The sequence below is a fragment of the Zingiber officinale genome, chromosome 2A (genome assembly GCF_018446385.1).
Source record: "Zingiber officinale cultivar Zhangliang chromosome 2A, Zo_v1.1, whole genome shotgun sequence".
Classification (NCBI taxonomy): Eukaryota; Viridiplantae; Streptophyta; class Magnoliopsida; order Zingiberales; family Zingiberaceae; genus Zingiber; species Zingiber officinale.
The window spans coordinates 3,906,624-4,050,802 of record NC_055988.1 but is presented as its reverse complement, the minus strand read 5'-3'; the positions used below and the strand labels follow the sequence as shown (position 1 = coordinate 4,050,802).

Sequence of the window (144,179 nt, the reverse complement as noted above, 5' to 3'; positions counted from 1 at the left end):
TTGACTATAGTTCAGTAGGCCTTGCTATGTGATCAGCTTCATGTTTGTATTTCATTGCTATAGATTTGAGCAGTTCCTTTGTTTTGATACATATGCATATATTGTGTTAGTTAGCTTTAATAGCTCTTTAATCTAAAGCATGTGGTGATCGTTTTTGCCTTATTTACAACATGTTTAGTAAGTCCAAGTTAGCTTTCTTTTGTTCTATTTTATAGCATGTTTAGTAAGTCTGAATTAGCTTTCTTTTGCTTTATTTATAGCATGATTAGAATCATTCCATACTTGATTTTACAGCATGTTTAGAAGCACTAAAATAGCATCCTTTGCCATGTTTTCACCGTATGATTCAAAGGCTTTAAATTGCTTTCTTTAGTTTAGCTTATAGCATGATCAGTAAGCTTTAAGTTACTTGTTTTATTCTGTTATATAGCATGGTTAGTTGATTATACACCCATACTTGTTAAGTATATTTAAGGGACTCCCACAATCTTTAATAAAAGATAATAAGAAAGATAACAAGTAAGTCAAGCAAGAGGCTAGTACCCGACATCCAAGAGCTTGTCGTTAAACAAATCCAGGTGACCATTTTCGAGGTCTGCTCTTTTAGGATTGGTGGCTCGCAACCCCAACCTATTAGGGAACGCGCATGAGATGGTACTAAGCCTGGGCGCAAGAAAAGAAAACCAAAGTAAAGAAAAGTAAAGAAGTAAAGAAAGAAAAGTTAAGAAAGAAAGAAAGAAGAAGTGAGTAAAAGATAGGAATTAAAAGGTTAATTTCTAACACAAGGATATAAGAAATGAAACAAGTTACATGCTTAGAATAAATAAGAATGGTTAGTTTCTTTAATTCTAAGTTTACATAGTTAGTTTCTTGTTATTCTGCTTGATACTGAGTATGATTTGTATCTAGTTCATTTTCTGTATACCATGAGCATATGCAGATAGTTTTAGTATTTCAGTTTCAGTACTTATGCATTTCATTTATGCATTTCGAGTTTTGTGAGATAGATTAGTACTTACTAAGTGTTTTCGCTTATAGATCTTGTTTTCTTTCCTCCTACTGCAGATAAAGGAAAAGCTAAGATATGAAGGGAGGCGATAGGGTGGTGGTGATGATGGATGTGTGTGGTGGCTGAACTATGGAGGGATCCAGAGGGGACTAGCAAGACTTATTCATTTAGAGTTTATGTCTAGTTCATTTTCCTTATTTCCATTATGAAACCATGAGTTTATGCTTGAGTTTGAAGTGCATTGTAGCTTGTTATGCTTTGTTCTGAGAGTTTTGAGTTTAATTCTTATTGCTAGTTTAGTTTTTGATTAGAATATGATTTATTAATGCGTGGTTGTGAAGAATATTGTGATCCAGCCGCATGTGGCTGTGTATATCTTGTATTGTATCGGTACAGGGGAGACTCTGCCGAAATTTTTCGGTGGGAATCCCTCTAAACCGTGATAAAATCTACGACTCTAATTATAGAGTCGGTGCCACTAGGAGGAAGTTATAGTTAGGTAACAATCTCCTTAGAGAGTAGTGGTAAGAAAGGGGTTGTTACAGTTGGTATCGAGCACTGTTCCATTCTCCACATCACACACACATCAGCATCATCCTTGCCGTCTCCAAGTAAGAAAGTATTTAAATTCCTTTCTTATTTCGCTTTCCTTATTTTTTCTGCAGTATAGAGTACTTTCCTTTTTAGTACTAAAGTAAGATAGAAGATTTAGTTTCCCTTTTATTTATTCATATTTAAGTATGATTAGAAGGGTTAAAGTAAGATATCAAGCCTTTACCTTTCATAATTAGATGGCAAGAAGAGGACGTCCCCGCGCTACTCACACTGAGGAACCAGCTCAAGAGAACGAAGTGCCTAGAGCAACCGAGCCCAACCTTTCGAAGTGGTTGCTCGGCTCGAGGCAAGTAGCGGAAGCAAGTGATTGCCAATCGATGGCAAACCAGCGGTTCCTCCCCTCCTCCGGTTGTCATTGCGAGACCCCGGTGGTAGCGAGACTCCACCACTACTCGAGGGAACCGCCACAGAGACCGAGCTTATCTTATCGGGTTGAAACCGAGCTTCTCGAGCCTGAGCCACAGGATGCCTGGCTTGGTTTAAAACACTAGAGAGCACTATGGAGCTTCTTGGCGGGCCAAGAAAGTCAAGTGGCCTCTTTAGCCTGTCTGGAGATGCTCGTATGTGGTGGGAGAGGATAAAGACCAAGAGAGCGGTGATCGGATGAGCTGGGCTGATTTTCAGTCGAGTTTTATGAAGAGTTCTTTCACTGCGGATCACCAACAAGCACTACGAGGAGTTTATAGAGTTCAAGCAAGGTGACACAGCCGATGGAGGAAGCCAAGAAGTTCACAGTTAGCTCGTCTCGTCCGAGCTAGTGAGTCAGAGAAGGAGCGAGTCGGTGATGCTCGAATCTCGAGACCACAGATAGCAGATGTGAGCGGTGGAGCTCATCGACCCCGGTGGCGAAGAATTGATCGAGAGCATTAATTGCTGAACATTACATGAACAACATCAAAGCACAGCGAGCACAACATAAGCCAGTGAAGACGGAGGACAAGACAGCAGGAAGCCAGAAGTCACAGTCAAGTAAACAGAACTGGAAAGGCAAAGGTAAAAGGAAGCAGTGGAACACAGGAGGTGGCCAGAAGGGAGGACCAGCAAGCAAGCAGACCAAGTTCCCTCCCTGTCCCAAATGTGGGAGAACACATCCAGGAGCTTGTCTTCTGGGTAAGACTGGATGTTACTCCTGTGGTCAGGAAGGACACATGGCTAAAGAGTGTCCTAATAAATTCAAAGCACCTCAGCCACAGCCATTGCAATATGGAGGCCAGCCTGCACAGTTGCACCACATGGGAGCAGCATTAGAGGGACCCTACATCAGTCAAGGAAGGTTAGAAGCCCCACCAGTCCCAGCCTTTGATGGTGCCAGAGTATTCTCCCTCACCAAAGAAGAAGCTGCTAGTGCCTCCACGGTCGTAACAGGTCAAGTAGTTATTTTCCAGCACATAGCTTCTGTACTATTTGACACTGGGGCGACCCATTCTTTTGTATCGATACCTTTTGCCAGTAGTTTACAGGTGCCTACAGAAAGTATGAACTCCAAGTTCCTGACAACCCTACCTTCTGGGGAAGTCATGGAATCCAATCAGTGGCTTCGAGCTGTACTGGTTAGAATTGCAGACCGAGAGCTATATGTAAATCTAATAGTCGATATCATTTTTGGTATGGATTTCCTCAGCAAGTACAGTGCCTCAATGGACTGCCGCAGAAAGAAAGTAATTTTTAGTCCAGAAGGTGAGCCAACTTTTGAGTTCACAGGAGTGCCAAGGAAGAAGACCCGAGCTCCTCTCATCCCAGCACACCGGATGTTAGCTAAAGGGTGTGGGTTTTCTTGCATACATAGTAAAGGCAGAAGAAGAAGGGACTCAAGCAGGAGGAGGTCCGGGTAGTATGCGAGTATCCAGTATTTCGAAGAGCTACGGACTACCTCCCAACAGAGAGGTGGAATTTGAGATTGAATTGGTTCTGGAACCGGTCCAATTTCAAAGCTCGTATCGCATGTCTCTAGCAGAGCTGAAGGAGTTACAAGAGCAACTACAGGAGTTACTGGACAAAGGCTTCATTCGCCCTAGTCACTCACCTTGGGGAGCTCCTGTGTTGTTTGTCAAGAAGAAAGATGGGACAATGCGGATGTGCATAGACTACAGAGCTTTGAATCAAGTGACAATCAAGAACAAGTACCCCCTTCCCAGGATCGATGACTTATTTGATCAGTTAAGAGGAGCGACGGTGTTCTCAAAGATAGACTTGCGCTCTGGGTACCATCAGCTGAAGGTGAAAGAAAGAGATATACCCAGAACGGCATTCAGAACCAGATATGGACACTACGAGTTTGTAGTTATGCCATTTGGAGTGACTAATGCACCTGCGGTCTTCATGGACCTAATGAACAGAGTGTTCAGAGAATATCTTGACAAATTTGTCATTGTATTCATCGATGACATTCTGGTCTATTCAAGGACCCCAGAGGAGCATGACACGCACTTGAGGATAGTACTGCAGACTCTTCAGCAGAAGCAGCTTTATGCTAAATTCTCAAAGTGCGAGTTCTGGTTAAATCAGGTGGCGTTTTTAGGTCACATTATTTCCAAAGAAGGTATTCAAGTGGATCCAACCAAAGTGGAAGCGGTCAACAACTGGAGTAGACCCAAGAACGTCAGAGAGATGAGAAGCTTCCTTGGTCTAGCAGGGTACTACAGGAAGTTCGTGGAGGATTTTTCCAGGATAGCTTCTCCGCTAACAACCCTCACCAGAAAGAACAAGAGATTCGAATGGTCGATAAATGTGAGCAGAGCTTCCAAGAGCTAAAGAAGAGATCGGTCCCATTCTGACTGCTCCACAGAGCGACAAGAGTTTCGACATCTACAGTGATGCTTCCAAGATGGGTTTAGGAGCTGTACTCATGCAAGAAGGAAAAGTCATAGCTTATGCTTCCAGACAACTCAAAGACTATGAGAAGAACTACCCTACTCATGATCTCGAGCTGACAGCTGTAGTTTTGCACTTAAACTCTGGCGACATTATTTGTATGGAGTCCAGTGTAGAATTTTCACAGATCATCAGAGTCTCAAGTACTTCTTCACTCAGAAGGACTTAAACATGAGACAGCGTAGGTGGCTGGAGTTGGTCAAAGATTACGACTGTGAAATTCTCTACCACCCAGGCAAAGCTAACAAAGTGGCAGATGCACTCAGCCGAAAATCTAGTGCATCCCTGATATCCTTGTCATCACTAGCCCTGCCACTGCAGAAGGAGTTGTCAGGTTTTGGGCGGGAAATTATCGAAGTACAGCTCTCTACATTGACCTTAGAGTCTACATGCTTGTGGAGATACAGAGAAAGCAAAGTGAAGATCCGGACATCCAGAAGATCAAGCAAGGGATACAGAAAGAAGACAACTCAGAGTTTAGAGTGACAGATAGCGGAATTCTTTATCAGGGGAGTCGCATTTGCGTGCCCAATGATGAGGAACTGAGGAAGAAGATCTTAGAGGAAGCTCACAGTACACCATATTCCATGCATCCTGGTTCTTCCAAGATGTACCAAGATGTGAAACAGAGGTTTTGGTGGTCAGGACTCAAAAGAGATGTAGCTAAGTATGTCAGTACCTGCTTGACATGCCAGAGAGTCAAAGCAGAACACCAGAGACCAGGAGGAGTTCTTCAACCTCTTCCAATACCAGAATGGAAATGGGAAGACATTTCCATGGACTTCATAACAGGTCTTCCAAGAACCACCAGTGGATATGATGCGATATGGGTAATAGTAGACCGATTGACCAAGTCTGCTCACTTCCTAGCCATCAAGGTGTCCCACTCCATAGAGCAGTTGGCCCAGCTATATGTTAAAGAGGTAGTCAGACTTCATGGAGTTCCTAAATCTATCGTTTCTGATAGAGATGGGCGCTTCACCTCACACTTTTGGAAGTGCGTTCAGAATGCACTAGGCACCAAACTCAAGTTCAGCACAGCTTTCCATCCTGATGGACAGACAGGGCGAGTGAATCAGATTTTAGAAGACATGCTCGAGCTTGTGCGCTAGATTTCAAAGGAAGTTGGTGCAAGTATTTGTGCTTAGCTGAATTCGCTTACAACAATAGCTATCGGGCTACCATTAAGATGGCACCTTATGAAGCACTATATGGCAGGAAATGCAGATCACCCATATGCTGGCAAGAAGCAGGAGAGAGAAAGGAGATAGAAGCAGAGTTGGGCATTCAGACAGAGGTGATAGATGAGACTACTCAAGCAATCCAGAAAATCAGACAGAGTAGACAGAAGAGTTATCTTGACACACGCTGTAGGCCATTGGAATTCCAAGTAGGAGATTCAGTTTTCCTCAAGGTCGCTCCTATGAAGGGAGTGATGAGATTTGGCAAGAAGGGCAAATTAAGTCCTCGCTATGTAGGACCTTACCTGATCATAGAGAGGATTGGGAAAGTAGCTTACAGGCTGGACTTACCACAAGACATGTCAGCAATACACAATGTGTTTCATGTCTCTATGCTAAAGAAGTGTCTCCATGACCCGAGCCAAGTGATTCAGCCTCAGTCAGTGCAGATCCAAGAGGATCTTAGTTATGAGAGCAGACCTACACAGATAGTGGACAGAGCAGTCAAGAGATTGAGAAATAAAGAAGTACCACTAGTGAAGGTCGATAGCAGAACCGAAGCACGAGGAAATCACTTGGGAGCGGGAGGACAGTATGAGACAGAAGTATCCAGAGCTATTCTAAGTTCGAGGACGAACTTTTTATAAGGTATGGGGGATTGTAACGACCCAATTTTCCCTATTTTGAGTTTCAAACGTCCATAAAAATGTTTGAAAATACTGTTAAAATATTCTAGAGATTTTTAGGAATTTTTAGAGTATTTTTACGTAATTTTTGGAGGTCGTTTAGTATTTTTACAAAGCCAAAGAAGTTTAAGCAAAAAAGTGTTGGAGAAGAGGTTCGAACCCGCGACCTCGGGTCGGACCAAACCAAGCCAAACCGGCTTGACCAGCTGGGATAAGGGATTGATGTTAATCTCAAATAGAGTTAAATAAGGTTATAGTATAGTTGAGTTATATCCGATTACTTATAAAAGGAAATAAGTTTTGGGATTTTAGAAAACCTAACTTCTCCTCTCTAAATTCCTCTTCGCCTTCTCCCTCGCGACGGCGCAAGTACTCTCGGCGGAAACCAGGAGCAGCTAGGGTTGGAGATTCCGACGCCGGCGAAGCTTCCCTCCAACCGTCCTTCATCCACGGTGGCTGTTCCCGACGGAGAGAAGCCCGAGAGCTCCGAGAACACGCCGGAGAAGCTTCGCCCGAACCCTAAAAGCCTCCTTCCTTCCTTCTCGGTTGTAAGTGCAGGAAAACCCTAGGTAAGTACTACTCACCTGCGGTAGGAGTTGCTCCGAGCTTTGGTTTGTTTCCTTGCTTGCGGATTTTGCTGTGCCGAGTAAAGTTTTATGCTAGAGCCATGCTTCCCTTGTTTTGTCTGTTAAGCCGAATAATCATACCTATTTGTATGAGAGTTTCAAGTTTTGTGATTGAGATGCCTCCATTATGATGACCCGAACAGCTCTTTGATTTCCAGCAAGTGGTTTCCTTTCCGATCCATGCGGATGGGCATAAACGACCCTAAGTCTTTAACATTTCAAGTTAGGTAAGTCGGATTAATTGGTAGGCATGATCAGTAGGGTAGTCAAGTGGAATCAAAATTTAGTTTTGATGCTATTCTCAAACACGAACAGCCCTATTCCTTTCCAGCAGTGATATTCTGAATTTCCTTGCTTATTTGGATTAGTACCAATAGCCACATCACAAGGATTTGGGATTTGTTTGTCTTGCTACCTTGTCTAGCATTCCTGTATTCATTCTAGTAGATTTCAGTAGCTTGTTAAATCTTTGATTTCAAAATTAGTAAACCTACTGTTTAGACTATAGTTTTATTTATTTTTGACATGCTGTGGTGTTCCCGGCTGTAGCGAACTGAAGGATTGTGTTTTTGACTATAGTTCAGTAGGCCTTGCTATGTGATCAGCTTCATGTTTGTATTTCATTGCTATAGATTTGAGCAGTTCCTTTGTTTTGATACATATGCATATATTGTGTTAGTTAGCTTTAATAGCTCTTTAATCTAAAGCATGTGGTGATCGTTTTTGCCTTATTTACAACATGTTTAGTAAGTCCAAGTTAGCTTTCTTTTGTTCTATTTTATAGCATGTTTAGTAAGTCTGAATTAGCTTTCTTTTGCTTTATTTATAGCATGATTAGAATCATTCCATACTTGATTTTACAGCATGTTTAGAAGCACTAAAATAGCATCCTTTGCCATGTTTTCACCGTATGATTCAAAGGCTTTAAATTGCTTTCTTTAGTTTAGCTTATAGCATGATCAGTAAGCTTTAAGTTACTTGTTTTATTCTGTTATATAGCATGGTTAGTTGATTATACACCCATACTTGTTAAGTATATTTAAGGGACTCCCACAATCTTTAATAAAAGATAATAAGAAAGATAACAAGTAAGTCAAGCAAGAGGCTAGTACCCGACATCCAAGAGCTTGTCGTTAAACAAATCCAGGTGACCATTTCCGAGGTCTTGGCCCTGGTAGACCGAGGTCTGCTCTTTTAGGATTGGTGGCTCGCAACCCCAACCTATTAGGGAACGCGCATGAGATGGTACTAAGCCTGGGCGCAAGAAAAGAAAACCAAAGTAAAGAAAAGTAAAGAAGTAAAGAAAGAAAAGTTAAGAAAGAAAGAAAGAAGAAGTGAGTAAAAGATAGGAATTAAAAGGTTAATTTCTAACACAAGGATATAAGAAATGAAACAAGTTACATGCTTAGAATAAATAAGAATGGTTAGTTTCTTTAATTCTAAGTTTACATAGTTAGTTTCTTGTTATTCTGCTTGATACTGAGTATGATTTGTATCTAGTTCATTTTCTGTATACCATGAGCATATGCAGATAGTTTTAGTATTTCAGTTTCAGTACTTATGCATTTCATTTATGCATTTCGAGTTTTGTGAGATAGATTAGTACTTACTAAGCGTTTTCACTTATAGATCTTGTTTTCTTTCCTCCTACTGCAGATAAAGGAAAAGCTAAGATATGAAGGGAGGCGACAGGGTGGTGGTGATGATGGATGTGTGTGGTGGCTGAACTATGGAGGGATCCAGAGGGGACTAGCAAGACTTATTCATTTAGAGTTTATGTCTAGTTCATTTTCCTTATTTCCATTATGAAACCATGAGTTTATGCTTGAGTTTGAAGTGCATTGTAGCTTGTTATGCTTTGTTCTGAGAGTTTTGAGTTTAATTCTTATTGCTAGTTTAGTTTTTGATTAGAATATGATTTATTAATGCGTGGTTGTGAAGAATATTGTGATCCAGCCGCATGTGGCTGTGTATATCTTTTATGTATTGTGGATTTGGTCACCGGTATAGGGGAGACTCTGCCGAATTTTTCGGTGGGAATCCCTCTGAACTGTGATAAAATCTACCTGACTCTAATTATAGAGTCAGTGCCACTAGGAGGGAAGTTATAGTTAGGTAACAATCTCCCTTAGAGAGTAGTGGTAAGAAAGGGGGGTTGTTACAAAAGTAACCATGCCTTCGAGGTTTTCCAAATAGTCCTACCCATTGAACTTAGTACCAAACCTTGGTCTAACTGGTTTGGATCCATAAAGGGTAGTTTCGGTCAGTTCCACTTAGCCAAATGTACCAGGTTGAAGCTATATCTTCCTAGATATGCGATGACTAAGTTTCCCCAACGTACTATCATCCAATACTTCACCAGTACCGTGGGTCAAGTTAAACCTAACCCATTTTAATCTAACCCTATTTACCCTGCAGGGTAGGTAAGGTTTGGTTACCCTGTCGGGTAGATTAGTTGGGGGTGCTAGCTATTCTGGATCCTCTTTCTATTTTTATTTGATTTAAGTTAAAAAAAATTAATTTAATTTCAAATTTTTAATTGAATTTTGAATTTTTAATTTAATTTTTAATTTTAAATTTTTAATTTAATTTTTAATTTTAAATTTTTAATTTAATTTTGAATTTTGAATTTTTAATTTAATTTTTAATTTTTTATTTAATTTCAAATTTTTATTAATATCATTTTTGTTTTTGCTCCCCCTGGATCATAGCCTCGTATGGTCTATCGAGGTAGTGTATTTGATCCTTCGGGATCCAATATTGACCAAGTCCAACTTGATTAATCAATTTGGACTTGGGGACCCATGCTTGGACTGTTTTTCTATTTGCTTTTTGTACAAGAGATAAATAAGATTTATATTTCCTTTTTGGTTTAAATCCTAGATCAGTTCTATTGTAAACGACTCTTTGTGTCCCAAGAATTAGGTCAAGATTCTTGGAACCTAAAGAAAACCGTTCTAGTGTTTTCTCCAGATCCTTGACTTGAATTTTCAGGCTGTAATTCTCTTCTTCAAGTTTTTGGACTTGAGTTTCCAGTCTGAACTGGTTCAGTCAAAGATTCGGAGTTAGTCACTTCTTTAAGTACTTCGACTTTCTTTAGAAGTGACTTGACTCTAAGGTTTGATTTAGCTAATTTTCGTAATAAATAATTAACTAAATTATTGAGTCGAGAGATACTTACAGAGGTATCGGGCCCTTCGGAAATGGATACGGATCCGTGGCTTCGCTCGAACTCGGCCTCTGACTCGCTCTCTCTCTCGGACAGGTTGATCTGGTCATGGGTCATCAGCGCAAGTAAACTCGTCTGATCGAGTTCATCGTTGTCGTCTTCTGAAGAAGATTCATCTCATGTCGCCTTCAGGGCCTTCTTCCTTCTCTGCTTCTTTGCTTCCTTTTGGTTAGGGCAGTTGGCCTTGATATGCCCCTTCTGGTTGCATCCGTAGCAGATCACCTCAAATTTTACCTTAGAATTCGGTTGAGCCTCCTTGGATTGGACCACCTTCTTTAGATCTCTTTTGTTGAAGCCTTTCTTCTTCTTGTAGAGTCTCTTTACAAGGTTCATGAGTTTGATGGTTAGTTCATTGTCTTCTTCATCTGAGTCGATTTATGCTTCCGGCTCCTATTCAGTTCTTCATCGTGATCTTGATTCTCGAGTTTCACCGGTACCTGCAAGCAAAGCAATTCCTTTCTCGGAAGGTTGTGTATTAGTCTGCTCATGAAGTTCGAATTCTGAAAATAGCTCATCTAATCTAATTGAAGATAAATCTTTGGAGACTTTGTAGGCATCTACCATTGATGCCCACAATGTACTCCTAGGAAAAGAATTGAGTGCATACCTTATGATGCCCCTATTCTCTACCTTTTGACCAATTGTGTGGAGGGAGTTGAGGATGTCTTGTATCCGTGCGTGGAGTTGACAGGCTGTCTCATCTTCCTGCATTTTTAGGTTATACAATTTATTAAGCAACAAGTCACGTTTACTTACTTTTGTGTCGGTGGTTCCCTCGTGGAGTTCGATCAGTTTCTCCCAGAGCTCCTTTGCTGATGTGAACGGACCAACTCGATTGAGCTCCTCCTTGGTCAGTCCGCACTGGAGGGTGCAGGTCACTTTGGCATCAGCTTCCACCTTCTTGATTGTGGTCGGTTCCCATTTTTCACAGGGTGTCGGCTTGCCGTCTTCGTCGGATGGAAGTTGTAGTCCGGTCTTGATTATCATCCACGTATCGAACTGAGTCTTGAGGAAGGTTTCCATTCGCCCCTTCCAATATCCGAAGTCTTCTCCGGAGAAGAGTGGGGGGCGAATAGTGCTGAAACCTTCCTGTTGGGCCATTAAAAATCTGAACGACAAAAACAATAAAACCAGTTCCAAGACTGGGTCTTGGATTAGCAGTGCGGGAGAAATAAGGGAAAACGAGCTCAAGTGGTATTGTACCAACCTCAAGCAAAACCGATTCGATAAAACAATTAGAATGTAGCTATTATGCTAATTCTAATTTGACTCTGAAAATTTGAAAATACCATGAAAAAAAATATTTTGAATAGTGGTTGCATTGATTCAAAACGACCCCGCTCTGATACCAATTGTTGGATCGAGAAGCGCTAGAGGGGGGTGAATAGCGCTCATGGCTTTCACTTTTCGAATTCGTAAATCGTACGAAAAACTTAACAAAGTAATAGGCAGCGGAAAATAAGAACAAGCTCACAAACACGAAGGAATTTACTTCATTTGGAGCCTGTGACGACTCCTACTCGAAGGCCCGCGATCCTTGATCGCTTTCCGTGGGCAACAACTATAAGCTCGATAAGGTTTTACAAGTATTACAATAAGTGAAAGATTGAGAAACAATAATACCGACAACAATAGAATGTAAACAAAAGCTCCGGGTCGTCGGAAGGTCACTGTAGCGCTTCAGGAACAGCTTTTGAGCAGAGCACAGAAGAAGAAAGCTTTTCTTGATTGATGCTTAGGCCACTGCTCGAAACCTCCTTATAAACAGTGCTGAAGGTGCCCTAAAGCCCATCCAAGGTGCCTTAAACAAGCCGAGTCACCCGCGTGGATCAAGCTTGAACTGGTCGTGACTTATCTCTTCAAGGCGCCTTCTGTGCTCTCCAAGGCGCCTTCATCCACCAGTCCAAGGCGCCTTGAGCTCCCTTCAAGGCGCCTCCAAGTTTGCTTCGTGGACAGCTCAGCCTTGCATCCGAGGCGCCTCCAAGCTCCATGGAGGCGCCTCGGACACTGTTCATCCGAGGCTAAGTTGTGCTCCTTTGGTCCTGCAAGAAGTGTTAGTCCCAAACACATACCCTGCAAAACAAAGTTAGCACAAAACAATATAGATATAATAATAGAGTATGATGACAGTCTCCGGACTGTTCGGGTCTGACTTCGGATTTCCAACCGGAAACCCTAGGTCGACCCGACGCCTACTGTTTCCTCTACGGGGAACGCGTCCTCACCTACTCCACTCAGGAGATTTACCTATTGCCAGTGCGATCCTCCAGATCGACTGGACTTTTTCTCAGCGCTCGATGCTTCTGGACTTTCTGTTGGACTTCCGCTTTCCGGCTGGTCCAGTCGTTCACCTGGTTCGCGACACCAGGACTTTCCACCTAGGGTTACTCCCCTAGGACTTTTGCCTGAAGCACTCGACCCATCAAGACTTTCCGCATAGGGTTACCGCCCCCTATGACCTAGGGTTACCACCCCCTAGGGTTTTCACCTTGCCTAACCACAGTTAGGGTTTTTGCCTAAGTGCACTTAGGACTTTCCTGCAATCTCATTCAGACTGTTAGATCACCACACACCTTAACTTTGAATCCTTTGTCATTATCAAAACTCAGGTTCGATCGTCGGATGCTTCTCGCACCAACAATCTATCCTTCTATTTTTCTTGCTTATTTCGAAGGTTCTGTGGTCCAAGATCTCCTCAACATCATCGGTGAATTGCTTCCTCACAACTGGTGGAGCTCTCTTGGTATTGTTTCTTGATGGATCTATTTCATCTGCATGAAATTTATAAAATAAACCAACATGAAATGTAGGAAGTATCTTTAGCCTTTTAGGTAAATTCAACCTATAAGCCTCATTATCAACTTTCTCCACGATCTCGAATGGGTCATCATAATTAGTAATTAGTCCTCGATGAGTATTCTTGCTACAATTCTCTTCCAAATTTGAGGAGTGAGTTTCAACAACAGTTTATCTCCAACAAGGAATTCTAAGGGTCTTTACCTCTGATCAAATTTATTCTCTTTGCAACTTTCCTCAAACTGTCTTAGGATTCCTTAAGCAACTCTTGTTTTTCCCTTGTATATTTGTATGTTGTAAGACATTTTCCTCCTGATTTTTGCTTATCTATCTTCACAGGGGTTGTTGGTTGCTCTCCCAACACTATCTTAAAGGGATTCCTTTCTGTGGCTGAGGACTTGTACAAATTATAGCAGAATTGTGCACTATTTAATAACCCCTAGCCAATTTTTCTGACTTACTGTAACATATTGCAGCAAATACTCTAATCTCTCTTTTATAGACATCTACAAATAAGGAAAGATATCTAATCTCTCTTTTAATCCTTTGTAGAAAATATATAAAAAAAAGATCTTAAAATTAAAAATTCTCTTTTAAAACCATGTGGATAAAAATATAAAAGAAAATATTTTATCAAAAATTTATTTTTAATAAAATCCCTCTTCCCTTTCACACTTGGTCGGCCCCTTGCTTGGGCACCAAGCAAGGCTTGGCCAGCACTAGCCTTAGCTCCAAGCTTGGCTTGACCGACCCCTTGCTTGGGCTCCAAGCAAGGATAGGGGCCAACCCCTAACATGGGCTAAGAGGTTAGACTTTGAGTGGATATAAGACTTTATATAAGAGGCTACAATAGGGACCGAGAGGAAGAATTGGTTATGGTCTCCCGATATACTTGAGCTTCCCGTGTTCGCCCCGAACACCCAACTCAAGTTCATCAATAATAACTCATACCACTAAAGAGCTATCATTGAACTACCACACAAATCCCAAATTACATTTTGGGCTCCTTCTTATTATGAGTGTGTTAATCTCCTTGTGTTTAAGATATCAAATGTCCACTAATTAAATGAGTTGCTGACAACTCACTTAATTAATATCTAGCTCCAAGAGTAGTATCACTCAACCTTATTGTCATGTCGGACTAAGTCCACCTATAGGGTTTACATGACAATCCTTATGAGCTCCTCAAGGGGGCATCATCAACCTAGATTATAAGGGCACAATTTCATTCTATAATCAACAACGCACTATATAAATAATATCATTTTCTAACTTATCGGGCCTATTGATTTATCGAACTAAATCGCACCCTTTGATAATTAAAGAAATAAATATTAACTATACGTTCTTATTATTATATCATGATTAAGAGCATGCACTTCCATAATAACAGAGGTCTTGTTCTTTTAAAGAGTCAGTATAAACAAAAATAACATCAAATGGTCCAGCTCAATATACTCATAGTGTACTAGTGTAATTTATTAGTCAAGATAAACTAATACCTAATTACACTACAACCACTTCAATGGTTTGCCGCATTCCATCTTGGTTGTGGACAACTATTTATAATTTATAAGGAACTGATAACATGAACTTTTGTGTGTCTCCTCACATCATGTTATCTACAATATAAATTAAATGGGCAACTACACTTAGCATAAATATAGACATTTGACCAATGTGATTCTTATTTTATAATAAATATTTAGAAAAAGCTAGACTTTTAGTATACATTCTAAAAGGCACATCCTGAAGCAACCATCTTGTTTTTTCTGAAACAACACCGGGGCACCAAATGGAGCATTGGATGGTCGAACATACCCTGCTCCAACAATTCATTTAATTGTTTGCGTAATTCAACAAGTTCTAAAGGAGACATATGATATGGGGGACTTACAGGAGGCACAACACTAGGGATCAATTCAATTTTGTGGTCGACATTTCTCCTTGGTGGCAAGTGTTTTGGCAACTCTACTAGTATCACATCTTTAAACTTAGTCAAAATGTCTTTGACACCAACAGGTAACTCGACCTTCTTATCAAGTTTGACGTTGATTAAGGCAGCCAAGTAAGTTGTTTCACCCTGCTTCAAACCTTTCTCTAATGACACTATAGATAAGATGTGTTGGAGCCTTGTGGGCCGACAAGAGAGGGGTGAATTGCCCTGAAATGAAAAACAAACCTTTCTCAACTTTTCAAACTAAGAAAAAACACTTGTTTATAAATAAAAAGTAAATGCATAAAATAAGGATAGAGGCAAGAAAGATTTACTTGGTTTGCAATCAGAAGATTGTTAATTCAGGCAAATGAAACTCACTAAAATCTCCTTTAGGCCAAGTAACCTCTATACAACTTTGACAACTCACAAAAGTAGTAGAACAACAAGAGAATTAATTTACAAGTGTTGTGTGTAACTACTGAAATCAAGACTGTATTTATAGATCTGATCTGGGCGCCTGGAAGGGTTCCAAACACCTGGGTGTGGATAAAACTTTATCTATATCGCAACGGATCATGACAGTGTGGCGCGGATAAAGTTTTCTAGTCCAGGCGTCTGGACCAGGTTCGAGCGCCTAGACCAGGCTGACCCCACCCCTCAACTAGAGTGCGAGCCCGGGGCACTCTGGCTGCCTCCAGGAGTCCAAGCGCCCGGACCTGGTCCAAGTGCCTAGACCGGGCTGGACAGTCAATTGTCTGTTGACTTCATGGTTTTTCCCTGTTCTAGCTCGGCTAGCTTGGGTAATTTCTGTCATCTGGAATAGGGCTCACCCGAACCCATTTTCCAATTTTCTCAAGCAATCTTTTTGCACCGACTTCTCGTCCCTCGGGAAGTCGCGCACTTCTTTGTCGTCAACAGTGTATTCTTCCGTACCACCCCGTCTCTCAGACACCGAGCCCATAGACACTCTCCCGTGTCATTCTTCTCGCTAACTGCGTCTTTTGTTCGACTTTCTGTGCTCCTAAGTTCTTGCACACTCAGACACAAGGCATCAAACCATAATAGGACCTAATTTGACTTGGTTAATCAAATCAAAACCATCGCGGGGTACTTACAATCTCTCCGTTTTTAATGTGGATCAATCCAAGTTAAGTTAGGGTAAAACAATACATTAAATTAAACGAATATACAAGTTTAAAACATTAGATATTCAATATTTTGAAAAAATGTACCTCCCCCTTAAACTTAACTTCTAACTCTCCCCCTTTGATCACAATAAATATAGTGGTTTAGCTAAATTAAATTGATATTAAAATCTAAAGAATATTTAAATAGTGACTAAAACTTAAAAAAAAAATTAGAAATTATTCTCAAAATTCTAATTTTTATGATTAAAAAGTAATTTTCAATAAATTTACTTGTTAAAAAATTCTAAAAATTATTTTACCTTATAAAAAATATTAAAAAATTTTTATAAAGGTTAAGCAGATATATCCAAAGTAGTAATAAAATTTTCATGTAAAAATAAAATCAATTTAAACAATAATAAATTATTTACTACAGAAAGATGAATTTTTCTTAAAATTGCTTAAAAATAGTTTTGAGGTTTGAAAAAGCTTGAAATTTTTTTTGAGATGGTAATATAGTAAGTATTTTTTCTTAAAAATTAGTAAAAATTGAGTGTTCGATAATTTTTAATATTAAAAATTAGTATTTAGATAAATAATTTATACAAAATTAAATATTTGTCAAAAATTTTTAGAAATATTTTGTTGGTCAAAGAATATGATATATTTTTAGTGAAAAATAAATTTTGTAAAATAACTCTGTAAAATATTTTTAAATTAAAAAAATATAATATTTAATAAAAAAAGTATAAAAAATAATACAATGGTCGAAAATTTTTTAAAATTATTCTACAAATAAGAAACGTAACTAAATCTTTTTTTTTTATAAAAATTAATATCTAATTAATTTTGAATAGAAATTATATGAAAAAAATTATTTTAACATATTAGGCAATTAAAAGGTAAATATTAAATCAAATTAAAATTAAAAATATGCACAATTTAAACTAAACATGATTTTCGAACTCAATATAAATTCCTTCCTACTAGATTGATCAAGTATTTTCTAGGAATGTATATTTTTGTTACTTTTCTAATTTGACCATTGTAAAATCTATAATACCAATTTAGTTCTCGGGGATATCTAAAATTTGAGCATGCAGAATTTTTAAAATTTCCTATTTGTTTCTTTAAATTAGCATTTTCAAATTTTAATTTTTCAAGATTTTCTATTAAATAAGATTTTGCTAAGATTCTTTTTATTTCTAAATTCTCCTTTTTTTTTAAATTTTCATTTTTTGTTTTTAATTTACACATTAATTTAGACATTAATTTAATACCATAATACAGTTGATTTGGAGGTAAGAGTCATACCTCACTTATCATGTTCTATCTGAAGCTTGATTCTCCCCCTTCTTCGTTGTATTTATCTGATGTTGCTCCCCCTTCATTGATGTTGGCTTTTGAGGTGCTTTGTTCTTCATGACTAGTCATTAGTGCTAGTCTGACGTATGCTTCTATTTCTGACTTAGATGATGAACTTTCGTCCCTAGTGGCCTTAAGATTCTTGTGCTTGTTTTGCTTGGGTCCTTTGTCTGTTTCCTTTTTAAGCTCTGGGCAATCCTCCTTTATGTGTCATTCTTTTTGACACTGGTAGCATCAAATATTTCTTATATTTCTTGGATTTTTTCTGTACTACATTTCTTTAAATTTATTAGATTTAAAAAACTTTTTAAACTTCCTTACCATATAAGCTTTTTTATCTGCTTCGAGATCTGAGTCTGACTTGGGTTTGTCCTTCTTGGTGTCTTTTAGTGTCAGGTTATGGCTTGACTCTTTTGTTGTACCTACACATCTAGTTTTATGTAATTCTAAAGTCAAAAAACATTCCTCTAGAGTACTTATCTCCATGTCCTTCGAGATGTAGTAGTCATCTATTATCGAAGTCCATTCTGGAGTTATAGGAAAAGTGTTGAGTGCATAGTGTACCGTGTCCTGATTGGTTATCGTTTCACCGAGATTGACTAATTTGGTGATTAGCTCTTTTATCTTCGCTTGTAGTTGGGCTACCTTCTCACATTTTTCCAAATGAATGTTCATTAGCTTGTTCGAAGGATGTCCCATCGTGCAAGCTTCGCTTCGGATGTGTCTTCATAGAATTCCAGAAATTTCTCCCAGAGATCTTTAGCTGATGTGTAGCTTTCAATGCGATTGACTTTTGAGACATTAATACAATTAGTAAGTGATATTTCGCTCTACTGTTGACTATGAAGTCACTTTGCTCCTTCTTCGTCCAAAGGTACTCTTCTTTCTCTACTCCTTGTTGATCCTTAGGACTACAAAATCATACTTGATTATTAAAAGTATTTCAAAATTAGTTTTAGAAATACCTCCATTTAGTATTTCCAGTGTCTGAACTCCTCAAACTTTAGCGGGATGAGGCTTGGTCCAGCCATCGATTTCTTTACTTCAGTCGACGGTTAGTCCTTCTGAAGGGTCATTGCTCTGATACCAATTGTTGGAGCATTATGGGCCGGCAAGAGAGGAGTGAATTACCCTGAAATGAAAAATAATTTTTTCTCGACTTTTGAAACTAGGTTAGAAAAAACACTTGTTTATAAACAAAAAGTAAATGCATAAAATAAGGACAGAGGAAAGAAAGATTTACTTGGTTGGCAATCAGAGGATTGCTAATCCAAAGCAAATAAAGCTCACTAAATCTCCTTTAAGCGGAGTAATCTCTTTACAATGTAGACAACTCACAAAAGTAGTAGAACAGAAAGAGAATTTGTTTATAAGTGCTATGTGTAACTACCAAAATTAGGGTTGTATTTATAGACCTGATCCGAGCGCTTGGAAGAGTTTCGACGTCTAGGCATGGATAAAACTTTATCCATATCGCAACGAATCGCGACAACATGGTGCAGATAAAGGTTTCTAGTCCTAGCGCCTGGACCAGGCTGCCCCCGCCATCGAACAGGGTGTGAACCCCGGGACGCCCTGGCTGCCCTTGTGAGTCCGGGCTGGACAGTCAATCGCCTGTCGACTGTCCAATTTCACCCCGTTCTGACTCCGCTAGTTTAGGTAATTTCGACCATTAGGAATAAGGCTCACATGAACTCATTTTTGATCTTCTTGAGTGGCATTCTGCTCTAGCTTCTTGTCCCTCAAAAATGCCAAGCACTTCTTTCTCGTCCGTCAGCGTACTCTTCCGCAGCACCTCATCCCTTGGATGCACCGAGCACATCGACTCTCTCCCGTGTCCTCCTTCTCGATAGCTGCATCTTTTGCTCGACTTTCTGTGCTCCTAAGTTCCTGTACACTTAGATACAAAGCATCAAACCATAACACGACCTAACTTGACTTGGTTGATCACATCAAAACCACTAATTGTTACTTACATGATGTTTGTCTTCCCCTTGTTCTGGCCTTTGCAATAAGAATGCACACAATGAGCAAAGGAAGGATTTGTCTCCTACATCACCATTACTTTGTCCAAGTGCAGCATAGACACTATTTTTATCTTTCGTAAGAAATAAATACCCATGATTAGCTGAAAATCCTCAAGTGAAATTACCATCATATTTGTCTTTCCAACGCAAGTACCAACAGTTAAAGAAAAATTATAAGTCATACCTACAACCATCTATGCCTTGGCATTCACGATTTCATATAGCTTGGGCATTTGCTTACTGACAACAGACACAAAGGTATAAGTAGCCCCCGTGTTAACCATAACATTCACACTTTTCCATTCATTTCCATAGAAATGTGTAAAGTAGAGAATGAGCTCGTACCATGTCCTCTGACATATTGGTTAGTAGTTCAACAGGTTCAAAATCAACAATTGGATTTAACAATTGTAAGGGATTAACAAAAGTAGATGTTGGTACGGTTAGCACTAATGGTCTAACTCAGGTTTTGATGAATGATAAATTAGGTTAAGTTAGATTTGTCGTGATCTAACACTCTGACCGATTGTGCAGACTAAGTCCAGACAGGTCGACGGGCTGACCGGATGTCTGACACGAAGTCCAAGCGGGTCGACGGGCTGACCAGACGCTTGGCGAGAAGTCCAGCTAGGTCGAGAAGTCCAAGCGGGTCGACGGGCTGACCGGACGCTTGGCGAGAAGTCCAGCTAGGTCGACGGGCTGACCGGATAGCTGGCGAGAAGTCCAGATGGGCCGAAGGGCTGACCGAACGTCTGGCAGGTGAGTAAAGGTAAGTCACTGAAAGGGAGTGACTGTGAGGATGCGTTCCCGGGAAGGGAACATTAGGCGTCGATCTGGTTTAGATCCATTTCGGATCTCTAAGCCGAGATTGTGACTAGATTCCCATCTCAGAAAGACGAAATCTAAGTCATACTGTTTATGTCAAACTTATGAACTATGCTAACACTCTGTTTTGCAGGATATACACTATTTATTTGCCTTGGACTAACCTTGTCTTGCAGGGAAGCTGGTTTCTGGAGAAAGGTGGTCCGAGCGCCCGGAGGGGATCCGGGCGCCCGGGAGGTGATTTTTATCCAGATCGCGCGTCGCCACGTGGAGCTCGCTGGTTGGAGACCTGCCACGTCTCACCAGGGCGCCCGGAAGGGATCCGGGGCGCCCCGAGCCTCATATAAAAGGAGGGTCAGAGGGGAGCTTCAGGACAACAATTCAAAGAGAGATCTTCTACTGCTTGCCCTGCTGCTCTGCGCTCCTGCGACGCTAACAAATCTCCGACAACGCGCTCTTTCTTCTTTAGTTAATTTTCTTGTCGGTATCGCTTTAATTTCATTAGCATTTCAGCACTTAGTTTGTAATAATTTTTCGAACTGCTAGTGATTGCCCACCGAAAGCACCCTTGTGTGTGGGCCTTGGAGTAGGAGTCGACACAGGCTCCGAACCAAGTAAAACTGGTTTGTGTTAGCATTGTTTTTCTATTTCCGCTGCGCGTAATTCTTTTCGAATGAAAGTTTTAATCGATATTCACCCCCCCCTATCGAATGCTTACGATCCAACAAATGGTATCAGAGCAGGTACCGCTCTGATTTGGTGCAACCACCAATCAGACAAAGGGGGGTCTTTTTAAAGAAAAATTAGATATCGTTCGTTCTTAAAATAAAACCCTACGCCTTTCGTTTTTTCCCTCCAAAACTAGTTTTGAAAAATATATCGTCATCTTTTCACCACTATTTAGTATCGACAAAATATTACATTTTCAAAATTTTAAAACAATATTTTTTTTTTAAAATATTTTATTAATATTTTATTTTTTTCGAAAATAGTGAAATATTATTTTTTTCCAGCACTGCTAATCAAAGACCAAGTCTTGGGATTTTTTTGTCTATTTCTCTGTGTGCAAGAATTATGCCTCTTCAAGAAGGATGGAACTCCAACGAACCACCATCGTACGATCAAGATTTCAACTACTGGAGGCGAAGAATGGAATGTTTCTTAGGAAGTCTAAACTTTTACTATTGGCTGATATTGAGAAAACCTTCTCAGAACTCAGAACTAAACACAAATGTAAGTAAAATTATTTGTAATGTTTTACCTAACAATATTTTATACAGACTAGAAAAGTACAAAGATGCACATGAGCTTTGGACCCAATTGATCAAACTTCACGAGGAGCCGATGGAGCTCGAGGATTAAGTAAAAATCGAATCCGAACTCGGGTCAAATCCAATCGAAAAGCCTACTGAATTAGGGGATGCGATTAAGGTGAGTAATATTTACCAAAATACCCCTGCTAATAGTAGTTTAAAGAATATACATGTTAAGTTGGATATTTCTGAAAATATCTGTGAAGATAGTGTAGCTGACAATACTTGCAAAAATACCCCTAGGATATTTTCTGATAAAATAAATCTAATTAATTTAGAAAATTCAGAAAATCTGAAAATAATTAATAACCCTAAAAGTTCAAATTTAAACCTAAACAAATTTGAAAATTCAAACAAAAAAGATGACAAGGTCAATATTGATCTAGATAAAATTAATAAATTATTTAATCTAGACAATATTAATCTAGAAAGTCTTATCCAAACTCGAGATAATCTAATTAACAAAAAAATAAATATTAAAGATAAAACTTATCTAATAAATTCCACTAATTATATCAACTTAAAAGATAAAGAAAATATAAGGATAAACTCAAACACTCTGATAAAAATAAAAATAAATTTAACAAATTTAAAATTAAATATTAAAGATAACATATTAAACAAAGATAATTTGGAAAATTTGAAATTAACAACTAATAAAAGATTAAAAGATAAAGCTTTAAAGAAATATAATCTAATTAATTTAAATTTAAAAATAAATAAAAATTTAAACTTTAAAAATAAGCTATTAAAGAAAGATAATTCAATTAACCCAATAAAATTGAAAGTACCAACTCTAATTATACAAAAAATCTTAAAATAAAAAGTCAATAATTCAGGGGGGCTCCAAAATAGCTGGCACCTCCAAAACTAACCTACCCGACAGGGTAACTCAAACCAACCTACCCGGTAGGGCAACAAGGTATAATTAGAAAGGGACCAAGTTTAACTTGACCCACGGTACTGGTGAAGTTTTGGATGATAGTACGTTAGAGAAGCTTAGTCTATGCATGTCTAGGAAGATATGACTTCGACCTGGTGCATTTGCCTAAGTGGAACTAGCCGAAGCTACCCCTTATGGATCCTAACTAGTCAGACCAAGGTTTTGTATTAAGTTCAGTGGATAAGACTATTTGGAAAACCTCGAAGACATGATTACTCTAATGATGTACAGGTGACTCACCATAGCCCAGAAGTTTATCCAGAGAACGTCTATTTGTTGAATTCAAAGCTAAACCTAAATCTAACACAAGTTAAAAACAAACCCTAAAATTGAACTAATTCATCTCACAAAATTATAGGATTCCATGAAAAATTAAAATTAAATTAAATTAAATTTAAAATTAAATTAAATTTAAAATGAAAATTAAATTAAATTAAATTAAATTAAATTAAATTAAATTAAAATAAATTTAAAATTAAATTAAATTAAAATTAAAAATAAAATTAAACGTAATTTTTTTTTAAATAAAAAAAATTATTTTAAAAATTAATCTTAAAAATTATTTTAAAAATTAAACTTAAACTTTTTTAACTTAAAAATTATTTTAACTTAAAAATTATTTTAAAAAATTATTTTAACTTAATAAATTATTTTAACTTAAAAATTATTTTTAAAAATTATTTTAACTTAATAAATTATTTTAAAATTTATTTTAACTTAAAAGATATTTTAAAAAAAAATTATTTTAACTTAATAAATTATTTTAACTTTAAAAATTATTATTTTAATTTAAAAATTATTTTAAATTCTTTAAAAACAATTTTAAAAATCCTTTAAAAATTATTTTAAAAATTCTTTAAAAACTATTTTAAATTTTTTTAAAAAAAATTATTTTAAAAATACATTAAAAAATTATTTTAAATCCTTTGAAAAATTATTTTGAATATCCTTTTAAAAAATCCTTTTAAAAATTATTTTAAAAATTCTTTTAAAAATTCCTTTAAAAATCCCTTTAAAAATTATTTTAAAAATCCCTTTAAAAATTATTTAATAAATCCTTTTAAAAATTATTTTAAAAATCCTTTTAAAAATTATTTTAAAAATCCGTTTAAAAATTATTTTAAAAAACTTTTAAAAATTATTTTAAAAAACCTTTTAAAAAATACTTTTAAAAATTATTTAAAAAATCCCTTTAAAAATTATTTTAAAAATCCTTTTAAAAATTATTTTAAAATAAAAATCCTTTTAAAAATTATTTAAAAAATCCTTTTAAAAACTATTTTAACAATTCTTTTAAAATTTCTTTTAAAATTCTTTTTTAAAATTATTTAAAAATTATTTTAAAAATTCTTTTAAAACTTCTTTTAAAAAATTCTTTAAAAATTCTTTTTAAAACCATTTAAAAATTCTTTTAAAAATTATTTTTAAACTTAAGTTAACTTAACTAAAAATTTAAATTTAAATTAAATCTTAATATTGAAATTACAATTAAAATTAAAAACTTAAACTTAAACTTAAATTAACCACTAATATTAATGTAAATCTAAAATCAAAACTAAATCAAACGTATGTTTATTGCCATGAAACATATTTCATTTTAAACACTGTTTTAGAAATCCCAGTAGAAATCTCTTAATATATATATATATATATATATTTTAAATTCATTTAAAACTTAGACACCTATCTTAAAAACTTAAATTCCATTAACTTAAACGTTAAACCTAATCATATAAAACTTAATTGTTTAAGTCAAACGTTAGTTGAGTACTAAAATTGACTTGAATTAAACTCTACTTAACTGTGTTTAATAACTTTAACTTCATGCTAACTTCAAACTAAATTAATCATACTTAAAAGGAAATAAATAAAAAATAAGAATAATTATAACTAACACTTTCATTGACAAACTCAATCAATTAATACGAAATTTAAATTATTTCACTAAGTATTAAATTAAATAAAAACTATCAATAAATTATTGATAATGGTTAACTGTTATTGAATTAATAAAATCTTATCTTATTTAACCTTAAACTAAAGTTAAGCACCTGAATTTAAAATTAATTATTGATGAATCAAACTCAAATAAACAATTATACAAAGGATACAAAGATAATTATCTGTTACTAAATCTCCTAGAACACTTAGGTAGAAAAATGTGTTAAGGATTTGAAATTTAACACACCCAAACCTTAGCATTATATTAAGAGGGATAATTAAATAAGAAAGATTAATTAAGGGAGAGTAATAAATTAAAGGAACATCAAATTCAGAGGGGGTTTATTTTTTTTTTATCTCCTTAAGTGTCATTTTTTAAAAATCTCTTTAGAAAATTCTACTTCAATTTATTTGAAAAAAAAATTACTTTGAAAATCTTATACTAAATATTCTTAGCAAATATTTTCAAAAGTTTTATTTTAAATGTCAGGTTAAGGGGGAGGATTAAATCAAACACGTAACACCAAAGTTATTTTTTCCTCCTTAAACATAATATATTTTTTTTCTAAATTTTTTTTTGTTTTCAAATTGAATTTCAGTTTCAGATTTAAAATTTTTACAAACTTAATCAGTATTGAAAAGAAGATTTCTTTTCAAACTTAGCTTTGAAATCCTTAATCTTGAAAACTTATGCTTCAATTTTTTTTTTTAAAAAAAAACCATTTCTAGACTAGCTTTTATAAAACTAAATTCTTCAATTAGATTTTATAAACTAAGCTTTTGAATCTATTGCAAACTTAGTGTTAATCAGTTTTGAAAAGTAAATATCTTTTAAAACTCAGCTCTAAAATCTTTGATTTTTCAAGTTTGAAAAATTATTTCAAAATTAAAACTTGTGTTTGGAAATCTTCTTGATAAATCTAGTTTTGGAAACTTAGCCTTAAAATTTTGATTTTGAAAATTTATGTTTGAAAAATACTTCAAAATTGAAACGTACTTTGAAAATTTAAAACTTGATTCTCAAATTTGAAACTTATACACTTATACTGGAAAATTAGCTTTTCAAATTTCTGATTAGAAAATTCTCTTTGAGTTTGCAAAGTCATTTTTGAAAATTAAATTAACTTTGCAAAAATGATCTTTAAAAATTAGCTACTTTTTCAAAACTTAGCTATTTTTTAAAAGCTAATGCTTTAAACAAGCCTTCAAAAATTTAAACTCACCCAAGCTAACCTGACATCATTTCTTAAATTTTAACTTTGAATGTATTTTTGAGTGTTTAACTTATGTCCTTGTTTGATGAATGCCAAAGGGGGAGGGATAGGTGGTTAAGTTAGAGAAACAAAATGTTATATTTAAAAACTAACTTAAAACTTTAAAAATCATGCTGGTTTTTTTTACTCGCATATTTTTCACTAACTTAACCAGGTTGTCATTCCATCAAAAAGGGGGAGATTGTTGGTACAGTTAGCACTAATGGTCCAACTCAGGTTTTGATGAATGACAAATTAGGTTAAGTTAGATTTGTCGTGATCTAACACTCTGACCGAGTGTGCAGACTAAGTCCAGACAGGTCGACGGGCTGACCGGATGTCTGGCACGAAGTCCAAGCGGGTTGACGGGCTGACCAGACGCTTGGTGAGAAGTCCAGCTAGGTCGACGGGTTGACCAGATAGCTGGCGAGAAGTCCAAGCGGGTCAACGAGCTGACCGGACGCTTGGCGAGAAGTCCAGCTAGGTCGACGGGCTGACTGGATAGCTGGCAAGAAGTCCAAACGGGTAGAAGGGCTGACCGGACGTCTGACAGGTGAGTAAAGGTAAGTCACTGAAAGGGAGTGACTGTGAGGACGCGTTCTCGGGAAGGGAACATTAGGCGTCGATCCGGCTTAGATCCATTTCGGATCTCTAAGTCAAGATTGTGACTAGATTCCAGTCTCGGAAAGATGGAATCTAAGTCATACTGTTTATGTCAAGCTTATGAACTGTGCTAACACTCTATTTTGCAGGATATACACTATTTATTTGCCTCAGACTAACCTTGTCTTGCAGGAAAGCTGTTTCTGGAGAAAGGTGGTCCGGGCGCCCGGGAGGTGATTTTTATCCAGATCGTGCATCGCCACGTGAAGCTCGCTGGTTGGACCTGCCACGTCTCACCAGGGCGCCCGGAAGGGATCCGGAGCGCCCCGAGCCTCATATAAAAGGAGGGTCAGAGGAGAGCTTCAGGACAACAATTCAAAGAGAGATCTTCTACTGCTTGCCCTATTGCTCTGCGCTCCTGCGACGCAAACAAAGTTCCGACAACGTGCTCTTTTTTCTTTGGTTAATTTTCTTGTCGGTATCGCTTTAATTTCATTAGCATTTCAGCACTTAGTTTGTAATACTTTTTTGAACTGCTAGTGATTGCCCACCGAAAGCACCCTTGTGTGCGGGCCTTGGAGTAGGAGTCGACACAGGTTCCGAACCAAGTAAAACTGGTTTGTGTTAGCATTGTTTTTCTATTTCCGCTACGCGTAACTCTTTTCGAATGAAAGTTTTAATCGATATTCACCCCTCCCCCCTCTATCGAATGCTTACGATCCAACAAAAACTTTCTATTCTAAAATTTCCCCATCCTCCCCCACTAAGAGGGCATTTAGCTTCTGACATTTGGGGCAATCTTTGGCAAAATGAGAGCCATTGCACAAGAAACAACCCCGATTCTTTGATTTATCTTTTCCTCGAGCGACAGGATGTTCCATCCTTCCTTTCCATTGGTTTTTCCTCGTATCCTTTTTTTTTTATCATCCTTCTTACAATCCTTCTTCCATTCTCCTTTCTTATCCTTTTGGATATAATTGGATTTGGAAAATGAAGAAGTTTTCAAATTGTCTTTGTTCATGTGAAAGTCCACGAAGGCATCGATAACTTAAGGAAGTCGTTCACGTTTTGCCTTCGAAGTTCAATCTGTGCCCAAAGATACTGATCCGACGGTAAGAATGGGGGACCCACTTCCTGAAGGGTCCCAGCCTGAGGACAGATGGAGGGCTGACTAAGTGGGTAATGGCCGCGTCAAGCAGTTGAGCAGGTCCGAGCGGAGCCAGAGATAACCTAGCCATAGGCTTGGGTTTCCGACGCCAAGGCGGGAGGACTGAATAGCCGAGCGGGTGTCTGCCCGGCTGGAACCGAAGGGCCGAGCGGGTAGTCCGTTCGGCCAGGATAAGGGCGAGGATACAAAGGTTAGCCGAGCGACCTATTCGCTCGGCTCGGGATATGGTATGTCAGCAAAGGCATGATGATTAGACTATACGCAAGATGACACTATTAAAGGCCCCACCATCACGTCACGGAAAGGTTGATACAGTAGTGATATGGCCTTATGGATGCCCTTCTGACAGGTCCACACCTAGGCATGGTCGAGAGCAGGTGATTGTATCAACAGTATGGTCTTAGGGATGCCCTTCTGACAGGTCCACACCTGGGCATGGTCGAAAGCAGGTGATTGCTTCGATTAGTGTGCCCAGGCTCCTTTGAGAGGTCTATATAAGGCCTCCACTTCTTCAACCTAAGGTAGGAGGGTCTTCATCCTGCAGCCACTTTCTTCATCTATTCCCTCGCCTGACTTGATCGTCGTAGGGCCGTCGCCGGGACCCCCCCCCCCCCCCGGCTCGGTTTTGTTGCAGGTTGGTCGGAGCACTCGAGGATCCAGCAGGGAGCGCCACATCCCAGCGTTCGTTGACCCCTGGTTCGGACAGGATCAATTTGGCCCCATCTGTGGGAACGCTCCTACATCCGAACGGGAACAATGAACGAGGTTGGACGACAACACACGGTGACGCTTTCCACAGAAGAACTCGACGCTCTGGTCGAGATAAGGGCCGCCAAACTTGTGGAGCAAAAACAGAAAGCAGCAACCGAGCGGCCGGAGCAACAAGCAACGTCTGTGTCGGGTGGCCGAGCGGAAGCACCTCCAGCCACCGTCGCATTCCATCGAGCCTTATTTCGCACCCCTGAAGCCGTACCAGCTCGAAGAGATAGAGGATCTTCTTCAGACGAGATGCCTAGGCGAGATGACAGAAAGGGGAAAGCCCCCCGAGCGGACTCATCTCCCGAGAGGATCAATCGTCAATTTTCGGAGGCTATTCTACGAGACCCTCTGCCCAAGCATTACGTGCCTCCGACGATCGGCGAGTACAATGGAACAACAGACCCGGATGATCATCTGGGTAAGTTTGATAACACAGCTACGCTCCATCAATACACAGATGGAGTAAAATGCCGAGTTTTTCTTACCACTCTCTCGGGATCGACTCAACGGTGGTTTCGGAGGCTGCCGGACGGATCTATCACCAGCTTCAAAGACTTCCGAACGGTTTTCCTCCACCACTTTGCAAGCAATCGGCGATATCAAAAAACTAGCGTTAGTCTGTTCGCTATCAAGCAAGAAGCCCGTGAATCGCTCCGAGCTTATATCCAGTTATTCAACCAAGTGGCGATGGATATTCCAACGGCCACATCGGAGACCATGATGAATGCCTTCACACAAGGCCTAGTGGATGGGGACTTCTTCCGGTCGCTCATCCGAAAGCCGCCCCGAGATTATGATCACATGCTACAACTGGCCAACGAATACATAAACGTGGAAGAAGCGCAAGCCACCCGGAAAAAGGAAACTCCAACCGAGCGGGCACCTATTCATGCCGAACGGAAACAGCACGCCGCTCATCAGCCGCCCAGAGGACCGAGGGCCGAAGCAATCCGATCCCCCCACGCCAGATCACACGTACATGAGGTGGCTGCCGCTCGGCCCAAGCCAAAGAAGAGATGGACCCCTATGTTCTGCTCCTTCCACCGGACGGATACGCACAACACGAGGGATTGTCGAAATCTTCCCTTCGTGGCTAATCCCGTTCCCAGGAATGCCGAACGACGGTCTCCTCCCATCGACAGGAGACAAAGGACCCATGAAGCCGACCGGACTCGCGCCGAGAGGCGACATCAACAGACGCCCGATCGGCACCGATCTCCGAGACAGGAGAATCGTCGGGCGTCCAGAGAGCGGTCCCGACCGTCCACTCGGGAAGAGGAAAACAGGAGCAATACTTCCCGGGGCGAGATCAACGTTATTGCTGGTGGGCCGACTGGAGGAGACTCCAACCGAGCCAGAAAGGCGGGCGTCCGGCAGCTCCAGATCCACGCAGTCGGTTGCAGCCAAGAGCGGGCAAGTGGACCGGAAATCACTTTCGGGCCCGGGGACTTAGAAGGAGTTGAAGTGCCCCACTACGACGCTCTGCTCATTAAAGCGGTAATAGCAAATTATACTATTCACCGCATATTTGTTGACACAGGGAGTTCGGTCAACATCATATTCAAGAAGGCGTTTGACCAGCTGCAAATTGATCGAGCCGAGCTGCTTCCCATGACAACCCCGCTCTACGGGTTTACGGGTAACGAAGTTCAGCTGGGAGAGGAGCCGCTCAGGAGGACCAGGACAATAAATTTCGTGGTGGTCGACTCTCCCTCGTCCTACAACGTCATTTTGGGACGACCGGCGCTCGGCGAATTCCGAGCGGTCGTCTCAACCTTCCACCAGAAGATGAAGTTCCCCGTCGAAGACAAGGTGGGAGAAGTACGGGGAGATCAGTTAGCAGCTCGGCGATGCTACATCGAGATGGTCCGAGCAGAATCCAACTCCGCTCGGAAGGCGCCTCGAATCGAGGTAAATGCCATCACTGAAAAGCCACCCTCTTTAATTTATGAAGAAAAAGAGGAAGTGCAGATTCACCCGACCCGATCGGAGGCCACGACTTTTGTTGCCTCTGATCTGGAGAAGAAGCAGAAGGAGGAGCTGATCCAATGCCTCCGACGAAATCATGATGTATTCGTCTGGTCGACACATGAGTTGCCCGGAATTTCGCCGAGCATAGCGCAGCATGAGTTGCATGTCCGACCGGACGCTCGGCCGATAAAGTAGAGAAAAAGAGATTTCAGTGTCGAGCAGAACTCCATCATCCGGGCGGAGGTCGAGAAGCTTCTGGAAGCCGGCCATATACGAGAAGTACAGTTTCCGAGTTGGTTGGCTAACGTAGTATTAGTCTCCAAGCCGGGCGGCAAGTGGAGAGTCTGCATTGATTTTCGGGACTTGAACAAAGCATGCCCCAAGGACTTTTATCCTCTGCCCCGGATAGATCAGCTGGTGGACTCTACGGCCGGCTGCGAATTAATTTGTATGCTCGACGCCTACCAAGGCTATCATCAAGTGCCGCTCGCCCGGGAAGATCAAGAAAAAGTAACGGCCGACGGCACATATTGCTATAATGTGATGCCGTTCGGATTGAAGAATGTCGGGGCCACCTATCAACGCTTGATGAACAAAGTGTTCAGGGAGCAGATCGGGCGGAATCTGGAAGTTTATGTGGACGACATTCTTATCAAATCCGCCCGAGCGGCCGATCTCTTCAAGGACATGGAAGAAACCTTCCGAACGCTACGCAAATATGGAGTCAAGTTAAATCCCCAGAAGTGCCTGTTCGGAGCAAAAGGAGGGCGTTTCTTGGGGTATATAGTGACCGAGCGGGGAATTGAAGCTAATCCCAGTAAGGTGAAAGCTCTACAAGACATGACGCCTCCAAGAAATACAAGGGAAGTGCAGCGTTTGACCGGTCGGATAACCACATTGTCCCGATTCATCTCCAAAACTGCCGACCGGAGCCTCCCTTTCTTCAAAATTTTGCGCAAGGCCATTAAATTTCACTGGGACGAGGAATGCGACCGAGCATTCGAAGAATTGAAGACATATCTTAATTCTCTACCTAAACTAGCCAAGCCGATCGGGGGTGAGTCACTTTATATTTATCTGTCTTCAACTGAGCATGCTGTAGGCTCGGCACTTGTAAGGTCCAGCGGCGAGGAGCAGCCGGTGTATTTTCTGAGCCACATTTTAAAAGATGCTGAATCTCGTTACACCGGGCTCGAGAAGTTGGCCTTTGCTTTGGTTCTAGCCGCTCGGCGCCTTCGACCATATTTCTTGGCTCACACCATCATTGTCCGGACGAACAGTCCACTAGGAAGAGTACTGTTGAATCCAGAAGCGTCCGGACGGCTCATCAAGTGGACGACAGAACTAAGTGAATTTGACATCCAATACCAGCCCCGCTCGGCGATCAAAGCGCAATCCTTGGCTGATTTTGTGACCGAAGTGCAAAGGCCAGAGCCGGAAGCTACGTGGAGAATATATGTGGATGGGTCTTCCACTCGGCTCGGAAGTGGGATTGGAATATTGCTGCTCTCACCTCAAGAAGAAAAGATGCACCTATCCGTCCGGCTAGATTACAAAGCTACCAACAATGAAGCAGAGTATGAGGCCCTCATAGCCGGATTGCAGGCAGCACGGCATGTGGGAGCCGGTCGGGTGACACTTTATTCGGATTCACAGTTGGTCGCTCAGCAACTTTCTGGCACCTTTGAGATCAACAGCGTTCGGCTTAAACTCTACGTTGAGGCCTTTGAAAAACTTAAAGCTACTTTCCGAGAGGTTCTTATTCAGAAGATTCCCCGAACGGAGAACCAGGCAGCCGATGAGTTGGCCAAACTAGCAAGTTTTATAACGCCGGTCGCCATTCAGCAACCAATTGAAAAAGTACTGCTGGTGGCGCACGTCGACCGGAGGGAAAGCCTCACATTTCTAAGCAACTGGAGGGCACCCATCATAGAGTTCCTCCGCTCGGGAGCTACATCAGCCGACCGGAATGAAGCCCAGTTGCTGAGAAGAAGAGCCGGTCGGTTCACACTCATCGGCGATCAACTTTACAAAAAGGCTTTCTCTCGCCCGCTGTTGAAATGCGTGAGCTCGGAAGACTCAGCTTACATTCTCCAAGAAGTACATCAAGGATCATGCGGAGGGCATCCGGGCGGACGATCACTAGCTAAGAAGATCCTGCTAGCTGGATACTTTTGGCCGACCTTACAAATAGACGCCGCTCGGACAGTATCTACGTGCCTTTCGTGCCAGAAGTATCGCAACTTCTCCCACCTACCGGCAGAGGAGATGAAGGCATCAGCCGTTTCGTGTCCGTTCGATCAATGGGGAATGGATATTGTGGGTCCATTTCCGATGGCGACCGGGCAGAGGAAATTTTTGCTGGTGGCGATCGATTATTTTTCCAAGTGGGTGGAGGCCGAGCCACTAGCCAGGATCACCGAACAGATGGTCAAAAAATTCATCTGGCAACACATCATCTGTAGGTTCGGTATCCCTCGTCGATTGGTTTCCGACAATGGGCGGCAATTCACAGGGAAGGTGCTAGAAGATTGGTCCAAAAGCTACGGCATCGAGCAACACTTCACGTCCGTGGCTTACCCCCAAAGCAACGGTCAAGCCGAAGTAGCCAATCGGGAAATTCTCCGTATTCTGCGCGCTCGGCTCGACCACTTGGGAGGAAGTTGGCCGGATGAAGTGCCGGGCATTTTATGGGCCATCCGAACGACTCCTAAGGAAGGAACGGGCGTCACACCTTTTCATCTAGTGTACGGCGGCGAAGCGGTCATTCCGGTTGAAGTCGGCGTCGAGTCCGTCCGGGTCCAATGTTACGATGAAGGCAACGCCGAGCGGAGGAACATGGAGCTGGATTTGGTTGATGAGGAGCGGGCCAAGGCATCCGTTCGGCTGATGGCGTACCGTCAACGGATGAAGCAAAACTACAACCGACGCGTCATTCCCAGATCATTCCAGGTAGGCGATCTTGTCTGGAAGAAAGTCAAGCCGGTCGGCGACGTCGGCAAGCTTGAAGCTCCGTGGGCAGGCCCCTTCAAAATCATCGAAAAGCTCCGCTCGGGCGCGTATTATTTGGAGGATGAGGACGGTCGGCAGCTAGATAGGCCGTGGAGCACGATCCATCTCCAGCCTTACCGGGCGGGGTGAAAGGTGTGCCAATATAAATCATCCTGTGTACTTTTTTCGACTGAATACTTGAAATGCAGAAATGAAAAATCAAGAGAACAAATATAAGGCATCGTCAACGAAAAAACGCAGGCCCCGAGCCGCTCGGCCGGAGGTAAATTATTCATGCAAAATGCTCAAAAAAGCGAAGGCCCTCGAGCCGATCGGCCAGGAGGTGTATATATTTACTCGTAAGCGAATGACCCGTGCTGTTCGGCCGGGCATAAATATTGTTCTAACGCGGGATATGATACGAAGGCCAAGGTCGCTCGACCTGGTAAGGAGTTAGCCTTGAAAGGTCAACGAGCTCCGTCGTTAAAGATCGAGAGTCGCGCCGACCGACTATAAATATCCGAGCGGAAGACCGTCTAGCCCAGATGTTAAACTGTAGAGACGAGCCGGCGTCTATAAAATCTCCGAGCGGAAGACCGTCTAGCCCAGACGTTAAACCGTAGAGACGAGCCGGCGTCTATAAAATCTCCGAGCGGAAGACCGTCTAGCCCAGACGTTAAACCGTAGAGACGAGCCGACATCTATAAACTCTCCGAGCGGAAGACCGTCTAGCCCAGACGTTAAACCGTAGAGCCGCGCCGACCGGCTATAAATATCCGCGCCGTCTAGCCCAGACGTTAAACCGTAGAGACGAGCCGGCGTCTATAAACTCTCCGAGCGGAAGACCGTCTAGCCCAGACGTTAAACCGTAGAGACGAGCCGGCGTCTATAAACTCTCCGAGCGGAAGACCGTCTAGCCCAGACGTTAAACCGTAGAGACGAGCCGGCGTCTATAAACTCTCCGAGCGGAAGACCGTCTAGCCCAGACGTTAAACCGTAGAGACGAGCCGGCGTCTATAAATCCCCCAGCAGAAGATCGACGACCGACGAGCTCCGTCGTTAAAAATCGAGAGCCTCGCCGACCGGCTATAAATATCCACGCCGACGAGCTCCGTCGTTAAAAATCGAGAGCCGCGCCGACCGGCTATAAATATCCGCGCCGACGAGCTCCATCGTTAAAGATCGAGAGCCGCGCCGATCGGCTATAAATATCCACGCCGAACCCGCGACTGTTAACTTACTGGACGGAACTAAGGACGCCAAATAACGAGCGTTCGCAAGTACTAAATTAATTAAGTCCGATCGGCCATCGGTTTGCCAATACTTCGCATTCACTGAATGCAAACAGTATAGCCAATCGCTAAACGATTTCAAGGAAATCGAGTCAATTGATTGACCCGATCGGTCGTCTAGTGGGAAACACGTGGAGCTTCACTGACTCTACGAATAAGCACCAAACAGACAAGAGACGGCAATGAAGGGCAAACAAAAATAGTGGCAAAGGAAGACAATTACGCCGATCGACACGTGCAAAAATTTTACATCAGCAGAGCGGATGAAATACAGAAAGTACTTGGAAGAACTCGCTTCACTCCGGGTCCTCAAAATTAAAAAAGGCGTCCGGGATATCGTCAATCATAGCCGCCAGATCTGAAGAGGGAATGCTCAGGTCAGCAGGAAGGTGCCCCCCTTCTTCAAGTACGCCATGGTGACCTTGACCGCCTCGGCGAAAGTTGAGGAGACGTTGCCGTAGAATTTTGCGCCGAACCGTTCCGAGCGGAGGTATTCTTGGCGTGATGCTGCTAGGCGACTCGGCTCTCCCTCCTTATATTTTTTGAGTACCGCCCGGAAGCGGTTAAGGAATCTTGGACTGCCTTCAAGTCCACCTCAGCCTTTGTACGTTCTGCCGAACGGTCCTCCCGCTCGGCGTTCAGCTGGGCCTCCAGATCCTTGGATCGCTGATCTAGCGCACGGACATCTATTTTCATCTTGTCCAGATCAGCTATCGCTCGCTTCTTCCGGGCAGTAGCGCGTTTGGCATCCGCTTCGCGCTTCTTGACTTGGCCCTCTAGCCGAGCCACCTCTGTAGCCAGGTCGGCGGCCTTCTTCAAGGGCTTGTTTCCCCCGCTCGGCCGATGGACCCGCCGAGACTTGGAGTTTTTCCATGAGACCCTCCAGCTCGGCTAGCCGATGGCTAGTGGCGATTTGCTCGGCCCAATGCTGTAAGGGAAATAATAAAATCAGGAACCAAACAGTAGCAGGGCACAAGAAGAAAAATGAACCTACCTGAGTGGCCTGCTGCATGTGGTTATCGCCGAGCTGCTTGGGCGTCATGAGGGCCACCCGAATCTGGGCGTCCTCGAAAAGTTTGGCGAGCGGACCCGTCAAGGTTATTTCATGAACGGGGCTGGATGGCCGATCGGCAGACAATAAATATTCCTCCGATGGGAATCGAAGGGTAGTCTTGATGGTCGGGTGGCCGGCCGGCACTTCCTCAGCCGCCGTCGCCTGGCCCGAGGACTCCCCTATGGTTGATGTTTCGCCCAACCGTCGTAAGCGACGACGAGTCCGTGGAGGAGAGCCAGAAGGCTGTGCGGTGGGCGAGGCCACTGGGGTCCCGATCTGCGACGGCGTGCGATCCGGTGAAGCGACCTCGATCGGTGCCTGTGGTTCGCCCTCTTGGGTCGACGGAAGGCTGGGGTCTCTTCGACGTTTCCGCCGAACTTCCAGTGGTGAATCCCCGGTCTGGGGGACTCCCAACTCGGCTGGAGCAGAGGAAATAGGATCCGCCTCAACCTCCGTTGAAGCGGATGGGGTAACTTCTGTTTCAGGGGCGGACTGCGCCCCCCCCCCCTCTCCTACGTCTGCCGGGCGGCTGGGGATAAGACCCCGCTCGGCGAGTTCTTTTTTGGTAGCCGCCTCAATCTCCACGGCCTTCAATTTCAGATGATCGGTAGCCTTGGAGCGCCACATGACTTCGGCTGCAGCAGAAGAAATTAAAATCAGTTAGACAAAAAAGGCGAAGGGAGTAAAGAATCCTTACCCATGCGGTAGGGGAGATTGACCCGAACGGGAGATAATCCAAAAATGTACAACACTCCCTTGAGAAGCAACTGGTCGATTTTGTACCGCTGACCGGACAACCCGTTTGCTGCATGAAGGTAGGCCGGATTGCTTCTGAATTTGCCGAGTTCCGGCTGGGTCGGCACAGCGGTCTGCCATTTGGTTCGGAATGCTGGCCGCTCGGGAAGCCGTATATAGAAGAAGAACTCCTTCCAGTGCTTGTTGGAGGTCGGCATATTATCAAAAAATTTGAAGCCTATTCTACTTTGGAAAATAAAAGTGCCCAACTCGGATTGTTTGGGGTAGAAGAAGTGGAATATTTTGGGGTCGAGTGGAATACTGTGCAGCCTAAAGAGGACGACCACCCCGCTCAGCAGCCTAAAGGAATTCGGCACAAGTTGGCCGAGCGGGATGCGAAAATAATTACAAACTTCCAAAATAAATGGATGGGTAGGAAATCTAAGGCCGCCCTGGAATTGGTCCAGAAAAAAACAAATGGTACCGATCGGCGGGTTATGGGGCCGGTCGGTCGGGTCGGCTACAACTATTTCATGGTCGTCCGGGATCCCGTACGTCCGAACGAGACGCCGAGCGCCCTCCTCGTCAAATTTACTCTCCATGGTCATATACCAGGGACCATGAACATCAACAGCGGGTACGGAAGTGCTCGCCATGACTAAAGTACCAAGAAAAAGAAAGAAGGAAGCCGAAAGAAACTCGGAAACGGAGGACAGATAAAAGTTCGCAAGCAAGGGGACGAAAGGAGTTCCCCTCGAAAGGGAAAGGCCGAACGAAAGGAAGGGAGAAGCTTACTAAGGGAAGATGAACGGAGAGGATCACCAGAAAGCCGAAAACCACCAAGAGGCAAGAACTAGGACAGCCGGAACGATGCAGCCGTGGGCACCTTCGACGGAGGACGCGCAATTAAACAGAGAATGCAGCGTAAGGGCGAAGACGAAGGCTTTATGCGAACGAGGCTGGTCAGCCTCGTCCGTCGGATGTAGGTCACGAGAGACGAGGTCATCATCTAACCGTCCATTTCAAAACAATCGGCGTCCCATCGTACGGATCATCACCGCCACGCGAGAAGAGCCACGTGGCGCTCTGTCACCAGGCGCAATTAATGCGCCCATACCGCGCATGCTTCGACTTAATGAAAAGGATTTGCGTGATTTTCGAGAAGATTTAGACAAGCAAACATCCACGTTGAGCGCCAAGACATCCAAAACGAAGAGCCGAGCGGCTGAATTCGGCATAAGGGCCGAACGGCTCAAGGGATAATATAATCGACGGTAAGGCGACGACCGCCCGCTCGGACACATAGTCCAGTCAGTCGGACTCACTGCCTCCTTCGACTAGACTTGAAGGGGAGGCAAGTGATCCGGCGGTAAGAATAGGGGACCCACTTCCTGAAGGGTCCCAGCCTGAGGACGGATGGAGGACTGACTAAGCGGGTAATGGTCCAAGCGGAGCCAGAGATAACCCAGCCAGGCTGGGGTTTCCGACGCCAAGGCGGGAGGACTGAATGGCCGAGCGGGTGTCTGCCCGGCTGGAACCGAAGGGCCGAGCGGGTAGTCCGTTCGGCCAGGATAAGGGCGAGGATACAAAGGTTAGCCGAGCGACCTATTCGCTCGGCTCGGGATATGGTATGTCAGCAAAGGCATGATGATTAGACTGTACGCAAGATGGCACTATTAAAGGCCCCACCATCACGTCACGGAAAGGTTGATACAGTAGTGATATGGCCTTATGGATGCCCTTCTGACAGGTCCACACCTAGGCATGGTCGAGAGCAGGTGATTGTATCAACAGTATGGTCTTAGGGATGCCCTTCTGACAGGCCCACACCTGGGCATGGTCGAAAGCAGGTGATTGCTTCGATTGGTGTGCCCAGGCTCCTTTGAGAGGTCTATATAAGGCCTCCACTTCTTCAACCTAAGGTAGGAGGGTCTTCATCCTGCAGCCACTTTCTTCATCTATTCCCTCGCCTGACTTGATTGTCGGAGGGCCGTCGCCGGGACACCCCCCCCCCCCGGCTCGGTTTTGTTGCAGGTTGGCCGGAGCACTCGAGGATCCAGCAGGGAGCGCCACATCCCCAGCGTTCGTTGACCCCTGGTTCGGACAGGATCAGATACAAACCATACAAAAAATTATACAATTTGTCCTAATCGGAATTATTTTGAATATGCAACATCAAAGAACTAAATTTTTTTGACATAGTCCCTCATAGAACCATTCTACTTGAGACGTTTCAAACCATGTCGTGCAATCCACGAGGTGTTGCCCGAAAGGAATTGATCCTTGATTTCCTTCTTCAACAAATCCCAAGTATCAATTTTCTGTCGACTCGCACTAGCATCATCTACCATGCGTGTTCACCACCATAGCTTCACATCATCAACAAGGTACATGCTTGCAATTGCCACTTTTTTGATTTTAGGTACTTTAGCAGCCAAAAAATACTACTCCATATCCCGCAAAGAATTTTTGAGTTCCTTGGCACTCTGTATGTCTCTAAAGAATTTGGGTTCAGGAATTCTTACCACCAAACAATCATGCCCCCTTTCTGAAAACATTGCTCTTCGCAGAACAACCACTTTAAAACATAGATCTTCATTATCCTTGCGAATCTACACCAATTCCTCCATTAGAGATTCTTGAATTTGCTCCATATTAGCCTCCGGTTTGAAAATCTTTGCAATTAAATTGCAAACATCTTCTCCCTCGGGGACAACACTAACCAAGCCTTCAAGAGCAGCAATCCTTTCTCTAATTTCATGGTTGCGTCCGACTATCTTCAAAGTTCTGATACCAATTGTCACAGGGGTAATTTCTACCGTAGAAATTTTCTGCATGGCCGCCAAGTCCAACACTTGATTCATCCTACAAAAGTACCACCAAAGTGTAAGAGAATGCACAAGACAAAAGAACAAAACCAGCCACAAGCAAGAACACCCAACGTACAAGAAGAACTCGTAACCTTTTGTATTCACAATAAAAGATTACAAAGAGGACTCTTAACAGATTGCTCACACATTCCTCTCTGCTTAGCCATTGCCCAACATTGTCTATTTATAATGTATAGGCAAAAGTTGGCTTAGCGGTTACATGCGGTTGCAAGGCAGTTTCGTCAAACTACCATGCCACATATCCCAACTGTTTGTCCACATCACTTGCTGCTTTGGTTAGCATGTCTTGCGCACATGCCCAAGAAACTGGATTAAAGGAATAACGAGTCAATCCTTGTGCCCAACCTTGGCAACGAGTTAAGGGGCTAACAGTAGTCCATTAGTGAGTTTGTCACTTGTTCATGAGCTAACTACTACATTGTTACAAGGGCCACGAGTTCACCATTAATTGTAAGATTGTTGATTGTTGTCACGAGCCCAACGATGAGATCGCATCCTACTCACTAGCTCACTATGGTTGCTTAGCCGCGAGTCTATTGGTCTCCTTGACATGAGCTTGTCAATCGCTTGATCATCACGAGTTCAAGTCTGTTGAACTTGTTGGCTTGCACATTTGGTAGTCTTTTTTTGGACAAAAATACAAAAGAGTCAAATGGGCACATCATTTAATATGAACTATCCAAAATAGTCTTACATCTTAGTTTTGATCAAGTCTGAATTTTGATGAATAACAAATAGATTAAAATTATATGTTATATTTGTCTAATCTAATTACCCAGTGCGTAGGGTTGACTAACCTGATGGGTCTAGAGGATCGAAACACCAACTGAAATCTAGCTACGTTGATAGTTAGCACGAAATCCAAATTAGTTGAAATCTGGCAGAAAGAAATCTAGTTAAATTGACAGCTTGCTGAAATCTAGATTAGTTGAGATATAGTAGAACGAAGTCCAGTTGGATTGACAATTGACTAAAGTCCAAATTGATTGAAATCTGACAAGAAATCCTGATCGAGTCTCATTTGAGGATATTAGGTGCAGATCCAATTTAAATCCATTTTGAAAATCTAAATTAAGACCATGATAAAATTAAATTTCGAGGAGACAGGATTTAATTAATACTACTACTTTATTATGCTAATTTTATTTTATTGGTTAAATATTTTATTTCTTGAACTACCTCTTTTTTAAAGAAAAGAAAAAATAAAAAAATGATTCGGACGTTCGAAAGAGCTCCGAGCAACTGGAGTCTAGGTGCCCGAAATTGCACCACACACAAGAAAAGCTCAACTAGGGAGCACCCTGGGCGAGTGCCTAGCCTGACACCCAGAAGTTCTAATTCAATTGCTAAATTGCTCCAAGCGTCCAGAGTAACTCCACGGACACGAATCTTGACGGATTTGAACCACCAACCTCTCGAGCCAGTCACAGGGCAATGGATGACCTAGTGCTCTACAATTTTGAGCCAAAGATCCAGTGCAAAACAATCATTCGTAGACAAAGTTCTTCTAAAATAGGCAGGAAGAAAATATAGATCAATAATATACTCCTACCTTGAAATTCAGAGCCACGGACAATGATCTACAAGGTTAAATCAATTTAAAAAACAATTTCAACAGAAGCGTCAACATCTAAAAGGTAAAACCAAATATATATATATATATATATAGGCAAAGCCACAGATGCTGTACAAGGTTCCCCCAAATCTTTTTACAAATAGATTTGTAATTAATTGAAAATAGCATAAAATTTATCAATTAAAAAAACTATTTTTCACAGAAAATCAAATAATGATAATACTACACTCTAAAATAAAACGACCAAATAGGGTGCATAATCAGCAATTCAAAATGGTTTCCGAAGTCATCGGGTAATGATATAGTTAAAGTTGCAATCACAAAAACTTGTAAGCGTCTGATGAATTTGAATTCTGCCAAATAGGAATCAAGAACTGAGTCCAAAAGCAGGCTTACAAATTCAAATTTGTTCTTACAGGAGTCTTCAGAACTTGACATCAAATAAGAGTGCTCAAAACAATAGTTATAATACGCCCCAATTTTTGCTCCATGAATGTATCTCAATTTCGGTCAGATGTGGCAACAAAATTGTAAGCTTCAGGTACCAACAAATCCAAGCCTACAAGGAAATATACCCATAGTTAGTTAAAGCTAGAAATCCAGCCAAAATGAGATATATACATGAGAAAAACTTTCAAATGTAAATCTCTACAAAAGTAGTCCGAATCTTGTACCGAGAATTGATTCCACCAAAATGCAAGGTGAGATGACCTCCAAGTCTTTTCCAGATATTTTACATGCGCCTCAGAGTTCAATTGACAGCACTAGACAGCAATTGACAGAACTACAGACAATCTTTGGCAGCAGCATCTTTAATATTGAACACAATTGACAAACTTCTATAGAGCGGTTCAAATTGCTGGGGACCCCATGATTTCACCACTTGGAATGGATGCATAGGCGATGGACAATTGAATATGCATCGGTTGAAGACAATTGAATATGCAGTGGTTGAATCGGAATATTGCTGATATCGCCATGAAACCGCATTTAACTGATAGCGAGATGGGACGATAGGGACAATGAAATTCAAAGAGGTAGAGGCAGACACACACACACAGGCGATGGAGAACCCGGGGAATAAAAACAAATGCCCCGTGCGATCTCCCCGCCAGCACCCAAAAAATATTACTTTTTATTAAGCAGGGGTGACCTTCCATGCGAGCGCACCCAACATGGCAAAGGTCGACGCAACATGTTCAAATGCATATTACCTTCCCAGTCTATCATCAAGAACCTAGCCCATCCGTCTTGTTCTGATCCCCAAGAGGCATCCACTCCTTTACAACTGATAAGTTCTGAGCAAGAACTTAATCATTCAGGCAAACAACGTCTATTTTCCTGGCAACTGGAGTTTGTGCATCGAAAACGCCCGTCGATCCGAACTTCGAGCCGTAGAACTGCTTCCGCGCCTGCAGTGCTTCCTCGGCAGCAAGAACAGAACGAACCAAATAGGTGGAACAGCCGCAAGAAACTGATCGGAAGCCATAACCATCTTTTAATCCGCAAAGCACCGAAGAACCACACCGCGAAAAACCGCTTGGATCGTGAAAAAGGCCTTCACCAAGATCTCTACATAAAAACAAAAACACTCCAGAACATGTGAGGGGAAACAATCCAGATCACCTGCGATTTGCCGATCAAGGAAGGGCAGGCTGAGGGCCAGATCCAGATCGCAAGGAACCCTAAATCGGCTACTGCGTGTGATATTAAATAGCCAGCGCTTGCCCTTACGAGAAGATTCTGGACGTCTAACACGTGGCGGATTTTAATTTGTTAGAGCAGGGAGACTGGGTCAATGGTTGCGTTGGGCTCACGCCAAAACCGACTTATGCGCGCCAACAATCAATTCGTAAACGAAAAAATCCCTTATTTTTTTAATTAATTAATATCAGCCAGAAATAGATATACCGTTGTTTAAGTGTTTTTTTATATAAATCATGGTTCTAAAAAATCATAAAATATATTTTTCTCATCGCAATTAATTTTTAAGTTTTTTATACGAAATTGTAGTCAAAGTTACTAATATTTTCTATACTTAATATATATTTTATTTCTATACTCAATTGTTACCTTTGTTAAGAATTCGCATAATGTTATTTCAATTTTAACACATAATTTAATCAGAAAATGGTTGATAGGCAATAAATATATATATATACATATATATATATACACTATATAATTCTTTGAAATTACATGTTTCTAAAAATATAATTATTTTAAAAAAATGATATTAAATTGTAGATATCTTAACTCTCTCACTGGTTTTATTAAATTAGTATAGGGATGAATTTATAATTATTATTTTTTCATCACATATTAATCTTCCTATTAATCTTAACTCTTTTTTTTTTGGAATATTTTATCTTCCTCTTTTTTTTTTTTAATGTTAGTTGTTATCACATGGATAATTTTTACCATGGAAATTTCCTATGTGTTCATCAAATCCAATACTTAATTCAACCTACAAACACATCACCACAGTACAATAGAATTACAAGACAAAGACATAAAATCAACCATAAGTAAGAACGGCCAATATATAGGAAAAACTCCTAACCTTTTGTATTCATAATAAAGGATTACAAAGTGGACTCTTAACATGTTGCTCACACTTTCCTCTATTTATAATGCAGGCAGAAGTTGACTTGGTATTTACAAACGATTGCAAGGTAGTTTCATCACACTGTCATGTCACATGTCCCAACTATCTGTCCACATCACCTGTTGCTTTGGCACCACACTAAACATTCGCCCGCACCCTTGTGCTTGGTCGAGGCCCGACTCCACAAATTGGTTGCATTGGCACCATGCCCAATGTTAGTCGGCATGCCCAATACATGACCCAAGTCCTGCACCACGGACTTAGGGGAAAACAACCTTCCTGCTACACCATCCCTCATGCAGCATTGCATGCGCCTTGCCGCATGCTATGGTTCGCATTTTATCCAAGCCTTGCTTGGTTAAATGCTTAGACTCCGCACATCCAATCTTTGCGTTTATTCGTCACTATCAAGTTGACCTCCTACTCCACTTGTTCTTGGGCAGCCCCTACGTGTTGGCGCAAACTATGTCGTTGCTTAGCATGCCTTGTGCACATGCCCAATAAGTTGGATCAAAGGAGCAACAAGTCAATCCGTGTGCCCAACTTTGCCAACGAGTTAAGAGGCTAATAAACCACCCCCAAAAAAAGAACTCGACGTTCTCGTCGAATGCTTTTGCAAGTATGCCTCAATTTGTTTTTCAAATTGCCAAACTGTAACATCCCTTTCCCAAGTAACCTCCAATTCAGGTTTTCTCTTCCAAAGAACTAAGAAGTATATCCTTCTATTTTTCTTGCTCATTCCAAAGGTTCTGTGGTGCAAGATCTCCTCAACATCATCGGAGAATTGCTTCCTCACAACTGGTGGAGCTCTCTTGGTACTGTTTCTTGATGAATTTGTTTCATCTAAATAAAATTTCTAAAAGAAACTTACATGAAATATAGGAGGTATCTTTAGCCTTTCAGGTAAATTCAACCTATAAGCCGCATTATCAACTTTCTCCATGATCTCGAATGGGTCGTCATACTTAGCAATTAGTCCTCGATGAGAATTTTTGCTACTAATTCTCTTCCGGATTTGAGGAGTGAGTTTCAACAACATTTTGTCTCCAACAAAGAATTCTAAGGGTTTCTGCCTCTGATCAACATATGTTTTTATTCTCTTTGCAGCTTTCCTCAAACTATCTTAGGCTTCCTTAAGCAACTCTTGCTTTTCCCTTGCATATTTGTATGTTGCAGGACATTTTCCTCCCGATTTTTGCTTGTCTATCTCCACAGGAGATATTGGTTGCTCTCCCTACACTATCTTAAAGGGATTCCTTTCTGTGGCTGAGGACTTGTACAAATTATAGTAGAATTGTGCACTGTTTAGTAAACCCAAGCCAATTTTTCTGACTTGCTATAACATATTACCGCAAATACTCTTCAATTACATGATTGATTCTTTCAGTCTGTCCATCAGTTTATGAATGATTAGCGATAGAGAATTTAAGATCAGTCTCCATCATATTAAATAAGGAAGTCTAAAATCTCACACTAAACCGTGTATCTCTGTCACTTACAATATCATTAGGTAAATCAAAAAAATTTACCACGTTGCGATAAATTAGTTCAGAAGCAAAGTTAGAAGGGCAAGCCAAAGAGCTGCAATAAATACTACATATTTAGAGAATCTGTCCACCACCACCATGATGGAAGACATGTTATCAACCTTTGAAAACCCACCAATAAAGTCCATAGAAACTGAAACCCATGGTTTTTTGGAATAGACAGCGGTTGGAGTAATATTTTTTCCTTTTTCCATTCAGTCTTGTCTTGTTGACACACTAGATAAGTTTTCACATATGCCTCCACGCCATTTTCCATCTTGGGCCAAATATAAGAACGGACCAAAAGAGCAAGCATCCTTTCAATATCGGGATGGCCAGTCCATTATAGGTCATGAGTTTCCTTCAATAACTTTCTTTGCAGACTGCCCATTGCAAGTACAATGATTCTCCCCCTTTTGTAAATCAGGAGATTGTCCTTGATCAAATACTATCATATTATCCCATCTCTTACTTACTGCACCAACTGTTGGTTAGTCCTAGGAAGACCGTACCGGTTCCACTGTACAAAAATTTTGTACAAGTGTCAAACCTTTCCTAAATAACCTATTATGTTCCTTAGAAGTTAAATTAGGAATTGTAGACGGAACTTAACATCATTGATTCCAAATTTAACTTATCTATTCTTGATGGTTTAGATTTGAATCGCAAGCGGAACTTAACACTATTGATTCAAATCCACCTATGTTATTAATTCCATTAAATATTAATTTCCAAAATTGACTTCCAGGACTGCATGGCGAGGCACATGGCTTTCTTGGATATGGGAGCAACCACCACCGCCTAGACAAAGCCTTTTAAGAAAAGTTAATATTTAATTTCCTTAAATAACTCTACGTTTAACCAAAAAGAACAATCTAATCACAAATTCGAAAAATAAAAGAAAAGAAACACAACTTCGAAACAAATCCAAAAACTCTAGAATCATATGTCTCTTGTGTTTGGTATTTCCAAAAATAACTATACAAAAAAAATTAGTATGATGCGGAAAATAATTACTAGTTATACCTTTCTTTGTAAGCAAATAACTTCTTGATCTTCTACCGTATTTCTCTTCTTATGTCGGACGTTGTGTGGGCAACGATCTACCGAGATGAGACCATCCAAGCCTTCACCTTTCTTCCAAGTTTCGGCCACCTTCTTTTCTTCAAGGGATGAAGAACTTTAGACCTCCAACCAATCTCCAAGGGATGCTAGGAAACAAAACCTCCTCCTTCTTCTTCTTCCTTAAGTAAAATCCGGCCACCAACCAAGCTCCTAGAGAAGTTGCCGCCGGCCACAAAAAGAAGAGGAGGGAGAAGCTAGAGCCGGGCACCAAAGAGGAAAAGAGAGGAAGAATAGAATAGAGTTGTTCCCCATGAAGGCACCTCTACCCCCTCTTTTATAATCCTTGGTCTTGGCAAATAAGAAAATTTAAATAAAAAACATCCTTAATTCTTTTTCCATGAAAAAATAAAATTTTATTTAATTAAAAATAATTTCCTCTTCTCACATTACATGGCCGGCCACATCTATAAGCTATAAACAAGGAGAGTTTTAATTATAATAAGAATTAAAACTTCCTAATTTGTCTCCGGAAATTTATAAAAAATTTCTCCAATAATTTTTCCCTTCATAGTGGTTTGTAAAAAGGAAATTTTATAAATTAAAATCTTTCTTTTAAACATGTGGATGATTTCCAAAAAGGAAAGTTATCTCTAAAAATTAAAATCTCCTTTCAATCTATAAATAAGGAAAGATATCAAATCTTTTCTTAATCTTTTGTAGAAACTTATAAAATGAAATATTTAATTTTTTTAAACTCTCTTTTAAATCATGAACATGGTTAAAAAAGAAAAGTTTTCTTAAAATTAAAATCCATCTTTCAATCTACAAATAAGGAAAGATTTCAAATCTTTTCTTAATCTTTTGTAGAAAAGCTATAAAACGAAAGATTTAAATTTTAAACTCTCTTTTAAAACCATGATATCTACATTAAGAAAAAATTTAAATAAAAATAAATTTCCTTTTAATATGGCCGGCCAATCAAGCTTAGACTCCAAGCCATGGCCGGCCAATTAACTTGGCTCAATCCTTTTGATCTTGGTCGACCCTAGCTTGGGTTTCAAGCTAGCTTGGCCGGCCCCATTAGGATAGGTAAGAAGGTGAGTATAGGTGGGTATAATTCTCTATATACAAGAGGCTACGGTAGGGACCGAGAGGAGGAATTGGTTTTGGTCTCCCAATGAAATTAAGCTTCCCGTGTTCGCCCCGAACACACAACTTAACTTCATCAATAATAATTCATACAACTAAAGAATTATTATTGAACTACCACACCAATCTCAAATTACATTTTGGGCTCCTTCTTATTATGAGTGTGTTAGTCTCCCTATGTTTAAGATGTCGGATGTCCACTAATTAATTGAGTTACTGACAACTCATTTTAATTAATATCTCAGTCCAAGAGTAGTATCACTCAACCTTATCGTCATGTCAGACTAAGTCCACCTGCAAGGTTTAACATTACAAACCTTATGAGCTCCTCTTGGGGACATTATCAACCTAGATTACTAGGACACAGTTTCCTTCTATAATCCACAACACACACTATAAGTAATATCATTTCCCAACTTATCAGGCTTATTAATTTATCAAGCTAAATCTCACCCTTTGATAAGTTAAAGAAATAAATATTAAATATATGTGTTTGTTATTATATTAGGATTAAGAGTACACACTTCCATAATAACTAAGGACTTGTTCTTTTATTAAGTCAGTATAAAAAGAACTTTCCTTAAATGGTCCTGCTCAATACACTTAGAGTGTACTAGTGTAATTTATTAGTCAAGATAAACTAATATCTAATTACACTACGACTTTTCCGATGGTTTGTTCCTTTCCATCTCAGTCGTGAGCTACTGTTTATAATTTATAAAGAACTGATAACACGATCTTCTGTGTGTGTCACCGCACACTATGTTATCTACAATATAAATTAATTGAACATCTACATTTGGTATATATAAATGTAGACACTTGACCAATGTGATTCTTATAAATGTTTATACAAAAGCTAGGCTTTTAGTATACACTCCAACAATCTCCCACTTATACTAAAAGACTATGCTGCCATTAAAGCTACCATACATCTGATTCTCAACCCTTCAACATGTCCATTAAAAGCTCTTGCCTTAAGGACCTTAGTGAAAAGATTTACAAGTTATCACCTAATGCAATCTAGGCGGCAACAACTTCTCCTCGTTTATACGATGTCTCGTATTGGGTGGTACTTGCGCTCTATTGTGTTTACTTGCCTTATGGACTTATGGTTTCTTCGAGTTTGCTACTACACTACTATTATTACAATAAATTGTAATAATTTTTGGGTAAACCAGAAACATGTCTAAGTCCATCATGAAGTATCTGAGCCATACAGATTCTATGACTGCCTCAGAGGCTGCCACTTACTCAGCTATATGGTGGACTCCGAAAAAGTACTTTTATTTATCACTCTTCCATAGTTATGTCCTTACCTCCTAAAGTAAACACAAAAACCCCGAGGTTGACTTACTATTATCCCTATCCGATTGGAAGTTAAAATATGTACAACCCACATGGAGCAAATTATCTGCCTTGTAAGTTAGCATATAATCTCTAGTGCCTCTAAGGTACTTTTATATATGCTTTACCGCAGTCCAATGTCCTTGTCTAGGGTTACTTTGATATCTGCTAATTATGCCCTTGATAAAATAGATTTTTGATCTCGTGCATAGCATATATTAGGCTTCCGACAGCCGAAGCATAAGAAACTATCTTCATTTCCTCTATCTCCTTTGATATCTTCGAAGACATCTCTTTAGATAAAGCTACTCCATGCTGAAAGGGTAAGAAACCTTTCTTGGAGTTTTGCATGCTTAAAACGAGCAAGGATTGTTTCGATATATGAATCTTGGGACAAGTAAAATATATTCTTTTCTTGCGATCCCTTTGATCCCAAGAATATATGCATTCTCCCAAGTCCTTCATATCGAATTGTTTGGACAACCATATCCTTACTTCTGACAACACTTTGATATTGTTTCCAACTACAAAAAATGTTATCTACGTATAGTACAAGAAATACCACAACGTTTCCATCACACTTCTTGTATACACAAAACTCATTCGGTTATAAAATAAATTCATAGGTCTGGATTACTTTATTAAACCGGATGTACCAAGACCTTGAAGCTTTACTACTGATTGAGCTTACACACAAGATGCTCTTTGCTCTTTGCAATGAACCCTTCTGGTTGCTTTATATGGATGTTTTCTTTAAAACTTCCATTAAGGAAAGTTGTCTTGACATCCACTTACTAAATCTCATAGATAAAAGAATCCGGATAGACTTAAGCATGACTACCGGTAAAAAAGTTTCCTTTTTCAACAAGCCTTGCTTTGAAAGTTTCTACCTTCCTGTCTATCCCCCTTTTCCTATTGTAGACTTATTTGCATCCAATGGCTTTTACACCATTTGGTGATTTTATAAGCTCCCAGACTCTATTAGAATACAAATATTCTAATTCTGTATTCTTTGCAAAGATGCTGCGTCTTTATCTTAGAGTGCTTTGTCATATGTCCGGGGATCAGGTACATGTCTACCAGGGATCAAGTCTAAAGACTCTTCCAAAACATGAATCTTTTAGGTTGCCTAACAACCCTCCCACTACGACAAGACACTTTCTGCAATTGTGTATCATTTGTGATACGTGTTGCAGTTTCTTGTGATATTTCATCTTGTACAATTGGTACTAGATTAGATGTGTCCTTTAAGAATAATTTTTTACTCATGAGCTAGTGGTTCATAGTATAGTCCTTTTCTAAAATTGGTCATTGGTGCCAACAATGACCTTCCGATTTTAAGGACTATAAACCTCTTTTCGTTTTTCTAGGATAAATCACAAACAAGTGAACTCATGTCCAACTTATCAGTGTCTCTCATGTAGTAGACCACCCAAATCCGAATATGTTTCAGACTAGGCTTACGTCCATTCTGCAATTCTATGGGAGTAGAAAGTTCTGACTTAGAAGGTACTACGTTCACTTCCGTTTCCAGTGTATATCCTTAAAACGAATTTGGTAATTTTCTGAATAACTCATCTTCGATCTAACTATACCATAAGAGCCTTATACCTTCTTTCTACTACACCATTCTGTTGGGGTATACCAGATGCAGTTAGTTGGGATTAAATCACGTCTTCTGATAAGTGACTCCTAAATTCTCCTAAGAGGTACTCGTTACTAAGATTTCAACGTAGTGTCTTGATACTTTTACTTTGACGTTACTCCACATTAGCCTAGTACTCTTTGAACTAATCAAAACACTTAGACTTGTGGCGCGTTAAGTAAATGTATCCTTATCTCGAATAGTCGTCTATAAAAGAGACGAAATATTCGAAACAACCTCTTGCCTGGATAGTCAAAGGTCTACACAAATCAGAATGAACCAATTCCAACATATCATTTGCTCCATACCCATTATACTTAAAAGCTTCTTGGTTATTTTTCCTTCTAAGCAAGACTCCTAGGTTAGAAAGGTTTCCACTACCAATGAACCCAAGAGTTCATTGGTTATTATCCTTTGAATCCTACTCAAGTTAATATAACCTAGCCTTAGATGCCAAAAATATGATTGATTCATTTTCGAAGGTTACTTTCTCTTATTTAGAAAATGTGTTATTAATTTTCATTTATTGCATCGTGGTAGTTATTGGATTATAAATTGTCAACCAACGTACCAGAATAGATAACTTCCCTATTTTTCTTGATAACAAGTTTGTTATCAAAATAGACAGAATATCTATTCTTTAATAGTTTAGAAACCGAAATCAGGTTCTTTCTAAACTTAGTACGTAAAGACAATTTCTGAAAATCCATATTTTATTCCTATCAGAGGATAAATATCTCCCACTACAACAGCTGCTACTTTTGTAGTAGTGCCCATGTAGATGGTGTTTTCCTTTTCATATAGTTGTCGGGTTTCCTGGAACCCTGCAATAAATTACAGACATGATCAGTGGTTCCCGTATCTACACGCCAGGTACCGATGGATAACTCCACTAAACATGTTACAACTAATGAATAAAATACACCTAAATTGTTCTTAGTTCTAAGAAGACAGTCTACCTTAATGTCCAAGCCCTATTTTCAATCATTATAATTGGGACTACTAAGTCTTTTCTATAGTATAACAACTAGGGGATTGACTAACATTTGAAAAACTTAAGAATCACAAAAATATTTGGTCAAGACAAACATCTCAAAATCCCCGTGAATTTTGTATGCCACGATAGTGTGGACGTATACAAATTCTAAAAGGAGATTTTATCCATTAATTTTATTATCTTGTCAACTTATGACAAATAAAATTAATAATTGGTCTATCTTTAATCAAATATTTGGTCAAGACTCTAAATTTAAAATAATATTGATTCCTCTAACAATACTATTTAAATTTACCAACACCTCAAAACACCGTGAATTTTACATGCCACGTTAGTGTGGACGTATACAAAATCAACATTTGTAAGAGGAGGATTTTACCCATTAATTATCTTGTCAACATAACTTTATGACAAATAAAATTATCTCAAACATCGTTAATTTTGTATGCCACGTTCGTGTGGACGTATACAAAATCAATCATTTGTAAGAGGGGTTTTAACCCATTAATTTTATTATCTTGTCAATCTAGTTTTACGACAAATTAATAGTTGGTTTCCTTTTGGTCACACAAGTAATAACAGTGACTCCGTTGGGGAGGATACTATTAGATGCATCTAAGTGTATACCATTATTTTGATACTAAGTCCATTAAATAGAATTGTGCCCCTTCAGTTGGAGAAGATCACACACATCCTAAATAATTTCCTATAATCATCCATTAAGGAAGTTTGATCTAGTGATCCACAAACAAACTCATCCGTTGTGTAGGGAGGCACTCAGAGCCAACACGCAAGTTTGTTGCATCACTTACAAACCAGTAATGGAGACCGTGGGATTTATATACTAATCCCTCTCCCACTTAGTTATTTAAAATGAGGAATTTTAACTTATGTTAGCATATAACATATGCACACACAGTAAATAAGAGCAATAAATTTAGAAATTAATTTTTCAACTATTATGACATTTTCATCACTGTCCTCCGTGTGCTCCAACCTTAGCTGCTGCCATCTTTAGCCACCGCCATCGGGTCGAGTTGTCGCATCTATCTTGCTTCTTATTCCACTGTGCCTCTGGTCCTGCGATAGCACCACGCCTCGCAAAGATACGATCCGCGACAAATATAGAATTTTACATACATCGATCCTATATTCCATAAGGAATGTACATGTATTCTAGATCGAACAAAAATAAAATTCTAAAAATAACACAGCTCCTACTATATTTGATACATACAATTATGTACACAAAATAATGCCCTTGACATGTCGAAGGGTCCAATCATACACAAAATCTATATGCCATAATAGTTGGAGCCTGCAACCAAAGAATTAGCATATCCTACTATTATCCTGCCTAAATTATGTATGACATGTACATAATCTATTTGAAACCAAACACACAGAGGCAAACCCTAGCTCTGATACCAATTGTTGGTTAGTCCTAGGAAGACCGTACCGGTTCCACTGTATAAAAATTTTGTACAAGTGTTGAACCTTTCCTAAATAACCTATTGTATTCTTTAGAAATTAAATTAGGAACCGCAGATGGAACTTAACATCATTGATTCCAAATTTAACTTATCTATTCTTGATGGTTTATATTTGAATCGTAAGCGGAACTTAACACTATTGATTCAAATCCACCTATGTTATTAATTCCATTAAATATTAATTTCTAAAATTGGCTTCCAGGACTGCATGGCGAGGCACATGACCTTCTTGGATATGGGAGCAACCACCACCGCCTAAACAAAGCCTTTTAAGGAAAGCTAATATTTAATTTCCTTAAATAACTCTATGTTTAACCAAAAAGAACAATCTAATCACAAATTCGAAAAATAAAAGAAAAGAAACACAACTTCGAAACAAATCCGAAAACTCTAGAATCATATGCCTCTTGTGTTTGGTATTTCCAAAAATAACTATACAAAAAAAACTAGTATGATGCGGAAAATAATTACTAGTTATACCTTTCTTTGTAAGCAAATAACCTCTTGATCTTCTACCGTATTTCTCTTCTTATCCCGGACGTTGTGTGGGCAACGATCTACCGAGATGAGAACCACCCAAGCCTTCACCTTTCTTCCAAGTTTCGGCCACCTTCTTTTCTTCAAGGGATGAAGAACTTTAGACCTCCAACCAATCTCCAAGAGATGCTAGGAGACAAAACTTCCTTCTTCTTCTTCTTCCTTAAGTAAAATCCGGCCACCAACTAAGCTCCTAGAGAAGTTGCCGCCGGCCACAAAAAGAAGAGAAGAGGGAGAAGCTAAAGCCGGCCACCAAAGAGGAAAAGAGAGGAAGAATAGAATAAAGTCGTTCCTCATGAAGGCACCTCTACCCCCTTTTTTATAATCCTTGGTCTTGGCAAATAAGAAAATTTAAATAAAAAACTTCCTTAATTCTTTTGCCAAGAAAAAAAAAATTTATTTAATTAAAAATAATTTCGTCTTCTCACATTACATGGCCGGCCACATCTATAAGCTATAAACAAGAAGAGTTTTAATTATAATAAGAATTAAAATTTCCTAATTTGTCTCCAGAAATTTATAAAAAATTTCTCCAATAATTTTTCCCTTCATGGTGGTTTGTAAAAAGGAAATTTTATAAATTAAAATCTTTCTTTTAAACATGTGGATGATTTCCAAAAAGGAAAGTTATCTCTAAATATTAAAATCTCCTTTCAATCTACAAATAAGGAAAGATATCAAATCTTTTCTTAATCTTTTGTAGAAACTTATAAAAGGGAATATTTAATTTTTTAAACTCTCTTTTAAATCATAAACATAGTTAAAAAAAGGAAAGTTTTCTTAAAATTAAAATCCATCTTTCAATCTACAAATAAAGAAAGATTTCAAATCTTTTCTTAATCTTTTGTAGAAAAGCTATAAAAGGAAATATTTAAATTTTAAACTCTCTTTTAAAACCATGATATCCACATTAAGAAAAAATTTAAATAAAAATAAAATTCCTTTTAATATGGCCAGCCAATTAACTTGGCTTAATCCTTTTGATCTTGGCCGACCATAGCTTGGATGTCAAGCTAGCTTGGCCGGCCCCATTAGGATGGGTAAGAAGGTGGGTATAGGTGGGTATAATTCTCTATATACAAAATGCTACGATAGGGACCGAGAGGAGGAATTGGTTTTGGTCTCCCGATAAAATTAAGCTTCCCGTGTTCGCCCCGAACACACAACTTAACTTCATCAATAATAATTCATACCACTAAAGAATTATTATTGAACTACCGCACCAATCTTAAATTACATTTTGGGCTCCTTATTATGAATGTGTTAGTCTCTCTATATTTAAGATGTCGGATGTCCACTAATTAATTGAGTTACTGACAACTCATTTTAATTAATATCTCAGTCCAAGAGTAGTATCACTCAACCTTATCGTCATGTCGGACTAAGTCCACCTACAGGGTTTAACATGACAAACCTTATGAGCTCCTCTTAGGGACATTGTCAACCTAAATTACTAGGACACAGTTTCCTTCTATAATCAACAACACACACTATAAGTAATATCATTTACTAACTTATCGAGCTTATTGATTTATCAAGCTAAATCTCACCCTTTGATAAGTTAAAGAAATAAATATTAAATATATGTGCTTGTTATTATATTAGGATTAAGAGCACACACTTCCATAATAACTAAGGACTTATTCTTTTATTAAGTCAGTATAAAAAGAACTTTTCTTTAATGGTCCTGCTCAATACATTTAGAGTATACTAGTGTAATTTATTAGTTAAGATAAACTAATACCTAATTACACTACGACTTTTCCGATGGTTTGTTCCTTTCCATCTCAGTCGTGAGCTACTGTTTATAATTTATAAAGAACCGATAACACGATATTCTGCGTGTAACACCACACACTATGTTATCTACAATATAAATTAATTAAACATCTACATTTGGTATATATAAATGTAGACACTTGACCAATGTGATTCTTAAATATTTATACAAAAGCTAAGCTTTTAGTATACACTCTAACACCAACTTTCCATAAGCTATATCATTTGCAGCAACAACCTGTATCCTTTCCAGCATATACAATTCTACTCTGTTGATGCGGGAAGTATCCGACGATCAAATCTATGTTTTGATTGTCAATGGATTCAAATTTAAGTTGTCTTGTTATCTAACAAGATCTGTTGAATTTGTAAGAAAGTCATAAGTTGTCTTAGGCAAAAGTCCTAGTGGATTCTAGGTAGGTGAAAAATTCTTGGGGGTGATAACCCTAGGTCCTAGGGGGTGGTAACCCTAGGTAGAGGAAAGTCCTAGCTGCGGTTAGGCAGGTGGAAAACCCTAGGGGGTGGTAACTCTAGGTCCTAGGGGGTGGTAACCCTAGCTCTTAGGGAGTGGTAACCTTACGCTGGAGAAAATCCTAGGGGGTGGTAACCCTAAGCAGAAAGTCTAATCGTTCTGGAGGACCGATCTGGCAATAGGTAAACTCCCCTTGGACGAGTAGGTGAGGACGCGTTGCTTAGTGAGGGAACAGTAGGTATCGGTTCGACCTAGAGTTTCGACGAAACTCAAAGTCAGAATCAGACAGTCAAAGGCTGTCATAATTTTATATTATATGTATACTGTTTTTGCCTGGACTAACTTTGTTTTGCAGAAAATAAGGGTTGGAGAAAGCTTGTTTGGGCACCCGGAAGGGGTCCGGGCACCCCGAGCTGGTCTGGGCGCTCGGAGTCGGTCCAAGAACCCAGAACCCAAAAGTTATCTGCAAGCTGATGTGGCATGCACGGAGTGGCCGAGCCAAGAGGTCCAGGCGCTCTGAGGGGTTCCGGGCGCCCGGAACGGCCTATAAAAGTAGCCTCAACCAAAAGCTTCAAAACGACACAACGAACGACTTTCGCTTCTTCGAGCAGCTCAGAAAACACCTCCTCGACGCTCAAAAGATGCTCCGACAACCATCGCGCTGAAGATCCATATTTCCGAGTTGTTGGTATTCTTTAAAGTTTTAAATTACTCGTAATCAATCATTGTACTTGTACTTATTTCAATTGACTAGTGATTTCCCATGGAAAGCACTCTCACGTGCGGGCCTTGGAGTAGGAATCGTCACAGGCTCCGAACCAAGTAAAATCTTAGAGTGTGCGTTGTGTTTTATTTTCCACTACATGTTTTACTCTAAATGAACGAAATAGTCACGAGCGCTATTCACCCCCCCCCCCCCTCTCAAGTGCTTTTGATCGTACAATTGGATTAGAGCGGGGTCGTTTCGAATCGGTGAAACCACCATTCAAGCAATTTTTTTTCGTGGTAATTTTTAATTTTTCGGAGTTAATCAGAATCGGTAAAATTTTCGTCTTTCGATTTTTTTCAATCGAATTCTTTTTCTCGAAGTCGGTGCAACACCACTCGAGCTCGCCTTTTTAATTCATTATCCCGCACTACTAATCCAAGACCAAGTGTTGGAACAAGTTTTCTTATCTTTTGTCATACTAGATTGTTAAATGGCCCACCAGGAAGGATTTAGCACAGCTCGCCCGCCTCTCTTCTCCGGTGAAGATTTTGGCTACTAGAAAGGGTAAATGGAATACTACCTCCAAACCCAACTCGAAATGTGGATGATCATCAAAATCGACATCTCACTCCCACTCGACGGCACGGGAAAACCAGTATCTTGCGAGAACTGGGATGCAAGTCTGATGAAGAAGGTCGAGGCCAACGCCAAAGAGACATGTACTCTTCAATGCGGTTTGACAAATGAGGAGCTAAACCGAGTAGGCTCATTCTCAAGTGCGAAAGAACTATGAGAGAAGCTGATTGAGCTGCACGAGGGCACTTCCGATACTAAAGTAAGTAAAAGAGATCTAATTTTGAATAAATTATATAACATAAAATTACAGGATGGTGAATCGGCAAGTCAATTGCATGCACATATCCAAGATCTCGTCAACGACCTCCACGCAATCGAACAGAAGATGGAGAATCGAGACGTAATAAGGTACACACTAAACGCTTTTCCGAGGAATACATTGTGGGCATCAATGGTAGATGCCTACAAAGTATCTAAGGATTTGTCGTTAATTAAATTAGATCAACTATTTTCTGAATTTGAGTTACATGAGCAGACTAATGCATCTATGGCCGAGAAAGGAAATGCCTTGGTTGCGGGTACGAGCAGAACTCGGGAAGCAAAAACAAAGTGTCAAACCGAACCCGAGTCCGAAGAAGAACCGGACTCAAAAGATGACGACAACGAGATAGCAGCCGAACTCGTCAACCTTGTACGAAAGCTCTACAAGAAGAAGAAGGAGTTCACCAAGAAAGACATCAAGAAGGTAATTCTATCCAAAACGATGCAATCAAGTCCAAAAGTGAAAACAGAAGTCACCTGCTACGGCAGCAATAAGAAAGGGCACATCAAAGTCAATTGTCTTAATCAAAAGGAAATAAACAAGCAAAGGAAGAAGAAAGCACTGCAGACAACTTGGGATGAGTCTTCTTCAGAAGACTCCAACGAAGAGCTCGAACAAACGAGCATCCTCGCGCTTACGGCCCGGGAACAAATTGATGAATCAGAAACCGAGAGCGAATCAGAAATCGACTCCGAGCGAAGCCACAGATCCATATCCATTTCCGAAGGGCCTAATCTTCTCAGTTAGATAAATTACATAATTTAGTTAATTATCTGATGCGTAAGTTAGCCAAATCCAACGTCCCGGTCAAGTCACTCCAAAAGGAGGTAACACTCCTTAAGGAGGAGACTAAACTAAGTTCTTTGACTATGCCAGTTCAAAATAGAAGTTTCATTCAAGTTCAACAACTTGAGGAAGAAAATTTCAATTTGAAAACTCAAGTTAAAGAACTTAAGGGCACGTTGGAACGGTTTACCTTGGGTTCTAAGAATCTAGATCTGATTCTTGGAAAAGAAAGAGTCGTATACAACATATTCAGACTTGGATTTAAGGCTAAATGAAAATACAAGTCTTACTTATCACTTGTAAATAGAACTAATAGAAAAATAGTCCAAGCATGGGTCCCCAAGTCGAACTTAGTTAATCAAGTTGGACTTGGTTAATATTAGATTCCCAAGGATCAAATCCACTACCTTGATTGATCCTATTGAGACTATGATCCAGGGGGAGCCAATAGAAAGATCAATTTTATCAATAAATAAATTTGTTTTATACTTGTTTTTACAGCTTTATTATACATACTTAGACTAGGCTAGATAAGTACCTAGGCGTGATTTACACTTGACTAGTTAGACATAAGGGTTTCAAAAGGAAAATTAAATATCCAATTTCTTTGAAAGACTTTGTCAAAAAGTGGTGGATGATCTCATACTCAAGAAGGCCTAGTGCATCGCCACAGCCTGGAAGTCAATCTTTAAAATGAATATTTAATTGACTGATTGTAAAACCTAAGTCTAACTCAAATGTAAATCAATCCTTAAATGATAATCTAAATCAAAGATAAAATTAACCATCTCATAAAAATCTATAAGGTTCCCGGATTGATAATTTAGAAAAGGGTGAGATGGACTCAGGTAAAATTTAGAATTAATTAATCATTTAATAAATTTTAATTAATCTAATTTAATAAATCTAATCTAATAAATCTAATTTAATAAATCTAATCTAATAAATCTAATCTAATTTATTAAATCTAATTTAATAAATCTAATTCAATAAATATAATAAATCTATTTTCTTAAATCTAATTTTAATAAATCAAATTTAATAAAATCTTAATTATTCACTTAATAAATCTTAATTAACAAATCTTAATATTAATCAATTAATAAATCTATTTTATTCATCTATTAAGTCCAATCAATTCATAATTTAACTTAATTTAATAAATTCAATTAAACACAAAATCATCGCATAGTCATCCATAAGAAATTTATTAAATCTAATTTAATAAATCTAATTCAATAAATCTAATAAATCTATTTTCTTAAATCTAATTTTAATAAATCAAATTTAATAAATCTTAATTATTCACTTAATAAATATTAATTAACAAATCTTAATCTTAATCTTAATCAATTAATAAATCTATTTTATTCATCTATTAAGTTCAATCAATTCATAATTTAACTTAATTTAATAAATTCAATTAAACACAAGATCATCGCATAGTCATCCATAAGAATGTGCTTATTAGAATAGAGCTTATTCTTTGAAAAATATTTCTCAAACTCTAGGAAAAATATTTTCAAAATTCTAATTTTACTAGTTTTTAAAAAAATTGGACTTAGCCTAGGTATTTATCCCTAGAAAACATGTTCCCCTAAGTCTCAGCCAGAGCATCTCACAAGCGCACTAGGATTACCTTTCTTGTGTATAAAAAATACTTAGAATGATGTGAGATGCATAGAGTACTACCTAGACTTCAGAATACGTATGTCTGTGCATCAACATAAGTCTGTGCATCAACATAAATACGAAATTCAAATTAATCAAGTTAAGTTATCCATGTTTAAACAAACTAATTGGAACACTTACTTAATTTGACTAACTAAATGAAAGCTACTACCTCAAAGTTTGGCAAATGCAACACTACCTCAGATGCTATAGTCATCTTTAATTTCTCAAAGGCTTCTTTGCATGCATTTAACCATTCCCACCGCACATTCTTCTTTAATAAGTCTATCAATAGGGCAACCTTCTTTGAATAACTATAAATGAATTTATAGTGGAAGTTTGCTAAGCCTAAGAATGATCATAGTTTGGAAAATGTTAAAGGAGGTTTCCAATCAACAATAGCATGCACCTTCTTTGAATCCATCCGAACATAACAATATGTCCCAAGAATATTATTTCTTGACTAGTAAACTCACGATTTTCCCACTTCACATAGAGTTGATACTTCCTTAGCATATCCAGCACCATCTCCAAGTGCTCCAAGTTCTCTTCCAGTAACTTGTTATAGATTACAATATCATCAAATAAACTATAACAAAATTGTCAAGGAAGTCATACAATATCTCATTTAGTGATGTAAATGAACCAAACGGTTCGCGAGCTATTCGGAGCTCAATTCGGTAAAAAGCTCGTTCGAGTTCGTTTGCTTATCTTATCAAGCCAAGCTCGATTTCGAGCTCAACAGTTTTATCGAGTCGAGCTCGAGCTTAAGGATATTCGGCTCGTGAGCTCGCGAACATGTTCGTTTATAGGCTCGTAAGCCAAAAAAATGAGCATTAAAACGAGTCTTAAACCGAGCAAAAAAATGAGCTCTAAAACGAGTTCTAAAACGAACCTTAAAATGAGCTTTAAAATGAGCCAAAAAATGAGCTCTAAAACGATCCAAAAATGAGCTCTAAACGAGTCTGAAAATGAGCCCGAGCTCGCTTAACGAGTTAGGCTCATTAACTTTGATAATCGAGCTAATAACGAGCCGAGCTCAAACTGTTCGCGAGCTTGATAATTCTAATATGAGTCGAGCTCGAGCCTTGTGATAAAAGTTCGATTCGAGCTCGAGCCCGAATATAACTTAAACGAGCCGAGCTCGAGCCTAATACTATTCGGCTCAGTTCGGCTCGTTTACATCCCTAATCTCATTCATCAAATTACAAAAGGTAGCAGGGGTGTTTGTCAAACCAAATGGTATGATAAGAAACTCGTAGGAACCTAACGAGTCACACATGTTATTGTTGCCTCATCCCCTTCCATAATTCTTGCTTGCCAATAGCCTGATCGCAATTCAAGTTTTATGAACCATGTTGACTTACTCAATCTATCCAGTAGATCTTGTACCAAAGGAACATGGTACTTATTTTTTACAATCACCTTGTTCAATGCCCGAAATCTAAGCACATCCAAGTAACCATCTTGTTTTTTTTTTTGAAACAACACCGGGGCACTAAATGGAGCATTAGATGGTCGAACATACCCAGCCTCCAATAATTCATTTAATTGTTTGCGTAATTTTGCAAGTTCTAAAGGAGACATATGATATGGGGGACTTACAGGAGGCACAGCACTAGGGATCAATTCGATTTTGTGATCGACATTTCTCCTTGGTGGCAAGTGTTTTGGCAACTCCGCTAGCATCACATCTTTAAACTTAGTCAAAATGTCTTTGACACTAACAGGTAACTCGACCTTCTTATCAGGTTTAACGTCGATTAAGGCAGCCAATTAAGTTGTTTCACCCCGCTTCAAGCCTTTCTCTAATGACACTACATATGTAATGCCCGAAAATTCTCAAAATTATCTTAGAAATATTCTATGATTTTTCTGGAATTTTAGGATATTTTTACAGAATTTTTAGAGTAGCGAAAGTAGCAAAAATAAATAGAGTCATAAAATAGCCTACGCGGGTTTTGAACCCGAGACCTATTGGGTCCTACGACTTAAGGTGAACTCTAGTAACCAGGAGAACCCAGCAAGGCCGTGCTAAAAGGAAAGGGAAATAATTTTATTTAAGTTAGAGTTGGGTGAATTAATTCCTTAATATAAATAGGGAATTAAGTGAGGAGTTTTATTTTTATCGTGACTTACCTCTTCTCCTCACCCTAATCCCGCCGAACCTCCCTTCTCCTCCCTCATCTCTCGGCGCCAACCACAAGCAAACCTAGGGTTTCATCCCTAGGGTCATAAGGGCTCCTTCCGGCACGAGGGCGTTCCTCTCCATGAGAAGAGCACGTAGACGCAAGAGGATCGTCGAGGGAATCGTCTCCACCGGAAAACTAGCGATTAGAATCGTAAGAAATCTAGCGCAGGAGGTAAGAAACCCCTCACTTGCAGTATAAGTAGCTTCTGTATGAATTTTATGCTTTAGTTAGTAGTATGTAGATTTTCGGCACAAAGGATGCGAATTAGCGCATACCAAATGTTCGATTAAATTATTAGCACGGTTGAAATGCAACTTAAGCATTTTACTAGCTTAGCTAAATGCAATAGAAGCATTCATTCAGTATGTTTAACTTTAGTACATCTTATATGGGACTACGGTCCAATGGGTGGGCTCCCATAGTCGCCTCTAGGTTTAGATAACCTAGCTCTAGGTTCAGATAACCTAGAAATAGCAATATAAGAAGAACTCAGCTATAATCAGTATTTTATTTTAGCAGTGGCACTGTACTGGATTAGATATCCATTGGGTTGGGCTCCCATAGTCGTCCCTAGGTTCAGCTAACCTAGTAACCCTACTAAATTCGGGACTTGCAAACCCGGGTCTAGTTAGGGATGCGCGCATAGCACGTACAGTTGCCGGGCCAAAACAGCAGCATGATTATTATTTTAATCTATTTATGAAAATAGTTTTCAAAACTTCACAAATAGTTATGTGGATTAAGTACAGCTTTAGCATTAGTTTAGAATTAACTTAGTTCAGTTTTTGTATCAGTTCAGTTTTCTATTGATACAATATGATAGTTTATGTTAGCACTTATTGCCATGACTAGTTTGTTTGTATGTCATGCTATGCTCTTACATGTTCAGTATTCATATGTTTTAAATAGCATGTTTTAAAAACATAAATTGCATCGTATGCATGTTTTAGTGAGGTAGATGGTTTCTTACTAAGCTCTCAAGCTTACAGATACTATTTTCCTTATACTGCAGATAAAGGTAAAGGGAAGATGGACTAGCGGAGGCTGGAGGTCAATGCAATGATGAAGATGTGTGTGGATGGAACCTGGAATAAAGACCTTGGAAGAACTAGAACATTTAAGAACTTAGTGTTTCTTATTATGTTACTCTTTGCTTATGTAGTTATCTAAATGCATGAAATTATAGAAAATCTGCTTAGATTGTTAGTGACCATGTTTAGGATGCTAGTTGTTTGCTATTAGTATGTTTCCAGCTATTATAGAACTCTTGTAGTTGAGTTTGCCACAAAATAGTGCTGAAATCATAGTTTTACTGCGAAATCAGAAACCCCAATCGATTAGTGGATCGATTGGGGGCCCTCAATCGATCAGTGGATCGATTGGGAGCTTGGTTCCGCGAACAGTAAGCTTCTGGATCGATCAGCCGATCGATCCAGACGCATTCTATCGCAAACAGAGAGTTCCGGGATTGATCGTTCGATCGATCGGGAAATCGCTCCCGCGAACAGAGAGCGCTGGAATCGATCTCTGGATCGATTGGCCAGTCTGGATCGATCAGCCGATCGATCCAGAATATTACCCCGAGCACAGTAGCAGTCTGAATCGATCCATGGATCGATCCAACAGCTTGCAATCGATTGAGTTCAACCTGGATCGATTGGGAAGCTGGGTTTTGACCAAGTGACCTTGTAATTCAGCTCCTTGACCATAGGGGATGTAGGATATGCCATGTATACCTTAGATTGCATCCCTTAGCACATGTAGGACCAAGAACTTGTGTTAGCTTAGTAAAGTTTTAAATTGGTACAACTTTCCGCACCTAGACTAGTGATGGTCATGGATATAGCTTAGCACAGCTTAATGTGACGCTCGGCCTCGCAGCCTAGTTAATAGGAGGCGGGTCATTACATCATATATGATGTGTTGGACCCTTGTGGGTCAGCAAGAGATGGGTGAATTGCACTGAAATGAAAAACAAATCTTTCTCAACTTTTCACGTTGACTCTCTCCCGTGTCATCTTTCTCGCTAATTGCGTCTTTTTCTCGATTTCCTGTGCTCTTAAGTGTTAGAGCAATCTAGGTGCTCTAGGTTTTGATGTTTGGGCAAAAGTTTAAGTTAGATTTATTGTTATATTTGATATGCATTGTGAGTGTGCATGATACAGGTAGAACAAGGAAAGTCCAAGTGTGATCTTGGCAAAGGAGGAAAGTCCAAGGATGAATCTTGGCGGTGTAAGTCCAAGCATATAGTCTTGGCAACGTAAGTCCAAGTGTGACTTGGCAATGGATGAAGTCCCGGAGGCGCAATCTCTTGGCAAAGGAAGACCCGACAACAATGACAAGGTCAATGGAAGCTCCAGAAGGCAAGATGTGAAGGATAGGGAGGCATCCGAGGGACGCAAGGCTGATGGAGGAGGCTAGAAGGCTAGGTCTAGGTTGGTCAGGCGAGGATGAGTGCTGAGTGAATGTACTCGGGGGTTAAATCCTAGGATTACAGTTTTACTGTAGTGTTACTGTAGAATTATTGTAGTGTTACTGTAGCAACATTGTAGTGTTACTATAGCAGTCGATTGTGTTTTCATCAGTTGACTAGTAACCGACCGTTGACTTGTAACGATCGAATTTTACTTATGACTAGTCGACTGGTGGTTGTACCAGTCGACTGGTGGCGGGGAAAATAGTAGGTGTTTTCCACCTGAGCTCTATTTAATAGAGTTCATGGCGCTTCGCCAAAGTTGACGAAATATACTTGGTTAAAGCCTATTAGAGTCTCCCAAACCCTCATGTGATCGGTGTACTTGTATTCAAGTGTTTGTGGTGAGGTTTTTCGACCGACAAGGTGTAAGGAACTAGATGTGCTAAACACGCAAACGCGCAGCGAAAAATACTAGTTCCTTCCGAAGATCCATGCGAAGGGAAACAAAACTTATACTAAGTTAGATCTAAAGAGCATGATAGAGTATTATACCTTTGTAGCGTGCTCACGGACTCCCGACAACTCGGATCACAGCACGATCTCACGTTCGCGCCTCTACGGTATCCACATGAACAAGCGTTCGTTTGTCTCACAAACTCACAAGATGGAGATGAAACCACCTAAGGTTGTGTTAGCAACCTTGAGAAGGTTTCAGCCAAGAGGAGAGGAGAGGAAGAGGAAGAGGAAGAAGCCAAAAATGAAGAAGTTAAAAAAAAATGAGAGGAAAAATGACTTAAGTATTTTCATCCAATGAAAACACTTAATGGGCATTAATTCCATTAATAAGGCTTAATGATCATTTACTCTCCATTAAGGACACATTTGAAAACCTCTCATTTTAAATTTAAATTTTGAAAATTAAATTACATGATTCATTGAATTCGAAATTCAATGAATTTCTTCATTAAACCTCACTTGAGTCTAACTCAAGTCTCCTCACTTGAGTCTAACTCAAGTCTAATTCACTTGAGTCTAACTCAAGTCTAATTCAATTGAGTCTTACTCAATTAATCTCATACAATTCAAATTCAATTAATCACATTTCATTAATTTGAATTGACTCCTTGAGTCCAGTTTAAATTGGACTTAATCCAACAATTAGATCCAATTGAGTCTAACTCAATAAGTCCAATTCCAATGATTCATCATATGAACTCATCTCCAAATCTACTTGTTCTTTGTGTGTGACCCAATAGGTTCTCGTAACGTTGGCAATGTATCTAAATCAATATTTAAATACATAAGCAATAAGTGGCATCTAACAAGGCATCATTGCTACCCAAGTGATGAGAAAGTCGAGATCCGACCTAACCTGTTCGTGGCTATTATCTTGTATGACTTGATCCCTCTATCCTTGATATCTAGGTTGATCAATAAGGCATAGAACGTGTCATCCTCTTATCAACCTTTGTGTTTCTTGATCTCTAAGTAGACACACCCAATTAAATAAGCTTAATATCTCATATTGACTCATTTGCGCATGGTCATGCTTTCTTGTGTCCTACTAATCAAGGGGCCCACAGATATCGCTTCCGTCATATGGAAGGGATAGATCCCATCTACATCACTCACATCCCTCCGCATAATTCATTGCATACCCAGTGATCGACTTTATTGTCCACCTTGTTACAGGTGGCGTTTGCCGATACCAAAGTATACAACTCCTTATGTAGGGAACCGTAGGTACTTCAGGTCAAAGGACTATTCATACCAATAGTCACATGAGAATGTTTATGACACTCATATAACGATCCATGAAGCATTCTCATGGCGGGGCATTTAGTATATATTCTCTAATATATACTCATGTGTCAACCTGATATCTCATATCCATGACTTGTGAGATCAAGTCATCTGTTGACCTACATGCTAGTCTCAACGCATTAATATTATCCTTGTATATCAATGCTCGACTAGGAATAGTTAAGAGTAGTGTTCTCTATAGTATCTCACTATTAATTCAACCAATTGATATACTGTAGATAAGAACTTACTACCCAAGGACATTATTATACTTATTCAATTGGCACTGAACTGAAATAAATATAATAACCAACTTTGCCTTTTTATTAATAATGATACTTGATACAATAATGTGCCCTTTACAATCATCTCATAATTGGTACTATGGCTAATACTAACACAAGGAGCTTAAGGTAGTCGGAGGTTTTTCGTGGAGTCATCCACCGACGGATAGGGATCGTCCACCTTACGGGCAGCCGTGGAGTAGGAGTTTTATCTTTGAACCACGTTAAATCTACATGTTAGGTTTGCTTTCTCTGATTAGTATTTATTTTTGTATTCCGCTATGTGTACTAACCATTGTATGAAGCGACGATTTGGGTGAGACGCTATTCACCCTCACCCCCCTCTAGCGGACATTAAGGTCCCAACACTAAGTTCTTGCATACTCAGACGCAAGACATCAAACCACAACAATATCAAATTTGACTTGGTTGATCAAATCAAAATCACCACGGGGTACTTACAATCTCCCCTTTTTTTATGTGGATTAACTCAAGTTAAGATAGGGTAAAACAATACATTAAATTAAATGAGTATGCAAGTTTAAACCATTAGATATGCAATATTTTTTAAAAAAAATATATATATACCTCCCCTTTAAACTTAACTTCTAACTATCCCCTTTGATCACATTAAAAATAGGAATTTAGCTAAATTAAATTGAAATAAAATTCTAATGAATATTCGAACAGTACAGTGACTAACACGTAGGAAAAGAAATTAGAATTTATTCTTGAAATTCTAATTTTTATAATTAAAAAATAATTTTCAATAAAAATAATTTAAAAAATTATTTTAGTTTTTAAAAAATTCTAAATTTTTTTAAAAGATTAAATAGATATATCTGAAATAGTAATAAAATTTTCATAAAAAATAAAATCAATTTAAGCAGAAATAAATTATTTACTATAGAAAGATGATTTTTTTAAAAAAATAGTTTTGAGGTTTGGAAAATCTTGAGAAATTTTCTGAGATTGTAATAGAGTAAGTATTTTTACTTAAAAATTAAATTTTCAAAAATTGAGTGTTCGAGAATTTTTATTATTAAAAATTATCATTTAGATAAATAATTTATACAAAATAACATATTGGCCAAAAAATTTAAAAATATATTTTGTTAGTCACATAATATGATACATTTTTACTGAAAGATAATTTTTTTAAAATAACTTTGTAAAATATTTTTAAATTAAAAATATAATATTTGATAGAAAAATTTATAAAAAATAATACAACAATAAATTTTTTTTGAAAATTGTTCTAGTGATAAGAATTAAATCCTCTTTTTCAAAAAAATTAATAACTAATTAATTTTGAACAGAAATTATATGAAAACATTTATTTTAGCACAATTAAAAGGTAAATATTAAATCAAATTAAAATTAGAAATATGCACAATTTAAATTAAACATGATTTTCGAACTCAATATAAATTCATTCATACTAGATTGATTAAGTATTTTCTAAGAATGTATATTTTTGTTACATTTATGATTTGATCCTTGTGAAATTTATCATACCAATTTAGTCTTTGATAATATCTAAAATTTGAGCATGCATAATTTTTTATTTTTTTTATTTGTTCCTTTAAATTAGCATTTTCAGTCTTCAATTTTTCAAGATCCTCTATTAACAAGATTTTGCCAAGATTCTTTTTTTTTTTTGTCTAAATTCTCCTTTTTTTTAATTTCCATTTTTAGTTTTAAATTTACACATTGATTTAGACATTGATTAATACCATAATAAAGTTGATCTGGAGGTAAGAGGCATACCTCATTTACCATGTCATATCTGAAGCTTGATTCTCCCCCTTCGCCGTTGCATTCATCTGATGTTGCTCCTCTTTCATCGATGCTGACTTCTGAGGTGCTTTATTCTTCATGACTAGTCATTAGTGCTAATCCGATGTATGTTTCTATTTTTAAGTCGGATGATGAGCTTTCGTCCCATGTGGCCTTGAGATTCTTGTGTTTGTTTTGCTTGGGTCCTTTGTCTTTTTTCTTTTTGAGCTCTAGGCAATCCTCCTTTATGTGTCCTTTTAATTTATGCTGGTAGCATCGAAAATTTCTTCTATTTCTTAGATTTTTTTCTATACTGTATTTCTTTAAATTTATTAGATTTAAAAAACTTTTTAAACCTCCTTACTATATAAATTTCTTGATCTGCTTCGAGATGTGAGTCTGACTTGGGTTTGTTCTTCTTCGTGGCTCTTAGTGTCAGGTTCTGGCTTGACTCTTTTGTTGTACCTGCACATCTAATTTTATATAATTCTAAAGTCGAAAAAAGTTCTTCTAGGGTACTTATCTCTAGGTCCTTCGAGATGTAATAGTCATCTATTATCGAAGTTCATTCTAGAGTTTTGGGAAAAGCGTTGAGTGTATAGCGTATCGTATCTTGATTGGTTACCGTTTCATTGAGGTTGACTAGTCTGGTGATCAGTTCCTTAATCTTCCCGTTTAGTTAGGCTACCTTCTCACCTCTTTCCAAATGAATGCTCATTAGCTTGCTCCGAAGGATGTCCCGTTGTGCAAGCTTCGCTTTGGAAGTGCCTTCATGGAGTTCCAGAAATTTCTCCTAAAGATCTTTGGTAGATGTGTAGCTTCCAATGCAATTGACATTTTGAGGCGTTAATACACTTAGTAAGTGATATTTCACTTTCCTGTTGGCTACGAAGTTACTTTGCTCCTTCTTCGTCCAAAGGTACTCTTCTTTCTCTACTCCTTGTTGATCCTTAGGAATTACAAAATCATACTTGATTATTAAAAGTATTTCGTAATCAGTTTTAGGAATACCTCCATTCAACATTTCTAGTGTTCGAACTCTCCTTCAAACTTTGACAGGATGAGGCTTGGTTCGGTCATCGATTTCTTTACTTGATCACGGCGATTGGCATTCCTTGGATCGAATATAATGATCTGGTCGACCAAATTGCTCGATCCTCGTAGACCGCACTGACTAAGATCGGGTACAGGTTCGATCAACTGGGATCGGTCGACCGATCCTTCGAGTCAAACCCGATCCCGGTTCAGGTTATCTGATAAGCTCTAGAACCCCTATATAAAGGGGGTCTCCGGTAGCTATTCAGTACAACGAATACGAACGAAATAACAACTCTTGTACTCTCATTCTCTTAGTAACTACTGTACTGTCAAAGTGTAAAAGGCTTCTCCGCCTTCAGAAAAGGAGTTTTCTTACTACGCTTTTCTTACTGCCCTGGATTAACAACTCCCTTGGTTGTAACCAGGTTAAATTTTGTCTCCTATTATTTCTGTTGTTAACTTTATTATTGTTGCTTTATTTTAAAGAGTTGAAAAGCTTTGAGGAGGGTATAATATTTATCGCAGGCAATTCACCCCCTCTTACCGGTCCCCGCTGCACCAACAAGTGGTATCAGAGCCCAACAGCCTCAAAGGGACTAACCGTCATCTGAAGCACAAAGATCAGAACAATGGCCGGCGCGAAGATTCATCCCCCAAAGTTCGACGGAGATTTCGTTACATGGAAGAGAAAAATGGAAGTATTCTTTAAAACAGATTTTGATATAATACTTTACATGAAATATGGTTTTGAGTTGTCGAGGAACGAAGATAAAGAAGAACTCGAGAAGCACAGATGGAGCAAGAAGGAGCAAAAAGATTTTGTCGCCAACGGAAAGGTTGAATTTCACCTCTTAAATCGGATCGCTACGAGTTGGAAATCTCTGAAAAATTCGGAACTTCAGGTACTTTCGAGGCAAAGTTAGCAAGGTGCGACATCCTCCGGACCCAGTTGACGAATCTCCTGATGAACCAAGGCGAAAAGGTAGCGCAACTCCAAGCAAGGATCAAAGAGCTGATCACGCAACTAACCAATCTTGGAGAAGAAGTAACGAACCGGGACTCGATCCGGTACGCGCTCAACGCCTTCCCGAGAACACCCGAGTGGACCTCCTTAGTAGATGCGTACTACATCTCTAAGGATTTCGAGGTAAGTACTCTAGATCATTTGTTTTCTACTTTTGAACTTCACGAATCTCGAGTTGCAGAGCCCAATGGAGTAGAAAAGATTAGTCAGAACATTGCTTTGAAGGCAAGAACAAACAGTTTTGACTCTGAAGCCTCGATCGACAGATCGGAAGCGGCACTATTTGTAAAACGCTTTAATAAATTTTTTAAATCTAATAAATTTAGATCGCAGTCGAAGAAGTTCCAGCAAAAGAAAAGAGTGGTTCGTTGCTACAATTGCAACGAAGAAGGACATATCAAAGATGACTGCTCAAAACTGAAAAGCAAAAGTAAAGAAAAGAGTAAGAAGCCAGCTCGGCTCAAAGTCAACCTAAAGGCCACGTGGGATGATTCATCGTCCTCCGAATCCGAAGTCGAAGAATTCTCGGGACTAGCACTAATGGCCAACCATCAGCTAGAAGAATCGTCTAGCTCATAAATGAGCATAGATGAAGGGGGAGGAACAACAGAAGAAGAAGAAAGTTGTGATGAAGGGGGAGCATCGCAAGACGAGGTAAGTAAGGTACGTGCCCTAAACCCTAAACAGTCCTTTCGTTTAATAAAAGCTCTTTCTAAAGAATTAGATAAAGTAGAGAAAGAAAATGAATGTTTGAAATCAGAAAATGAAGTTTTAAAATTAGAAATTAAAAAATTAAAAACTGATGCATGTTTTAAAAATGTTTTTCCACATTCAAAATTAAAGTTATATGGAAAATTAAATTGGTACATAAGAAAGCATCAGGGCCAACTTAGGAAAATACCAAGAAACTATGTACCCCCTAAGTTTTTAACCAACCCTGTAGGTAGGAACCTTTATTGGGTCCCAAAAACTTTATTGGTTTAAATTTCTCTTTTAGTTAAAAGCTTACAGTGAGAAAATTAAACATTGAGGTTCTTTATGGAAGATTTGTCTAAGGAAGTGGTTGTTGCTCCAATAACCAAGAAGGCCTAATGTCTCGTCACGACCTGGAAGCTGAAATATCTAAATAAAAATGTTTAATTAACTTTCTGATAAAAGTATTAAAATTAGAATTAAATAATGCTTTTAAAAGTTTTTAAACATTTCCTTAGAAATTCTTTAAAATTTTTTATATTCTCTAGAAAAGATGTTTTCTGAAAATTTTTAGTTAGATTTTTTTTAAAAATTCTGAAAATTCTTTTTAACTTAGAAAATTTTTCAAAACTTAGAAATTTTTTAAATTAAACCTAACTCAGTTTTTTTAATCTTTACTTAGAATTGTTTAACTTTGAATTTTTTTGCTGTGATCAAAGGGGGAGAGTAAAGATAAGTTCAGTTAGGAGTCAGTTAGGGGGAGTTAGTTAAAAAAAATTTTGTATAAATTTTCATGTTGCAATTTATTTTAAAGTTACAAATTTATGCCTGAATTGTTAGTTTAGTAATTTCTTTAAATTACTATCTGTTTGTTTTAACCCTAACTTAAACTTGGGTTGATGCACATCAAAAGGGAGAGATTGTTGAACCCCGTGGCAGTTTTGATGTGATCAACCAAGTTTAGGTTTCTTCTTTGTGTTTGATCCCTGTATCTAAGTGTGCAGGAGCTTAGGAGCATAGGAAGTCGAGCGGAAGACGCAACTAGCGAGAAGGACGGCACGGGAAGGGAGTCGACGGGCTCGGTGCGTCCGAAGGACGAGAGAGCTGCGGAAGAGTACACCCGGTGGGCATGAAGTGTTGGTTGCTAGTCGGAAAACCTATCGGTTCCACTATACAAAAATTTTGTACAAAGGTTTGAACCTTTTCCTAGCTACCATGTGTTCTTTTAAATTAAACTTGGATCGCCTGCGAAACTTAACATGTTTGATCCTAAGTTTAATTTATTTATTCTTTTAGGTTTAGACTTGGATCTCCTGCAGAACTTAACACGTTCGATCCAAATCACCTAGGTCACGAAGAAAATTAAATATCTATTTCCAAAATCGGCTTCCAGTACTGCATGGCGAGGCACAGGACCTTCTTGGATATGGGAGCAACCACCACCGACTATACAAAGTATTTTAAGGAAATTAAATATTTAACCTTCCCATAGTAACCCTAGGTTAACTACTAAGAACAATCAAATCACAAAGAAAAAAAAATAAAAGAACACAACTGATCCGGCGGTAAGAGTGGGGGGCCCACCCTCTGAAGGGTCCCAGCCTAAGGACGGATGGAAGGCTGGTCAAGCGGGTAATGGTCCGAGCGGAGCTAGAGATAACCCATCCATGGGCTTGGGTTTCCGACGCTAAGGCAGGAGGATCGAAGGGCCGAGCGGGATCCCGATCGGCTAGGATCGAAGGGCCGAGCGGGTTGCCCGTTCGGCCAAGATAAGGACGAGGGTACAAAGGTAGCCGAGCGGCCTATGCGCTTGTCTCGGGATCTGGGATGTCAGAGAAGGCATGTCTGATGATTAGGCCGTACACAAGATTGCACGATGGAAGATCTCGCCGTCACATCATGGAAAGGTTGATACAGTAGCAGTATGGCCTCATGGACGTCTTCCTCACAGATCCATGTCTGGGCATGGCCCTTCTGACAGACCCATACCTGGGCATCGTCAAAAGCAGGTGGTTGCTTTGATTGGCGCGCCCAGGCTTCTTTGAGAGGTCTATATAAGGTCTCCATTTCTTCACCGGAGGTACACGAGTCTTCTACTTAAAAGCCACTTCTTTGCTATTTCCTCGCCTGACTTGAGCGTCGGAGGGCCGTCGCCGGGACACCCCTCCCGGCTCGGTCTTGTTGCAGGTTCGCCGGAGCACCTGAGGATCCAGTAGGGAGCGCCACGTCCCCAGCGTTCGTTGACCCCTGGTTCGGACAGGATCAACAACATTGAAAACTATTTCAAAAAATTAGAATCACATGCCTCTTGTATTTGGTATTTTTACAAAGAAATAAAACTAGTATGATGCAGAAATTAAATACTAGTATACCTTTTTATTTGCAAGCAAAAACCTCTAGGTCTTCTACCGTATTCCTCTTCTAATCTTGGACGTTGTGTGGACAACGATCTTCCAAGACGAGAACCACCAAAGCACCTTCTTCTTCTTTTCTTCAAGTTTCGGCCAAGCAAGACTTAAAGGAAGAAGATCTTTTTCCACCAACCAAGCTCGAAGGGATGCAAGCTTTCTCTCCTTCTTCTCCAAGCTAGGATCCGGCCACCACTTGATCTCCGAGAGAGAAGAGAGTTTCGGCCACAAAGATGGAGAGAAGAGAAAGGGAAGGGTCGGCCACACCAAGGAAGAAAAGAGGGAGAAATAGAATAGAGGTTGTGTCTTGTGAAGGCACCCAAACCCCCTCTTTTATAATCCTTAGCCTTGGCAAATAAGGAAAATTTAATAAAACCTTCCTTAATTCTATTGCCATTGAAAAGGAAAAATTTTAATTAATTAAAATTAAAATCCGAAAACTCTAGAATCATATGCCTCTTGTGTTTGGTATTTCCAAAAATAACTATATTAAAAAAACTAGTATGATGCGGAAAATAATTACTAGTTATACCTGTCTTTGTAAGCAAATAACCTCTTGATCTTCTACCGTATTCCTCTTCTTATCCTAAACGTTGTATGGGCAACGATCTACCGAGATGAGAACCACCAAAGCCTTCACCTTTCTTCAAAGTTTTGGCCACCTTCTTTTCTTCAAGGGATGAAGAACTTTAGACCTCCAACCAATCTCCAAGAGATGCTAGGAAACAAAACCTCCTCCTTCTTTTTCTTCCTTAAGTAAAATCCGGCCACCAGCCAAGCTCCTAGAGAAGTTGCCGCCGGCCACAAAAAGAAGAGAAGAGGGAGAAGCTAGAGCTGACCACCAAAGAGGAAAAGAGAAGAAGAATAGAATAGAGTCGTTCTCCATGAAGGCAACTCTGCCCCCTCTTTTATAATTCTTGGTCTTGGAAAATAAGGAAATTTAAATAAAAAACTTCCTTAATTCTTTTGCCATGAAAAATAAAATTTTATTTAATTAAAAATAATTTCCTCTTCTCACATTACATGGCCGGCCACATCTATAAGCTATAAACAAGGAGAGTTTTAATTATAATAAGAATTAAAACTTCCTAATTTGTCTCCGGAAATTTATAAAAAATTTCTCCAATATTTTTTTCCTTCATGATGGTTTGTAAAAAGAAAATTTTATAAATTAAAATATTTCTTTTAAACATTTGGATGATTTCCAAAAAGGAAAGTTATCTCTAAAAATTAAAATCTCTTTTCAATCTACAAATAAGGAAAGATATCAAATCTTTTCTTAATCTTTTATAGAAAGTTATAAAAGGGAATATTTAATGTTTTTAAACTCTCTTTTAAATTATGAACATGGTTAAAAAAGGAAAGTTTTCTTAAAATTAAAATCCATCTTTCAATCTATAAATAAGGAAAGATTTCAAATCTTTTCTTAATCTTTTGTAGAAAGCTATAAAGGGAGAGATTTAAATTTTAAACTCTCTTTTAAAATCATGATATCCACATTAAGAAAAAATTTAAATAAAAATAAAATTCCTTTTAATATGGCTGGCCAATCAAGCTTAGACTCCAAGCCATGGCCGGTCAATTAACTTGACTCAATCCTTTTGATCTTGGCCGAACCTAGCTTGGGTTTCAAGCTAGCTTGGTCGGCCCCATTAGGATGGGTAAGAAGGTGGGTATAGGTGGGTATAATTCTCTATATACAAGAGGCTACGAAAGGGACCGAGAGGAGGAATTGGTTTTGGTCTCCCGATGAAATTAAGCTTCCCCTGTTCGCCCCGAACACACAACTTAACTTCTTCAATAATAATTTATACCACTAAAGAATTATTATTGAACTACCGCACCTTATTATGAGTGTGTTAGTCTCCCTATGTTTAAGATGTCGGATGTCCACTAATTAATTGAGTTACTGACAACTCATTTTAATTAATATCTCAGTCCAAGAGTAGTACCACTCAACCTTATCGTCATGTCGGACTAAGTTCACTTGCAGGGTTTAACATGACAAATCTTATGAGCTCCTCTTGGGGACATTATCAACCTAGATTACTAGGACACAATTTCCTTCTATAATCCACAACACACACTATAATAATATCATTTCCCAACTTATCGGTCTTATTGATTTATCAAGCTAAATCTCACCCTTTGATAAGTTAAAGAAATAAATATTAAATATATGTTCTTGTTATTATATTAGGATTAAGAGCACACACTTCCATAATAACTAAGGACTTGTTCTTTTATTAAGTCAGTATAAAAGAACTTTTCTTAAATGGTCCTACTCAATACACTTAAAGTGTACTAGTATAATTTATTAGTCAAGATAAACTAATACCTAATTACACTACGACTTTTCCGATGGTTTGTTCCTTTCCATCTCAGTCATGAGCTACTGTTTATAATTTATAAAGAACCGATAACACGATCTTCTGCGTGTGACACCGCACACTATGTTATCTACAATATAAATTAATTGAATATCTACATTTGGTATATATAAATGTAGACACTTGACCAATGTGATTCTTATAAATGTTTATACAAAAACTAGACTTTTAGTATACACTCTAACACCAACTTTCCATAAGCTATATCATTTGCAGCAACAACCTGTATCCTTTCCAGCATATACAATTCTACTCTGTTGATGCGGGAAGCATCCGACGATCAAATCTATGTTTTGATTGTCAATGGATCCAAATTTAAGTTGTCTTGTTATCTAACAAGATTTGTTGAGTTTGCAAGAAAGTCATAAGTTATCTTAGGCAAAAGTCCTAGTGGATTCTAGGTAGGTGAAAAATTCTTGGGGGTGATAACCCTAGGTCCTAGGGGGTGGTAACCCTAGGTAGAGGAAAGTCCTAGCTGCGGTTAGGAAGGTGGAAAACCCTAGGGGGTGGTAACTCTAGGTCCTGGGGATGGTAACCCTAGCTCCTAGGGAGTGGTAACCCTACGCCGGAGAAAATCCTAGGGGTGGTAACTCTAGGTCCTAGGGGGTGGTAACCCTAGGCAGAAAGTCTAGTCGGTCTGGAGGACCAATCTGGCAATAGGTAAACTCCCCTTGGACGAGTAGGTGAGGACGCGTTCCTTAGCAAGGGAATAGTAGGCGTCGGTTTAACCTAGAGTTTCGACGTAACTTAAAGTCAGAATCGGACAGTCAAAGGCTGTCATAATTTTATATTATATGTATACTATTTTTGCCTGGACTAACTTTGTTTTGCAGAAAATAAGGGTTGGAGAAAGCTTGTTTGGGCGCCCAGAAGGGGTCCGGGCGCCCCGAGCTGGTCTGGGTGCTCGGAGTCGGTCCAGGAACCCAGAACCCAAAAGTTATCTGCAAGCTGATGTGGTACGCACGGAGTGGCTGAGCCAAGAGGTTCAGGCGCTTTGAGGGGTTCCGGGCGCCCGGAACGGCCTATAAAAGTAGCCTCGACCAAAAGCTTCAGAACGACACAACGGACGACTTTCACTTCTTTGAGCTGCTCAGAAAACGCCTCCTCGACGCTTAAAAGATGCTCCGACAACCATCGCGCTGAAGATCCATATTTCTGAGTCGTTGGTATTTTTTAAAGTTTTAAAAAATAATCTAAATCGAAGATAAAATTAACCATCTCATAAAAATCTATAAGGTTCCCGGATTGATATTTAGAAAAGGGTGAGATGGACTCAGGTAAAATTTAGAATTAATTAATCATTTAATAAATTTTAATAAATCTAATTTAATAAATCTAATCTAATAAATCTAATCTAATTTATTAAATCTAATTTAATAAATCTAATTCAATAAATCTAATAAATCTATTTTCTTAAATCTAATTTTAATAAATCAAATTTAATAAAATCTTAAGTAAACACTTAATAAATCTTATTTAACAAATCTTAATCTTAATCAATTAATAAATCTATTTTATTCATCTATTAAGTCCAATCAATTCATAATTTAACTTAATTTAATAAATTCAATTAAACACAAAATCATCTCATAGTCATCCATAGGAATGTGCTTATTAGAATAGAGCTTATTCTTTGAAAAATATTTCTCAAACTCTAGGAAAAATATTTTCAAAATTCTAATTTTACTAGTTTTTAAAAATTTGGACTTAGCCTAGGTATTTATCCCTAGAAAGCATGTTCCTCTAAGTCTCAGCCAGAGCATCTCACAATCACACTAGGATTATCTTTCTTGTATATAAAAATTACTTAGAATGGTGTGAGATGCATAGGGTACTACCTAGACTTCAGAATACTTATGTCTGTGCATCAACATAAGTCTGTGCATCAATATAAATACGAAATTCAAATTAATCAAGTATATTATCCATGTTTAAACAAACTAATTGGAACACTTACTTAATTTGATTAACTAAATGAAAGCTACTACCTCAAAGTTTGGAAAATGCAATGCTGCCTCAGATGCTATAGTCATCTTTAATTTCTCAAAGGCTTCTTTGCATGCATTTAACCATTCCCACCGCACATTCTTCTTTAATAAGTCTATCAATAGGGCAACCTTCTTTGAATAACTATAAATGAATTTACGGTGGAAGTTTGCTAAGCCCAAGAATGATCATAGTTTGGAAAATGTTAAAGGAGGTTTCCAATCAACAATAGCTTGCACCTTCTTTGAATCCATCCGAACATAATAATATGTCCTAAGAATATTATTTCTTGACTAGTAAACTCACGATTTTCCCACTTCACATAGAGTTGATACTTCCTTAGCATATCCAGCACCATCTCCAAGTGCTCCAAGTTCTCTTCCAGTAACTTGTTATATATTACAATATCATCAAATAAACTATAACAAAATTGTCAAGGAAGTCATACAATATCTCATTTAGGGATGTAAATGAACCAAACGGTTCGCGAGCTATTCGGAACTCAATTTGGTAAAAAGATCGTTCGAGTTCGTTCGTTTATCTTATCGAGCCGAGCTCGAGCTCGATTTCGAGCTCGACAGTTTTATCGAGTCGAGCTCAAGCTTAAGGATATTTGGCTCGTGAGCTCAAGAACATGATCGTTTATAGGCTCGCAAGCCAAAAAAATTAGCATTAAAATGAGTCTTAAACCGAGCCAAAAAATGAGCTCTAAAACGAGTTCTAAAACGAGCCTTAAAATGAGCTTTAAAATGAGCCAAAAAATGAGCTCTAAAACGAGCCAAAAACGAGCTCTAAATGAGTCTGAAAATGAGCCCGAGCTCGCTTAACGAGTTAGGCTCGTTAACTTTGATAATCGAGCTAATAACGAGCCGAGCTCGAACTGTTCGCGAGCTTGATAATTCTAATACGAGCCGAGCTCGAGCCTTGTGATAAAAGCTCGATTCGAGCTCGAGCCTGAATATAACTTAAATGAGCCGAGCTCGAGCCTAATACTATTCGGCTCAGTTCAGCTCATTTACATCCCTAATCTCATTCATCAAATTACAAAAGGTAGCAGGGGTGTTTGTCAAACCAAATGGTATGATAAGAAACTCGTAGGAACCTAACGAGTCACACATGTTATTGTTGCCTCATCCCCTTCCATAATTCTTGCTTGCCAATAGCCTGATCGCAATTCAAGTTTTATGAACCATGTTGACTTACTCAATCTGTCCAGTATATCTTGTTGTTGGTTAGTCCTAAGAAAATATACCGGTTCCACTGTACAAAAATTTTTGTACAAGTGTCGAACCTTTCCTTAAATAACCTATTGTGTTCTTCAGAAGTTAAATTAAGAATCGCAAACGGAACTTAACATCATTGATTCTAAATTTAACTTATCTGTTCTTAATGGTTTAGATTTGAATCACAAGCGGAACTTAACACCATTGATTCAAATCTACCTAAGTTATTAATTTCAAAAATATTAATTTCCAAAATTGACTTCCAAGATTGCATGGCGAGGCAGATGGCCTTCTTGGATATGGGAGCAACCACCACCGCCTAGGCAAAGCCTTTTAAGGAAAGCTAATATTTATTTCCTTAAATAACTCTAGGTTAACCAAAAATAACAATCGAATCACAAATTCGAAAAAGAAGAAAACACAAAATCAAAAAATAAATTCGATAAACTAGATCTAATTGCCTCTTGTATTTAGAATTCATACAAAGGAAAAATAACTAGTATGATGCGGAAGAAAAATACTAGTTATACCTTCTCTTTGTAAGCTAATGACCTCAAGATCTTCTGCCGTATTCCTTGCCTCGCCCTGGACGTCGTGTGGGCAACGATCCTCCAAGATGAACACCACCCAAAAGAATCCTTCCTCTTCCTCTAGAATTCGGCCACCACCACCACCAAGGAAAAGAGAGCAAAGGGAAAGAAAGAAGGGAGAGGGCCGGCCACCAAGAAATCCTCCAAGCAAAAGAATAAGAGTTGTGTCTCATGAAACCCCCTCACCCCTTCTTTTATATTACTTGCCCAAGGTAAATAAGGAAAAACCTTTTACAAAAAATAAAATCATCCAAGAGTTTTTCCTTTTTCCTTTTTATTTTTCCTTTTCTTTCCTCTTGATTAAATCAATCACCAATCAATGGTTGTGATCAATCCTATTTGGTTTAGGATTAAGCTTGGCCGACCCCTTGCTTTGGGCACCAAGCAAGGTGGTCGGCCACCATATTTAAGAAAAGAATAATAATTTTTTTTTATAAAATTTTATAAGAGAAAAAAAAACCTTATAAAATTTTACAAGCTCTCTTTCCTAGAGTTAAAAAAAAGGAAAATTTTAAAAATTAAAATCATGTTTTAAAATTTAAAACTTCTCTAACAAAATTTCCTTTTTTAACATGATGATAGAAAACTTTTAATTTTAAAACTTATCTCCCTTTTTTTCTTAAACCATGAGGATGGTTAAAAAAGGAAAGTTTTAAAACTTTTAAAATTCTCTATTAAAACATGTGGCCTAATTCAAATAAGGATAGTTTTAAAAATTAAAATCTCTCTTTTAAAACTTATAGTTTTCTACAAAGAGACGTTTTTAAAAAATTCAAAACACCCCTCCTATTTGAATTAATCTTGGTCGGCCCCTACATGCTTGGTCACCAAGCAATAGAGCCGACCCCTATAAAGAGGATGCGGCCGACCCTTGCTTGGTCACCAAGCATTGGACCTGCCCACTTCTTGGACACCAAGAAGAGCCTTATATTTGGATGGACTTGAGGCTATAATGAGGCTACGACAGGGACCTAAAGGAGAAATTGGTTTTGGCCTTCCGATGAGCTTGAGTATCCCGTGTTCGCCCCGAACACACAACTCAAGTTCATCGATAATAACTCATTCCACTAGAGAGTTATTACCGCACTACCGCACCAATCCCAAATTATATTATGGGCTCCTTCTTATCATGAGTGTGTTAGTCTCCCTGTGTTTAAGATTATGAATGCTCACTAATTAAGTAAGTTACTGATAACTCAATTAATATCTAACTCCAAGAGTAGTACCACTCAACTTTATTGTCATGTCGGACTAGGTCCACCTGCAGGGTTTAACATGGCAATCCTTATGAGCTCCTCTTAGGGGCATTCTCAACCTAGATAAGTAGGACACAGATTCCTTCTATAATCAACAACACACACTATAAGTAATATCATTTCCCAACTTATCGGGCATATTGATTTATCGAGCTAAACCTCACCCTTTGATAAGTCAAAGAAATAAATATTAAATATATGTGCTTGTTATTATATTAGGATTAAGAGCACACACTTCCATAATAACTAAGGTCTAGTTCTTTTACTAAGTCAGTACAAAAAGAACATACCTAAATGGTCCTACTCAATACATTTAAAGTGTATCGGTGTAATTTATTAGTCAAGATAAACTAATACTTAATTACACTATGACTACTCTGCTGGTTTGTTCCTTTCCATCTTAGTTGTGAGCTACTATTTGTAATTTATAGAGAACCGATAACATGATCTTCTGAGTGTGACACCACACTCCTATTGATGCGGGAAGCATCCGACGATCGAACCTGAGTTTTGATAATGGCAAAGGATTTAAAGTTAAGATATGTTGTGATCTAACGTGCTTGACTAAGTGTTTCAGGAAAGTCCTAACTGTGGTTAGGCAGGTAAAAACCCTAGGGGGTGGTAACCCTAGGTCATAGGGGGTGGTAACCCTAGGTCATAGGGGGTGGTAACCCTATGCGGAAAGTCTTGGTGGGTCGAGTGCTTCAGGCAAAAGTCCTAGGGGGGTAACCCTAGGTGGAAAGTCCTGGTGTCGCAAACCAGGTGAAAGACTGGACCAGCCGGGAAGCGGAAGTCCAGCAGAAAGTCCGGGAGCATCGAGCACCGAGCAAAAGTCCAGTCGATCTGAAGGATCGCACTGGCATCAGGTAAATCTCCCAAGTGGAGTAGGTGAGGATGTGTTCCCCGAAGAGGGAACAGTAGGCGTCGGGTCGACCTAGGGTTTCTGGTCGGAAATCCGAAGTTAGACCCGGACAGTCCAGAGACTGTCATTATATTTTATTATCATATTTACTGTTGTTTTGTGCTAACTTTGTTTTGCAGGGTAAGTGTTTGGGACTAACACTTTTGCTGGACCAAAGGAGCACAAGTTAACCTCGGATGAACAGTGTCCGAGGCGCCTCCATGGAACTTGGAGGCGCCTCGGGTGCAAGCCGAAGCCAGCTGCTGTCCAGAGGGGTTGGAGGCGCTTTGAAGGAAGCTCAAGGCACCTTGGACTGGAGGCTGAAGGCACCTTGGAGATCAGTGAAGGCGCCTTCAAGTGATAAGGTTCGACCAGTTCAACTCTTATCTCCGTGGCTATTTCGGCTCACTCAAGGCGCCTTGGATGGGCTTTAAGGTGACTTGAGTATGCTATAAAAGAAGGTCACGAACAACTCTTCAAAACATCAATCTTCTAGAGCTCTTTCTCCTGTGTGCTACTTACGTGACGACCTCAACGTGCTGTTACAAGATCCCGATGACCCAGAGCGCCATTTCTTTAGATTCTGTCGTTCGGTATATTTTTCTTATTGCACTAAATCGTATTAAGCTTGTAATATTTTCGATCTTATAGTTGTTGCCCACCGAAAGCGGTCAACGGCCCCGGGCCTTCGAGTAGGAGTCGAGATAAACTCCGAATGAAGTAAATTCTCCTGTGTCTCTGTGTTTGTTTCTTTATTCCGCCGCGTGTTTTAATTTCGATAGTTTTACGAATCAAACGAAATAGCCGCGAGTTCTATTCACCCCCCCCTCTCTAGCGCTTCTCGATCCAATAACCTCATGTTATCTACTATATAAATTAATTGAACAATTACATTTAACAAATAAATACAGATATTGACCAATGTGATTCTTTTATAAATGTTTACAAAAGCTAGGCTTTTAGTATCCACTCCAACACTTGTACCAAAGGAACATGGTACTTATTTTTTACAATCACCTTGTTCAATGCCCGAAATCTAAGCATATCCTCAAGTAACCATCTTGTTTTTTTTTTGAAACAACACCGGGGCACTAAATGGAGCATTGGATGGTCGAACATACCCTGCCTCCAATAATTCATTTAATTGTTTACGTAATTTAGCAAGTTCTAAAGGAGACATATGATATGGGGGACTTACAGGAGGCACAACACTAGGGATCAATTCGATTTTGTGGTCGACATTTCTCCTTGGTGGCAAATGTTTTGGCAACTCCGCTAGCATCACATCTTTAAACTTAGTCAAAATGTCTTTGACACCAACAGGTAACTCGACCTTCTTATCAGGTTTGATGTCGATTAAGGCAGCCAAGTAAGTTGTTTCACCCCGCTTCTAGCCTTTCTCTAATGACACTACATATATGATGTGTTGGACCCTTGTGGGCCAGTAAGAGATGGGTGAATTGCTCTGAAATGAAAAACAAATCTTTCTCAACTTTTCAAACTAAGTTAGAAAAAACACTTGTTTATAAACAAAAAGTAAATGCATAAAATAAGGACATAGGAAAGAAAGATTTACTTGGTTTACAATTAGAGGATTTTTAATCCAAGGTAAATGAAGCTCACTAAAATCTTCTTTAGGCAGAGTAGCCTTTTTATAATGATGACAGCTCACAAAAGTAGTAAAACAGAAAGAGAATTTGTTTATAAGTGTTGTGTCTAATTACTGAAATCAGTTGTATTTATAGACCTAATCCGGGTGCCTGGAAGAGTTCTGGGCACCTGGGCATGGATAAAACTTTATCCATAACGCAACGGATCATGACAACGTGGTGCAGATAAAGTTTTCTGGTTTGAGCGCTTAGACCAAGTCCTCGCGCCCGTACCGGACTGACCCAGCCCTCGACCAGGGTGCGAGCCTGGGGTGTCCTAGCAGCCCTCAGAGGTCTGGGTGTCTGGACCTGGTTAGGGCGCCAGGATCGGGGTAGACAATCAACCACTTGTTGACTGTCTCATTTCTCCCTGTTTCGGCTTCGCTCGCTTGGTTGATTTAAGTCATCCAGAATAGGGCTCGCTTGAACCCATTTTTTCGCCTTCTCAAACAATCTTCTGCTCCGACTTCTCGTTCCTTAGAAATGTCACTCACTTCTTTCTCCTCGCCCAGCGTGCTATTTCGCAGCACCTCATCCCTCGGATGCACTTAGCTCGTTGACTCTCTCCCGTGTCATCTTTCTCGCTAATTGCGTCTTTTTCTCGATTTCCTGTGCTCTTAAGTGTTTAGAGCAATCTAGGTGCCCTAGGTTTTGATGTTTGGGCAAAGGTTTAAGTTAGGTTTATTGTTATATTTGATATGCATTGTGAATGTGCATGATATAGGTATAACAAGGAAAGTCCAAGTGTGATCTTGGCAAAGGAGGAAAGTCCAAGGATGAATCTTGGCGGTATAAGTCTAAGTATATAGGCTTGGCAACGTAAGTCCAAGTGTGACTTGGCAATGGATGAAGTCCCGGAGGCGTAATCTCTTGGCAAAGGAAGACCCGACAACAATGACAAGGCCAATGGAAGCTCCAGAAGGCAAGATGTGAAGGATGGGGAGGCATCCGAGGGACGCAAGGCTGATGGAGGAGGCTAGAAGGCTAGCTCGAGGTTGGTTAGGCGAGGATGAGTGCTGAGTGAATGTACTCGGGGGTTAAATCCTAGGATTAGAGTTTTACTGTAGTGTTACTGTAGAATTGTTGTAGTGTACTGTAGCAACACTGTAGTGTTACTGTAGCAGTCGATTGTGTTTTCATCAGTTGACTAGTAACCGACCGTTGGCTTGTAACGATTGAATTTTACTTATGACTAGTCGACTAGTGGTTGTATCAGTCGACTGGTGGCGGGGAAAATAGTAGGTGTTTTCCTCCCGAGCTCTATTTAATAGAGTTCATGGCGCTTCGCCAAAGTTGACGAAATATACTTGGTTAAAGCCTATTAGAGTCTCCCAAACCCTCATGTGATCGGTGTACTTGTATTCAAGTATTTGTGGTGAGGTTTTTCCACCGACAAGGTGTAAGGAACTAGATGCGCTAAACACGCAAACGCGCAGTGAAAAATACTAGTTGCTTCCGAAGATCCATGCGAAGGGAAACAAAACTTATACTAAGCTAGATCTAAAGAGCATGATAGAGTATTATACCTTTGTAGCGTGCTCACGGACTCCCGACAACTCGGATCACAGCACGATCTCACGTTCGCGCCTCTGTGGTATCTACACGAACAAGCATTAGTTTGTCTCACAAACTCACAAGATGGAGATGAAACCACCTAAGGTTGTGCTAGCAACCTTGAGAAGGTTTCAGCCAAGAGGAGAGGAGAGGAAGAGGAAGAGGAAGAAGCCAAAAATGAAGAAGTTAAAAAAAAATGAGAGGAAAAATGACTTAAGTATTTTCATCCAATGAAAACACTTAATGGGCATTAATTCTATTATTGAGACTTAATGATCATTCACTCTCCATTAAGGACACATTTGAAAACCTCTCATTTTAAATTTAAATTTTGAAAATTAAATTACATGATTCATTGAATTCAAAATTCAATGAATTTCTTCATTAAACCTCACTTGAGTCTAACTCAAGTCTCCTCACTTGAGTCTAACTCAAGTCTAATTCACTTGAGTCTAACTCAAGTCTAATTCAATCGAGTCTTACTCAATTAATCTCATACAATTCAAATTCAATTAATCACATTTCATTAATTTGAATTGACTCCTTGAGTCTAGTTTAAATTGGACTTAATCGAACAATTAGATCTAATTGAGTCTAACTCAATAAGTCCAATTCCAATGATTCATCATATGAACCCATCTCCAAATCTACTTGTTTTTTGTGTGTGACCCAATAGATTCTCGTAACGTTGACAATGTATCTAAATCAATATTTAGATATATAAGCAATGAGTGGCATCTAACAAGGCATCATTGCTACCCAAGTGACGAGAATGTCGAGATCCGACCTAACCTATCCGTGGCTATTATCTTGTATGACTTGGTCCCTCTATCCTTGATATTTAGGTTGATCAATAAGGCATAGACCGTGTCATCCTCTTATCAACCTTTGTGTTTCTTGATCTCTAAGTAGACACACTCAATCAAATAAGCTCAATATCTCATATTGACTCATTTGCGCATGGTCATGCTTTCTTGTGTCCTACTAATCAAGGGGCCCACAAATATCGCTTCTGTTATATGGAAGGGATAGATCCCATCTACATCACTCACATTCCTCCGCATAATTCATTGCATACCCAGTGATCGACTTTATTGTCCATCTTGTTAAAGGTGATGTTTGCCAATACCAAAGTACATAACTCCTTACACTACAAGAAAACAGGGCTTCAGAGATGAAAAAATCAGTTTCTGAAAGTCACTTTTCTGTTTCTAAAAAAGGTTTGAAACAAAATATTCCGTATCTAAAATCCGTTATTGAAAGCCCCGTTGCTAATTTAAGAGACGGAAATATTCCGTCTCTAATTTAGAAACATATTAAAAAGTCATTTCTAAATTTGTTTTTAAATTAACCAAATAAAATAAATTTCAAATACAAAATCTGTCTCTAAATTTTGTTTTAAATCCGTCATTAATCCGTTTTAAATAACATATAAAAAATAATTTTAATCCGTTTATAAATTTGTTTATAATTATATTTATAAATCTAAATATAATTTTATTTTTTAATATATTACTATTTTTTATTATATTATATTTCTGTATTCTTATCTACTACAAGAAACACACACATTTCAAATAAATATTTAAAATAACTAATTTCTAATCCAAAAGTATCATAAAATTAATATTAGGATAAATAAATATTTACATCGTCTAAGCAAATGTATAAATTTTTAAATCTCACCTTAAGTAATCTAATCTTTACATTCTATCACGACGCTCATGATCACAAGGATCAGATCCTCCTAGATATAAATGATTTGAATATTTCACCTCTTGAATCATTTTACAAACCTTCTCCTTTTCTTTGCTTTGCCTACCTTACTTGATAAACTTTTCTTCCCATTTTTTGTGATAAGAAGTTCAATACTTTGTTACTTTCAATAATGTCTTCATATATCCTCTTGCTAGTAGTATGCATGTCTATGATTTCTTCCCTTTGCCTTCCCTTGTCTCGAACTCCATGAGATGAATTACTTCATACGGATTAATGAACCAACCAAGTTTGTTGAAACAATCTAGCAAAATCAAAACATGAAATGAGTAAGTTTAATAAATATAAAAACAAGCATGCAATGAAATAACATATATCAAAAAAAAAAAGACTACTTACTAACAATACAAATTTATATTATCTCCATTGAGATTTGGACCACAACCTAGGGGAGAAATGAGATAATCAAACTTAGGACAATTAACATGCAATGACATTATTTATTTAAAAATCTATACTTGAGTCTGGGTCATAATTCTTATATCCTCGCAAATATGTCATCAACAACATTCTGATCAACCGATTATATTTTTAATTGATATCAAGTCCATTATCCTAACTGATTTTCCAAGTCTTGACTTATTTGCCATCCTTGCAATCTTCAAAACCCCTCAACAAAAGGGGAAGCACTTTTCATCCTGAGAGTCCAAAATAACTCATGAACATACACTTAATTTTAGTAGAAAGCTACAAATTTTCCAACAGCTAAAACCTGGTCGATTGATGCATAACCAAACTTTTTTCACCATTGTTTTCTGGTCCTCTTGAAATCGTACACTCATACAAACGAGATCATATCAGACTAAATAATAAATTTCTTTTGCAATTATATTTACACTAGAAAAAGAAACTCTTGGAGTTTGAATTTTGAACCAAGCATATATAAATTACTTTGATAGATATTTAATAATAGCAATGAGTCACCAGATTCTTAAAAACCAATTTTTGAAAACTACTGTCTTATTCACTAAGATTTTCCAATCAAAATATATGAAATTACATATGGAACACCGACCAAGTCTTCGACCTTGATATTTGACATTATATTCTAATACAATTTACAAAATTTGGAATCATGGATATATTGTATCTCAATAAAGCAATCTAACAAGTTTAAAAGACATCATTTAGTATTTACCTTGCAATGCAGTTGCCTAGCCTTGATAGGAGAGGAACCACTAAACCAATTTAATGATTCAACACGGAATGTCAGCCGCCTTTTATTTAATGAAAAGTAGTTTCTTGATTAAGAAGCCACATTGTTATGCACAAATTTTTCAGCAACATACCTGCAATGATTAATTCAAGTAATATGAAACTGAACTAAGCATTAGTCATAAGTTACAACTGAATCATGTAATGCAGCGAATATCAGAAAATAAGAGAGAAGCATTTCTATCACCACTGTAGTGTTCATGCAACGAAACGAGGCAACAGAGCAAGATATGTGCTGAGGCAATACAGCATACTAGGGTACACCAGGAAGCCACATACCTTGTTCTTTATGAAATTCCGATCAAATTTAACTTTGACAAGTAATGCAGACCTTGATATCAACGTCTGAGGCCTGATAGATCTCTAGAGCCTTAGCTTTGAGTTCAATCTTCCTCTCCTCAAATTCCTTGGTGATCTCCTTCTGCAACATCAAGATAGATTTTATATATATAAGCAAATTAAAGAAGAAGAAGAAGAAGAATTAAGAAGAAAAAAATATTGTTGGGAATTAATTATCGACCTGTGATTCCTCAAATGACTTGCAGGCCTATGTGGAAATTAAGCATTGAATGAAATATAGAGTATTAAAGAAATCTAATCCTAATTGCATCCAAACGAAGAACAGAATTTATAGCAATTGAAAGAGACAAGACCAGTAGAAATTAAGTAAAATAAAGTGCACGAATTTAAACCTAACTATTGGAAGAAACATTTTGTCAAACACCTTAAGAGCATGAATCAAAATGGCATGGGTAAATGCAAACCTAAAACATGGGAGAACAGCTTAAGTATAAAAACATCAAACAATCAACCATGCAAATCAACATATCAACCATTGAAGAAGAAGCTTGCTGTTCAGAATTTGATGAAGGTCGGAGATGTCTGTGGGAAGCCAGTGCTGAGCATGAAGTGAAGAGCTCTCCGAAAGAGGACCGCTGCTCGCTTTGGGCGGCCAGATCTTGAAGATGTCGTGGCTGGATGTTGACTATGAAGGACCTCTTATCTTCTAGACCGAGAGAAGAGGGTTGCGGTTTGGATCTGAAGTAGAGAAACTCCGTCGTGGCCTGGATGCTGGTGTCGGCACGTCGGGGCAGACAATCACGAAAAGCCACTGGAGGAAATGATGGCGTTGGCTGGAATCGCGGGTAGAAAATAACGGTGGGAAGATGGAGAGGAGATGGCAAGCCGGCGGCGGTGGAGTGGTGGCGGACCGCCGGCCCCTTTGATGGAGTGATGGCGAAGAAGGGAGAAGTGGCGTACCGGCCTTCGCAGCGTGAGAAACTGAGCGAAGGAGAAGAAGATGCTTGCTTGTGGATTTTATTTCCCCAGATCTGATCCAATGGTTCTGATCAATCCAGATCTGATGGAGCGGTAGAGATCAAATCTGAGTGAATGGTCGAGATCCACTAGAACCCATTGAATGGTTAGGATGGCTAGATCAAGATGAGCGGCTCAGATCATGCTAGATCTACACAGATTGGTCAGAATCAACCAGATCTTAATGAACGACTAGAATTAATCAGATCTAAATCTTTCATTTAATTTACTTTAGATATAATCCAATGACTCAGATTTCTTCAGATTGGACTTCTCATTAATTCAAGTCTTTATGTTTAATTTGGTTCAACTTGAGCTCGATCCATAAAAAATAAAAGTACACAATTATGAGTAGAAATCTATCAAAATAGGAAAAATATAACATAATTCATAATATGAATCCAACTCAATAAACATGATAAGAATCAACAATTAATCATACGAAAATATTAAAATATGAAAATCAAGGACAAAAATAATGCATAAAATGTTAGTTATCACGGTCGAGCGAGGAAATCCCACGAAATTGCTGCGACGAGAGAAAGAAAGGGAATGATTGATTTAGGTTACAAAGAGGTCTCAAAAAAAAAAAACATATTAAGAAAAAATAATACAGGTTAATAAATTTTAGGGAAAAAATAGTCCATAATATTTGAGAATAATGACATAAATTTATAAATCCAAGTTTATTTCATCACAAATTTTATTAATTTAGAAACTAATTTTTTATCTCAATTGTTTATATTTTAAATGATATTTTTAACATTTTTTAAAAATCTATTTATACTTAATATATTTTTAAAAATTATATAAAATTTTATTTCAAATCTATTTCATATTTCATCTCAAATTTCATTTTATACATTATATTTTTAAAAATAAAATAAATTTATCTTCGTTAAATTTTAAATAATTTTTAATAGAAATATGGTTTCAAATTCTATTTATAATCCATATTTATTTTCTTAATAAAAATTTATATTTTATTTTGTCTTCAATTGGTTTTAAATTCTAGTTCAGTTTTTTATATTATATTTTATTAAAGTAAAACAAATTAGTGATTTAGTAGAAAATCATTCTTTGATTTATAAAAACTTAGAAACAGATTTTATTTCTATTTCAAATATTCATTTATAATCTGTATTTATTTTTGTTTATAAAAATTTATTGACAATTTTATCTCAAATTCATTTTAAATTCTGTTTCAAATTTATTTTTGTATATTTTATTTTATTTAACTAAAACGGATTATTAATTTTGTAGAAAATCTGTTTCTGATTTACTAAACTTTGAAACGGATTTTAATTCCATTTTAGAAATCTGTTTTTGAAGCCTTGTTTTCTTGTAGTGTTATGTAGGGAACCGTAGTTACTTCAGGTCAAAAGATTATTCATACCAATAGTCACATGAGAATGTTTATGACACTCATATAACAATCCATGAAGCATTCTCATGCCGGGGCATTCAGTATATATTCTCTAATATATACCCATATGTCAACCTGATATCTCATATCCATGACTTGTGAGATTAAGTCATCCGTTGACCTACATGCTAGTCTCAACGCATTAATATTGTCCTTGTATATCAATGCTCAACTAGGAATAGTTAAGAGTAGTGTTCTCTACAATATCCCACTATCAATTCAACCAATTGATATACTGTAGATAAGAACCTACTACCCAAGGACATTATTATACTTATTCAATTGACACTGAACTGAAATAAATATAGTAACCAACTTTGCCTTTTTATTAATAATGATACATGATACAATAATGTGCCCTTTACAATCATCTCATAATTGGTACTAGGGCTAATACTAACACAAGGAGCTTAAGGTAGTCAGAGGTTTTTCGTGGAGTCATCCACCGACGGATAGGGATCGTCCACCTTACGGGCAGCCGTGGAGTAGGAGTTTTATCTTTGAACCACGTTAAATCTACATGTTAGGTTTGCTTTCTCTTATTAGTATTTATTTTTGTATTCCTCTATGTGTACTAACCATTGTATAAAGCGACGTTTTGGGTGAAACGCTATTCACCCCCACCCCCCTCCCCCTCTAGCGGACGTTAAGGTCCCTACACTAAGTTCTTGCATACTCAAACGCATGGCATCAAACCATAACAATACCAAATTTGACTTGGTTGATCAAATCAAAATCACCACGGGGTACTTACAATCTCTCCTTTTTTTTATGTGGATTAACTCAAGTTAAGCTAGGGTAAAACAATACATTAAATTAAATGAATATGCAAGTTTAAACCATTAGATACGCAATATTTTTTTTAAAAAAAAATATACCTCCCCTTTAAACTTAACTTCTAATTATCCCCTTTGATCACATTAAAAATAGGAATTTAGCTAAATTAAATTGAAATTAAATTCTAAGGAATATTCGAACAGTACAGTGACTAACACGTAGGAAAAGAAATTAGAATTTATTCTCGAAATTCTAATTTTTAAAATTAAAAAATAATTTTCAATAAAAATAATTTAAAAATTATTTGACTTTTTAAAAAATTTAAATTTTTTTTTAAAGATTAAATAGATATATCTGAAATAGTAATAAAATTTTCATAAAAAATAAAATCAATTTAAGCAGAAATAAATTATTTACTATAGAAAGATGATTTTTTTAAAAAAATACTTAAAAATAGTTTTGAAGTTTGAAAAATCTTGAGAAATTTTCTGAGATTGTAATAGAGTAAGTATTTTTACTTAAAAATTAATTTTTCAAAAATTGAGTGTTCAGGAATTTTTATTATTAAAAATTATCATTTAGATAAATAATTTATACAAAATAACATATTGGCCAAAAAATTTAAAAATATATTTTGTTAGTCACATAATATGATACATTTTTACTGAAAGATTAATTTTTTAAAATAACTTTGTAAAATATTTTTAAATTAAAAATATAATATTTGATAGAAAAATTTATAAAAAATAATACAACAATAAAAAATTTTTGAAAATTGTTCTACTGATAAGAATTAAATCCTTTTTTTCAAAAAAAATAATAACTAATTAATTTTGAACCGAAATTATATGAAAACATTTATTTTAGCATATTAGACAATTAAAAGGTAAATATTAAATCAAATTAAAATTAGAAATATGCACAATTTAAATTAAACATGATTTTCGAACTCAATATAAATTCATTCATACTGGATTGATTAAGTATTTTCTAAGAATGTATATTTTTGTTACATTATGATTTGACCCTTGTGAAATTTATCATACCAATTTAGTCTTTGATAATATCTAAAATTTGAGCATGCATAATTTTTTAGATTTTTTATTTGTTCCTTTAAATTAGCATTTTAAGTCTTCAATTTTTCAAGATCCTCTATTAACAAGATTTTGCCAAGATTCTTTTTTTTCGTCTAAATTCTCCTTTTTTTTTAATTTCTATTTTTAGTTTTAAATTTACACATTGATTTAGACATTGATTAATACCATAATAAAGTTGATATGGAGGTAAGAGGCATACCTCACTTATCATGTCATATCTGAAGCTTGATTCTCCCCCTTCATCGCTGCATTCATCTGATGTTGCTCCTCTTTCATCGATGCTGACTTCTGATGTGCTTTATTCTTCATGACTAGTCATTAGTGCTAATCCGATGTATGCTTCTATTTTTAAGTCTGATGATGAGCTTTCGTCCCATGTGGCCTTGAGATTCTTGTGTTTGTTTTGCTTGGGTCCTTTGTCTTTTTTCTTTTTGAGCTCTAGGCAATCCTCCTTTATGTGTCCTTTTATTTTACGCTGGTAGCATCGAAAATTTCTTCTATTTCTTAGATTTTTTTCTATACTGCATTTCTTTAAATTTATTAGATTTAAAAAACTTTTTAAACCTCCTTACCATATAAATTTCTTGATCTACTTCGAGATGTGAGTCTGACTTGGGTTTGTTCTTCTTCGTGGCTCTTAGTGTCGGGTTCTAGCTTAACTCTTTTGTTGTACCTGCACATCTAATTTTATATAATTCTAAAGTCGAAAAAAATTCCTCTAGGGTACTTATCTTTAGGTCCTTCGAGATGTAATAGTCATCTATTATCGAAGTTCATTCTGGAGTTTTTGGAAAAGCATTGAGTTCATAGCGTATCGTATCTCGATTGGTTACCGTTTCATCGAGGTTGACTAGTATGGTGATCAGTTCCTTGATCTTCCCATTTAGTTAGGCTACCTTCTCACCTCTTTCCAAATGAATGTTCATTAGCTTGCTCCGAAGGATGCCCCGTTGTGCAAGCTTCACTTTGGAAGCCTTCATGGAGTTCCAGAAATTTCTCCTAAAGATCTTTGGCAGATGTGTAGCTTCCAATGCGATTGACATTTTGAGGCGTTAATACACTTAGTAAGTGATATTTCACTTTGCTGTTGGCTACGAAGTTACTTTGCTCCTTCTTCGTCCAAAGGTACTCTTCTTTCTCTACTCCTTGTTGATCCTTAGGAATTACAAAATCATACTTGATTATTAAAAGTATTTCGAAATCAGTTTTAGGAATACCTCCATTCGACATTTCTAGCGTTCGAACTCTCCTTCAAACTTTAGCAGGATGAGGCTTGGTTCGGCCATCGATTTCTTTACTTCGGTCGACGATTAGTCCTTCTAAAGCGTCCTTACTCTAATACCAATTATTGGAGCCTTGTGGGTCGGCAAGAGAAGGGTCTTGCCCTGAAATGAAAAATAAACTTTTCTTGACTTTTCAAACTAAGTTAGAAAAAACACTTATTAATAGACAAAAAGTAAATGCATAAAATAAGGAAAGAGAAAAGAAATATTTACTTGGTTTGCAATCAGAGGATTGTTAATCCAAGGTAAATGAAGCTCACTAAAATTTCCTTTAGGCGGAGTAGCCTTTTTACAACGTTAACAACTCACAAAAGTAGTAGAACAGAAAGAGAATCAGGTCGACCCGTCGACCTAGCTGGATTTCCTGCACACTTAATCAAGTGGTTAGATCATGACAGAACTTAACTTAATTTACTTATCATTCATCAAAATCCGGGTTAGACCGTTAGTGCAAACCACATCAATAATCTCACTCTTTTTGATTTAATGATAACCTGAGTTAAGTTACGAAAAATTTGCAAGCATGAATAGACACATGATACGGTTTAAGTTATTTGGATTTCAATTTGTTTCAACTTAAACCTTTAACTCTCCCCCTTTGGCATTCATCAAAAAAACATGAATAGATATTTAAGTAAAAAAAATTACTAGGGAAAGTAAACAAAAATATTTTTAATTTTCAAGTTTAATTTTTAATTTTAATTTAATTTTAAATTCTCATTTTAATTTTTAATTTTTAATTTTTAATTTCTTAGTTATCTCACCCGATCTATATTTTCAATTAGGTAATCCTATGATTTTATGAGATGAGTTAAAATTTCATTTCAATGTTTGATTTAAAAGTTAGATTCAAGTTTAGCTTTGGGTTAAACAAATAGACATATTTTAAACTTCTGGGCTATGGTGAGTCACGTGGACATCATTAGAGTAATCATGCCTTTGAGGTTTTTTAAATAGTCTTATCCACTGAACTTAGTACAAAACCTTGGTCTAACTAGTTAGGATTCGTAAGAGCTAGCTTCAGTTAATTCCACTAAGCCAAATGTACCAGGTTGAAGCCATATCTTCCTAGACATGCATAGACATATTTTCCTTTAACCTACTATCATCCAAAACTTTACCAGTACTTTTGTCAAGTTAAACTGTTGTCCCTATTTTAGCTAGTCCTAATTACCCTGCCGGGTAAATTATTATTTTGGAAGTGTCAACTAATTTGAGGTCTCCCCCTGAATTATTGAATCTTTTGGGTTAAGTTTTGGATTTACGTCGATTAGTTTTATAGTTGCAGCATACTTGGTTATAGTTTTTGTTTATACTATTTTTATTTAAGTTAGGTTTAAATAACTTAGGGGTTTTCTTTTGTTTTATATTTATTTTTGAAGATTTAACGTTAGAATTTAAGAGAGAGTCTTTTGATTTATTTTGATTTATATAATAAATTTAATCTTTAGATATATAATATTGATTGAATCCTACTTGTGTGGTTAGACATACTTTCGGAACCCAAGCTTTACTTTGATTTTTATTTTGGTTGACTAAATATATAAAATATTTGTTGGTTGAGCTGGACTTATATCCAAGTTCGGACTTGTTGTGCATTTTGTGATCCAAGTATCATGTCAATGTACTTAAATCTAGTTGTGAATTTTTCAAGTAATTCCTTTAGTTTAACTATTTCATTTTTTAATATGGAATTATCCTCCTCAAGTCTTGCAACTTGAGTTAGGATTTCAGTTTGAACTTGTTCAGTTATTGAGTTCAATTTTAATTGTTCATTAAGTTTATCATTTTCTTTTGTTAGTTCATTTATTTAATTTTCATAAGTAGTTAATTTCCTATTTAAGCATGCAGTGATTTTAAAGAACTTTTTATTTAAACTAAAATATACCTCATCGGAACCTTCATAAACGAGTGCGGACTCGTGGCTTGATTCAGGTTCGGACCCATCTTCTGATTCACTTTCTGATTCTGGTTCGTATGCCATCAGTGCGAGGTAGTTGGAGTGCTTCGTTTCTTTGCTATCTAAATCTTCTCAGGATGATTCTTCCTACATTGCTTTGAGGGTCTTCTTCTTCTTTAGATTCAGGCAGTCTGTCTTGTAGTGTCTCTTCTTGTTGCATCTAAAACAAGTCATATTCTTGTTGTTAGAATTTGAGGTGGAGTTGATCTTCTGCAAGTCCTTGTTGGTGGTGTTCTTCTTTCTACTGGTGAACAGGTTCACCAGATGTTCTTCATCATCTAAGTCTGGATCAGACTTGACTTCAGGTTTCGATTTGGATTTGGCATACCTTATCAGATCCTGGTTCTCTAATTGGCGGTCGATTATGTGGAGTCCGTTGAGGATGTCTTTTATCGTCGCGTGCAACTGATTGGCAGTCTCACCTTTCTACATTTTGATATTAAATAATTTATTTTAAAATAAATTCCTTTTTGTTACCTTAGCTTCGATGGTTCCCTCGTGCAATTCTATGAGCTTATCCCAAAGTTCCTTTATGTTTTTGTATGGGCCGACGCGGTTTAGCTCTTATTTTGTTAGCCCACACTGAATTATGTTGAGAGATTTGAAATTGATCTGCACCTTTTCTTCATTTTTGAATTCTAATGTTTCGGATTCATTGGAATTCCGACATTGCCGACGGGAGCTTTGTACCCTCTAGTGATGTTGAACCACTAGTTGAAATCGATCTTCAGGTACACCTCCATCCACTTCTTCTAGTACAGGAAGTCGTCGTCGTTGAATAGGGGAGGACGAACGGTGTTGTACTCTTCAAGTTGTGTCATTTCATAGCTGTAGAAAAAAACTAAAATGAAGTACCAAGACTTGGTCTTGGATTAGTAGTATTGAACATATATTTAAAAATGTAGAAAATTTTGAAAGGTGTTGCACCAATCTCAAATTAAAACCGAACGAGAGAAATTATCTGAATAGGTAAAGTTTTACCAATTCAAATAGAATGTGAAAAACAAATAAATCTAAAAACGATTCCCCCGGCTTGATTGGTGATTGCTCCAATTTAGAGCAAAACCTGCTCTGATACCACTTGTTGGATCAATCGCACATGAGAGGGGGGTGAATCACATGGTTTTCAAAAACTCGTTTTCTCGTTTTGAAATCAATGTATACGAATGCAGCGGAAAAACTAAAAAGTACGAGAACACAAGAAGACACGAACGGTTTACTTGATTTAGAGCTTTTGGTGACTCCTACTCCAAGACCTAGATCCCGCGGACTTATCAACGGGTAATCCACTAAAGGTCTCTTCTAGTACCTCCAAAAGAAGAAATTGAGTATAAAGTAAGTTGAACCAGTGCATCACACTGCACTTATTCTTTTGTAGTAATCAATTACAAAAGTAATTACTGACACTTAGAGATTAAAGTGGGAGCGCTTGTGTTGATATCGGTCTGACGGCCACGATCGGAAGTCCTTGGAGTTGTCGTCGGACGTAGCAGCTTTGCACCAAAGTAATAGCAGGAGACCGGAGTAATCAGAACTTCAAAAGAACACATAGTAGCTCAAATATGTGTTGTGCTTCAATGCCTTCTCGAGACAGCCTTATAAAAGGCAAGGAAGGTGCCTCCAATGAGACAAGTTCGATCCCGAATAGCCCGGTGTTTATCCACGACTTCGGCTAAACTTTATCCCACGGAAGACGTCTTCCATAGCCTTCTATGGATAGCCCGGCGTCTTCTATGGATAGTACAAAGGCGTCTTCCATTAAACTTGAAGGTGCCTTCAAGTTTGATGGAAGGCGCCTTCGGACACAGTTCATCCGAAGGTAATTTTCTTCTCTTTGATCTGCAAAATAATGTTAAACTAAAATACACTACAAAATAAGTATTAGGACAATTTTTATAATAATACAGAGTAGTAATTAGTTCCTGTTCTTCCGGCCAGGAACTAGTCAATATCTCAACTTAGGGATCCTAAATGGACTTAAACTGAACCGATGCCTATTGTCCCTTCAACCGGGATGCGTCCTCACTTGATCACTCTCCTCTAGTGACTTACCTTAACTTACCAGTTTCCTAAACATCCGGTCAGCCCGTTGACCTGTCTGGATTTCATGCCAGCTATCTGGTCAGCCCTTTGACCTAGCTGGACTTCTTGCCAGATATCCGGTCAGCCCGACGACCTATCGGCACTTCGTACCAGCTATCCAGTCTGCCCGTCGACCTAGTTGGATTTCGTACTACCTATCTGATCGGCCCGTTGACCTAGCTGGATTTCATACTAGCTACCCGATCGACCCGTTGACCTAGCTAGATTTCATACCAGCTATCTGGTCGGCCCGTCGACCTAGCTGGATTTCCTTCACAGTTAATCAAGTGGTTAGATCATGATAGAACCTAATTTAACTTACTTATCATTCATCAAAACTCGGATTAGATTGTTAGTGCAAACCATACCAACAACTCTCTCTCATGTCGTCCTTCTCGTTAGCTGCATCTTTTGCTCAACTTCTTGTGCTCGTAAGTTCCTATACACTTATATACAAGGCATCAAACCATATAAGACTTAATTTGACTTGCATCCCAAGTATCAATTTTTTGTCAACTCACATGTTTGCAATTGTCACTTTTTCGATTTCAGACACTTTCGCAGCCAAAAAATACTGCTCCATATCCTACAAAAAATATTTGAGCTCCTTGGCACTCTCTGTGCCTCTAAAGAATTTGGGTTCAGGAACTCTTACCACTGAACAATCATGCCACATTTTTGAAAACATTGCTCTTCGTAGAACAACCACTTTAAAACATAAATCTTCATTATCCTTGCGAATCTACACCAATTCCTCCATTGGAGACTCTTGAATTTTCTCCATATTAGCCTCCAATTTGAAAATCTTTGCAATCAAATTGCAAACATCTTCTCCCTCGGGGACAACACCAACCAAGGCTTCAAGAGCGGCAATCCTTTCTCTAATTTCATGGTTGCGTCCAGCTATCTTCAAAGCACTGATACCAATTGTCACAAGGTAATTTCTACCTTAGAAATTTTCTGCTTGGCCACCAAGTCCAACACTTGATTCATCCTACAAACGCACCACCAAAGTGTAAGAGAATGCACAAGACAAAAGCACAAAACTAGCCACAAGCAAGAACGCCCAACGTACATGAAGAACTCCTAACCTTTTTGTATTCACAATAAATGATTATAAAGTGGACTCTTAACAGATTGCTCACACATTCCTTTTTGCTTAGTCATTGCCTAACATTGTCTATTTATAATGCATAGGCAAAAGTTGGCTTGGCGGTTGCAAGGCAGTTTCGTCAAACTACCATGCCACATATCCCAACTGTCTGTCCACATCACTTGCTGCTTTGGCACCATGCCAAACATCAACTCGCACCCTTGTGCTTGGCCCAGGCTTGGCTCTAAAAATTGATTGCATTAGCACCATGCCCAATGCTAACTGGCACACCCAATGTATGGCCTAAGTCTTCCACCATGAACTTAGGCGAAAACATCCTTCCTGCTACTCCATCCCTCGTGCAGCATTGCATGCACTCGTCGCATGCCATGGCTAGCCTTTTCTGTAAGCCTTGCTTGGCTAAATACTCAAACTCTACACATCCAATCTTCACATTTATCCGCCACTGTCAAGTTGACCTCTTGCTAGACTTGTTCTTGTATAGTCCTTCCACGCTGTCGCAAATTCTGTCGTTGCTTAGCCTTGCGCAAATGCCCAATAAGCTGAATTAAAGGAGTAACGAGCCAATCCTTGTGCCTAGCCTTGGCAAGAAGTTAAAGGGCTAATAGTAGTTCATTAGTGAGTTTGTCGCTTGTTCTGTTGTTCATTAGCAAACTACTACAATGTTACAAGGGCCACAAGTTCACCATTAATTATAAGATTATTGATTATTGCCATGAACCGAACTGTGAGCTGCCATCCTACTCACTAGCTCACCATGGTTGCTTAGCCACGAGTCTATTGGCCTCCTTGACATGAGTTTATCAATCGCTTGATGATCACGAGTTCAAATGTGTTGAACTTGTTGGCTTGCACATTTGGTGGTGTCTTTTTTTTTTGGACAAAAATTCAAGAGTCAAATGGGTGTCTCATTTAATATGAACTATCCAAAATAGTCTTACATTATTTGACCATTCGACCATATAAAAACTAGTTGTTGGTGCAATTAGCATCAATGATCAAACCTGAGTTTTGATGAATGATAAATAAATTAAAGTTAGATGTTATATTTATCTAACCTTGTTACCCAGTGCGCAGGGTTGACTAACTTGATGGGTCTAGAGGATTGAAACACCAGCTGAAGTCCAGTTAGGTTGATAGCTGGCACGAAGTCCAAATTGGTTGAGATCTGGCAGAACGAAGTCCAGTTAGGTTGACAACTGACTAAAGTCCAGGTTGGCTGAGATCTGGCAGAGGAAATCTAGTTGGATTGACAACTGGTTAAAGTCCAGATTGGTTGACATCTGGTAAGAAATCTTGGTCAGTCAAGGGATCTGACATCAAGAAAGTTTGCGATTAGTAAGTAAGGTAAGCACTGGTGGAGAGTGATCTAGTGAGAACGAGTCCCACTTGGGAACATTAGACGTAGGTCCAATTTAGATCCATTTCAGAAACCAAAATTGAGACCGTGACTAGATTTAGGACTCGAGGACACAGGATCAAATTAACACTGCTACCTTATGGTGATAACTTTGTTTTATTGGTTAAATATTTTGTTTCCTGGACTAACTTTTTTTTATAGAAAAGAAAAAGTAAAAAAATGATTCGGGCACCCGAAAGGACTCCGGGCACCTGAAGTCTGGGTGCCTGGAGTTGCTCCAGACACCCAAGTAAAGCTCAATGAGGAAGAACCTTGGACGGGTGCCTAGCCTGGTACTCGGGCGGTCCAGATGCTCGGAGTTGCTCCAACCACCCGGACCCATGAAAATTCATCCAGAAGATAAGTTAGAGCACGAGGAGTGGTCGACCCACGTCAACCGTCCAGGCACCCTTCAGGCGCTTGGATGTGGAGAAACTTCAGGGATGAAATTTCGAGGATAGCTCACCACGTTAGCATAGTCCAGGCACCTGGGAGGGGATCTAGGTACCCGGATGGGGCTATAAAAGCACTCTTCGACCAACAATTTGAACACAACACTCACTACAACTTTCATAATCGCGCGCAACTCTAACTACTTCGAAAAGGTCTCCGAGATATTGAAAAGCAGCTCCGACAAGCTACGCACAAGTATAAAATCATGATGCATTGTAAAATAATCTAAATTCCTACCTACTTACTCTTGTAACGATTCCGTGATTATAGTGATTACCCAACAAAAACATTCAACGAGTATAGGCCATAGAATTAGAGTCGTTGAAGGCTCCGAATGATTCTTTTCTACTGTGTATTTTTTTGAATTTTGAAAAAATGATGAATATTATTCACTCACTCCCCTCCTCTAACGTCTTTACGATCTAACACTAACAACTAACTTCTACCGTTATAGAAGCACTAACTTCTACAACAATCACTTTATATATTTTAATTTTACTTCTCTAAGTGATAATCTAATTAAAATAGCATTTCAAGAAGTAAAACAAAACAATGAGGACTCTTGACACTTACCATATTTCAAATGAACCAGCTGTATAATTTAATATATAGATTTTACGACATATAGAAATTAGTCATTAACTTTTATAATGTGTAAAAACTAATTGAAAACTATTGTTAGTTTTTAGGACATAATTTAATCATGATTTTATATGTAATTTTATAACATAGAGTAACTATTTACTAGTTCTATATGCTTTTACATTTTATAACATAGACTAACTATTTACTAGTTCTATATGCTTTTACAACCGCAACAACTTACAACTGACTAGCCAATCCAATGGCTCGACTAAGTGCTCAAATTATTTATCCTTACTGGTCCTCTCTTCATTTTCAACCAGTTCAATTCAATATGATAAAATGTTTAAATATACATATATATATATAGATCCACGAACACGAATCTTGATGGATTTGAACCACCAACCTCTCGAGCCAGACACAGGAAAATGGATGACCGAGTGCTCTACCATTTTGAGCTAAAGATTCAGTGCAAAATATATATATATAGGCAAGGCCACAGATGCTGTACAAGGTTCACCAAATTCTTTTTAAAAATAGATTTGTAATTTATTGAAAATAGTATAAAATTTAGCAACTAAAAAACTATTTTTCACAGCAAATAAGGTAAAAACGTCTAAGTCGATAAATCAAATATTACTACTCCCTAAAATAAAACGACAAAATAGGGTGCTTAATCAGCAATTTAAAATGGTTCTCGAAGTCATCGGGTAAGGATATAGTTAAAGTTGCAATAACAAAAACTTGTAAGCGTTTGATGAATTTGACTTCTGCCAAATAGAAATCTAGAAGTGAATCAAAAAAAGGCTTACAAATTCAAGTTTGTTCTTACAGGAGTCTTCAGAACTTGACTTCACATAAGAGTGCTCAAAACAATAGTCATAATACGCCCAAATTTTTGCTCCATGAATGTATCACAATTTCGGCCAGATGTGGCAACGAAATTGTAAGCTTCAGGTACCAACAAATCCAAGCCTACAAGGAAATATACCCATAATTAGTTAAAGCTAGAAATCCAGCCAAAAAGAGATATATACATGAGAAAAGCTTTCAAATGTAAATCTATACAAAAGTAGTCCGAATCTTGTACCGAGAATTGATTCCACCAAAATGCAGGGTGAGATGAATTCCAAGTCTTTTCCATGCGCCTCGAGTTCAATTGACAGCACTAGACAGCAATTGACAGAACTACAGACAATCTTTGACAGCAGCATCTTTAATATTGAATACAATTGACAAACTTCTATAGAGCTTCAGCTGCAAAATCTTTACCCCCGTAGACAGGAACTCTCAAGACTGTTGTAATCCATGTAATGAGTAGAGCATAAGAGCCTTTTCTACTACATGAATTTACATTCACAATTACCCCAATCATGATTACACATTTTTCCCAACAAACCCGTCACCCAACCAGACCCGAATTTACAAATGTATATATAAGATTAAATGGGAAACAGCACAAAGAAAAATTGTAGAAATGAACACAAGATATGACAGTAAAATTTTAAACAATCACAACATCAATCATGAACTTGAGAATATATTTGAACCCATGAATGTAATTGTTTCAACATATTTAGCCTTGGTTAAGTTTTACCAACTGTATATGGGATATGGCACTAATTGAGGGATATTAACTAGAAAAAATTATTTTTAACAAGAATTTGATTGACATTTGAAATATTACTTCTTAAGACATTGATCCATATTAAACATTTCAAACTAGTTATAACACTTTGATGTAATGTACCATTTGCTATCAATTATTAGTGACCATAAAAACCTTGCAATTTACTGTATTTGAGAAACTATTTACAATGATTAAGTCGCGCCCCATGGATTACCAAGAGAAACCACATCTATCAATACCAGTGATATGTACGTTCAAAAAAGCATGCAAATTTGATAATCTTTAGTTCTTAAATGAATCAATCTGCAAAATAATGAACCAAAATTGTAATGAATGTACCCAAGTAATGAAGAAATTTAATAGAGTATAATCGAATGAAATATAATTAGAATAAAACTAATGGAACGGAATGAAATTAAGAGGAATAATCAATTTATATTCATTATTTTGTTTTAATCATGCATAATCAATATTACTTGGTTTGATAAGTTCAATGTGCCTGAGTTACTTGTCTTGCTGGCATGCCAAGCTTGGTTGATCCATCAGATGAAACCAACCAACATGTCGAATCCAAGGAACTGACCATCAAGATCACTCAATTGAATTAGCCAGCCAGATTGTCTTACTAGATAGGATTGACCCAATATTGATGGTCAAATCAGTCCAAGTCACTCATATAATTTATCTACATTTAGTTTTGAAATGATAATTTGACATTGTGATATATTTGAATGTAGTGGAATAATGAATAAATCAGAGTAAATGAACCATTTCATTCCATTCTATCCAATGCACCCTAAAACGAATAAAGATTCATGGAATTCTATTTTTCTTTCTCTCACGTTGCTTTTTATCAAAAAAGTTGCTCCTCTTCATGTATACGTCTGTCTCATATCACTAAAGAATTAATAAGAATTGTACCTTATCATTTCAGAAAGATGGTTCAAATTGCTGGGGACCCCATGATTTCACCACTTGGAATGGATGCGTAGGTGATGGACAATTGAATATGCAGCGGTTGAATCGGGATATTGCTGATATCGCCATGAAACCGCATTTAACTGATAGCGAGATGGGACGATAGGGAACATGAAATTCAACGAGGTAGAGGCAGACACACACACACAGGCGATGGAGAACCCGGGGAATAAAAACAAATGCCCCGTGCGATCTCCCCGCCAGCACCCAAAAAATATTACTTTTTATTAAGCAGGGGTGACCTGCCATGCGAGCGCACCCAACATGGCAAAGGTCGATGCAACATGTTCAAATGCATATTACCTTCCCAGTCTATCATCAAGAACCTAGCCCATCCGTCTTGTTCTGATCCCCAAGAGGCATCCACTCCTTTACAACTGATTAAGTTCTGAGCAAGAACTTAATCATTCAGGCAAACAACGTCTATTTTCCTGGCAACTGGAGTTTGTGCATCGAAAACGCCCGTCGATCCGAACTTCGAGCCGCAGATCTGCTTCCGCGCCTGCAGTGCTTCCTCGGCAGCAAGAACAGAACGAACCAAATCGGTGGAACAGCCGCAAGAAACTGATCGGAAGCCATAACCATCTTTTAATCCGCAAAGCACCGAAGAACCACACCGCAGAGAACCGCTTGGATCGTGAAAAAGGCCTTCACCAAGATCTCTACATAAAACAAAAACACTCAAACACATGTGAGGGGAAAAAATCCAGATGACCTGCGATTTGCCGATCAAGGAAGGGAAGGCTGAGGGCCAGATCCAGATCGCAAGAAACCCTAGGTCGTCTACTGCGTGTGATATTATATAGCCAGCGCTTGCCCTTACGAGAAGATTATGGACGTCTAACACGTGGCGGATTTTAATTTGTTAGAGCAGGGAGACTGGGTCAATGGTTGCGTTGGGCTCACGCCAAAAGGCCCAAAACCGACTTATGCGCGCCAACACCCAATTCCTTTACGAAAAAGTCCCTTATTTTTTAATGAATTAATATCAATCAGAAATAGAAATAGATATGCCGTTGTTTAAGTTTTTTTTATATAAATCATGGTCCTAAAGAATCATAAAATATATTTTTCTCATCGCAATTAATTTTTAAGTTTTTTATACGAAATTGTAGTCAAATTTACTAATATTTTCTATACTTAATATATATTTTATTTCTATAGTCAATTGTTGCCTTTGTTAAGAATTCGCATAATGTTATTCCAATTTTAACACATAATTTAATCAGAAAATGGTTAATTGGCAATATATATATACTATAGAATTCTTTGAAATTACATGTTTCTAAAAATATAATTATTTTAAAAAAATGATATTAAATCGTAGATATCTTAACTCTCTCACTGATTTTATAAAATTAGTATAGGGATGAATTTATAATTATTATTTTTTCATCACATATTAATCCTTCCTATTAATCTTAACTTTTTTTTTCTGGAATATTTTATCTTCCTTTTTTTTTTTTTTTTTTTTTTTTTTTGATAATGTTAGTAGTTATCACATGGATAATTTCTACCATCGAAATTTCCTATACGATCATCAAATCCAATACTTAATTCAACCTACAAACACATCACCAAAGTACAATAGAATGTACAAGAAAAACTCCCAACAAGTAAGAACGCCCAATATATAGGAAAAACTCCTAACCTTTTGTATTCATAATAAATGATTACAAAGTGGACTCTTAGCATGTTGCTCACACTTTCCTCTATTTATAATGCAGGCAGAAGTTGACTTGGTATTTACAAACGATTGCAAGATAGTATCATTAGACTGTCATGTCACATGTCCCAACTATCTGTCCACATCACCTGTTGCTTTGGCACCACACTAAACATCCGCTCGCACCCTTGTGCTTGGTCGAGGCCCGACTCCACAAACTGGTTGCTTTGGCACCATGGCCAATGTTAGTCGGCATGCCCAATACATGACCCAAGTCCTGCACCACAGACTTAGGGGAAAACAACCTTCCTGCTACACCATCCCTCGTGCAGCATTGCTTGCGCCTTGCCGCATGCTATGGCTCGCATTTTATCCAAGCCTTGCTTGGCTAAATGCTTAGACTCCGCACATCCAATCTTTGCGTTTATTCGCCACTATCAAGTTGACCTCCTACTCCACTTGTTCTTGGACTACCCCTGCATGTTGGTGCAAACCATGTCGTTGCTTAGCATGCCTTGTGCACATGCCCAATAAGTTAGATCAAAGGAGCAACAAGTCAATCCGTGTGTCCAACTTTGCCAACGAGTTAAGGGGCGCTAATAAACCACCCCCCAAAAAAGAACTCGACGTTCTCGTCGAATGCTTTTGCAAGTATGCCTCAATTTGTTTTTCAAATTGCCAAAGTGTAACATCCCTTTCCCAAGTAACCTCCAATTCAGGTTTTCTATTCCAAAGAACTAAGAAGTATATCCTTCTATTTTTCTTGCTCATTCCAAAGGTTCTGTGGTGCAAGATCTTCCCAACATCATCGAAGAATTGCTTCCTCACAACTGGTGGAGCTCTCTTGGTATTGTTTCTTGATGAATTTGTTTCATCTAAATAAAATTTCTAAAAGAAACTTACATGAAATATAGGAGGTATCTTTAGCTTTTCAGGTAAATTCAACCTATAAGCCGCATTATCAACTTTCTCCACGATCTCGAATGGGCCGTCATACTTAGCAATTAGTCCTCGATGAGAATTCTTGCTACTAATTCTCTTCCGGATTTGAGGAGTGAGTTTCAACAACATTTTGTCTCCAATAAAGAATTCTAAGGATTTCTGCCTCTGATCAACATATGTTTTTATTCTCTTTGCAGCTTTCCTCAAACTATCTTAGGCTTCCTTAAGCAACTCTTGCTTTTCCCTTGCATATTTGTATGTTGCAGGACATTTTCCTCTCGATTTTTGCTTGTCTATCTCCACAGGAGATATTGGTTGCTCTCCCAACACTATCTTAAAGGGATTCCGTTCTGTGGCTGAGGACTTGTACAAATTATAGTAAAATTGTGCACTGTTTAGTAAACCCAAGCCAATTTTTCTGACTTGCTGTAACATATTACCGCAAATACTCTTCAAGTACATGATTGATTCTTTCAATCTGTCCATCAGTTTATGAATGATTAGCGATAGAGAATTTAAGATCGGTCTCCATCATATTAAATAAGGAAGTCTAAAATCTCACACTAAATCGTGTATCTTTGTCACTCACAATATCATTAGGTAAATCAAAAAAATGTACCACGTTGCGATAAAAGAGTTCAGAAGCAAAGTTAGAAGGGCAAGCCAAAGAGCTGCAATAAATACTACATATTTAGATAATCTGTCCACCACCACCATGATGGAAGACATGTTATCAACCTTTGAAAACCCACCAATAAAGTCCATAGAAACTGAAACCCATGGTTTTTTGGAATAGACAACGGTTGGAGTAATCTTTCTTTCTTTTTTCCATTCAGTCTTGTCTTGTTGACACACTAGATAAGTTTTCACATATGCCTCCACGCCATTTTCCATCTTGGGCCAAATATAAGAATGGACCAAAAGAGCAAGCATCCTTTCATTATCGGGATGGCCAGCCCATTATGGGTCATGAGTGTTGAACCCCGTGGTAGTTTTGATGTGATCAACCAAGTTTAGGTTAGGTCCTGCTTTGTGTTTAATCCCTGTGTCTAAGTGTGCAAGAGCTTAGGAGCACAGGAAGTCGAGCGGAAGACGCAGCTAGCGAGAAGGACGACACGGGAAGGGAGCCGACGGGCTCGGTGCGTCCGAAGGACGAGAGAGCTGCGGAAGAGTACACCCGGTGGGCGTGAAGAACATGCGCGGTGTTCGAGGGACGTAAAGCCGGGACGGAAGACTGCTTGAAGAGAAGGCCGGGAATTGGGTTCGGGTGAGCCCTATTCCGGATGGCCAAAATCACCCAAAGAAGCCGAATTAGAGCAAGTCAACTGGAAGTTGACTTGTCAATGGTTCGGTCGACCGAACCTCCTGATCGGTCGACCGAACCCCTCTTAATTAGCAGCCAACCGCCAATGACATGTCAGCATCACATCAGCCAGCGGTGAAGCGATCGGTCGACCGAACCTTATGATCGGTCGACCGAACCCAAGTTTATCCAGAGACTTAGTCGAGCAAGTTGTTCGGGCCAACTCAGCTGGAGATCGTTGGCTGATCGGTCGACTGAACATAATGATCGGTCGACCGAACCAAAGCTCGATCCTCAGAGACTGCACCTGGACGGAAGACTGGGCAGGTACAGCAGGTTCGGTCGACCGAACCTGGGGATCGGTCGACCGATCCCTCTCGAGTCAAACCTGATCCCGAAGGTTCAGGTTATCTGATAAGCTCTAGAACCCCTATATAAAGGGGGTCTCCGGTAGCTATTCAGTACAACGAATACGAACGAAATAACAACTCTTGTACTCTCATTCTCTTAGTAACTACTGTACTGTCAAAGTGTAAAAGGCTTCTCCGCCTTCAGAAAAGGAGTTTTCTTACTACGCCTTTCTTACTGCCCTGGATTAACAACCCTCTTGGTTGTAACCAGGTTAAATTCTGTCTCCTGTTATTTCTGTTGTTAACTTTATTATTGTTGCTTTATTTTAAAGAGTTGAAAAGCTTTGAGGAGGGTATAATATTTATCGCAGGCAATTCACCCCCCTCTTGCCGGTCCCCGCTGCACCAACAAGTGGTATCAGAGCCCAACAGCCTCAGAGGGACTAACCGCCATCTGAAGCACAAAGATCAGAACAATGGCCGGTGCGAACATTCATCCCCCAAATTTCAACGGAGATTTCGCTACATGGAAGTGAAAAATGGAAGTATTCTTATTATAATGAAATATGGCTTTGCAGCGCCGAAAGATAAAGAAGAAAACACGTGGAGTAAGAAGGAGCAAGCCGATTTTGTCGCCAACGGAAAGACTGAGTTCCACCTGCTCAGCATTCTGCCACCTCAGGAGGTAAATCGGATCAGAAGCTACGACTCCGTGAAAGATCTCTGGGAAAAATTCCTGGAGCTTCACGAAGGTACTTTCGAGGCAAAGCTAGCAAGGTGCGACATTCTCCGGACCCAGTTGACGAATCTCCTGATGAACCAAGGCGAAAAGGTAGCGCAACTCCAAGCAAGGATCAAAGAGCTGATCACGCAACTAACCAATCTTGGAGAAGAAGTAACGAACCGGGACTCGATCCGGTACGCGCTCAACGCCTTCCCTCGAACACCCGAGTGGACCTCCTTAGTAGATGCGTACTACATCTCTAAGGATTTCGAGGTAAGTACTCTAGATCATTTGTTTTCTACTTTTGAACTTCACGAATCTCGAGTTGCAGAGCCCAATGGAGTAGAAAAGATTAGTCAGAACATCGCTTTGAAGGCAAGAACAAACGGTTTTGACTCTGAAGCCTCGATCGACAGATCGGAAGCGGCACTATTGGTAAAACGCTTTAATAAATTTTTTTAAATCTAATAAATTTAGATCACAGTCAAAGAAGTTCCAGCAAAAGAAAAGAGTGGTTCGTTGCTACAATTGCAACGAAGAAGGACATATCAAAGATGACTGCCCAAAACTAAAAAGCAAAAGTAAAGAAAAGAGTAAGAAGCCAGCTCGACCCAAAGTCAACCTAAAGGCTACGTGGGATGATTCATCGTCCTCCAAATCCGAAGTCGAAGAATTCTCGGGATTAGCACTGATGGCCAACCATCAGCTAGAAGAATCGTCTAGCTCATAAATGAGCATAGATGAAGGGGGAGGAACAACAGAAGAAGAAGAAAGCTGTGATGAAGGGGGAGCATCGCAAGACGAGGTAAGTAAGGTACGTGCCCTAAATCCTAAACAGTCCTTTCGTTTAATAAAAGCTCTTTCTAAAGAATTAGATAAAGTAGAGAAAGAAAATGAATGTTTGAAATCAGAAAATGAAGTTTTAAAATTAGAAATTAAAAAATTGAAAACTGATGCATGTTTTAAAAATATTTTTCCACATTCAAAATTAAAGTTATATGGAAAATTAAATTGGTACATAAGAAAGCATCAGGGCCAACTTAGGAAAATACCAAGAAACTATGTACCCCCTAAGTTTTTAACCAACCCTGTAGGTAGGAACCTTTATTGGGTCTCAAAAACTTTATTGGTTTAAATTTCTCTTTTAGTTAAAAGCTTACAGTGAGAAAATTAAACATTGAGGTTCTTTATGGAAGCTTTGTCTAAGGAAGTGGTTGTTGCTCCAATAACCAAGAAGGCCTAGTGTCTCGTCACGACCTGGAAGCTGAAATATCGAAATAAAAATGTTTAATTAACTTTCTGATAAAAGTATTAAAATTAGAATTAAATAATATTTTTAAAAGTTTTTAAACATTTCCTTAGATATTCTTTAAATTTTTTCTTATATTCTCTAGAAAATATGTTTTCTGAAAATTTTTAGTTAGAATTTTTTTTAAAATTCTGAAAATTCTTTTTAACTTAGAAAATTTTTCAAAACTTAGAAATTTTTTAAATTAAACCTAACTTAGTTTTTTTAATCTTTACTTAGAATTGTTTAACTTTGAATTTTTTTGCTGTGATCAAAGGGGGAGAGTAAAGATAAGTTCAGTTAGGAGTCAGTTAAAAAAAATTTTGTATAAATTTTCATGTTGCAATTTATTTTAAAGTTGCAAATTTATGCCTGAATTATTAGTTTAGTAATTTCTTTAAATTACTATCTGTTTGTTTTAACCCTAACTTGAACTTGGGTTGATGCACATCAAAAGGGAGAGATTGTTGAACCCCGTAGTAGTTTTGATGTGATCAACCAAGTTTAGGTTTCTTCTTTGTGTTTGATCCATGTGTCTAAGTGTGCAGGAGCTTAGGAGCACAGGAAGACGCAGCTAGCGAGAAGGACGGCACGGGAAGGGAGTCAACGGGCTCGGTGCGTCCGAAGGACGAGAGAGCTGCGGAAGAGTACACCCGGTGGGCATGAAGTGTTGGTTGCTACTTGGAAAACCTATCGGTTCCACTGTACAAAAATTTTGTACAAAGGTTTGAACCTTTTCCTAGCTACCATGTGTTCTTTTAAATTAAACTTGGATCGCCTGCGGAACTTAACACGTTTGATCCTAAGTTTAATTTATTTGTTCTTTTAGGTTTAGACTGGGATCTCCTGCGGAACTTAACACGTCCGATCCAAATCACCTAGGTCACGAAGAAAATTAAATATCTATTTCCAAAATCGGCTTCCAGTACTGCATGGCGAGGCACATGACTTTCTTGGATATGGGAGCAACCACCACCGACTAGACAAAGCCTTTTAAGGAAATTAAATATTTAACCTTCCCATAGTAACCCTAGGTTAACCACTAAGAATAATCAAATCACAAGGGAAAAAAAATAAAAGAACACAACATCAAAAACTATTTCAAAAAATTAGAATCACATGCCTCTTCTATTTGGTATTTTTACAAAGAAATAAAACTAGTATGATGAGAAAATTAAATACTAGTATACCTTTTTATTTGCAAGCAAAAACCTCTAGGTCTTCTACCGTATTCCTCTTCTAATCTTGGACGTTGTGTGGACAACGATCTTCCAAGACGAGAACCACCAAAGCACCTTCTTCTTCTTTTCTTCAAGTTTCGGCCAAGCAAGACTTAAAGGAAGAAGATCTTTTTCCACCAACCAAGCTCGAAGGGATGCAAGCTTTCTCTCCTTCTTCTCCAAGCTAGGATCCGGCCACCACTTGATCTCCAAGAGAGAAGAGAGTTTCGACCACAAAGATGGAGAGAAGAGAAAGGGAAGGGCCGGCCACACCAAGGAAGAAAAGAGAGAGAAATAGAATAGAGGTTGTGTCTTGTGAAGGCACCCAAACCCCCTCTTTTATAATCCTTAGCCTTGGCAAATAAGGAAAATTTAATAAAACCTTCCTTAATTCTATTGCCATTGAAAAGGAAAATTTTAATTAATTAAAATTAAAATTCGAAAACTCTAGAATCATATGCCTCTTGTGTTTGGTATTTCCAAAAATAACTATATAAAAAAAACTAGTATGATGCGGAAAATAATTACTAGTTATACCTTTCTTTGTAAGCAAATAACCTCTTGATCTTCTATCGTATTCCTCTTCTTATCCCGGATGTTGTGCGGGCAACGATCTACCGAGATGAGAACCACCCAAGCCTTCACCTTTCTTCAAAGTTTCGGCCACCTTCTTTTCTTCAAGGGATGAAGAACTTTAGACCTCCAACCAATCTTTAAGGGATGCTAGGAAACAAAACCTCCTCCTTCTTTTTCTTCCGTAAGTAAAATCCGGCCACCAACCAAGCTCCTAGAGAAGTTGCCGCCGGCCACAAAAAGAAGAGAAGAGGGAGAAGCTAGAGCTGACCACCAAAGAGGAAAAGAGAGGAAGAATAGAATAGAGTCGTTCCCCATGAAGGCAACTCTGCCCCCTCTTTTATAATCCTTGGTCTTGGCAAATAAGGAAATTTAAATAAAAAACTTCCTTAATTCTTTTGCCATGAAAAAGAAAATTTTATTTAATTAAAAATAATTTCCTCTTCTCACAGTACATGGCCGGCCACATCTATAAGCTATAAACAAGGAGAGTTTTAATTATAATAAGAATTAAAACTTCCTAATTTGTCTCCGGAAATTTATAAAAAATTTCTCCAATAATTTTTCCTTCATGATGGTTTGTAAAAAGAAAATTTTATAAATTAAAATCTTTCTTTTAAACATTTGGATGATTTCCAAAAAGGAAAGTTATCTCTAAAAATTAAAATCTCCTTTCAATCTACAAATAAGGAAAGATATCAAATCTTTTCTTAATCTTTTATAGAAACTTATAAAAGGGAATATTTAATTTTTTTAAACTCTCTTTTAAATTATGAACATGGTTAAAAAAGGAAAGTTTTCTTAAAATTAAAATCCATCTTTCAATCTACAAATAAGGAAAGATTTCAAATCTTTTCTTAATCTTTTGTAGAAAGCTATAAAGGGAAAGATTTAAATTTTAAACTCTCTTTTAAAATCATGATATCCACATTAAGAAAAAATTTAAATAAAAATAAAATTCCTTTTAATATGGATGGCCAATCAAGCTTAGACTCCAAGCCATGGCCGGCCAATTAACTTGGCTCAATCCTTTTGATCTTGGCCGAACCTAGCTTGGGTTTCAAGCTAGCTTGGTCGGCCCCATTAGGATGGGTAAGAAGGTGGGTATAGGTGGGTATAATTCTCTATATACAAGAGGCTACGATAGGGACCGAGAGGAGGAATTGGTTTTGGTCTCCCGATGAAATTAAGCTTCCCGTGTTCACCCCGAACACACAACTTAACTTCATCAATAATAATTCATACCACTAAAGAATTATTATTGAACTACCACACCTTATTATGAGTGTGTTAGTCTCCCTATGTTTAAGATGTCGGATGTCCACTAATTAATTGAGTTACTGACAACTCATTTTAATTAATATCTCAGTCTAAGAGTAGTATCACTCAACCTTATCGTCATGTCGAACTAAGTTCACCTGCAGGGATTAACATGACAAACCTTATGAGCTCCTCTTGGGGACATTATCAACCTAGATTACTAGGACACAGTTTCCTTCTATAATCCACAACACACACTATAAGTAATATCATTTCCCAACTTATCGGGCTTATTGATTTATCAAGCTAAATCTCACCCTTTGATAAGTTAAAAAAATAAATATTAAATATATGTGCTTGTTATTATATTAGGATTAAGAGCACGCACTTCCATAATAACTAAGGACTTGTTCTTTTATTAAGTCAGTATAAAAAGAACTTTTCTTAAATGGTCCTGCTCAATACACTTAAAGTGTACTAGTGTAATTTATTAGTCAAGATAAACTAATATCTAATTACACTACGACTTTTCCGATGGTTTGTTCCTTTCCATCTCAGTCGTGAGCTACTGTTTATAATTTATAAAGAACTGATAACACGATCTTCTGTGTGTGACACCGCACACTATGTTATCTACAATATAAATTAATTGAACATCTATATTTGGTATATATAAATGTAGACACTTGACCAATGTGATTCTTATAAATGTTTATACAAAAACTAGGCTTTTAGTATACACTCTAACACCAACTTTCCATAAGCTATATCATTTGCAGCAACAACCTGTATCCTTTCCAGCATATACAATTCTACTCTGTTGATGCGGGAAGCATCCGACGATCAAATCTATGTTTTGATTGTCAATGGATCCAAATTTAAGTTGTCTTGTTATCTAACAAGATTTGTTGAGTTTGCAAGAAAGTCATAAGTTATCTTAGGCAAAAGTCCTAGTGGATTCTAGGTAGGTGAAAAATTCTTGGGGGTGATAACCTAGGTCCTAGGTGGTGGTAACCCTAGGTAGACGAAAGTCCTAGCTGCGGTTAGGCAGGTGGAAAACCCTAGGGGGTGGTAACTCTAGGTCCTAGGGATGGTAACCCTAGCTCCTAGGGAGTGGTAACCCTACGCTGGAGAAAATCCTAGGGGGTGGTAACTCTAGGTCCTAGGGGGTGGTAACCCTAGGCAGAAAGTCTAGTCGGTCTGGAGGACCGATCTGGCGATAGGTAAACTCCCCTTGGACGAGTAGGTGAGGACGCATTCCTTAGCGAGGGAACAGTAGGTATCAGTTCGACCTAGAGTTTCGACGAAACTCAAAGTCAGAATCGGACAGTCAAAGGCTGTCATAATTTTATATTATATGTATATTGTTTTTGCCTGGACTAACTTTGTTTTGCAGAAAATAAGGGTTGGAGAAAGCTTGTTTGGGCGCCCAGAAGGGGTCCTGGCGCCCCGAGCTGGTCTAGGCGCTCGGAGTCGGTCCAGGAACCCAGAACCCAAAAGTTATCTGCAAGCTGATGTGGCACGCACGGAGTGGCCGAGCCAAGAGGTTCAGGCGCTCTGAGGGGTTCCGGGCACCCGGAACGGCCTATAAAAGTAGCCTCGACCAAAAGCTTCAGAATGACACAACGGACGACTTTCACTTCTTTGAGCTGCTCAGAAAATGCCTCCTCGACGCTTAAAAGATGCTCCAACAACCATCGCGCTGAAGATCCATATTTCTGAGTTGGTATTTTTTAAAGTTTTAAAAAATAATCTAAATCGAAGATAAAATTAACCATCTCATAAAAATCTATAAGGTTCCTGGATTGATATTTAGAAAAGGGTGAGATGGACTCAGGTAAAATTTAGAATTAATTAATCATTTAATAAATTTTAATAAATCTAATTTAATAAATCTAATCTAATAAATCTAATCTAATTTATTAAATCTAATTTAATAAATCTAATTCAATAAATCTAATAAATCTATTTTCTTAAATCTAATTTTAATAAATCAAATTTAATAAAATCTTAATTAATCACTTAATAAATCTTAATTAACAAATCTTAATCTTAATCAATTAATAAATCTATTTTATTCATCTATTAAGTCCAATCAATTCATAATTTAACTTAATTTAATAAATTCAATTAAACACAAAATCATCTCATAGTCATCCATAGGAATGTGCTTATTAGAATAGAGCTTATTCTTTGAAAAATATTTCTCAAACTCTAGGAAAAATATTTTCAAAATTCTAATTTTACTAGTTTTTAAAAATTTGGACTTAGCCTAGGTATTTATCCCTAGAAAGCATGTTCCTCTAATTCTCAGCCAGAGCATCTCACAAGCACACTAGAATTACCTTTCTTGTGTATAAAAAATACTTAGAATGGTGTGAAATGCATAGGGTACTACCTAGACTTCAGAATACTTATGTCTGTGCATCAACATAAGTCTGTGCATCAATATAAATACGAATTCAAATTAATCAAGTTAAGTTATCCATGTTTAAACAAACTAATTGGAACACTTACTTAATTTAACTAACTAAATGAAAGCTACTATCTCAAAGTTTGGCAAATGCAACACTGCCTCAGATGCTATAGTCATCTTTAATTTCTCAAAGGCTTCTTTGCATGCATTTAACCATTCCCACCGCACATTCTTCTTTAATAAGTCTATCAATAGGGCAACCTTCTTTGAATAGCTATAAATGAATTTACGGTGGAAGTTTGCTAAGCCCAAGAATGATCATAGTTTGGAAAATGTTAAAGGAGGTTTCCAATCAACAATATCATGCACCTTCTTTGAATCCATCCGAACATAATAATATGTCCTAAGAATATTATTTCTTGACTAGTAAACTCACGATTTTCCCACTTCACATAGAGTTGATACTTCCTTAGCATATCCAGCACCATCTCTAAGTGCTCCAAGTTCTCTTCCAGTAACTTGTTATAGATTACAATATCATCAAATAAACTATAACAAAATTGTCAAGGAAGTCATACAATATCTCATTTAGGGATGTAAATGAACCAAACGGTTCGCGAGCTATTCGGAGCTCAATTTGGTAAAAAGATCGTTCGAGTTTGTTCGTTTATCTTATCGAGCAGAGCTCGAGCTCGATTTCGAGCTCGACAGTTTTATCGAGTCGAGCTCAAGCTTAAGGATATTCGGCTCGTGAGCTCAATAACATGTTCGTTTATAGGCTCGCAAGCCAAAAAAATGAGCATTAACACGAGTCTTAAACCGAGCCAAAAAATGAGCTCTAAAATGAGTTCTAAAACGAGCCTTAAAATGAGCTTTAAATGAGCCAAAAATGAGCTCTAAAATGAGCCAAAAACGAGCTCTAAATGAGTCTGAAAATGAGCCCGAGCTCGCTTAACGAGTTAGGCTCGTTAACTTTGATAATCGAGCTAATAACGAGCCGAGCTCGAACTGTTCGCGAGCTTGATAATTCTAATACGAGCCGAGCTCGAGCCTTGAGATAAAAGCTCGATTCGAGCTCGAGCCGAGCTCGAGCCTGAATATAACTTAAACGAGCCGAGCTCGAGCCTAATACTATTCGGCTCAGTTTAGCTCATTTACATCCCTAATCTCATTCATCAAATTACAAAAGGTAGCAGGGGTGTTTGTCAAACCAAATGGTATGATAAGAAACTCGTAGGAACCTAACGAGTCACACATGTTATTGTTGCCTCATCCCCTTCCATAATTCTTGCTTGCCAATAGCCTGATCGCAATTCAAGTTTTATGAACCATGTTGACTTACTCAATCTGTCCAGTAGATCTTGTTGTTGGTTAGTCCTAAGAAAATGTACCGGTTCCACTGTACAAAAATTTTTGTACAAGTGTCGAACCTTTCCTTAAATAACCTATTGTGTTCTTCAGAAGTTAAATTAAGAATCGCAGACGGAACTTAACATCATTGATTCCAAATTTAACTTATCTGTTCATAATGGTTTAGATTTGAATCGCAAGCGGAACTTAACACCATTGATTCAAATCTACCTAAGTTATTAATTCCATAAATATTAATTTTCAAAATTGACTTCCAAGATTGCATGGTGAGGCAGATGACCTTCTTGGATATGGGAGCAACCACCACCGCCTAGGCAAAGCCTTTTAAGGAAAGCTAATATTTATTTCCTTAAATAACTCTAGGTTAACCAAAAAGAACAATCGAATCACAAATTCGAAAAAGAAGAAAACATAAAATCAAAAAATAAATTCGATAAACTAGATCTAATTGCCTCTTGTATTTAGAATTCATACAAAGGAAAAATAACTAGTATGATGCGGAAGAAAAATACTAGTTATACCTTCTCTTTGTAAGCTAATGACCTCAAGATCTTCTGCCGTACTCCTTGCCTCGCCTTGGACGTCATGTGGGCGACGATCCTCCAAGATGAACACCACCCAAAAGAATCCTTCCTCTTCCTCTAGAATTCGGCCACCACCACCACCAAGGATAAGAGAGCAAAGGGAAAGAAAGAAGGGAGAGGGCCAGCCACCAAGAAATCCTCCAAGCAAAAGAATAAGAGTTGTGTCTCATGAAGCCCCCTCACCCCTTCTTTTATATTACTTGCCCAAGGTAAATAAGGAAAAACGTTTTACAAAAAATAAAATCATCCAAGAGTTTTTCCTTTTCCCTTTTTATTTTTCCTTTTCTTTCCTCTTGATTGAATCAATCACCAATCAATGGTTGTGATCAATCCTATTTGGTTTAGGATTAAGCTTGGTCGGCCCCTTGCTTGGGCACCAAGCAAGGTGGCCGGCCACCATATTTAAGAAAGAAATAATAAATTTTTTTTTATAAAATTTTACAAGAGAGAAAAAAACCTTATAAAATTTTACAAGCTCTCTTTCCTAGAGTTAAAAAAAGGAAAGTTTTAAAAATTAAAACCATGTTTTAAAATTTAAAACTTCTCTAACAAAATTTTCTTTTTTAGCATGATGATAGAAAAATTTTAATTTTAAAACTTATCTCCCTTTTTTTTTTAAACCATGAGGATGGTTAAAAAAGGAAAGTTTTAAAACTTTTAAAATTCTCTATTAAAACATGTGGCCTAATTAAATAAGGATAGTTTTAAAAATTAAAATCTTTTTTTTAAAACTTATAGTTTTCTACAAAGAGAAGTTTTTAAAAAATTCAAAACACCCCTCCTATTTGAATTAATCTTGGTCGGCCCCTACATGCTTGGTCACCAAGCAATAGAGCCGACCCCTATAAAGAGGATGTGGCCGACCCTTGCTTGGTCACCATGCATTGGACCTGCCCACTTCTTGGACACTAAGAAGAGCCTTATATTTGGATAGACTTGAGGCTATAATGAGGCTACGACAGGAACCTAGAGGAGAAATTGGTTTTGGCCTTCCGATGAGCTTGAGTATCCCGTGTTCGCCCCGAACACACAACTCAAGTTCATCGATAATAACTCATTCCACTAGAGAGTTATTACCGCACTACCGCACCAATCCCAAATTACATTATGGGCTCCTTCTTATCATGAGTGTGTTAGTCTCCCTGTGTTTAAGATTACGAATGCCCACTAATTAAGTAAGTTACTGACAACTCAATTAATATCTAACTCCAAGAGTAGTACCACTCAACTTTATTGTCATGTCGGACTAGGTCCACCTGTAGGGTTTAACATGGCAATCCTTATGAGCTCCTCTTAGGGACATTCTCAACCTAGATAAGTAGGACACAAATTCCTTCTATAATCAACAACACACACTATAAGTAATATCATTTCCCAACTTATCGGGCATATTGATTTATCGAGCTAAACCTCACCCTTTGATAAGTCAAAGAAATAAATATTAAATATATGTGCTTGTTATTATATTAGGATTAAGAGCACACACTTCCATAATAACTAAGGTCTAGTTCTTTTACTAAGTCAGTATAAAAAGAACATACCTAAATGGTCCTACTCAATACACTTAAAGTGTATCAGTGTAATTTATTAGTCAAGATAAACTAATACTTAATTACACTATGACTACTCTGATGGTTTGTTCCTTTCCATCTTAGTTTTGAGCTACTGTTTGTAATTTATAGAGAACCGATAACATGATCTTCTGAGTGTGACACCACACTCCTGTTGATGCGGGAAGCATCCGACGATCGAACCTGAGTTTTGATAATGGTAAAGGATTCAAAGTTAAGGTATGTTGTGATCTAACGTGCTTGACTAAGTGTTTCAGGAAAGTCCTAACCGTGGTTAGGTAGGTAAAAACCCTAGGGGGTGGTAACCCTAGGTCATAGGGGGTGGTAACCCTATGCGAAAAGTCTTGGTGGGTCGAGTGCTTCAGGCAAAAGTCCTAGGGGAGTAACCCTAGGTGGAAAGTCCTGGTATCGCGAACCAGGTGAAAGACTGGACCAGCCGGGAAGCGGAAGTCCAGCAGAAAGTCCGGAAGCATCGAACATCGAGCAAAAGTCCAGTCGATCTGAAGGATCGCACTGGCATCAGGTAAATCTCCCAAGTGGAGTAGGTGAGGACGTGTTCCCCGAAGAGGGAACAGTAGGCGTCGGATCGACCTAGGGTTTCTGGTCGAAAATCTAAAGTTAGACCCGGACAGTCCAGAGACTGTCATTATATTTTGTTATCATATTTACTGTTGTTTTGTGCTAACTTTGTTTTGCAGGGTAAGTGTTTGGGACTAACACTTTTGCAGGACCAAAGGAGCACAAGTTAACCTCGGATGAACAGTGTCCGAGGCGCCTTCATGGAGCTTAGAGGTGCCTCGGGTGCAAGCCGAAGCTAGCTGTCCAGAGGGGTTGGAGGCGCCTTGAAGGAAGCTCAAGGAACCTTGGACTAGAGGCTGAAGGCGCCTTGGAGATCAGTGAAGGCGCCTTCAAGTGATAAGGTTCGACCAGTTCAGCTCTTATCTCCGCGGCTATTTCGGCTCACTCAAGGCGCCTTGGATGGGCTTTAAGGCGCCTTGAGTATGCTATAAAAGAAGGTCACGAACAGCTCTTCAAAACATCAATCTTCTAGAGCTCTTTCTCCTGTGTGCTACTTACGTGACGACCTCAACGTGCTGTTTCAAGATCCCGACGACCCAGAGCGCCATTCCTTTAGATTCTGTCGTTCGGTATATTTTTCTTATTGCACTAAATTGTATTAAGCTTGTAATATTTTCGATCTTATAGTTGTTACCCACCGAAAGCGGTTAACGACCCCAGGCCTTTGAGTAGGAGTCGAGATAGACTCCGAACGAAGTAAATTCTCCTGTGTCTCTATGTTTGTTTCTTTATTCCGCTACGTGTTTTAATTCCGATAGTTTTACGAATCGAACGAAATAGCCGCGAGCGCTATTCACCCCCCCTCTAGCGCTTCTCGATCCAATAACCTCATGTTATCTACTATATAAATTAATTGAACAATTACATTTAACAAATAAATACAGATATTGACCAATGTGATTCTTTTATAAATGTTTACAAAAGCTAGGCTTTTAGTATCCACTCCAACACTTGTACCAAAGGAACATGGTACTTATTTTTTACAATCACCTTGTTCAATGCCCGAAATCTAAGCATATCCTCAAGTAACCATCTTGTTTTTTTTTTGAAACAACACCGGGGCACTAAATGGAGCATTGGATGGTCGAACATACCCTGCCTCCAATAATTCATTTAATTGTTTACGTAATTTAGCAAGTTCTAAAGGAGACATATGATATGGGGGACTTACAGGAGGCACAACACTAGGGATCAATTCGATTTTGTGGTCGACATTTCTCCTTGGTGGCAAATGTTTTGGCAACTCCGCTAGCATCACATCTTTAAACTTAGTCAAAATGTCTTTGACACCAACAGGTAACTTGACCTTCTTATCAGGTTTGACGTCGATTAAGGCCGCCAAGTAAGTTGTTTCACCCCGCTTCAAGCCTTTCTCTAATGACACTACATATATGATGTGTTGGACCCTTGTGGGCCAGCAAGAGATGGGTGAATTGCTCTGAAATGGAAAACAAATCTTTCTCAACTTTTCAAACTAAGTTAGAAAAAACACTTGTTTATAAACAAAAAGTAAATGCATAAAATAAGGACATAGGAAAGAAAGATTTACTTGGTTTACAATTAGAGGATTTTTAATCCAAAGTAAATGAAGCTCACTAAAATCTCCTTTAGGCAGAGTAGCCTTTTTATAATGTTGACAGCTCACAAAAGTAGTAAAACAGAAAGAGAATTTGTTTATAAGTGTTGTGTCTAACTACTGAAATCAGGGTTGTATTTATAGACCTAATCCGGGTGCCTGGAAGGGTTCTGGGCACCTGGGCATGGATAAAACTTTATCCATATCGCAACGGATCATGACAACGTGGTGCAGATAAAGTTTTCTGGTTTGAGCGCTTAGACCAAGTCCTCGCGCCCGTACCGGACTGACCCAGCCCTCGACCAGGGTGCGAGCCTGGGGTGTCCTAGCAGCCCTCGGAGGTCTGGGTGTCTGGACCTAGTTAGGGTGCCAGGACCGGGGTAGACAATCAACCACTTGTTGACTGTCTCATTTCTCCCTGTTTCGGCTTCGCTCGCTTGGTTGATTTAGGTCATCCAGAATAGAGCTCGCTTGAACCCATTTTTTCGCCTTCTCAAACAATCTTCTGCTCCGACTTCTTGTTCCTTAGAAATGTCACTCACTTCTTTCTCCTCGCCCAGCGTGCTATTTCGCAGCACCTTGTCCCTCGGATGCACTTAGCTCGTTGACTCTCTCCCGTGTCATCTTTCTCGCTAATTGCATCTTTTTCTCGATTTCCTGTGCTCTTAAGTGTTAGAGAAATCTAGGTGCCCTAGATTTTGATGTTTGGGCAAAGGTTTAAGTTAGGTTTAATGTTATATTTGATATGCATTGTGAATGTGCATGATACAGGTAGAACAAGGAAAGTCCAAGTGTGATCTTGGCAAAGGAGGAATGTCCAAGGATGAATCTTAGCGGTATAAGTCCAAGCATATAGGCTTGGCAACGTAAGTCCAAGTGTGACTTGGCAATGGATGAAGTCCCAGAGGCGCAATCTCTTGGCAAAGGAAGACCCGACAACAATGACAAGGCCAATGGAAGCTCCAGAAGGCAAGATGTGAAGGATGGGGAGGCATCCGAGGGACGCAAGACTGATGGAGGAGGCTAGAAGGCTAGGTCTAGGTTGGTCAGGCGAGGATGAGTGCTGAGTGAATGTACTCGGGGGTTAAATCCTAGGATTAGAGTTTTACTGTAGTGTTACTATAGAATTATTGTAGTGTACTATAGCAACACTGTAGTGTTACTGTAGCAGTCGATTGTGTTTTCATCAGTTGACTAGTAACCGACCGTTGACTTGTAACGATCGAATTTTACTTATGACTAGTCGACTAGTGGTTGTATCAGTCGACTGGTGGCGAGGAAAATAGTAGGTGTTTTCCTCCCGAGCTCTATTTAATAGAGTTCGTGGTACTTCGCCAAAGTTGACGAAATATACTTGGTTAAAGCCTATTAGAGTCTCCCAAACCCTCATGTGATCGGTGTACTTGTATTCAAGTGTTTGTGGTGAGGTTTTTCCACCGACAAGGTGTAAGGAACTAGATGCGCTAAACACGCAAACGCGCAGTGAAAAATACTAGTTGCTTCCGAAGATCCATGCGAAGGGAAACAAAACTTATACTAAGCTAGATCTAAAGAGCATGATAGAGTATTATACCTTTGTAGCGTGCTCACGGACTCCCGACAACTCGGATCACAGCACGATCTCACGTTCGCGCCTCTGTGGTATCTACACGAACAAGCATTAGTTTGTCTCACAAACTCACAAGATGGAGATGAAACCACCTAAGGTTGTGCTAGCAACCTTGAGAAGGTTTCAGCCAAGAGGAGAGGAGAGGAAGAGGAAGAGGAAGAAGCCAAAAATGAAGAAGTTAAAAAAAAAAATGAGAGGAAAAATGACTTAAGTATTTTCATCCAATGAAAACACTTAATGGGCATTAATTCTATTATTGAGACTTAATGATCATTCACTCTCCATTAAGGACACATTTGAAAACCTCTCATTTTAAATTTAAATTTTGAAAATTAAATTACATGATTCATTGAATTCAAAATTCAATGAATTTCTTCATTAAACCTCACTTGAGTCTAACTCAAGTCTCCTCACTTGAGTCTAACTCAAGTCTAATTCACTTGAGTCTAACTCAAGTCTAATTCAATCGAGTCTTACTCAATTAATCTCATACAATTCAAATTCAATTAATCACATTTCATTAATTTGAATTGACTCCTTGAGTCTAGTTTAAATTGGACTTAATCGAACAATTAGATCTAATTGAGTCTAACTCAATAAGTCCAATTCCAATGATTCATCATATGAACCCATCTCCAAATCTACTTGTTTTTTGTGTGTGACCCAATAGATTCTCGTAACGTTGACAATGTATCTAAATCAATATTTAGATATATAAGCAATGAGTGGCATCTAACAAGGCATCATTGCTACCCAAGTGACGAGAATGTCGAGATCCGACCTAACCTATCCGTGGCTATTATCTTGTATGACTTGGTCCCTCTATCCTTGATATTTAGGTTGATCAATAAGGCATAGACCGTGTCATCCTCTTATCAACCTTTGTGTTTCTTGATCTCTAAGTAGACACACTCAATCAAATAAGCTCATTATCTAATATTGACTCATTTGCGCATGGTCATGCTTTCTTGTGTCCTACTAATCAAGGGGCCCACAAATATCGCTTCTGTTATATGGAAGGGATAGATCCCATCTACATCACTCACATTCCTCCGCATAATTCATTGCATACCCAGTGATCGACTTTATTGTCCATCTTGTTAAAGGTGATGTTTGCCAATACCAAAGTACATAACTCCTTACACTACAAGAAAACAGGGCTTCAGAGATGAAAAAATCAGTTTCTGAAAGTCACTTTTCTGTTTCTAAAAAAGGTTTGAAACAAAATATTCCGTATCTAAAATCCGTTATTGAAAGCCCCGTTGCTAATTTAAGAGACGGAAATATTCCGTCTCTAATTTAGAAACATATTAAAAAGTCATTTCTAAATTTGTTTTTAAATTAACCAAATAAAATAAATTTCAAATACAAAATCTGTCTCTAAATTTTGTTTTAAATCCGTCATTAATCCGTTTTAAATAACATATAAAAAATAATTTTAATCCGTTTATAAATTTGTTTATAATTATATTTATAAATCTAAATATAATTTTATTTTTTAATATATTACTATTTTTTATTATATTATATTTCTGTATTCTTATCTACTACAAGAAACACACACATTTCAAATAAATATTTAAAATAACTAATTTCTAATCCAAAAGTATCATAAAATTAATATTAGGATAAATAAATATTTACATCGTCTAAGCAAATGTATAAATTTTTAAATCTCACCTTAAGTAATCTAATCTTTACATTCTATCACGACGCTCATGATCACAAGGATCAGATCCTCCTAGATATAAATGATTTGAATATTTCACCTCTTGAATCATTTTACAAACCTTCTCCTTTTCTTTGCTTTGCCTACCTTACTTGATAAACTTTTCTTCCCATTTTTTGTGATAAGAAGTTCAATACTTTGTTACTTTCAATAATGTCTTCATATATCCTCTTGCTAGTAGTATGCATGTCTATGATTTCTTCCCTTTGCCTTCCCTTGTCTCGAACTCCATGAGATGAATTACTTCATACGGATTAATGAACCAACCAAGTTTGTTGAAACAATCTAGCAAAATCAAAACATGAAATGAGTAAGTTTAATAAATATAAAAACAAGCATGCAATGAAATAACATATATCAAAAAAAAAAAGACTACTTACTAACAATACAAATTTATATTATCTCCATTGAGATTTGGACCACAACCTAGGGGAGAAATGAGATAATCAAACTTAGGACAATTAACATGCAATGACATTATTTATTTAAAAATCTATACTTGAGTCTGGGTCATAATTCTTATATCCTCGCAAATATGTCATCAACAACATTCTGATCAACCGATTATATTTTTAATTGATATCAAGTCCATTATCCTAACTGATTTTCCAAGTCTTGACTTATTTGCCATCCTTGCAATCTTCAAAACCCCTCAACAAAAGGGGAAGCACTTTTCATCCTGAGAGTCCAAAATAACTCATGAACATACACTTAATTTTAGTAGAAAGCTACAAATTTTCCAACAGCTAAAACCTGGTCGATTGATGCATAACCAAACTTTTTTCACCATTGTTTTCTGGTCCTCTTGAAATCGTACACTCATACAAACGAGATCATATCAGACTAAATAATAAATTTCTTTTGCAATTATATTTACACTAGAAAAAGAAACTCTTGGAGTTTGAATTTTGAACCAAGCATATATAAATTACTTTGATAGATATTTAATAATAGCAATGAGTCACCAGATTCTTAAAAACCAATTTTTGAAAACTACTGTCTTATTCACTAAGATTTTCCAATCAAAATATATGAAATTACATATGGAACACCGACCAAGTCTTCGACCTTGATATTTGACATTATATTCTAATACAATTTACAAAATTTGGAATCATGGATATATTGTATCTCAATAAAGCAATCTAACAAGTTTAAAAGACATCATTTAGTATTTACCTTGCAATGCAGTTGCCTAGCCTTGATAGGAGAGGAACCACTAAACCAATTTAATGATTCAACACGGAATGTCAGCCGCCTTTTATTTAATGAAAAGTAGTTTCTTGATTAAGAAGCCACATTGTTATGCACAAATTTTTCAGCAACATACCTGCAATGATTAATTCAAGTAATATGAAACTGAACTAAGCATTAGTCATAAGTTACAACTGAATCATGTAATGCAGCGAATATCAGAAAATAAGAGAGAAGCATTTCTATCACCACTGTAGTGTTCATGCAACGAAACGAGGCAACAGAGCAAGATATGTGCTGAGGCAATACAGCATACTAGGGTACACCAGGAAGCCACATACCTTGTTCTTTATGAAATTCCGATCAAATTTAACTTTGACAAGTAATGCAGACCTTGATATCAACGTCTGAGGCCTGATAGATCTCTAGAGCCTTAGCTTTGAGTTCAATCTTCCTCTCCTCAAATTCCTTGGTGATCTCCTTCTGCAACATCAAGATAGATTTTATATATATAAGCAAATTAAAGAAGAAGAAGAAGAAGAATTAAGAAGAAAAAAATATTGTTGGGAATTAATTATCGACCTGTGATTCCTCAAATGACTTGCAGGCCTATGTGGAAATTAAGCATTGAATGAAATATAGAGTATTAAAGAAATCTAATCCTAATTGCATCCAAACGAAGAACAGAATTTATAGCAATTGAAAGAGACAAGACCAGTAGAAATTAAGTAAAATAAAGTGCACGAATTTAAACCTAACTATTGGAAGAAACATTTTGTCAAACACCTTAAGAGCATGAATCAAAATGGCATGGGTAAATGCAAACCTAAAACATGGGAGAACAGCTTAAGTATAAAAACATCAAACAATCAACCATGCAAATCAACATATCAACCATTGAAGAAGAAGCTTGCTGTTCAGAATTTGATGAAGGTCGGAGATGTCTGTGGGAAGCCAGTGCTGAGCATGAAGTGAAGAGCTCTCCGAAAGAGGACCGCTGCTCGCTTTGGGCGGCCAGATCTTGAAGATGTCGTGGCTGGATGTTGACTATGAAGGACCTCTTATCTTCTAGACCGAGAGAAGAGGGTTGCGGTTTGGATCTGAAGTAGAGAAACTCCGTCGTGGCCTGGATGCTGGTGTCGGCACGTCGGGGCAGACAATCACGAAAAGCCACTGGAGGAAATGATGGCGTTGGCTGGAATCGCGGGTAGAAAATAACGGTGGGAAGATGGAGAGGAGATGGCAAGCCGGCGGCGGTGGAGTGGTGGCGGACCGCCGGCCCCTTTGATGGAGTGATGGCGAAGAAGGGAGAAGTGGCGTACCGGCCTTCGCAGCGTGAGAAACTGAGCGAAGGAGAAGAAGATGCTTGCTTGTGGATTTTATTTCCCCAGATCTGATCCAATGGTTCTGATCAATCCAGATCTGATGGAGCGGTAGAGATCAAATCTGAGTGAATGGTCGAGATCCACTAGAACCCATTGAATGGTTAGGATGGCTAGATCAAGATGAGCGGCTCAGATCATGCTAGATCTACACAGATTGGTCAGAATCAACCAGATCTTAATGAACGACTAGAATTAATCAGATCTAAATCTTTCATTTAATTTACTTTAGATATAATCCAATGACTCAGATTTCTTCAGATTGGACTTCTCATTAATTCAAGTCTTTATGTTTAATTTGGTTCAACTTGAGCTCGATCCATAAAAAATAAAAGTACACAATTATGAGTAGAAATCTATAAAAATAGGAAAAAATATAACATAATTCATAATATGAATCCAACTCAATAAACATGATAAGAATCAACAATTAATCATACGAAAATATTAAAATATGAAAATCAAGGACAAAAATAATGCATAAAAATGTTAGTTATCAGCGGTCGAGCGAGGAAATCCCACGAAATTGCTGCGACGAGAGAAAGAAAGGGAATGATTGATTTAGGTTACAAAGAGGTCTCAAGCAAAAAAAAAAAAACATATTAAGAAAAAAATAATACAGGTTAATAAATTTTAGGGAAAAAATAGTCCATAATATTTGAGAATAATGACATAAATTTATAAATCCAAGTTTATTTCATCACAAATTTTATTAATTTAGAAACTAATTTTTTATCTCAATTGTTTATATTTTAAATGATATTTTTAACATTTTTTTAAAAATCTATTTATACTTAATATATTTTTTAAAAAAATTATATAAAATTTTATTTCAAATCTATTTCATATTTCATCTCAAATTTCATTTTATACATTATATTTTTAAAAATAAAATAAATTTATCTTCGTTAAATTTTAAATAATTTTTAATAGAAATATGGTTTCAAATTCTATTTATAATCCATATTTATTTTCTTAATAAAAATTTATATTTTATTTTGTCTTCAATTGGTTTTAAATTCTAGTTCAGTTTTTTATATTATATTTTATTAAAGTAAAACAAATTAGTGATTTAGTAGAAAATCATTCTTTGATTTATAAAAACTTAGAAACAGATTTTATTTCTATTTCAAATATTCATTTATAATCTGTATTTATTTTTGTTTATAAAAATTTATTGACAATTTTATCTCAAATTCATTTTAAATTCTGTTTCAAATTTATTTTTGTATATTTTATTTTATTTAACTAAAACGGATTATTAATTTTGTAGAAAATCTGTTTCTGATTTACTAAACTTTGAAACGGATTTTAATTCCATTTTAGAAATCTGTTTTTGAAGCCTTGTTTTCTTGTAGTGTTATGTAGGGAACCGTAGTTACTTCAGGTCAAAGGACTATTCATACCAATAGTCACATGAAAATGTTTATGACACTCATATAACGATCCATGAACCATTCTCATGGCGGGCATTCAGTATATATTCTCTAATATATACCCATGTGTCAACCTGATATCTCATATCCATGACTCGTGAGATTAAGTCATCCGTTGACCTACATGCTAGTCTTAACGCATTAATATTATCCTTGTATATCAATGCTCGACTAGGAATAGTTAAGAGTAGTGTTCTCTATAATATCCCACTATCAATTCAACCAATTGATATACTGTAGCCTACTACCCAAGGACATTATTATACTTATTCAATTGACACTGAACTGAAATAAATATAATAACCAACTTTGCCTTTTTATTAATAATGATACATGATACAATAATGTGCCCTTTACAATCATCTCATAATTAGTACTAGGGCTAATACTAACACAAGGAGCTTAAGGTAGTCAGAGGTTTTTCGTGGAGTCATCCACCGACGGATAGGGATCGTCCACCTTACGGGCAGCCGTGGAGTAGAAGCTTTATCTTTGAACCACGTTAAATCTACATGTTAGGTTTGCTTTCTCTTATTAGTATTTATTTTTGTATTCCTCTATGTGTACTAACCATTGTATGAAGCGACGTTTTGGGTGAGACGCTATTCACCCCCACCCCCACCCCCCTCTAGCGGACGTTAAGGTCCCAACACTAAGTTCTTGCATACTCAAACGCAAGGCATCAAACCACAACAATACCAAATTTGACTTGGTTGATCAAATCAAAATCACCACGGGGTACTTACAATCTCTCCTTTTTTTATGTGGATTAACTCAAGTTAAGCTAGGGTAAAACAATACATTAAATTAAATGAATATGCAAGTTTAAACCATTAGATACGCAATATTTTTTTTAAAAAAAATATACCTCCCCTTTAAACTTAACTTCTAACTATCCCCTTTGATCATATTAAAAATAGGAATTTAGCTAAATTAAATTGAAATTAAATTCTAAGGAATATTCGAACAGTACAGTGACTAACACGTAGGAAAAGAAATTAGAATTTATTCTCGAAATTCTAATTTTTAAAATTAAAAAATAATTTTCAATAAAAATAATTTATAAATTATTTTACTTTTTAAAAAATTTAAATTTTTTTTAAAGATTAAATAGATATATCTGAAATAGTAATAAAATTTTCATAAAAAATAAAATCAATTTAAGCAGAAATAAATTATTTACTATAGAAAGATGATTTTTTTAAAAAAATACTTAAAAATAATTTTGAGGTTTGAAAAATCTTGAGAAATTTTCTGAGATTGTAATAGAATAAGTATTTTTATTTAAAAATTAATTTTTCAAAAATTGAGTGTTCAGGAATTTTTATTATTAAAAATTATCATTTAGATAAATAATTTATACAAAATAACATATTGGCCAAAAAATTTAAAAATATATTTTGTTAGTCACATAATATGATACATTTTTACTGAAAGATTAATTTTTTAAAATAACTTTGAAAAATATTTTTAAATTAAAAATATAATATTTGATAGAAAAATTTATAAAAAATAATACAACAATCAAAAATTTTTGAAAATTGTTCTACTGATAAGAATTAAATCCTTTTTTTCAAAAAAAAATAATAAATAATTAATTTTGAACCGAAATTATATGAAAACATTTATTTTAGCATATTAGACAATTAAAAGGTAAATATTAAATCAAATTAAAATTAGAAATATGCACAATTTAAATTAAACATGATTTTCGAACTCAATATAAATTCATTCATACTGGATTGATTAAGTATTTTCTAAGAATGTTTATTTTTGTTACATTATGATTTGACCCTTGTGAAATTTATCATACCAATTTAGTCTTTGATAATATCTAAAATTTGAGCATGCATAATTTTTTAGATTTTTTATTTGTTCCTTTAAATTAGCATTTTAAGTCTTCAATTTTTCAAGATACTCTATTAACAAGATTTTGCCAAGATTCTTTTTTTTCGTCTAAATTCTCTTTTTTTTTTTTAATTTCCATTTTTAGTTTTAAATTTACACATTGATTTAGACATTGATTAATACCATAATAAAGTTGATCTGGAGGTAAGAGGCATACCTCACTTATCATGTCATATCTGAAGCTTGATTCTCCCCCTTCATCGCAGCATTCATCTGATGTTGCTCCTCTTTCATCGATGCTGACTTCTGAGGTGCTTTATTCTTCATGACTAGTCATTAGTGCTAATCTGATGTATGCTTCTATTTTTAAGTCTGATGATGAGCTTTCGTCCCTTGTGGCCTTGAGATTCTTGTGTTTGTTTTGCTTGGGTCCTTTGTCTTTTTTCTTTTTGAGCTCTAAGCAATCCTCCTTTATGTGTCCTTTTATTTTACGCTGGTAGCATCGAAAATTTCTTCTAATTCTTAGATTTTTTTCTATACTGCATTTCTTGAAATTTATTAGATTTAAAAAACTTTTTAAACCTCCTTACCATATAAATTTCTTGATCTACTTCGAGATGTGAGTCTGACTTGGGTTTGTTCTTCTTCGTGGCTCTTAGTGTCGGGTTCTGGCTTAACTCTTTTGTTGTACCTGCACATCTAATTTTATATAATTCTAAAGTCGAAAAAAATTCCTCTAGGGTACTTATCTCTAGGTCCTTCGAGATGTAATAATCATCTATTATCGAAGTTCATTATGGAGTTTTTGGAAAAGCATTGAGTGCATAGCGTATCGTATCTCGATTGGTTACCGTTTCATCGAGGTTGACTAGTATGGTGATCAGTTCCTTGATCTTCCCATTTAGTTAGGCTACCTTCTCACCTCTTTCCAAATGAATGTTCATTAGCTTGCTCCGAAGGATGTCCCGTTGTGCAAGCTTCGCTTTGGAAGCCTTCATGGAGTTCCAGAAATTTCTCCTAAAGATCTTTGGCAGATGTGTAGCTTCCAATGCGATTGACATTTTGAGGCGTTAATACACTTAGTAAGTGATATTTCACTTTGCTATTGGCTACGAAGTTACTTTGCTCCTTCTTCGTCCAAAGGTACTCTTCTTTCTCTACTCCTTGTTGATCCTTAGGAATTACAAAATCATACTTGATTATTAAAAGTATTTCGAAATCAGTTTTAGGAATACCTCCATTCGGCATTTCTAGCGTTCGAACTCTCCTTCAAACTTTGGCAGGATGAGGCTTGGTTCGGCTATCGATTTCTTTACTTCGGTCGACAATTAGTCCTTCTAAAGCGTCCTTACTCTAATACCAATTATTGGAGCCTTGTGGTCCGGCAAGAGAAGGGTCTTGCCCTGAAATGAAAAATAAACTTTTCTTGACTTTTCAAACTAAGTTAGAAAAAACACTTATTAATAGACAAAAAGTAAATGCATAAAATAAGGAAAGAGAAAAAAAATATTTACTTGGTTTGTAATCAGAGGATTGTTAATCCAAGACAAATGAAGCTCACTAAAATTTCCTTTAGGCGGAGTAGCCTTTTTACAACGTTAACAACTCACAAAAGTAGTAGAACAGAAAGAGAATCTGGTTGACCCATCGACCTAGCTGGATTTCCTGCACACTTAATCAAGTGGTTAGATCATGACAGAACTTAACTTAATTTACTTATCATTCATCAAAACCCGGGTTAGACCGTTAGTGCAAACCACACCAATAATCTCTCCCTTTTTGATTCAATAATAACTGAGTTAAGTTATGAAAAAATTGCAAGCATGAATAGACACATGATACGGTTTAAGTTATTTGGATTTCAATTTGTTTCAACTTAAACCTTTAACTCTCCCCCTTTGGCATTCATCAAAAAAACATGAATAGATATTTAAGTAAAAAAAATTGCTAGGGAAAGTAAACAAAAATATTTTTAATTTTCAAGTTTAATTTTTAATTTTAATTTAATTTTAAATTCTCATTTTAATTTTTAATTTTTAATTTTTAATTTCTTAGTTATCTCACCCGATCTATATTTTCAATTAGGGAATCCTATGATTTTGTGAGATGAGTTAAAATTTCATTTCAATGTTTGATTTAAAAGTTAGATTCAAGTTTAGCTTTAGGTTAAACAAATAGACATATTTTAAACTTCTGGGCTATGGTGAGTCACGTGGACATCATTAGAGTAACCATGCCTTTGAGGTTTTTTAAATAGTCTTATCACTGAACTTAGTACAAAACCTTGGTCTAACTAGTTAGGATCCGTAAGAGCTAGCTTCAGTTAATTCCACTAAGCCAAATGTACCAGGTTAAAGCCATATCTTCCTAGACATGCATAGACATATTTTCCTTTAACCTACTATCATCCAAAACTTTACCAGTACTTTTGTCAAGTTAAACTGTTGTCCCTATTTTAGCTAGTCCTAATTACCCTGCCGAGTAAATTATTATTTTGGAAGTGTCAACTAATTTGAGGTCTTCCCCTGAATTATTGAATCTTTTGGGTTAAGTTTTGGATTTACGTCGATTAGTTTTATAGTTGCAGCATACTTGGTTATAGTTTTTGTTTATACTATTTTTATTTAAGTTAGGTTTAAATAACTTAGGGGTTTTCTTTTGTTTTATATTTATTTTTGAAGATTTAACTTTAGAATTTAAGAGAGAGTCTTTTGATTTATTTTGGTTTATATAATAAATTTTATCTTTAGATATATAATATTGATTGAATCCTACTTGTGTGGTTAGACATACTTTCGGAACCCAAGCTTTACTTTGATTTTTATTTTGGTTAACTAAATATATAAAAGATTTGTTGGTTGAGCTGGACTTATATCCAAGTTCGGACTTGTTGTGCATAGCTCTTTGTGATCCAAGTATTATGTCAAGGTACTTAAATCTAGTTGTGAATTTTTCAAGTAATTCCTTTAGTTTAACTATTTCATTTTTTAATATGGAATTATCCTCCTCAAGTCTTGCAACTTGAGTTAGGATTTCAGTTTGAACTTATTCAGTTATTGAGTTCAATTTTAATTGTTCATTAAGTTTATCATTTTCTTTTGTTAGTTCATTTATTTAATTTTCATAAGTAGTTAATTTCCTATTTAAGCATGCAATGATTTTAAAGAATTTTTTATTTAAACTAAAGTATACCTCATCGGAACCTTCATAAACGAGTGCGAACTCGTGGCTTGATTCGGGTTCGGACCCATCTTCTGATTCACTTTCCGATTCTGGTTCGTATGCCATCAGTGCGAGGTAGTTGGAGTGCTTCGTTTCTTTGCTATCTAAATCTTCTCAGGATGATTCTTCCTACATTGCTTTGAGGGTCTTCTTCTTCTTTAGATTCAGACAGTCTGTCTTGTAGTGTCCCTTTTTGTTGCATCCAAAACAAGTCATATTCTTGTTGTTAGAGTTTGAGGTGGAGTTGATCTTCTGCAAGTCCTTGTTGGTGGTGTTCTTCTTTCTTCTGGTGAACAGGTTCACCAGATGTTCTTCATCATCTAAGTCTGGGTCAGACTTGACTTCAGGTTTCAATTTGGATTTGGCATACCTTATCAGATCCTGGTTCTCTAATTGGCGGTCGATTATGTGGAGTCCGTTGAGTATATCTTTTATTGTCGCGTGCAACTGATTGGCAGTCTCACCTTTCTACATTTTGATATTAAATAATTTATTTAAAAATAAATTTCTTTTTTTTACCTTAGATTCGTTGGTTCCCTCGTGCAATTCTATGAGCTTGTCCCAAAGTTCCTTTATGTTTTTGTATGGGTCGACGCGGTTTAGCTCTTATTTTGTTAGCCCACACTGAATTATGTTGAGAGATTTGAAATTGATCTGCACCTTTTCTTCATTTCTGAATTCTAATGTTTCGGATTCATTGGAATTCCGACATTGCCGACGGGAGCTTTGTACCCTCTAGTGATGTTGAACCACTAGTTGAAATCGATCTTCAGGTACACCTCCATCCACTTCTTCTAGTACAGGAAGTCGTCGTCGTTGAATAGGGGAGGACGAACGGTGTTGTACTCTTCAAGTTGTGTCATTTCATAGTTGTAGAAAAAAACTAAAATGAAGTACCAAGACTTGGTCTTGGATTAGTAATGTTTTGACATATATTTAAAAATGTAGAAAATTTTGAAAGGTGTTGCACCAATCTCAAATTAAAACCGAACGAGAGAAATTATCTGAATAGGTAAAGTTTTACCAATTCAAATATAATGCGAAAAACAAAGAAATCTAAAAACGATTCCCTCGGCTTGATTGGTGGTTGCTCCAATTTAGAGCAGAACCTGCTCTAATACCACTTGTTGGATCAATCGCACGTGAGAGGGGGGGGGGATCATGTGGTTTTCAAAAACTCTTTTTCTCGTTTTGAAATCAAAGTATACGAATGCAGCGGAAAAACTAAAAAGAACGAGAACACAAGAAGACACGAACGGTTTACTTGATTCAGAGCTTTTGATGACTCCTACTCCAAGACCCAGATCTCGTGGACTTATCAACAGGTAATCCACTAAAGGTCTCTTCTAGTACCTCCAAAAGAAGAAATTGAGTACAAAGTAAGTTGAACCAATGCAACACACTGCACTTATTCTTTTGTAGTAATCAATTACAAAAGTAATTACCGACACTTAGAGATTAAAGTGGGAGCGCTTGTGTTGATGTCCAGTCTGCAGGCCACGATCGAAAGTCCTTGGAGCAGTCGTCGGACGTAGCAACTTTGCAGCAAAGTAATAGCAGGAGACCGGAGTAATCAGAACTTCAAAAGAACACATAGTAGCTCAAATATGTGTTGTGCTTCAATGCCTTCTCGAGACAGCCTTATAAAAGGCATGGAAGGTGCCTCCAATGAGGCAAGTTCGATCCCGAACAGCCCGATGCTTATCCACGACTTCAGCTAAACTTTATCCCACGGAAGACGTCTTCCATAGCCATGGAAGACGTCTTCTATGGATAGTACAAAGGCGTTTTCCATCAAGCTTGAAGGTGCCTTCAAGTTTGATGGAAGGCACCTTCGGACATTGTTCATCCGAAGACAATTTTCTTCTCTTTGATCTGCAAAATAATGTTAGTCTAAAATACCCTGGAAAATAAGTATTAGGATAATTTTTATAATAATACAGGGTAGTAATTAGTTCCTGTCCTTCCGGACCAGGAACTAGTCAAGATCTCAGCTTAGGGATCCTAAATGGACCTAAACTGGATCGACGCGTATTGTCCCTTCAACCGGGATGCGTCCTCACTTGATCACTCTCCTCTAGTGACTTACCTTAACTTACCAGTTTCCCAAACATCCGGTCAGCCTGTCGACCTGTCTGGATTTCATGTCAGCTATCTGGTCAGCCCATTGACCTAGCTGAACTTCTTGTCAGATATCCGGTCAGCCCGACGACCTATCAACACTTCGTACCAGCTATCCAGTCTGTCCGTCGAACTAGTTGGATTTCGTACTACCTATCCGATCGGCCTGTTGACCTAGCTGGATTTCGTACTAGTTACCCGATCGACCCGTTGACCTAGCTGGATTTCATACTAGCTATCTGATCTGCCCGTCGACCTAGCTGGATTTCCTTCCCAGTTAATCAAGTGGTTAGATCATGATAGAACCTAATTTAACTTACTTATCATTCATCAAAACTCGGATTAGACTGTTAGTGCAAATCATATCAACAACTCTCTCTCATGTCGTCCTTCTCGTTAGCTGCATCTTTTGCTTAACTTCTTGTGCTCGTAAGTTCCTATACACTTAGATACAAGGCATCAAACCATAATACGACCTAATTTGACTTGCATCCCAAGTATCAATTTTTTGTCAACTCGCATTATCATCATCTACTATGCGTGTTCACCACCATAGCTTTACATCATCAACAAGGTACATGTTTGCAATTGTCACTTTTTCGATTTCAGACACTTTCGCAACCAAAAAATACTGCTCCATATCCTACAAAAAATTTTTGAGCTCCTTAGCACTCTCTGTGCCTCTAAAGAATTTGGGTTCAGGAACTCTTACCACTGAACAATCATGCCACATTTTTGAAAACATTGCTCTTCGTAGAACAACCACTTTAAAACGTAAATCTTCATTATCCTTGCGAATCTACACCAATTTCTCCATTGGAGACTCTTGAATTTTATCCATATTAGCCTCCAATTTGAAAATCTTTGCAATCAAATTGCAAACATCTTCTCCCTCGGGGACAACACCAACCAAGGCTTCGAGAGCGGCAATCCTTTCTCTAATTTCATGGTTGCATCCGGCTATCTTCAAATCTCCGATACCAATTGTCACAAGGGTAATTTCTACCTTAGAAATTTTCTGCTTGGCCACCAAGTCCAACACTTGATTCATCCTACAAACGCACCACCAAAGTGTAAGACAATGCACAAGACAAAAGCACAAAACTAGCCACAAGCAAGAACGACCAACGTACAGGAAGAACTCCTAACCCTTTTGTATTCACAATAAATGATTATAAAATGGACTCTTAACAGATTGCTCACACATTCCTTTTTGCTTAGTCATTGCCTAACATTGTCTATTTATAATGCATAGGCAAAAGTTGGCTTGGCGGTTGCAAGGCAGTTTCGTCAAACTACCATGCCACATATCCCAACTGTCTGTCCACATCACTTGCTGCTTTGGCACCATGCCAAACATCAACTCGCACCCTTGTGCTTGGCCTAGGCCTGACTCTAAAAATTGATTGCATTAGCACCATGCCCAATGCTAGCCGGCACACCCAATGTATGGCCTAAGTCTTTCACCATGAACTTAGGAGAAAACATCCTTCCTGCTACTCCATCCCTCGTGCAACATTGCATGCACTCGTCGCATGCCATGGCTAGCCTTTTCTGTAAGCCTTGCTTGGCTAAATATTCAAACTCTACACGTCCAATCTTCACATTTATTCGCCACCATCAAGTTGACCTCCTGCTAGACTTGTTCTTGTATAGTCCTTGCGCGCTGTCGCAAATTCTGTCATTGCTTAGCATGCCTTGCGCACATGCCCAATAAGTTGAATTAAAGGAGCAACGAGTCAATCCTTGTGCCCAGTGTTGGCAAGAAGTTAAGGGGCTAATAGTAGTTCATTAGTGAGTTTGTTGCTTGTTCTGTTGTTCATTAGCTAACTACTACAATGTTACAAGGGCCACGAGTTCACCATTAATTATAAGATTATTGATTATTGCCATGAACCGAACTGTGAGCTGCCATCCTACTCACTAGCTCACCATGGTTGCTTAGCCACGAGTCTATTGGCCTCCTTGACATGAGTTTATCAATCGCTTGATGATCACGAGTTCAAATGTGTTGAACTCGTTGGCTTGCACATTTGGTGGTGTCTTTTTTTTTTGGACAAAAATTCAAAAGAGTCAAATGGGCGTCTCATTTAATATGAACTATCCAAAATAGTCTTACATTATTTGACCATTCGACTATATAGAAACAAGTTGTTGGTGCAATTAGCATCAATGATCAAACATGAGTTTTGATGAATGACAAATAAATTAAAGTTAGATGTTATATTTATCTAACCTTGTTACCCAGTGCGCAGGGTTGACTAACTTGATGAGTCTAGAGGATTGAAACACCAGCTGAAGTCCAGTTAGGTTAATAGCTGGCACGAAGTCTAAATTGGTTGAGATCTGGCAGAACGAAGTCCAGTTAGGTTGACAACTGACTAAAGTCCAGGTTGGCTGAGATCTGGCAGAGGAAATCTAGTTGGATTGACAACTGGTTAAAGTCCAGATTGGTTGACATCTGGTAAGAAATCTTGGTCAGTCAAGGGATCTGACATCAAGAAAGTTTGCGATTGGTAAGTAAGGTAAGCACTGGTGGAGAGTGATCCATTGAGGACGAGTACCACTTGGGAACATTAGGTGCAAGTCCAATTTAGATCCATTTCAGAAACTAAAATTGAGACCGTGACTAGATTTAGGACTCGAGGACACAGGATCAAATTAACACTGCTATCTTATTGTGATAACTTTATTTTATTGGTTAAATATTTTGTTTCCTGGACTAACTTTTTTTATAGAAAAGAAAAAGTAAAAAAATGGTTCGGGCACCAGAAAAGGCTCCGGGCACCTGAAGTCTGAGTGCCTAGAGTTGCTCCAGGCACCCAAGTAAAGCTCGATGAGGAAGAACCTTGGGCAGGTACCTAGCCTGGTACTCGAGTGGTCCATATGCTCGGAGTTGCTCCAAGCGCCCGGACCCATGAAAATTCATCCAGAAGGTAAGTTAGAGCACGAGGAGTGGTCGACCCACGTCAACCGTCCAGGCACTCGAAGGGGGTTCAGGCGCCTGGACGTGGAGAAACTTCAGGGATGAAATTTCGAGGATAACTCACCACGATAACATAGTCCAGACACTTGGGAGGGGATCTAGGTACCCGGATGAGGCTATAAAAGCACTCTTCGACCAGCAATTTGAACACAACACTCACTACAACTTTCATAATCGCGCACAACTCTAACTACTTCGAAAAGGTCTCGGAGATATTGAAAAGCAGCTCCGACAAGCTACACACAAGTATGCAATCATGATGTATTGTAAAATAATCTAAATTCCTACATACTTACTCTTGTAACGATTCCGTGATTATAGTGATTACTCAACAAAAACATTCAACGAGTATAGGCCATAGAATTAGAGTCGTTGAAGGCTCCGAATGATTCTTTTCTACTGTATATTTTTTTGAATTTTGAAAAAATGTTGAATATTATTCACTCACTCCCCTCCTCTAACGTCTTTACGATCTAACACTAACAACTAACTTCTACCGTTATAGAAGCACTAACTTCTACAACAATCACTTTATATATTTTAATTTTACTTCTCTAAGTGATAATCTAATTAAAATAACATTTCAAGAAGTAAAACAAAACAATGAAGACTCTTGACACTTACCATATTTCAAATGAACCAGCATTATAATTTAATATATAGATTTTACGACATATAGAAATTAGTCATTAACTTTTATAATGTGTAAAAACTAATTGAAAACTAGTTGTTAGTTTTTAGGACATAATTTAATCATGATTTTACATGTAATTTTATAACATAGAGTAACTATTTACTAGTTCTATATGCTTTTACATTTTATAACATAGACTAACTATTTACTAGTTCTACATGCTTTTACAACCGCATTGAATTTAGGATAGTTAATCATTTATGCCTGAAGAACAACTTACAACTGACTAGCCAATCCAATGGCTCGACTAAGTGCTCAAATTATTTATCCTTACTGGTCCTCACTTCATTTTCAACCAGTTCAATTCAATATGATAAAATGTTTAAATATATATATATATAGATCCACGAACACGAATCTTGATGGATTTGAACCACCAACCTCTCGAGCCAGTCACAGGAAAATGGATGACCGAGTGCTCTACCAGTTTGAGCTAAAGATTCAGTGCAAAATATATATATATAGGCAAGGCCACAGATGCTGTACAAGGTTCACCAAATTCTTTTTAAAAATAGATTTGTAATTTATTGAAAATAGTATAAAATTTAGCAACTAAAAAACTATTTTTCACAGCAAATAAGGTAAAAACGTCTAAGTCGATAAATCAAATATTACTACTCCCTAAAATAAAACGACAAAATAGGGTGCTTAATCAGCAATTTAAAATGGTTCTCGAAGTCATCGGGTAAGGATATAGTTAAAGTTGCAATAACAAAAACTTGTAAGCGTTTGATGAATTTGACTTCTGCCAAATAGAAATCTAGAAGTGAATCAAAAAAAGGCTTACAAATTCAAGTTTGTTCTTACAGGAGTCTTCAGAACTTGACTTCACATAAGAGTGCTCAAAACAATAGTCATAATACGCCCAAATTTTTGCTCCATGAATGTATCACAATTTCGGCCAGATGTGGCAACGAAATTGTAAGCTTCAGGTACCAACAAATCCAAGCCTACAAGGAAATATACCCATAATTAGTTAAAGCTAGAAATCCAGCCAAAAAGAGATATATACATGAGAAAAGCTTTCAAATGTAAATCTATACAAAAGTAGTCCGAATCTTGTACCGAGAATTGATTCCACCAAAATGCAGGGTGAGATGAATTCCAAGTCTTTTCCAGATATTTTACATGCGCCTCGAGTTCAATTGACAGCACTAGACAGCAATTGACAGAACTACAGACAATCTTTGACAGCAGCATCTTTAATATTGAATACAATTGACAAACTTCTATAGAGCTTCAGCTGCAAAATCTTTACCCCCGTAGACAGGAACTCTCAAGACTGTTGTAATCCATGTAATGAGTAGAGCATAAGAGCCTTTTCTACTACATGAATTTACATTCACAATTACCCCAATCATGATTACACATTTTTCCCAACAAACCCGTCACCCAACCAGACCCGAATTTACAACTGTTCTATAAGATTAAATGGGAAACAGCACAAAGAAAAATTGTAGAAATGAACAGAAGATATGACAGTAAAATTTTAAACAATCACAACATCAATCATGAACTTGAGAATATATTTGAACCCATGAATGTAATTGTTTCAACATATTTAGCCTTGGTTAAGTTTTACCAACTGTATATGGGATATGGCACTAATGGAGGGATATTAACTAGAAAAAATTATTTTTAACAAGAAATTGATTGACATTTGAAAAATTACTTCTTAAGACATTGATCCATATTAAACATTTCAAACTAGTTTTAACAATTTGATGTAAGGTACCATTTGCTATCAATTATTAGTGACCATAAAAACTTTGCAATTTACCGTATTTGAGAAACTATTTAGAATGATTAAGTCACACACGTGGATTACGAAGAGGAACCACATCAATACCAGTGATATGTACGTTCAAAAAAAAAGTATGCAAATTTGATAATCTTTAGTTCTTAAATTAATCAGTCTGCAAAATAATGAACCAAAATTGTAATGCATGTACCCAAGTAATGAGTAAATTTAAAGAGTATAATCGAATGAAATATAATTAGAATAAAACTAAAGGAACGGAGTGAAAATAAGAGGTACAATCAATTTATATTCATTATTTTGTTTTAATCATGCATTGTCAATATTACTTGGTTTTGATAAGTTCAATGTGCCAGAGTTACTTGTCTTTCTGGCATGCCAAGCTTGGTTGATGATCCATCAGATCAAACCAACCAACATGTCGGGTCCAAGGAACTGACCATCAAGCTCACTCAATTGAATTAGCCAGCCAGATTGTCTTACTAGATAGGATTGACCCAATATTGATGGTCAAATCAGTCCAAGTCACTCATATAATTTATCTACATTTAGTTTTGAAATGATAACTTGACATTGTGATATACTTGAATGTAGTGGAATAATGAATAAATCAGAGTAAATGAACCATTTCATTCCATTCTATCCAAATGCACTCTAAAACGAATAAAGATTCATGGAATTCTATTTTTCTTTCACTCAAGTTGTTTTTTATCAAAAAACTTGCTCCTCTTCATGTATACGTCTGTCTCATATCACTAAAGAATTAATAAGAATTGTACCTTATCATTTCAGAAAGATGGTTCAAATTGCTGGGGACCCCATGATTTCACCACTTGGAATGGATGCGTAGGCAATGGACAATTGAATATGCAGCGGTTGAATCGGGATATTGCTGATATCGCCATGAAACCGCATTTAACTGATAGCGAGATGGGACGATAGGGAACATGAAATTCAAAGAGGTAGAGGCAGACACACACACACAGGCGATGGAGAACCCGGGGAATAAAAACAAATGCCCCGTGCGATCTCCCCCGCCAGCACCCAAAAAATATTACTTTTTATTAAGCAGGGGTGACCTGCCATGCGAGCGCACCCAACATGGCAAAGGTCGATGCAACATGTTCAAATGCATATTACCTTCCCAGTCTATCATCAAGAACCTAGCCCATCCGTCTTGTTCTGATCCCCAAGAGGCATCCACTCCTTTACAACTGATTAAGTTCTGAGCAAGAACTTAATCATTCAGGCAAACAACGTCTATTTTCCTGGCAACTGGAGTTTGTGCATCGAAAACGCCCGTCGATCCGAACTTCGAGCCGCAGATCTGCTTCCGCGCCTGCAGTGCTTCCTCGGCAGCAAGAACAGAACGAACCAAATCGGTGGAACAGCCGCAAGAAACTGATCGGAAGCCATAACCATCTTTTAATCCGCAAAGCACCGAAGAACCACACCGCAGAGAACCGCTTGGATCGTGAAAAAGGCCTTCACCAAGATCTCTACATAAAAACAAAAACACTCGAACACATGTGAGGGGAAACAATCCAGATCACCTACGATTTGAAGATCAAGGAAAGGCACGCTGAGGGCCAGATCCAGATCGCAAGAAACCCTAGGTCGTCTACTGCGTGTGATATTATATAGCCAGCGCCTGCCCTTACGAGAAGATTATGGACGTCTAACACGTGGCGGATTTTAATTTGTTAGAGCAGGGAGACTGGGTCAATGGTTGCGTTGGGCTCACGCCAAAAGGCCCAAAACCGACTTATGCGCGCCAACACCCAATTCCTTTAGGAAAAAGTTCCTTATTTTTTTAATTAATTAATATCAGCCAGAAATAGATATACCGTTGTTTAAGTTTTTTTTATATAAATCATGGTCCTAAAGAATCATAAAATATATTTTTCTCATCGCAATTAATTTTTAAGTTTTTTATACGAAATTGTAGTCAAATTTACTAATATTTTCTATACTTAATATATATTTTATTTCTATAGTCAATTGTTGCCTTTGTTAAGAATTCGCATAATGTTATTCCAATTTTAACACATAATTTAATCAGAAAATGGTATTTTGGCAATATATATATATATATATATATATATATATATATATATATACATTATAGAATTCTTTGAAATTACATGTTTCTAAAAATATAATTATTTAAAAAAAATGATATTAAATCGTAGATATCTTAACTCTCTCACTGGTTTTATAAAATTAGTATAGGGATGAATTTATAATTATTATTTTTTCATCACATATTAATCCTTCCTATTAATCTTAACTTTTTTTTCTGGAATATTTTATCTTTTTTTTTTTTTTCTTTTTTTTGGTAATGTTAGTAGTTATCACATGGATAATTTCTACCATCGAAATTTCCTATGCGATCATTAAATCCAATACTTAATTCAACCTACAAACATATCACCAAAGTACAATAGAATGTACAAGAAAAACTCCCAATAAGTAAGAACGCCCAATATATAGGAAAAACGCCTAACCTTTTGTATTCATAATAAAGGATTACAAAGTAGACTCTTAGCATGTTGCTCACACTTTCCTCTATTTATAATGCAGGCAGAAGTTGATTTGGTATTTACAAACGATTGCAAGACAGTTTCATCAGGCTGTCATGTCACATGTCCCAACTATCTGTCTACATCACTTGTTGCTTTGGCACCACACTAAACATCCGCTCGCACCCTTGTGCTTGGTCGAGGCCCGACTCCACAAACTGGTTGCTTTGACACCATGCCCAATGTTAGTCGGCATGCCCAATACATGACCCAAGTCCTACACCACGGACTTAGGGGAAAACAACCTTCCAGCTACACCATCCCTCGTGCAGCATTGCTTGCGCCTTGTCGCATGCTATGGCTCGCATTTTATCCAAGCCTTGCTTGGCTAAATGCTTAGACACCGCACATCCAATCTTTGCGTTTATTCGCCACTATCAAGTTGACCTCCTACTCCACTTGTTCTTGGACAACCCCTGCGTGTTAGCGCAAACCATGTCGTTGCTTA

General features: G+C 37.8%; 2 protein-coding genes and 3 long non-coding RNA genes across 6 annotated transcripts; all 5 read right to left on the bottom strand.

The window, feature by feature from the left end:
- Nucleotides 1-41,060: 41,060 nt before the first annotated feature.
- On the bottom strand, nt 41,061-42,471 carry LOC122040578. Its single transcript, XR_006128648.1, has 2 exons — nt 41,461-42,471; nt 41,061-41,345 (listed from the first exon to the last, which is right to left on the bottom strand). It is a non-coding gene; the product is annotated as an uncharacterized LOC122040578 (long non-coding RNA).
- Nucleotides 42,472-86,256: 43,785 nt separating this feature from the next.
- LOC122040392 lies at nt 86,257-93,242 on the bottom strand. Its single transcript, XM_042599706.1, has 5 exons — nt 93,167-93,242; nt 88,479-88,990; nt 87,977-88,066; nt 87,569-87,719; nt 86,257-86,674 (listed from the first exon to the last, which is right to left on the bottom strand). Exons 1-4 carry the CDS (start codon nt 93,240-93,242, stop codon nt 87,708-87,710), a joined length of 690 nt encoding a protein of 229 aa, XP_042455640.1. The 3' UTR covers nt 86,257-86,674; nt 87,569-87,707.
- Nucleotides 93,243-101,930: 8,688 nt separating this feature from the next.
- Nucleotides 101,931-104,518, bottom strand: LOC122040577. 2 transcript variants are annotated; one of them, XR_006128646.1, is made up of 3 exons: nt 103,690-104,518; nt 102,229-103,071; nt 101,931-102,113 (listed from the first exon to the last, which is right to left on the bottom strand). It is a non-coding gene; the product is annotated as an uncharacterized LOC122040577 (long non-coding RNA). The 2 variants fall into 2 exon arrangements; XR_006128647.1 differs by having other exon boundaries at nt 102,229-102,434.
- Nucleotides 104,519-124,374: 19,856 nt separating this feature from the next.
- Nucleotides 124,375-133,655, bottom strand: LOC122040391. The gene is made up of 5 exons (XM_042599705.1): nt 133,560-133,655; nt 126,597-127,094; nt 126,095-126,184; nt 125,687-125,837; nt 124,375-124,792 (listed from the first exon to the last, which is right to left on the bottom strand). The coding sequence occupies exons 1-4, from the start codon at nt 133,653-133,655 to the stop codon at nt 125,826-125,828; spliced, it is 696 nt and encodes a 231-aa protein (XP_042455639.1). The 3' UTR covers nt 124,375-124,792; nt 125,687-125,825.
- A 6,463-nt stretch (nt 133,656-140,118) lies between these two features.
- LOC122040576 lies at nt 140,119-142,791 on the bottom strand. Its single transcript, XR_006128645.1, has 3 exons — nt 141,929-142,791; nt 140,456-140,804; nt 140,119-140,340 (listed from the first exon to the last, which is right to left on the bottom strand). It is a non-coding gene; the product is annotated as an uncharacterized LOC122040576 (long non-coding RNA).
- Nucleotides 142,792-144,179: the final 1,388 nt, after the last annotated feature.

Coding starts and splice junctions, on each gene's coding strand:
- LOC122040392 (XM_042599706.1), bottom strand. CDS start 93,242: ATGAAGGCTTCCAAAGTGAAGCTTGCACAACGGGGCATCCTTCGGAGC. Junction 88,991..93,166: donor GAACATTCATTTGGAAAGAG/GTGAGAAGGTAG, acceptor TGGATTGATCAG/AACCATTGGATCAGATCTGG. Junction 88,067..88,478: donor AGCAAGCTTCTTCTTCAATG/GTTGATATGTTG, acceptor TTGATGTTGCAG/AAGGAGATCACCAAGGAATT.
- LOC122040391 (XM_042599705.1), bottom strand. CDS start 133,655: ATGGCATACGAACCAGAATCGGAAAGTGAATCAGAAGATGGGTCCGAA. Junction 127,095..133,559: donor TTTATGAAGGTTCCGATGAG/GTATACTTTAGT, acceptor CCATTGGATCAG/ATCTGGGGAAATAAAATCCA. Junction 126,185..126,596: donor AGCAAGCTTCTTCTTCAATG/GTTGATATGTTG, acceptor TTGATGTTGCAG/AAGGAGATCACCAAGGAATT.